Source organism: Paramisgurnus dabryanus, chromosome 24 (assembly GCF_030506205.2).
Source record: "Paramisgurnus dabryanus chromosome 24, PD_genome_1.1, whole genome shotgun sequence".
Taxonomy (NCBI): domain Eukaryota; kingdom Metazoa; phylum Chordata; class Actinopteri; order Cypriniformes; family Cobitidae; genus Paramisgurnus; species Paramisgurnus dabryanus.
Window position 1 is genome coordinate 13,728,209 of NC_133360.1, and position 144,179 is coordinate 13,872,387.

At 41.8% G+C, this 144,179-nt stretch overlaps 5 protein-coding genes and 1 long non-coding RNA gene across 7 annotated transcripts; 4 read left to right on the forward strand and 2 right to left on the reverse strand.

The window, feature by feature from the left end:
* The first annotated feature begins 5,166 nt into the window (after positions 1-5,166).
* On the forward strand, positions 5,167-35,528 carry fgf22 (fibroblast growth factor 22). The gene is made up of 3 exons (XM_065246395.2): positions 5,167-6,008; positions 31,352-31,455; positions 34,496-35,528. The coding sequence occupies exons 1-3, from the start codon at positions 5,681-5,683 to the stop codon at positions 34,688-34,690; spliced, it is 627 nt and encodes a 208-aa protein (XP_065102467.1). The 5' UTR covers positions 5,167-5,680; the 3' UTR covers positions 34,691-35,528.
* LOC141281612 (uncharacterized) lies at positions 21,653-23,314 on the reverse strand. The gene is made up of 2 exons (XR_012335973.1): positions 22,505-23,314; positions 21,653-22,426 (listed from the first exon to the last, which is right to left on the reverse strand). It is a non-coding gene; the product is annotated as an uncharacterized lncRNA (long non-coding RNA).
* Positions 35,529-52,736: 17,208 nt separating the features above from the next.
* On the forward strand, positions 52,737-53,998 carry LOC135728237 (complement factor D-like). The gene is made up of 5 exons (XM_065246383.1): positions 52,737-52,794; positions 52,903-53,053; positions 53,194-53,344; positions 53,514-53,765; positions 53,846-53,998. The coding sequence occupies exons 1-5, from the start codon at positions 52,737-52,739 to the stop codon at positions 53,996-53,998; spliced, it is 765 nt and encodes a 254-aa protein (XP_065102455.1).
* Positions 53,999-60,146: 6,148 nt separating this feature from the next.
* LOC135728222 (duodenase-1-like) lies at positions 60,147-66,401 on the forward strand. Of its 2 annotated transcripts, none has more exons than XM_065246363.1 (6): positions 60,147-60,298; positions 64,382-64,460; positions 64,857-65,007; positions 65,408-65,558; positions 65,682-65,933; positions 66,033-66,401. In XM_065246363.1, the coding sequence occupies exons 2-6, from the start codon at positions 64,400-64,402 to the stop codon at positions 66,183-66,185; spliced, it is 768 nt and encodes a 255-aa protein (XP_065102435.1). In that variant the 5' UTR covers positions 60,147-60,298; positions 64,382-64,399; the 3' UTR covers positions 66,186-66,401. The 2 variants fall into 2 exon arrangements, with proteins under 2 accessions (XP_065102435.1, XP_065102443.1); XM_065246371.1 differs by having other exon boundaries at positions 60,150-60,298; positions 64,386-64,460.
* Positions 66,402-79,430: 13,029 nt separating this feature from the next.
* LOC135728289 (complement factor D-like) lies at positions 79,431-95,126 on the forward strand. Its single transcript, XM_065246473.1, has 6 exons — positions 79,431-79,588; positions 87,882-87,960; positions 88,356-88,506; positions 94,148-94,289; positions 94,407-94,655; positions 94,748-95,126. The coding sequence occupies exons 2-6, from the start codon at positions 87,900-87,902 to the stop codon at positions 94,901-94,903; spliced, it is 759 nt and encodes a 252-aa protein (XP_065102545.1). The 5' UTR covers positions 79,431-79,588; positions 87,882-87,899; the 3' UTR covers positions 94,904-95,126.
* A 20,823-nt stretch (positions 95,127-115,949) lies between these two features.
* On the reverse strand, positions 115,950-133,707 carry LOC135721176 (mast cell protease 1A-like). Its single transcript, XM_065243366.1, has 8 exons — positions 133,660-133,707; positions 129,091-129,156; positions 127,113-127,178; positions 118,323-118,388; positions 116,823-116,973; positions 116,608-116,740; positions 116,236-116,514; positions 115,950-116,108 (listed from the first exon to the last, which is right to left on the reverse strand). The coding sequence occupies exons 1-8, from the start codon at positions 133,670-133,672 to the stop codon at positions 115,950-115,952; spliced, it is 933 nt and encodes a 310-aa protein (XP_065099438.1). The 5' UTR covers positions 133,673-133,707.
* Between the last annotated feature and the right edge of the window lie 10,472 nt (positions 133,708-144,179).

A 144,179-nucleotide genomic window follows, 5' to 3' on the forward strand; every position in this document is an offset into this window, starting at 1 on the left:
ATCGGAGGGTGCGTGAAGTGGTGTGATGGGTGAGGAGTTCCTGTAGGTAAAGAGGGGCATGTTCGTGAATGCACTGGTGGGTCAGAAGGGAAACCTTATATTCAATCCTGAATGAGACAGGGAGCCAGTGGAGAGATTTAAGGATGGGGGTGATGTGATCATACTTACGCACCCTCATCAAGATCCTGGCAGCGCTGTTCTGGATGTACTGTAGTCGCTGGATGCTTTTGCCAGAGATCCCGATGAGGAGTGCATTACAGTAGTCCAGCCTGGAGGAGACAAAGGCATGGACGAGCTTCTCTGCATCTGCCAGGTTGAGTAATGGGCGGAGTTTGGCAATGTTCTTGAGGTGGTAGAATGATGTCTTGCAGAGGTGTTGGATGTGGGTGTCAAAGGTGAGAGTCCATTTTAACACCCAAATTGGTGACAGATGTGGAAAGGGTGATGTTTTGGCTAGAGAAATTGATACTGTTAATAGTTGAAAAGCGGAGCTGATGTGGTGTGCCAAGTAAGATGGCCTCCGTCTTTGAGCTATGGAAGTTGAGCTTCATCCATGTCTCTATCTCCTCCAGGCATGTGGTCAGTAAGGATGCTGGCAAGGGAGAAGAAGAGGTGGGGGTTGTCCTTAGATAAAGCTGTGTATCATCAGCATAACAATGGAATGATATACCATGTCTACTAATGATTCTGCCAAGGGGGAGCATGTATATGGAGAAGAGTGTGGGGCCCAGCACAGAGCCCTGAGGAACACCGCAGGTGACATTTTGAGTATGTGATTTGGCTTTGCCCAGGGCGACATACTCGGTTCTGCCAGTCAGGTATGAGATAAACCACTTATGAACATTTTCTGACAGTCCAATTGTGTATTGTAAGCGATGAAGAAGAATGCTGTGATCTACTGTATCAAAAGCAGCTGTTAAGTCTAGAAGGATGAGTAGAGATGGGGAACCGGTATCTGCTGCCATCAGGAGGTCATTTGTGATCCTGACCAATGCTGTTTCTGTGCTATGGCCTGGACGAAAACCCGACTGAAACTTTTCAAACAAGTTATTGTGTTTTAGGTGAACATGGAGTTGTGCTGCAACAATTTTTTTTTCCAGAACCTTTGACAGGAACGGGAGATTGGAGGTGCTATATAGCTCTAAAAATGGTTTACCTATGATTAAGAGCTTTTAGTGCATTATAGCACAATTTTTTTTAGAGTGTGTGGTTTCCTTAAAATGTTGAGTTAATAGAATTTAAAAATATTCATAAACTTTTTGTGTTGAATTTACTCAAAATTTTAAGGTGACCAGGGGCTTCATTTATAAAGCATGCATACGCACAGATTTGATCGTAAAGTGTGCATACGCAAAAATCTACGGCAAAGTCCAAATATATATAAATGTCTTTGACATGGAAAAGTGCTTAGCGCCACGTCAGGGTCTGAGCAGGCGTGCGCACTTTTCCTTGTCTGATTGCTGGAGGTTTTTGGAAAATAAGCCATTATTGCTGTTGGAAATTGGGTTTAAACATTGACAAGCGCTCTTTTATATGTCTATGACATTAATTAGGCATCGTTTAAAGGCGGAGATCTGAACTGCTCAGCTGCGCAAAAGTTCAAGAACATTTGTGATTTATACATTTCATATCTGAAAGAAAGGGGTACGCGCATTTTCTGCGCGTATGTTCGGTTTATGAAATCACTCGTACGCATTTTTGATAAATGATCTTAAAGGAACAGTATGTAGGATTGTGGCCAAAACTGGTACTGCAATCACACAACTGGTGGCCAATACACAACATGACAACATAAACATCAGTTGAGGGCTGCACCTCCACTTTTTTAATGACAATATCCTGGCCAGACCACTGTTGTGAGTGATATACTGTAGTATTGAAATGAAAATGATTTCTTAATGTCTAGTGACATATCAGGGCCATTTTATGATTAATTTATATTAATTTCTTACAAACTGTTCCTTTAAGATCAAATGTAGGATGGTTTCTACGCAGCATTTTATAAATGAGGCCCCAGGTAACTTACTTTTTTAAAGTAAAACCAACAAATAATTTTTACAGTGAACTGTACAGGAACATTGACCAGGCCACAGCGTATGTGTTGTTGTGAAATTAATAAATTGTACATTTATATAATGATATTGGCATTGATCATTGGTTAACTGTCATAGTAGTAGAAACAGGGTGTGTGTTGGTCATGATTGAGGAGCATTGGAGGAGAGTCCATATGTTAGCAAGAGACAGAAAACAATTAATAATGGGAGCTATTAGGGGGAGATAGTCAGCGCAAAGAGGGAGGTCGGGTTTCAGGCCCTTTTGGAGAACTTTGATGGTACAAAACAGGCCTCATTACTGAGATATTATCTCCATTCATACACTTACACAGTTGATGGGAGCCCTGCTGGGAAAGATTAGGTTCCTTTCGCAAGTGAACATCCCACACGGCAGCACAGATTTTCTCAGCTCAAGGCACAACAGACGTAACACGGCATCATGGGAGCTATGTAGAGGCCTGTTGACGGCCAGCGATGTGTTGAATTGATTTAACATTTGACTTTGGACCTAGTCAATATTAGGTAATATTTTCACAGAATGTTCTTAACATTATGTAGGGTGATTTTATGTAGAAAACAGTGACATCACAAAAAAATGACTGTGAGTCACATTGAAAATTTTGTTTAGTTTATGTTTGACAGAAAGATCCAGTGAACACTGCATGCACTGCATCCACATGTTAGACCGAGCGAGTTTATCAGCACATCTGACATTCATATGGGGACACAACTTTGTTCTTGGTCTTGGGGCAGACAAAATTCTAAGTGAAACATCTTACATTGCCCAAAGGAGTCTAATTACCATCAATTTCCAAGGAAGCAGGGTGTGGGATTTTGATGTTGTGGACTTCCGGGGTGGTTGGGTGCGCTGGAGGGGCATCCTTAAGAAGGCCCAACAATAAATAAGCTGTTAGGAATATGATACAATACATAACGGAATAGTATACAGTAGACATTGTTGTGTGTGTGGCATAGGCGAGTGTCCAGTTTAGTTAGCTTTATTTGGGGGTGATAGACTATGATGTATGTAGCCCAAATTGATGATGCGAGAGAGTTTACATAAGCAAGAAACCCGTATGACCAAGCAGATGGGAACGACTACGGGAAGCTGACAGACCGCAGACTTCTGTCTCCACGTGCTTTTATAGGCCATCAATGAGTGCTAAAGCTTCAGAGACCCGTTAGTTAACTAGCAACAAAGTGTGAAGTGACCGTGAGTCTTGTAAAACACACACCTCAACATCATTTTTACTCCCTGAAAACCCTACTCTGCCCTAGGCGGCACACATCATTAAAACCGTGAGCCTTTTAAAAGGTTGTTAGGGCTTCTTCAGAACCGAGCTTCGCAAGTATACATTTGTTTTGTGTAAAAGCTTTAGCCCTTCGAAGATACCTCATGTGATAGTGTGCACAAACACAGGCGGTTGATGCACTACAATGACGTGGAATCACTAAACAAATTAGGTTTTGGGCTCTAGACAAATTTTGACTAGAGTGTTACTTGTTGCCGTAAAGCATAACATTATAAATTCAGATGAGCATTCTATAAACAAACGGTGTTAAATAGCACTAAAAGTAATCATAGGGGAACCATTTTAAGTGCCATATAGCACCTGTGTAGAACCCTAATGTGCTATAGAACCATACCTGGTGCTATAGCTACCCAGTCTCAGAAAATTATATACCTATAGTCACATAATCTTTTTTGTAACACTGTAACGATTTTCCGCATTTTTTTGTGAACGTATCACAAATTTTGTGTGTCATTGTCACTTATTGGTTACTCAACTGCTTTTTCCTATTTTCAAACCATTTTCGCTTCGGTTTAGGGTTAGATTTGATGTTTGCGTTAGGATGTCACTTTAAGTATTGGTTTATACAATTTTTTCAGATTTATTTTTTTATATTTTCTACATTTTAAAACATTGTCGCCTGGCGTTAGAGTTAGAGTTGGGTTTGGGTAAGGATGTCATTTTATGTAAATCTAACCCTAAACCGAAGCGACAATGGTAAGAAAATAGGACAAAACAGTTGAGTAACCAATACGTGAAAAAACATGAAAATCGTGACATTATCAAGAAGAAGAATCAAATAATTACGTGACTATAGACAGTTTCAGCAGTAACAACATAAACAAGCGGCTGTCGTGGTGTGCACGTAACTTCCGGTAAACTGCGCTAAGAATAAATAACAACAAAGTTCTTTAAACATAGTTGTTTTATATAACAAGCAAAAAAACAACACATAGATTACCTAGGAAACCAAAACATTTGTTATTTTCGTCGAGGCATTTATTTCAGAGATCAGTTTAGCAACTAGTCAGACCATTAAAAAAACGAAACCAAAAGTAAAGTTCGGATCCAGACGTGTATCGCGTCAGCGCACTTGCATCCGATCAAACGGTCTATAGGTATGTAATTTCGTGTGACTGGGCTGGCTATAGTGGTGCTTCATATTGTCGTCAGTATGGCCTACATGAAACACGACTGCCATGTACAGGTTTTAGTATTTCCTGCGTCCCACACCGATCTGCAGGAGTGAGGAGAAGTTGCACTTTTTCGACTTTTAGCCGTACCTAAATGATATTTGAGAGTCATATTAAAAAAACTTGAGTCGGCAATGCCAACGCATGTCCTTATCGGTCATAAATGACCACAGTATAGAAAAGACTTGTCACTTAAATTGATCCATTTTTAAAGTGGTCGTAAAGACCCTAACTTTATTTCCCTGCTTTTACGTCGAGTTGATTTATTACCCGTCACTTACTTGATGTTTAACCCCTCCAAAGACAGAGCTGTTGTTTATCCCTTGGTTCGCTTGCCAAAAAAAAGACAGGGTATGAAACTGATATGGCTCTGTTTGTGCTATATTCCAGTATATTCCCCATTTTGGCACATCTAACAATGATAAATTTTCCTAAAGGGAATAACAGCATAGTAGAACGATATTGAGAGTGACATTTAAAGTGATTATGAATAATCCAGGTCCCACCCAGTCCCCCAGATGCAAGCCCTGCCCTGAATAAAATGCAGGAAAGAACTGAGCCACCCCACCAAATAGCACGCAGACACCAAGGTACAGAGAGTGAGTGAGAGAGAGAGAGAAAGACACCCATTTACAGCTTTACTGCCTCGTTCACTTTGTCAGATTTGCTCTCACGGCCACCTCTATCTCTCTTTCTCTCTCCCTCTTTGAAGCTTTCTCTCTCTCTCATTTAAATACACTCTCATTCATTCAGCTCATTCACAGGCACGGGTCAGGCAGCCTCACATTTCACCTTGTTCTGCCCCTGGCTGAGAGGAAAGAGCTCTGCAAGGTGCAGCCATCACACAGGACACAAGTTTGGGTTTCGCTCCAGGAAAAGACGGGATGGAATTGGAAAGTTCTCATTCATTCTGAAGAGCAAGACTGGCAGCAGTAAACACAGACATCTGGTTACAAGATCAAAGAGTAATACTCTTTAATCATTTGAAGCTGGTCACTTTGCTTTGTTTACACGGTTCCTGGTCCAAGGATCTCTTACCCCATGTTCCCGCTAACAGGGTCTGCGTGAGGCAGATTGCCCAACGAAGACCAGCATCATGTCGAATACTTGTGCAAGGTGCACCTTGGGAGTCTGACCCATCATGTGCAGATGGACACGCACCACCTTTGGTCTCTTCTCCGACCTTACCTCCACTGGGTCAGCTCTCCCTTTTCCCCTGATATGCCTGTACCTGCTGTTTCTAGCTTGCTCTGCTTTTGGAGGTTGCCCACCTGCGCAGGGGCATGACCCTCTTCAAGCTCTGGCACAGGGCACGAACTGCTCGTGGACTCTGGAGCGGCACACCAGAAGCTACAACCATCTCGAGGGTGACGTCCGCCTGCGTCGCCTCTATTCCGCCAATAAGTTCTTTCTCTGCATCGACAAGACGGGGAAGGTCGATGGCACCCGCCGGAAGAATTACGCTGACAGTGAGTAAACGTCTAGTGTTTGTTTCTATTTATGTGTACCTGCAGCAAGGGCGTGGAGCTTATATTTTATGACTTTCCATCGACTTCTTTATCATTTCACTTTTTATGGCAGTTTTATTGTTTAGGATTTCTGCTTGTAGTTCTGAAAAAGTTTTGCTAGGTAGAATAAAACTTTCAATTGTGGTAGTTTGAACTACTACTGCTGGCCTTTCAAATAAAGGATGAGTTTGAGGTTTGCTGTAAGTTTGGTCTCAAAGTGATTTAAAATGTATAATGTGAAATGTGCAAGAACAGGACATCTTGAAATAGCAGGTGCAGTTGGACTCTACAAAGCATACAGTAATATTTCGTCTAGATGTGCCTGATCCCATATTTCACCAAAAATAAAAAATGCTCCTAGAATTTAGATTGACACTATACCTCCCCATGCATTTGCATTATTGTTACTTTTGTTTGTTTATTTTACTTTTTTAACCTTTTGGGGTCGTAGAGATCACAGTGAGATGACCTACTATGTATATGCGTGCGTTAATGTAAAAAAGTATTTTCCAGGTAGCTTTTAATGGTCTGCCACTGCGCATATTTTAACTGTTGCATGACAAACTCCTGTTTTCCAAGTTTTGCTTGTGTCAGATCAGCTTAGCACGCTTCTGCTTGGTACAGACGGGTGAAGTTGTGCAGCGCTTAGAGGCAATTTGCTTTTACATTTACTTAACCATCCTCTCATTTCCTGTCCCTGAATTAAGTTCCTTTTAGTAAAGATATCCTGCATTTATGAATCTTACTGAATTTCCCAATATTGGCTAAGGCCTTCATGATTTGTGTTAGTACAGTTATTTCAACTCTTTCTTGATTAAAAAAAATAGGATTGCATGTACCGATTCCAAATTTCAAAACAGACCTTAACATAAAATTAATTTTGAGTTTGTGAACAAAGCAAAGGCCAGGTTGCTTTTTGGCGTTTCCCTGCATCTTCTCTTCACATGCATCGATCATGTTGATATTGCTTTGCTGCCGCCCGCCTTGCCCTCTCCGTAGCCCTCAGCGTCCGTCAATACTGCCGCGTTGCCCAAACAACTCCGCGCTGACTCTCCCTCTCACTTTTTCCAACTCCCGTTCCCAAACTCTCAGGTGCAAAAACAGTTGGAATTAGTCAACGGGCACTTGGCTAATTGAGGTAGGAAAATATTGTATCAATCCCAGCAAAATCCAGACTGGAACAGCTGAGGGGAGAAGGGCTTCCATGTAAAAGACTTAAGGGGAGAAGGATAAATGGGGTGGGATGGAGTTTGATTGAACCCAAAACGTAAACTATTGCAATTTTGTCTTATTTTAAAGTATCTAAAACTTGAAGATACATTTACTAAAGATGCAATACTGTAGTGTAAGAAAAGTTCATACTTAAAACACAAGTGCAGCAACACAAAATATATTACAGTACACAGATAAAGCGGTCTTGCTTTTAAAGAAAAGAAAATATGGTTACTGAAAATTAAAATCTCATTTTTGCAGCGAAAAGCATTTTTATATGCCATTATTCCTTGCAATAATACACATTGTCAGTACTTTTACTTCTTTTATTTTCTTCTTAGGTTTCTACTGTATTAATTGTTCAATCTCAAAAAGAAAGGTACAAAAGTTTTGGTCACCATTTTGGTACAGATGTGTACCTTTGTGGTACCAATATGTTCCTTTGAGGTACCAATATGCAGATTTTAGATACAAGTGTATACTTTTTGAAAAGGTACCGCTGCAGTGACAACTTTTGTACCTTCTTGTAGAAGAAAAACCTACTGTTTTAGCCCAAGTTTTGTTTGATTGCATGCTGATTTTAGATAACAATATTCTGGACAATGAGTCAGGACAACATTTAAAATCCCGGAGGAAATGGCTTGCATAATTGTGTGAATGGTTTCAAAACTTATGCTGAATGGAACTCGGTACTTCAGGATTAAAATTATATGGATGTCAATCGACTGAAATTGATTTTTATCTTTCACAGTTATCAGCCATTTATTTGTCTGTCAATGTAGTCAATACTTAAAGGGATAGTTCACCCAAAAATGAAAATTCTGTCATCAATTACTGATTCTCATGTTGTTACAAACCTGTATAAATTTATTTGTTCTGATAAACACTAAGGAAGATATTTTGAGAAACATTTGTAACCAAACTGTTTATGAGCCCCATTCACTTCCATAGTTGGAAAAAAGAATACTATAGAAGTGAATGGGGCTCACAAACGGTTTGACTTTTTATACAGGTTTGTAACAGTATGAGAGTGAGTAAATGATAACACAGTTTTCCTTTTTAAGTGAACTATTCCTTTAAACATCATTAAGCAAACTCTTATTTTTTCCCAAACCTGTATACATTTCTTTGTTTTGCTGAACACAAATGAAGATTTTTTGAATAATGCTTGTAACAGATCTGGGGCACCATTGACTTCCATCGTATTATTTTTTTACTATGGAAGTCAATGGTGCCCCAGATCTGCTTGGTTGTGGATCTTCATTTGTGTTAAAAAAAAAAAAAAACATATATACAGGTTTAAAACAACTTCATGGTGACTTAATGATGACAGGTAACTATCCCTTTAATATCAATAGTGGATTGGTGAATGAGAAAATAAATACATTTTAACCCTTTTATTTCTGGTAACACCAAATTTAGCTTAACATACGTTGTTTTCTTTTTGACTTTTAATGTTGCAGGTACTTTTAAATTTTTGCTGGCAGACGCAACCAGCTTAGCTCTTTTTTCCCTTAACATTTGGCTTTAAACAGAACGCTGTTGAAGTCTTGGGCGTATATGGTTGAGGACATCAAATGCTTGACTTGAGTCCAAGCAACAACATCGCCCTTAAGGAAATAAAGTCATGTGACGGGGATAATCAGAAAAGTCACTTTTGCTAAAATATGGCCACTTTGCAGTTTGCCAGGCCTTTTCCTCCATCTCCCATTTTCTCCCGCGCTCCTTCTTCCATTCCGGCTGTATTCGGCTGAGTTGTGTCATGTTTACAAAGTTTTCCTCTTGCTTTTCTGCATCTCACTTTAGATGTTACCGTGATTTCATAGGTGTGTTGGGTTTGGACCCAAGTCACGGGAAGAAAATCATCCACCCGTTCTAAATATATTGTGGAATTATTTAAAACATATTTCACTGTCGGTCCATGAACGCCTAGATGCCACAGAGGACAGATTGTGTACGACTGAATGCTTGCGCATAAGCTTATGTAGAACATGAATTCACATAATGTCATATTCATCATCAATGGAGTGCTCTTATATGCCAGTTTTGAAAAATGTTTTAAATAACCATTTTCAATTTATGCCTATTATTAACCACATGGGTCCGATTTACAGACTGCTGAAGAAAAGGGATTAAATGATTGTCTTGACGGTCATCCAAAATTAGATGAAATCGTAAATGCATTAAGGGATCGAGTGAGGGAGCGTGGAAGAAGATCCTAGTCATTAAATGACAGCTGGAGCGGTAAAGGGCACAGGGGTGCTAGGTGATTCCAGACACTTCTGGAAAGTCTAGGAATGTTGCTTACATTAGACTATGGGGGCCTCTTAGAGGTTTTGGTGCCAGGAAAGAAATCGTACAAATCCAGCATTTTTAATCCTTCCGATGGACAGTGGTCCAGAGTATGGTGAGAAAAGTTTGTCTCTTGCCAGGTTTTTCAAGCCCTAGGGAAATGAAAAAGACACAAATTAACGCAAACCCTGAGAGTTTTCTGACTAGTTTTTCAGAAAAATGCACAGTGAAGCTCATGTGCCACCATCTTCTTGCATAGTTTTACAGGGTTCACCTGTACGTTTATTCAGTCTGACTTTTCTCCCTGATTTGACTTACGCTGTACACTGTCAGAAAAAATTGAAAAGTACACCTTTGCACCCGAAGAGTTAAATATTGGTACCAAAGATTGAATATTAGTACCTCGGAGGTACATATTGGCACCAAATGTATACATATCTGTACCTAAATGTTACATATTAGGACCTTTTTCGATTTTCCGATTAATCTTTTTTTTTTACGTGGAGGATTCAAAATCATTTTTCAAAGGCCACGAATCGATATTTATTTTCGCAAACATTGAACGTAAGATTACCGTTAATCTAATTACTAGCTTCTCTACAAGATCTCACCGTCTTTGTTGCCTTGCGCGATGTTAGCGAGAGGCGAGCCTGTCATTCATTCATCCAGTCAGTCTATATTCTATTATAATATAATATAATATAATCTATATTCATTGAGTTGAATCGAGAATCTAGTATAAATAGCGACCCACAAAAATCTGAAATGAAAATCAAACCGAGAATCGAAGTCGAATCGATTTGATAGCTTGTGAATCGAAATCGAATCGATCTGGAACATGTGAATCGATACCCAGCCCTATGGTAAACAAATTCATTAATTACGTGAAATGTAAATTCGGTCTTTAGTAACAAACTGCCATAGCCAATCACTACTAAATACATAAAATACTGTCTATGGCCCAACTCATGCAGAATTTATATTTACCTTTAACCTTATAGTTTGGGCACTCCATATACCCAGTAGTGAAATTACTGGCAGGCTTACTTACGGTTTAAAAGGTATCACTCAGCTAGGGTAATGTTTAAAGAAAATTGACCCGAGGCCATTTAATCCTAAATGAGAAGTCATTAGCACTGTTATTATTATTATATGTTTTTGTGAGGGATGTAAAACAAGTATTAATTAGATCAGTTGGGAACCCACAGCTTGGCTCACTCATAGAGCTCCATATGCTGACTAACATCTGCCAAAGGCAACACGGTCCACCTCTCTCTGCTCGGAGGCGAATGAAACAGTCAGACAGACTTGGTCTCATTGTGACCCGGTTCAAGCACTGGGCAGTGCTGACTTGAAAGGGATCTCATCATGCTTAACTTTACGCAGATAGTGTATTTCGGAGACTTGATAAAAATTCCTCTGTATTCATTTGTGACACATTCTTTGCCTGTCCCATTATAATGTTGTAAAATTAATGATATTTTGGGATAATACCAAAAGTGGAAACACATAGGGTTATTATTACACTGATTTCTCATAGTCTGACATGATACAGGGAATACAGACTTAAAAGACTCCCATTGGGTTTCTTTGCAAATTTAATATAGGCTATTTAAGTTTATTGTATTTATTAGTGACAGGTTCTCCCATTTACTCGGCTTACTATCTATCAGTTGTCTATTAATCGGTCATTAAAAGTGAGCCCTGAGGTATTACAACGTCGTTTTAAATCCCCGATCAGGCCTTAAATCTAAGATAGCTCCCTAAAATATGGCATGGTAAGAATGTGGCACACCCATTGTGAACTTTTCCATTGGGATTACACTGTTACACAGCTGACTGACTTGTAAAAACAGCAATAAACAGTCATAGTCTTAGTCACCGAAGGCAGGCGCGCCCTACTGTACCTTTATCTGCCCGAGGTTTGTATCCTTAGTTTGTCATAGAAGAACTTTGATCACTTAAAATATAGTATAAGATAAGTATAGTGTACTTCGTCATTAGTTCACGCATGAATTCATTTTAAAGGGACACTCCACTTTTTTTTGAATATAGGCTTATTTGATTTTTACCTTTTTGGAATCCATTCAGCTGATCTCCGGGTCTGGCACTACCACTTTTAGCATAGCTTAGCATAATCCATTGAATCTGATTAGACCATTAGCATCGTGCTCAAAAATGACCAAAGAGTTTCGAAATGTTTCCTATTTAAAACTTGACTTTTTTAGATACATCGTGTACTAAGACCGATGGAAAATTAAAAGTTGCGATTTTAGGCTGATATGGTAAGGAACTGTGCTCTCATATCTGGCGCAATAATCAAGGACTTTGCTGCCGTACCATGGCTGCAGGAGGTGCAATGATATTACGCAGCGCTCGAAAATAGTCCCCTTGGTAACTTTCAATAGTAGAGACTATTTTTGGGCAGTGCGTAATATCATTGCGTCTCCTGCAGCCATGGAACGGCAGCAAAGTCCTTGATTATTACACCAGAATTAGAGTATCGTTCCTAGCCATATCTGCCTAGAAAATCGCAACTTTTAATTTTCAGTCGATCTTAGTACACAATGTAACTACAGAAGAGTCAAGTTTTAAATAGGAAAAATATCGAAACTCTTTGGTCATTTTTGAGCGCGATGCTAACGGTCTAATCTGATTCAATAGATTATGCTAAGCTATGCTAAAAGTGCTAGAGCCAGACCGGAGATCGGCTGAATGGATTCCAAAATCGTAAAAATCAAATGTTTAACTCTAGGGGAGCTGGAAAATGAGCATATTTTCAAAAAAAGTGGAGTGTCCCTTTAAAGGCAGAAATGCACACACTGTGACTACTGATTTGCTCATTTATTTTGAAAACCCCATTGAAACAAACATGTCATACTTTAGGAAATGTTTCGTAATTTCTGACAGCCCAGACTGCAGAAAACTCTGGGCCGGATCCGCGCCGAGGTCAGCAGCTCTGGCCCGTCGTCATCTGCTGTCAGAGAAACAGCATAAAAACAAACAATAAGAAGCAAACAGCTATCACCATGGTAATGGCGTTACTATATCTCAAAATGTTTGATAATAACAGATATCAATTTTATTGTGATAAAATCATACTCTTTCCGCAAAACTGACCATCTTACCGCATATTTAATAGTCCACGGGGAGATGCAGACAAACATTAACTATAATGCACCATCACAGTTGGTTTGTTTGCATAAAATCATGTGACAATAACAACAGGCGCAGGCTGCTCTGAAGGTTATTTCAGCAGCTTTATCTCACCACCTAAAGAAATAAAGTAATTAAGATCTGCTGAAATCTGCTGTCCTAATGTGACACGAGGACACTGTCATCGCGGGTATTCAACACAAGGAATCATCTCGGGATTGGCCCATAAACTGTATTTATTGTATGTGTGTGCTCATACAGGTATTTACTGATAGTTGGTACTGTGGCATGCAATGGCATATATTAATTATGGTGATTGTTTGTAAAGGAAGTGACTGTCAAAGCTTGACTCTATAGTTTGAGTGATAATTATCTATATTACGGTATTTACTGTATCATAGTAGATCAATTACAAAAACGGTAATGTGTAACTATGTAACAAAATACGACTGTGTATAGTCGCAAACCCTTTGGGGGCTGGTACACAATAAAGATATTAATCAATAAAATATCTGAAATGTTTCTCTTTAAAGGAAAACACCACCGTTGTTCAATATTTTATTATGTTCTTACCTCAACGTAGATAAATTAATAAATACCTATCTTTTTTCAATGCGTGCACTTTTAATCTTTGTACAGCGTGTCTGAATGTGTTAGCATTTAGCCTAGCCTCATTCATTTCTATGGCTCCAAACAGGGATGAATTTAAAAGCCATTAAACACTTCCATATTTTCCATATTTAAAGACTGTTACACGAGTAAGTATGGTGGCACAAAATAAAACTTTTGTTTGGAGCCATAGGAATGAATGGGGCTAAGCTAAATGCTAACACATTCACGAAGCGCTGTGCAAAGATTAAAAGTGCACGCATTGAAAAAAGATAGGTATGTATTAATTAATCTAAGTTGAGGTAAAAACATAGTAAAATATAGAAAAAACGGTGGTGTTTACATTTAAATCTTCTGCATCTCAGGAATTTGATCCGAGACGTAAATATATAATACATTTATATTTATAAACGTATCTTTGCTAGTAAAAAAGTGCAACATAAGAGTTTACCATACTGATTTAAATGTGATTTTATTGTAAATCCAGACTTTTTTCTCCCCGCTGCGATGATTGTGAATTTTGTCGTTTTAAAACATTTAATTTAAATAGTTTTTATAATAAATTATTATTTTTTAACAAATTAATATTCTCATTTATTTTTGTGGCCTAACCCGAGTATGCGAGTTTTCCCACATACAAATTGGCCGGTGACTTTATAAAGAACCGCATTTAATGGTTTATTTACTCGCCGAAGCCAACCTTTACTCGCATTTGGCAGGTGTTTATTTTGGACCCCTGCTTAATACTTCGCTCTACTCATTTCGATTGCAAAGTTTCAGGTGAGCAAGGTTGAGTGGACGAGGGCCAGAAATCCCCAGTGGAGGATAATGTTAAGGTCAAGGCCTCTCTCGCAAGCTGAGTGATTTGACAGATCTGACAAAAACCTGATGCCCCCTTTGTGCCGCCTGTCAGCTTCCTGTTCGGTTCGTCTCATTTCACTGCTTTGAAACACAGAGCGAACTCCAACCATGGAAAACCATATTGCTTCGGATTGACCAAGTGGAACTCCTCGTCCATGCTCAGTCGCCCCATTTCAAATCCTCTGTCCTCTGTTGTCACTGCAACACAACCTTTACAGCCTAGATGCCGTTTGTAATTTAAAAGTTTTAGATTTGTGTGCTAGATTTGGGTAATTGCCGTTGTTTGGGGTCACAAAGGAAATTAAACCATCCAGATTCTGGATAACTTAAACTTGAATGAGCACTGCATCTAGTTTCATGGGTAAGATGGAGTAGTAATAACCATACATAACATCACATTCGCCTGTTTTAAGTCAGAACAAGCATATCTGCATCTTGGCAAGCGAATGGATCTCTTCTCATGCAACTTGGTGCAATTAGCAGCCTTTCGACAATGACCTCAGTCTTAATCCTGGGGCTTTTTTGTAAAACAACAGCAGCCTTGAGTCACAGAGTAGCCCTTGAATCTGCTTGTAACTATCTGGTCGGGTCATTAACAGCTCCGTCGCTTACTGGAAAAGGAAGCGATGCGTGATTTGGAGGCATTGCTGCACACCCTTCGCCTTGATTAAAGAAAAGCCCATTTATGGGGTCTGCTTTATATCCGTGCCACCTCTTTCATTTAAGCACCTCACGGGAACAGACACCAGATCATGTCCTTGTTAACCTCTCGCACCTCCGGGGTCTTCACGGCAGAGCGGAGAGGATATTAGGCTTGCAGGCTTAGGAGGGTTTAGCACTCAACCTCAAAATGAACTGATGTGGCTCAAAGAAATATTTCTTGCCTTGAGCGCAAAAGGTCGTTCATTCAACTTTCGCTTAAATAACTAGCATTTAAAGGTTTTAAATAATGAACATTTTTATTTTAATTTGTGAATTTCACTTGGAAGAAGAGTGGTCAGATCAAACATTGAGAAATGCAGCCTTAATACCAGAGTATAGTTTGCTTTTTTTACGTGTACGTTCACAGTGGAACGCACAGCCTAGTTCGTATACACAGACGTTTGACGCATGCGCATTGCGACAAAATGCAATGCATCTCCTGGTTACATAATACTACAGTGCATACTACTCTGATGATGAAATATGTGTCACTGTACGCGGATCCTAGCATATACGTAAAAACTGGAAGGCTGGAAAAAGTTGCTCTGTGCTGAACTCCGTTGCATGATAAATTTTTTTTAATGGTGCAAGGATCTGAGTTAAAAATGAATAAAAATCAGTTATTGAGTAAGTAGAAAAAAATCTATGTCTCTTTACCTTACCTTAATTCACAATGGTACGCTTATAATGATGATAAGTGTCCAGGTCTGTTTTCACGGGAAAAGGGAGTTTGGAAAACTTGTTTATTTTTGCGTAATTACGTCACGTCCTTAACAGAAAGAAGAGCAAACATGGCATATATATTACTTGTTCAGAGATTGGTTGATTTTTTCGGATATATGACTTTCATGATGTACTTCTGTCAATGGTATAAGCACAACACACGTACAAAAAATGACTCAGCAAAAACCTGCAATTTTATAGTTCAAACTTATAGTTTTGATTAAAGGAAAACACCACCGTTTTTCTATATTTTACTATGTTTTTACCTCAACTTAGACAAATTAATACATACCTATCTTTATTCAATGCGTGCACTTAATCTTTGTACCGCCCGTCGTGAATGTGTTAGCATTTAGCCTAGCCCAATTCATTCCTTAGGATCCAAACAGGGATGAATTTAGAAGGCACCAAACACACTTCCATGTTTTCCATATTTAAAGACTGTTACATGAGTAGTCATACAAGTAAGTATTGTGGCACAAAATAAAATGTGATGATTTTTTTAAGCTGATAAAAATGAGAACTATATTGTATGGCGGAAGAGATATTAGATTGCAGCACTTCGACATCATAACGCCGGATTTCCACCAACTGGGGAGCGACTGCAGATCGCTCCGCTACGTTACGGCTCCGCCGTCCGCCAATACCACCAGTTCCGTATTTCTTGCAGAGCGGCTGCGTGCTGAAGTGACGAGGACCCATGAGGTCTCGCAAATTCACGTGATGATCGCGCGATACCTAGTTCTGTCTCTGCCCATTATGCCGTTGAATTATGCGTTTTTACAAACCATCCCCGATCACAACACGAGATCTCACGTAGACAGAGCAGTACATAAAATACATCCAAAATTCAAAAAAATAAGAAGGTTGCTAAAACCATTTATTCATGCTCTATCTTTAATGTAGTGATGCACCGATGTATCAGCCGCCGATATTTATCGGCCGATTTTTGATGAATTTGAAACCATCGGCATATCGGCAATAGCACGAGAAAGGCCGATACCGATTGTTTATTTATTAACTGCATAAAGAAATCCATTATATGTAAAAAAAAAATGAGTTCATGTTGTTAAAATAAATGCTGAATAGCAAAAACGACCTTTGAAGGTTGTCATGCTGTCTTATCATATTTGTTTTAGCTTAATTTGTGCCTCTCTTATTATGTTGGTCAGTTGAATGTTAATTGGATCCAATCCATGTTCAGTAAAAATAATTTGATGCAGAAATAAACTAGCTAATAGACCAACTGAATAGTATTGTATACAAGTGTTTAATATCGGTATCGGTATCGGCCAGAAGTTGTCTGTTTAAACCGGTATCGGCCCAAAAAATCTTATCGGTGCATCCCTACTTTAATGTATTTATTTGAAACTCCCCCTGGCTCTGTTCTTGTCTATTATTTGTTGTTTCTGTATTAATGACTTTATTTGTGTGTGTTTGTAATGTTTGTGTTGCAAAGATTTAATTAAAAAAAAAACACGAGTTCTTGCAAATTCAGGTATGATCACGCGATAAAGTCATGGCTCCGCCCTGCGGAGCTGTCCGGCATCCGTCAAAAATAGAAGCTCTGCGTATTTGTGCCAGAGGGCTGCGGATGGCCGGAGCTGTGACGGATTCGGATGGCAGTCAGTGGAAATACACACATTGACTTGAATGGAAACCGATTGACTCCGCCGCTGTTCCGCAGCAGATCCGCAGCCTATCTGCAGTCGGCGGAAATTGGGGGTAATAATATCGACCTCGGACGCAGTAATATCGATGGAAGTTTGTGCGACAGGGGGAGTAGTCAGGAGTGATGATGTTACTGCGTGCCGAGGTCGAATGCTGCACACTAAGTGCTCTTCCACCATAAAATATAGTTCTCATTTTTTATCCACTTAAAAATAACCACATTTTTTGTTGTTACACTCATGTAATAGTCTTTAAGTAGGGAAAACATGGAAGTGTTTGGTGGCTTCTTATATTCATCCCTGTTTGGATCCTAAGAAATGAATGGGGCTAGGCTAAGTGCTTACACATTCAAGATGCGCTACACAAAGATTAAGTGCACGCATTGAAAAAAAGATTAGTATGTATTAATTCTTCTAAGTTGAAGTAAGAACATAGTAAAATATTGAAAAACGGTGGTGTTTTCCTTTAATATGACTAACAAACTTTTTTTAATAAAAGAATGTTAAATTAATAATATATTATTAAATACATTTAATTAAAAATGTGCAATAACCTTTTTATTTTGAAGCTGAGCACTACACTAGACGGTTCACATACTTATAGACATTTAGTGTATACAGCGCAGTATTCAGCAAGCTAGTATTTCATTGCGTACCCAGTCCTTTCATCTGCTATTAAAGAGGCCTCCGATAAGCTAATGAAGTGAACTGTCTGACTCGAAGAGTCTCACTTTACTCTTTTGTGAACCATCGAGTGGATAAATCGGACATTCCGGGATCTTGTTTTAGGGTTTGATGATGTCATCTGGCCTCTGACCCCGGGTCCATTGACTCTGGAAGTGGTTTCTTTATCTGGGACAGTAATTGACTAATGAAAGACTTCCTTTGCCGTGTGAGAATCTTTTACTGACTGTGGTGCAGGGATGAAACTCTTATCTTTTAGCTCATATAGAAAGCGATCAGAGTTTCTAATCTAAATGGTAGAACACCATTAAAATTTTTTTTTTATGAATAGCAGGGTGCTACTTACAGTATGGTAGTAGTTTGGGCTGGCTCTGTCGAAAAAAGATTTGTACATATTCCTGTCCAACGCAATCTCATGGCATTTGTACGTATTTTATGAGGTGGCTAATTCGTACGACCACACTTTCGCTCCTGTGATGTTTTTTACGATAATTGCACGATTCGCTTTGTACTAATTCAAACGAATTAGCGACCTCGTAAAATACGTCTTTATCTTCCCACGTTTTCAACATGAAACCTCTGTATGAGAAAGAGCCGCCTGTAAATCTAGATCTGGCAGACACAGACAGAGAGAGATTGGGGCCCTGGCTGAGTCTCTCTTTGTCCCCGCCTGACCTCTGCTCTCCTCCATGGCCTCTGTGCCTCTCACCTGGACCGTCTCTCTGTGTGCGGGGGGTAATGGGATACCTGTCATTGGCTCTTATGGCCTTTGAAGGACCTGGCTAATCCCCAGAGCTTGCATTCAGCGAGCCATAAAGGCAGATTGAGGCCAAGGGCAGGCCCCTGAAACTGTAACAGCTCTGAATTGTGCGAGAGGAAACGTCACCCAAGTGTGCAGTCCTGGCGAATGAGTGCGATAATGCATTCAACTCAGCAGACGCTGGAGGTTCGAATTTATACAACCTCACTCACCACTGTGATGGCATTGGGCTTCTGTATTTTATGGCTTTAGCACGCAAGTATTCATATGTGGCTTTGTATGCATACGTAGAGATCAGTTTCAGTATTTAGTGTAGATGTACTGTAGTTTTCCAAGCATGACCCTTTGGTACCTGAAACATTGTTTGTTTTTCTTTCGTTCAGTGTAGCTTGAGCGAATATGACATGTGCTTTATAATACCGGAGCCGTATAAAAGACGTGGTGAGAAGAACAGATGTTTTACATTATAACCAATGGACATTTATGAGACTGGACAGTACAGTAAATACCTGGCAGAGTTATTTTACTTCAACGTGTGTGATATGGTAAAAATGCAATTTTATTTGAGTTTATTTTTCTAAACACAGTGCAGATTTTATCACCCTTATGTGTATTATATATTCTTGAACTATATACTATCTGAAATACGACCAAAGGTACACATGGAATAAAAACACATCCATGTTCGTGTCATGCTGCAGCACACCAACAAAGTACATATGTGACAATATAAAACTAAACCAAACAAAATTTTTAAATCGTAAAAAATCCCTCGAAAAAGTTGTTGGGTCTTGTGTAGTATTACTTGCACCAAAGCCACAATGCATCTTGCTGAGGCCTATTATTGCCGAAAAATCCATTTAACGACCAATTTAATTGTGAAAAAGAGCATGTTTACCTCACACGCAGGCCTCTGGTGCAATGGATAGCAGACTAATAGGATGAGAAAGATGTTATCAAAGAAAAGCGTAGTTGAACACAACCACCCCGGCCCCTGGAGATGGCAAGAATGTGGGAACGAAACAAGAAATCAGGCCAGGCAAAGAATTGCAGAGATGTCCTTTCTTTGCGGATGTGCTCAGCATTTCTTAAACGCAACAAAGTACGACACAACAAACAATTGTGCTGTTACTAAATGTCAAACATGGTAGTGTACGTACTGCATTATATGCTACATCATACACACTGAAAAATGCTGGGTTATTTTCAACGCAGCAAAGGTAAAAAAAGTGACGAGTCCAGCAATTGGGTTAAATTACCCCAGAAAATGTTTATATTTGAACCAATAATGTTAAAACAACATAACATTTGGGGTTGAAACAACCCAGCATAGGTTAAATTCCAACCGATGGGTTGGCTTCGTCTCTTTTCGACCCAAATTTGTTTTGTTTTTTTGACAATATGCTCATTTTCCAGCTCCCCTAGAGTTAAACATTTGATTTTTACCGTTTTGGAATCCATTCAGCCGATCTCCGGGTCTGGCGGTACCACTTTAGCATAGTTTAGCATAATCCATTGAGTCTGATTAGACCATTAGCATCGCTTAGGTTCACAAAGAGTTTGGATATTTTTCCTATTTAAAACTTGACTCTTCTGTAGTTACATTGTGTACTAAGGCCGAGGAAAATTAAAAGTTTGCGATTTTTTATGCAGATACGGCTAGGAACTATACTCTCATTCTGGCGTAATAATCAAGGACTTTGCTGCCATAACATGGCTGCAGGAGGCGCAATGATATTAGGCAGTGCCCGAAAATAGTCCCCAGCTATTGAAAGTTACCAAGGGGACTATTTTCAGGTGCTACGTAATATCGTAATTTTTTATCGCAATGCTAATGGTCTAATCAGATTCAATGGATTGTGCTAAGCTATGCTAAAAGTGGTACTGCCAGATCCAGAGATAGGCTGAATGGATTTCAAAATGGTAAAAATTTTATGTTTAACTCTAGGAGAGCTGTAAAATGAGCATATTTTCAAAAAAAAGTGGAGTGTCCCTTTAAACATAGGCTACAAACTACTGTTTCCAGTAAATAGTAGTTTGGCATTGCTTTGCGCACACACATATTTACAGCCATGCAAACAAATGGTACCCTCCAAAAAAAGCTGTCAGGTTAAATTAACTCAGAAAATTTGTATATTTGACCAGTGGTGGCTCGCGCAAATTCAAAATAAGTATTTGGAGTGTCATGTGTGTTGCTTGTGTTTTCAAAATATGTTGCGTCATGTGAACCATGTGCATCACATGTTTTGTCAAAATAAGTGCCTGCTGCACACGCGTCAAAACCGTTTATGATAAAAGAGACGCTCACGTTCATAAAATAAACGCAAGACACTCCCTTAACAGTAAACTCTGATTACGCATGAGATTATGCGAGTATCTGGCAAACACGAGCGTCTCTTTTATCATAAACCCTTTAGACGCGTCTGCAGCAGGCACTTATTTTGACAATACACGTGATGCACATAGATTCACTCGACGCGCAGAACACATATTTTGAAATTACGAACCACACACATGATGGGCTACATACATGTTGTAATGAACTTCGCATCGGCCGCCACTGTATTTGACTGAACAAAGGGTTAAAACAACCCAGCATACCAGGTACAATTACAACTTAACCTGCTAGGTTCATCCCTTTTTGACCCAGTGCTAGGTTGAAAGTAACCCAGAATTTTTGGTTTATATACTCACTAAAAACAGTTGGGTTAAAAATAACCCAATAAATAACCCAATGGTGGGTTACTATAGCACCAACCCATTGTTGGGTTATTTTAACCCAATGCATTGGGTAGAAAGTTTTACCCAATTAGTTGGGTTATGAAATAACCAATTTGTTGGGTTATTTTTGCAATGCTGTTTTAACCCCATTATTATTATTATTATTATTTATTACTATTATTTGCTTTATAAATAAATAATACAAAACTTACAAATACATTTATAATGCTTTATTTTCATTTAGTCATTTGCACCTGCATTTAAATGTATAAATACAGACATGTATAGAAGCATAAATACATACACACATACATAAATATATACATACATAAATAAACAAAAACATAAGAACAAAACAAATCTACTCAATCTTATCCAACTAAAAACTGCTTAAAAGCATAGTTCACACATTTTGTCATAATTTTCTCCCTCTCATGTTGTTATAAACCTGTATTTAAGTCTTTACTTTGATAACCACAAAGGTATATTTCAAAGAATGTTTAAAAAATAAAACCGATCATGAGCCCCATTCATTTTCATAGTATTCTTTTTTCCTACTATGACAGTCAATGGGGCTCATGATCTGTTTGGTTTAAACATTACTCAAAATATCTTCCTTTGTGGTCATCAGAACAAAAAAATGTGTACAGGTTTGTAACGACAGGAGAGGAAGAAAATTATGACAATTTTCATTTTTGGGGGAACTGTCCCTTTAAGCAGGTGACAGTGTGTTCAGGAAACATCACATGGTACAAAATGTATTGTGTGTTACAGAAACTACTTAACAGTAGTGAAAGGCTTGGGATACTCTGTATAAAATGTAAAAAAAAAAAATTAAAGCATGTGTCAACTGCTGGTCTTGCTCCTGGGCCATGCATGCCTCCCCACGATAACAAAGGCTTGTGATTAGTCGAATTCATCCCATAGGAGGACATGGGGTCTTCGTCATACCTCCTCCTCCAAATACTGAATTATGTTTGTTTTCTGACCTGAAGACAGAATTTTCACAATGTAAATATGCACACATAAACAGGATAAAAAAACTAAGTGTCATAAATGATACTTACAGGTTGCAAATTAATAAATGTTTGCTTTGCCTCTTGGTACTGTAGGAAGGCTGAACCATCTTGCTGGCCATTTTGTAAGGTTTTTAATGCAACATCTCCAAGAATGTCTACATTTAAAGAAAATAATAATTAATTAAATCTCAAAGCAAACACATCTGGCACGCTGAATAAATACTCTACTTTGACAGTAGATGGCGCTGAATTGCAAATTCAACCGTTACCGGGGTTACAGTAAACAGTACGTGCAGGATTAAACAGCGCTTTATCAGGGATTATACTGAAGTAAAACGACAATAAAATGCCATCGAGTCATTTCTTAAGACATTTACATTCAGAATCACATTTATATTACAGCTCTGTGTCTATAACACAGACCGCCAAAATAAAATATTTGGAGCAAAAAGCAGCCGGTTGCATCCCTTACAAAAGTTAAAAAACGGTTTTTACTACACTTTAAACCAAAAAACATTGTCTGTTACAGAAAGCATGGTTAAAGCAATATGGCAATCAATACGCCATGAAACTAACGTTATACTACTAAAAGAAGAAATGATTCATTTTTGTAAGGGACCATGCTGTTGGTGCTGTTTAGTATTAAAATAAATTGCGATGTCTCTCTACGTTTATGATGGCTTAAAAACGCGTGTTGGCATCGGTAACAGTTAATGAATGGAACAGGTGTAACGGACAAAAACTAGACAGCAGCGTTTTTGTACACTTATTTAAACGTGACTGATAGTTTACTGTGTTTTAGAGCTTAAAGACACTTTGTAGCAAAATAAAACATTACACAGAGATATATATTTTAAAACGTACCTCTCGTGTCTGTCCGCACTCAGCAGTGGCACCGGGTCAACCGTTGAAATTCAAAATGCGTGACGTGAGCCCGATTTTAACCCAACTCTCTGGGTTGTTATGGAAATAACCCAATACAAGCTAGGAATAACCCAACAGAACAACCCAATAGGTTTAACCCACCTATTGGGTAAAACAAATAACCCAACGGTTTTTAGAGTGTATATTCATAAAGTACATGCACGCCCAAGCAAATATCACTTTCTTATGTAATACCGGAAAGTTAGGCTCATTTTAGTGAGTCATTGTTTATTTGCATGATTCAGATCAAATAAATGATTCACAGATTTAATTATGGTTCTTTTCTAAAGCAGAATATTTATACTTGCGCATGTTCATTACGTTTACATTTTGGATATATAAAGACTATACAAATATACCTTTTATATCTATACAATTCACGCTAATTTAGATTCTGTACGTATAGCAAAGCTGGATAATATTGTCTAATAGTCCAACACAATCTTATAACAATTTTTTTACGAGGTGGCTTATTCGTATTAAAATGTACGACTGCATTTGTATGTGTTTGTACGATTTACTTCTGTCCTTGTGACGTTGGGGTTAGGGGTGGGGTTTCATTATTGGTTTTAATAGTAATCATACGTTATTGTACGATTTATTTTGCATGAATTCATACATGAATTAGCGTACTCATAAAAATGTAAGAATTCCAGTTAGATCAGGCTAAAAAGCTTTTCTTCCTAAATAGGTTCGGTGTACACTAAAATTGCTGGGCTGTTTTGGGTAAAATATGGACAAACCAAACTTAGCATAGGTTAATTTAAATCCATTAGTTCGGTTGGTCCATATTTTACCCAACCATGGGTTGAAACAAGCCAGATTTTTACAGTTAGTTAGCAAGCTGCAGACAACACCTCAACAAATTTTTCAATAAGGTAACTTGATGAATAGTTTATCCAGCGCTGTAGCACTTTACTTTACTTTGCGCTATGAGCTGCTATTTTGTTTTCCATGCATTTCTTTCTACGCGATTCATTTGCTTTGAGACGTCTTTGCAGGAAGTGCTATTAGAAACAGCTTAACTGTTCACATTCATTACATCAATAACAACCATAAGTTACGTTTATGGCCGCGTAGAGTCTCGTGGGATCAATGACATGAGAATCATTCAAAGTGGATGAATGACTTGCGTCATTCGAAAAACAGAACACGAAGCCAAGCCGGAAAGCTGCATTAAATGCTGGCGCACGAACAGGTGACATAAGCACGCTAGGAGAGTATCGCCGAGGTCACGGGGTCATTTTCACAATCCGACCTTATATATGTGTGTGCGGGATATGGCATACAGTACATACAGAGAGTTTTCCAAGCGTGGGAGAGGGCAATTTTAAAGCACTGTATGTGAGGGTAGGGAGGACATGTGTCATAGCCTGTTGGCTTTAATGAATAACCCCACTTTTGGATACTTTATAGTTATGATGCATGTCTAAAAACTCAGTCCAGAGCTTCACAGCTGGCCATGGGTAGCTGGTCATTCGGCTTTTAATAAGGTTGTAAATTTCATAACCCCGCACACACAGGTGAGGATGTTTGAACACGCGTAGGGTCAATATGGACTTTGCCAAAAACATAAAACGGTATTAGGTTCAAATTAGGAAATAAAAGTTAAAAACATTTTGATCGTAAACATTTATTTCCTTATTAAAAAAACATTATGAATGAACATCACAAGAATGCAAGTTCAACCAAACCGAGCTGTACTTACAGTAAGAAGATTTTCTTGTTTTATAATGTTTTTATTTCTTTAAGTGGCATCATTTTGGTAAACTTACAATAATGCCAAAATGATTTTTATATAAAATCTATGTATTACTGTAAAATATTAAGTTTGGAGTGTATATCTCAGATGGACAGATTGTGATACCATTCGATGAAAGCCATTTTCCCAAGGCTTCGTTTACACTAATCCAGATTCATGTGTTAAAAACGCTTTTTGTCCACATTGGCATTTTACATAAGTTGTTTATCCACATTAAAAATGCTAACGTCCCAGTACCGAGGACTGTACATGAGTAAAATATTTCTACATGCGTAATTTACATCACTTGTTTATTTACTTTTGCAAAAACAACCATTGTACACTGTGTCCAGCATTTTGTTTTGGGCTGAATGGGTAAAACAAGCAGTATAATTCAGTTTCCACATGCGCGAGGGTCTGTGTACAGTGCCTGTGACGCAAATTTCATCATCAGAATAGTATGTGCGCCATCGGATTCGTGTGTATTTTGTACGCGTACACATGCGCGTACAGGAGAATGTGGTATGTACAGTAGCATAGGAGATGCATTGCATTTTGTTGACGTGCATGAGTCAAATAAAAAATGCTTTGCAAGGCTGTGCACGTACACGTTAAAAACAAATTATACTATGGGCTTTACATAACTGCATCACATAAATAAAAACACATCTTTGTTTTCAAAAATGGTTGTATTACTACAATGCGAAAATTACGTTTGGGTCAGTGACAAAAATGGTTTAGATGAGAAATTCAAAAATCTTTCAAAAAAACTTGTTTTAAAAGCACGCATCAGGTTTATTTCAATGCACATAGTGTATTTATGTTGATTTTATGCAATAAAAAATACATCAGCACCATTTTTATGAAAGACTGAATGGACCTGAAAATGTCAAATGGTATAACTGCCAATTGCGCCAAAAAAAATGAAATATTAAATATTTTATACACCTTAATGGCATGTAAGCGTAGTCATCAAAAGAAAAAAAAATCATTTTAAAATGTAATAATTTTATTAGTTATGTCTAAATGTACATTTTAATGCGTTTTTGTAATATTTGTCCTGATATATGCTGAAAACAGCTCTGTTTTCTAAATAATCTTTGACAAATGATGTAAAAATGTATGTAAAAATCATATTGCATTAAACTAGATGATTATATTTTATCGCACATTTTTTAATGAATAAATTTGTACTTTCATTCAAAAAAAAAAAAAAAAATACTAGTTACACCAATTGACACAGACTGGTTACACCACATTGACATTTTTGCAATTATCCCCTAAATATTATTGCAAAATAAAATAAAACCACAAATTTTAGACTTGGTCCTCAAAAAAGAGAATGTATGCAAGTAATCTGCAAATTTATTTTGAATTTTTAACTAGGGATGCATAACGATTAATCGCGATTAATCTATAGCAGAATAAAAGTTTTTTGTTTACATCATATATGTGTGCAAACTGTGTATAATAAATATGTATAATATACATAATTACTTCCCTGCATGTGTGCATATAAATATCCACACATGCATGTATAATTTTAGGAAAAATATTTATCTATATATTAAGTATTTATATTTATATATAATATAAATTATACATAAATATACAAATGTATATACACATGTAAACATTTCTTAAATATATACATGCATGTGTGTGCATTTATTTATACAAAGTTATTATACACAGTTCACACACATGTAAACAAAAACTTTTTTTTTGCTATAGATTAATCGAAATTAATCGTTATGCATCCATAATTTTAAACTTTTTTACATTTAATTGAACCATACGGACAGAAAATAATTAACGTCATGTCATTGACCCGTTTACAAATGTATTCACTTTGATGAGCATTTTCAAAAAGCTTGATTGAAAAATTGGAGAGAAAAATGATTAGCTTAAATTATAAACATAAATTATAATTGAATTAGCGTGGTCATGAAAATGAGAGTTGTGGTCAATATGTAGGGTAGAGGGCTTTCTCACCTTGAAACTCAAGCTGTATAAAGTAGGGGTGACCAGGGTGGGCTTACGATCTAAACGCTCACCACACACATAGCACTGGAGTTCAGTGCACTCAAAAGCACCTGGGAGGAGTCTGGTTTGATCAAAGGTGCTGGTCACGGCTATTAGGCACAGCAATGAGGACCCAGCATGAAAAGGTTGTGATTTGAAAAGGTTGCAGAAAAAGGAAAGAAAGAATACGAAAAAAACCAACATCAGTACCCTCTAAGTTTAAAGGAAAAAGCAAACTGTGGAAAATTTGAAAAGGTACGTCAATCAACTACAAGCACCCGGCTGGACACAAGAGATTCCCAGGCCTTCTTCTGAGAGGGGCGTCAGGCCAGAGAGGGGGCAACCTGGGAAATTAAAGACCCTCTTTAAAAAGCACATAAGGGAGGAAATTTAGCTCCATCTTTCACTCCGTCTCCCCCTCCCTTGCTTTTAATTGATGTGGGTGGATCTTTGCTCTCTGCGACAAAAGCCGGGTCATTATTTAAGAGCTTGTCAGCTTCCAGATCTCAGGTAGGTAACAAAAGCCTTTTGGGAGCAAAGGGCCAGTTAAAGCATAATTTTGGGGACATCCATGCTGGTTTCCAGAATCTACATCCAACTCCCTCCTCACCTAAGAAAAGTTCGGACAAAGGAATCATTTTAAGAGCTCCATCCTGCTTTCGGTGTCAAAAAAGGCCGAATGATCTGAAGGTGGGCTGACTTCCAAAAAGTAAAGGCTGGGAGATTAAGGGCAAATCTGAAAGAGTAAAAGACCATGCGAAGGGCTTTCAGAAGTTACAGATGAGATGAAGAGAATGGCCAGACTTTACACTTGACTAAGTCTGTAGGATTTTGCTTGTAATGGCTCAAAAAGATTATTGACAGCTGCACGTCAAGAAAACGTGCCATTGTTTCACCATCCGCCCATCATTTTTCAATCCACATATTTAAAACTCATTCAAGCAAGGATGTAACAATCATTCTTAAAGCCTCATAATTTGTTGTCTGTGAAAATTATGGGATTTTTCCTACCTCCAATGGGCTGAGCTGGACGTTTCCTCGAACTATTTAATACAAGAGACCACCAGAAGATTAAGAAACAAAAGAGGACCGTTTCAATAGGAATAAAGAACAATAAAGGTCTAACCTGCCTTTATTCGTCTTTATTGGTGTTTGGTCAAGCATCAAAAGCTTGAATCATTTCGGCTTGACAAATCCTTGCTGCATATCCTCAGGATTTTCTCAACTGTGGTAGATCGGCTGGTTTAAATAATGGCGACAGAAGAAAAACTAAGTTACTTTAAAGGAAAACAGCACCATTTTTTATATTTTACTATGTTCTTACCTCAACATCGATGAATTAATACATACCTATCTTTTTTCAATGTACGCACTTAATCTTTGTACAGCGCGTTGTGAAAGTGTTAGCATTTAGATAGCCCCATTTATTCCTTAGGATCCAAACAGGGATGAATTTAGAAGCCATTAAAAACTTTCATGTTTACCCTATTTCAAGAAGAGTAAGTATGGTGGAACAGGGGTCGAGGTGCTGCAAACTAAGTGCTCTTCTGCGATACAATATAGTTCTCATTTTTCCTGCTTAAAAAAATCACCACATTTTATTTTGTGCCACCATACTTACTCGTGTAACTACTCATGTAACAGTCTTTAAATGGGGAAAGCGAAAGTGTTTAGTGGCTTCTAAATTCATCCCTGTTTGGATCCTAATGGAATGAATGGGGCTAGGCTAAATGCTAACACATTTTCTTTTAATCTTAACACAAAAATTACATTATAAATTAGAGAAAAGGCATCTAAAGAAAGATAAGCTATGGCAATACGGCTGACGTTGGCAAGCACGTTGAGATGGAGTGAGCAAAATTGAGAGGATATCTTTACTTAAGCACATTGGATCCTGCGCCCTTAAAGGATTAGTCAATTTTCTTAAAAAACAAACAAACAGATAATTTACTCACCACCATGTCATCGAAAATGTTGATGTCTTACTATGTTCAGTCGAGAATTAAAAAATCTTTTTTTAAGGAAAACATTCCAGGATTTTTCTCATTTTAATGGACTTTAATGGACCCCAACACTAAACACTTAACTCAACACTTAACAGTTTTTTTCAACGGAGTTTCAAAGGACTCTAAACGATCCCAAACAAGGCATAAGGGTCTAGCGAAACAATTGTCATTTTTGACAGTAAAAATAAAAAATATGCACTTTTAAACCACAACTTCTCGTCTATCTCCAGTCCTGTTTGACGCGCCGGCGCCACCTCACATAATTGCGTAATGACGTAAAAAAGTACATATATGAAACACACATTTGCGGACCATTTTAACCAATAAACTGACACAAACACATTAATTAGTATCATTCGACATACAACAACGTCTGAACGGTCCTCTTTCTCCACACTTGTAAACACTGGGGCGTAGTTTCGCATACATCCCCGACCTCTTGACGTGATGACGTATTGCGTGAAATCGCGCTGGCGCATCACAGGACCGGAGATAGACGAGTAGTTGTGGTTTAAAAGTGCATAATTTTTATTTTTCTTGTCAAAAATGACAATCGTTTCACTAGATAAGACCCTTATGCCTCGTATGGGATCATTTATAGTCCTTTGAAACTCTATTGAAAAAACTGTTTAGTGTTGAGTTAAGTGTTAAGTGTTGGGCTCTATTAAAGTCCATTAAAATAAGAAAAATCCTGCAATGTTTTCCTCAAAAAACTATAAAAATATTTTCTTCTCGACTGAACAAAGAAAGACATCAACATTTTGGATGACATGGTGGTGAGTAAATTATCTGGATTTTTTTTAACCTTTTATCACCCAAAAGGACAGTAACAGTAGCCTATGGTTCTTAAGATGTTAAAGGTTCTTAATGGAACCATACAGCCACTAATGGTCCTTCTATGGCATCATGGTCCTTTAACGTCCAAAGAACCTTTCTGTTTTACAAAAGATTTTAAGTGGCAAAACATTTTTTTTTTGATTATTTAAATTTGTTTAAAAGAAATGGTTCTTTAAGGTTCTTTGAGAAACCAGTAATGGTTCTTCTATGGCATTAGTTTACCTGTGTGATCTGCAAGCCATGACACTCAGACTGCATTATTCAAATACATCCATGAAAAAGACATGGAGAAATGTAAACAATATTTAATCCAGGAGTTCAAAGCCTACACCTGCTCAAAGAGAGAGAGAGAAAAATTCCAGCTCGGAGTTCGTTTCGTCTGACACCTGCGCTGCATGTGTTCAGCTGCGGCCACTTCCTGTGGTTCATGTGTTTTCTGCCTTCATTTCCCAACTGGCGCTTGGTCAACATCTCATTCAGCACCTCAATGTGTTACTGTGTTTACAGTTGTCCTCCAAAGCCAACAGCTGATTTGTCTGCACCATTTCGCGCCATGCAGTATTATAGAGAGGCTGACAGTACAGAACGGTTCCCAGTCATTTTTCTTTTAAGATTGGTTTTACGAGAAGCATGCACTGTCAGAAAAAATGGTCCTTAGCTGTCACTAGGGCAGTTCCTTTTCTCAAAAACACATTTGCACCTAAAGAGTGCACATTAGTACCTTAAAAGTACATATTGGTACCAAATGTATAAAGACCTTTATTTTATAGGACCTTTACCTAGTGACAGCTAAGGATCAGTCATTTATTCATTATAAATTCATTATTCTTTATATGTTAACTTATAAGTGTATATGTTTACTTGTTTTCAAGTAGAATATCTAAAAAAACAAAATCAAGTATTCAAAGTGTTTTTTTTTTTAAAGATATATCTTAAATATAAGTGTATTTTGGCTCACTGCACTGGCAAGTGAAACAAGTGAAGATCTTCCAGTGCAGTAGGACAAAATGCACTTATTTTGAAGATATATTTTTTGAAAACATACATGTATATTGACCTTGTTTTGAAGATTTTTTTAGATATTCTTAACAAGCTAAAATACATACAAAGAATATGATATATTGCTTTAGTATGCTATTCCTTTTAAAAGCATACAAAGTTCCAATGAAAACTAAGCTGTTATTGATGATCTTACAATGAACATCATTCAAAATGGTCTATTATGAGTGTCCTGTTTTTCTTGTCCTGAAAGCCCATCCCTTGAGCATATGGATTTTCTAATCGGTAATGATAGAAAGGCTTTTCATGGAGAAACTCCCCCTTTCTAAACCAGACTTCTGTTCCTTGTTTTCTGCTCTTCAGGTCTGATGGAAATCCGATCTGTCAGTGTGGGAGTTGTTGCCATCAAATCTGTCAGCACCGGTCTGTACCTAGCCATGTCCAAAAAAGGCACGCTCTTCGGATCGGTAGGTACATCGCATAACAAAACCAGTGGGGATGAAAGGGAACCGGTACTAGAATTGAGCAAATCAAAGAGTTGTTTTTCTTCCAGTAGATGAAGCTCAACCTGTACAATTGCAAAAAAAACTTTGGGTCAATCCAAATGGGAACTGATAAAATATGTGACCTCATAATTTAATTTTGAGATTAGAAGCATAAAAGTTTGATTTCACGCATTGATTTCAATCTTTGACATGACCTTACTCTGTCATTATTTAAAGAGGACATTTCACAATACTTTTTTAAGATGTCAAATAAATCTTTGGTGTTCCCAGAGTACATATGTGAAGTTCAAGCTCAAAATACCCCATAGATAATTTATTAGAGCTTAGTGTTAAAATTGCCACTTTGTAGGTGTGAGCAAAAATGTGCCATTTTTGGGTGTGTCCTTTAAAATGCAAATGAGCTGAATGCACTAAATGGCAGTGTCGTGGTTGGATAGTGCAGATTAAGGGGCGGTATTATCCCCTTCTGACATCACAAGGGGAGCCAAATTTCAATGAGCTATTTTTTCACATGCTTGCAGAGAATGGTTTACCAAAACTAAGTTACTGGGTTGATCTTTTTCACATTTTCTAGGTTGATAAAAGCACTGGGGACCTAATTACAGCACTTAAACATAAAAAAATCTGATTTTCATGATATGTCTCCTTATATTTTAAGTTTACATTATGCAGAAAACAGTTAAACACAAAAAAAAACTGTGATTGGTTTTCACAGGCAGTCACATACAATAATTTACCATAACTGCAGGGTCTAAGCAGATTGTGCCTTGTGTCCCAAGTTAGTGCGTGCCATCAGACAGTTGTTTGTGGCTTGTTTAATAAAGACGCCTATTTGCATGGTGTCTGAGTGCTTTAACTGCTCTGCGAAATCTCAACCTGGCAATCTGTCATCCAGCCATGATAAGATGGCTTACAGATGGCTATATCTGTCCTCCGATCCCCAGAGTAAACATGAAAAACCTTGGGAATCACTCAAGACTAAAGCACCCTTACCCTTTCAGAATTACACAGAAATGATTATTAGTCACATTCAGTCATTTCAAATTGATCTTATCAGACTGGAATCTGACTCTAATTTTGAAGTTAAAGGAATAGTTCAACCAAAAATTTAAATCCTTTCATTATTTACTCACCCTCATGTTGATCTAAACCGGTACACTGTAAAATAAAGTTGGTTTAACTTAAAAAAGTAAGTTACCTGGTTCCTTTAAAATTTTGAGTTAATTCAACTTTAACCATGGAGAACCCAAGAATCCTTCTCTTGGCAGCAATTAACATTAGCCAAATTTGACCCGTGGGTTCTCCAGGGTTAAAATATTAGTTTACACAGCATATTGAGGGTTAGCAAATATTTTTAAGTTGTATTAACTCAAGAATTTTAAAGCAACCTGGTTACAATTTTTTAAGTTGAACCAACAAATCTGTTTTTTACAGTGTACCAGTAACTTCAAACAGAAAGGGTAAAGGGCCGTTCACATAAATGTAACTATAAAAATATAGTTTTAAAAATCGTTCAAGAGAATTTCACACCATAACTATAACGATAAAGAGATACAATGAACGATATCATTGGGATCACTTTCTGGAAGATTTTTTTCTCTACCTAATGAACGATAAACCATTGACAACCAATCAAATTTGAAGTTCGAGTACACACGCACTCGAAATTTACGCAGCGTGTTGAGGACATCTGCTGGTTACCAGCTGTGTAAATGCAACAAGAACAGCATATTTAAATATTCAGTGACATATAAACAATTGCAAACTTTTAATTTTTTTTACAAGAAATATGCAATATTACTGTAGTTAAAGGTGGAATACGTAGAATTCGCCACTAGATGGCACCAAAACGTCAATAACAACAAATGACGTTGATTAATGACGCTCTGAAGCAGGCTGGAATTATGGGATTTGTAGTCTTTAACTCAACTGCTTATGGCCATTAATCAGACGCGATTCACGCGAATAAGAAATCACATTGATGGATAAGGTAATCAAGTCTTATAAATGTTACGTTTGATTATGTAAGGTTATATTTGATGTTCAAAACGAAATTGTTAGTCATAGATGTTACAGTATGAGTCCAAATTCAATGGTGTGTTAACCCAGCACAGAATTAAGGGCACACTCACATTATCCAAACCAATCCATGCCCCAGCGCGATTGTCACCCCTCCCTACTCCCCCAGGTGCACGCACTCACACTGTACTTTTTATCAATCCGAGTCCGGGCACGCTTTCGTCATTAAGATGCGATTGTTTTGAAAAAAGCAGGAAGTAAAGCTCTCTCTTAACACTGGAACCCACCGCAATGATAAGTCTGTGTTTTTTATTCGGAGTCGTTTGGTGCGCGATTACAGACAGCCCTCTCACATGTCATCATATTGCTTAGTTGATCTGTCACGTGCGCATCTCGGACATTCACATAAAATGTGAAAAAGATCAACCCAGTAACTCAGTTTTGGTAAACCATTTGCTGCAAGCATGCAAAAAATAGCTAGTTGAAATTTGGATCCCTTGTGATGTCAGATGGGGATAATACCACCCCTTAACCTGTACTATCCAACCACGGCACTGTCATGTAGTGCAGGGATCAGCTCATTTGCATTTAAAAGGACACACCCAAAAATGGCAAATTTTTGTTCACATCTAAATTGTTCACAAAGTGGCAATTTTAACACGTTCTAATAAATTAAGTATATGGTATTTTAGGATGGAACTTCACATAATGTACTATGGAGACATCAAAGATTATTTCACATCTTAAAAAATTCTTGTAAAAAGTCCCCTTTAAAATTTTGAGTTAATTCAACTTAAAAAATATTAGTTAATATTAGCATATTTAGATTTAACTAATATTTTAAAGTTGAATTATCTCAAAATTAAGGCAATCAGGTAACTTACTTTTTTAAGTTGAACCAACAAATCTTTATTTTTGTAGTGTATGTGTTTCTTTATTGAAGATATTTTAATAAATGATGGCGATCTCACTCTCGCTGCAGGTCAGATACAACCCAAGCTGCAAGTTTAAGGAGCGCATCGAGGAAAACGGCTACAACACGTACGCCTCCCTGCGCTGGAAACACAAGGGAAGGCAGATGTTCGTGTCTCTCAACGGCAGAGGGAAACCGCGGAGAGGACACAAAGCTCGACGAAGACATCCGTCCACCCACTTCCTCCCTATGCTCCCCACGTAGCTGGACTCTCATCCATGAGCAATGCTCGGACATCGTCATTTGAAATCCTCCACCCCATTTGAATGCTATTAAGCTGTTTTTTTTCCTCACAGTACATTAACTTATTACTCAGCTTAAATCCCAGTACAGTTTAATGCAAGTTCTGTATATACAGGTTATGTATTAATGTTATTGTTAAGCATCCATTATGGTGTACAGATCACTAAATGACATGTGACCCAGTCTGTTAAAACCCAGCTAAAGACTTACATTTTACTGCATAAAATCATCTTATGTAATGTAAAGAACGTTCATTGAAAATATAACCTTGATATCTTTAATATTGGCTGAGTAAGGTCATGTCAAAGGTGTTTTTATACCCACATATCTTTCTAATGTGTCACATTAACATTATTTTTCTCAGCCTGTCGCGCAATAGAACATTTAATATTTTTCAACCTCTGCTTGGACGCAATGTTTTTGTCTGTATCCTCGAAACCGCAGTCTGGTCCACACACCGGTGAGAACCTGGCTTCATCCACGTGCCACCGACCACAACTGCATGTTCTTCTTACTAATGATGAGCATCACCTGCTGAGCGGTTAGCGGAAAGTCCAAAAGCGCCGTCCAAAAAGGCAGAATTGTATCCGCACTAATGGAAGCCTTTGCTTGAAACAGGACCTGTGCTACTTTCCTGGCAGTCTGTATATGCTTTACGGCCATCTCACCTGTTAGTTAAAGGAACATAGGATTTTATTCACTGTGTGAAATGCCGATTCACATATTTCGTATAGCTACACGCGTTTGAGAGAGGTGTTGAAACTAATGGGGTATGTGAAGGTATGTGCGCATACATTACAAGAGTCCTGCGGTGGATTTGTAAGCCTCATTGATTTTCAGCTCATGTGTGCGTTGAACAACCACGAAAATCCCAAATGCCACTGTTCCTGACATAATTCAATCATCATGATGTTTCAGTTGAAAAGCCCGATTCACAAGGAAAATCCCATGAGGCCCAAAGGATCTTTGCCTAAAACCGAATGAACAGCAAAATAAAGACTGCTTCAGGTGTATAAATAAAAAAAATGCAACATTGCATGGTTTAATTGAGTTTTTGGGTATTTGCAGTTTGTGTTTGTTTCAATAAACATTGATTTTGATTTGTGTTGAAGTTATTTAAGGATGCATCTGATTTTAGATATAAAGATAAGAAATTTTGTAGATCATTTGTAAGTGTTCAAACTATTTGAAATCTATAAAAAAATTATACTATTATTCACTCACCTAAAGGATTATTAGGAACACCATATTAATACTGTGTTTGACCCCCTTTCGCCTTCAGAACTGCCTAATTCTACATGGCATTGATTCAACAAGTTGCTGAAAGCATTCTTTAAAAATGTTGGCCCATATAGATAGGATAGCATTTTGCAGTTGATGGAGATTTGTGGGATGCACATCCAGGGCACGAAGCTCCCGTTCCACCACATCTCAAAGATGCTCTATTGGATTGAGATCTGGTGACTGTGGGGGCCATTTTAGTACAGTGAACTCACTGTCATGTTCAAGAAACCAATTTGAAATGATTTGAGCTTTGTGACATGGTGCATTATCCTGCTGGAAGTAGCCATTAGAGGATGGGTACATGGTGGTCATAAAGGGATGGACATGGTCAGAAACAATGCTCAGGTAAGCCATGGCATTTAAACGATGCCCAATTGGCACTAAGTGTGCCAAGAAAACATCCCCCACACCATTACACCACCACCAGCAGCCTGCACAGTGGTAACAAGGCATGATGGATCCATGTTCTCATTCTGTTTACCCAAAATTCTGACTCTACCATCTGAACGTCTCAACAGAAATCGAGACTCATCAGACCAGGCAACATTTTCAAGTCTTCAACTGTCCAATTTTGGTGAGCTTGTGCAAACTGTATCCCCTTTTTCCTATTTGTAGTGAAGATGAGTGGTACCCGGTGGGGTCTTCTGCTGTTGTAGCCTATCCGCCTCAAGGTTGTGCATGTTGTGGCTTCACAAATGCTTTGCTGCATACCTCGGTTGTAACGAGCGGTTATTTCAGTCAAAGTTGCTCTTCTATCAGCTTGAATCAGTCGGCCCATTCTCCTCTGACCTCTAGCATCAACAAGTCATTTTCGCCCACAGGACTGCCGCATACTGGATGTTTTTCCCTTTTCACACCGTTCTTTGTAAACCCTAGAAATGGTTGTGCGTGAAAATCCCAGTAACTGAGCAGATTGTGAAATACTCAGACCGGCACCAACAACCATGCCACGCTCAAAATTGCTTAAATCCCCTTTCTTTCCCATTCTGACATTCAGTTTGGAGTTCAGGAGATTGTCTTGACCAGGACCACACCCCTAAATGCATTGAAGCAACTGCCATGTGATTGGTTGATTAGATAATTGCATTAATGAGAAATTGAACAGGTGTTCCTAATAATCCTTTAGGTGAGTGTATATGACAATGTAAAGGTTTATATCAACGCTATCTCATGGCAATAAGCACTTATTTTACAAGGTGGTTAAGTCGTATTAATTTATACGACCACATTCGTACATTTTTGTCACCCCGGTGACTTTTTTATGATAATCGTACGTTTTTGCACGATTAACTTCGTTTGAATTCACACAAATTAGATAACTCTTAAAATATGTACGAATTCTCATGAGATCAGGGTGGTTTATATGGACCTTTCTATGTTCTATAAGCAAGAAAAAGCGACTGCAGTGGAGATCAAAGACTCCAGCTTCTCAGATATTTCGCCACAAAGTATCGTGATATAGTCACGTAACTTTTTTATTTCTTTTTTGTGACATTGTCACAAATTTCCACATTTTTTCGTGATCGTATCACAAATTTCTGTTTACGTGTAATTGTCACGTATTGGTTACTCAACTGTTTTGTCCTATTTTCTTGTCGCTTCGGTTTAGGGTTAGATTTGCATAAAATGACATCCTAACGCAAACACCAAATCTAACCCTAAACCGAAGCGACAATGGTTTTAAAATAGGAAAAAGCAGTTGAGTAACCAATACATGACAATTACACGTAAACAGAAATTTGTGATACAATCACGAAAAACGTGGAAATTCGTGACAATATCACGAAAAAAGAATCAAAAAGTTACGTGACTATGCCTGATCTCATGAGAATTTGTATGTATTTTACGAGATGACTTTGTATTAATTTGCATTGTACAAGTGAATTGTACAAAAATGTAAGATGGTGATAAAAATACAATAATGAAACCCCAGCCCACCCCCAATATCATAGGGGGGAAATGAAATTGTCCAAAAATGTCCAATATGAATTAGCCACCTCAAAAAATATGTACGAAATGCCATGAGTTAGTGTTAAAAAAAAAGGCACGCATACTTATCGGTTTGTAATGAGATACTACTTCTCAATCTAATAAAAGTCCATTTCCCGTCAAATTTCTCCAGGCCCAAATTATATGAGCTGCCTTTCAAATGTTATAGCCCAATATTCTTGATGCATGTCACCAGTTTGTGTCATTTTGGCTTTTATGAGACAAAGAATATATTGAAACATGCAAACTTCATAAATTAAGTGTTTATAAAGCTTTGAATTTTACAAGATAAATTTCGTTGACAATGACGTTCTATAGGCTTTTAAAAGCTTTAAAATTTGGGCTTTCAAAGGCATCTGACCAATAAAAAAATCCTTTTGATTCTTTCACGCAGATGCTTTATATCCTACTTTAATCCAGCGTTCAATTCTCTACAACATTTACAAGTAAAAGCTCTTTACTCTTTTGTCTTTCCCTGCACTTCAGCGCAGGAATTCAGTCTGTAGTTCAGTGTGTGTTTATGCCAGTTTTTCGCTTGAAAGACACAGAAAGACACAGAAATGAAGCGTCTGTAATTATCATTGCTGGTCTACTGTCCTGTCAGTTCGTTCGCCAGCGAGACCGGAGTGATCTTTTGGCAGCACTGGGACGAAAGATCAAAGCTGTGGACCTTTGATCTATAGTAAAACAGCCCGAAAACGTTCCTTTGGAAAATCAGGATGGAATGCCTGAGAAAAAAAGAGGACGGGACACTGGAAAGCTTGGCGAGGACATCTTCTGTCTTTCTCTGGATCTGGACAGTTTGATTGTTCAGGTTTTGGGTCTTTGATTGTTAAACAGTGATGGATAAACGTCTTGATATAATAGATGAAATTATAAAAGTCTTGGGGCCTTTTACATGACAACCTGTCACTGGGAAAGTTTGACTGCATAATTTGATGTTCCCGAAAATGCTAACTTTTGAAGACAGGATTCAAAGTGCATGTTTTAAGAACGACCCCTTGTCGTTCCTGTGTAAACTTTGGCAATGCCAATCTGTGATAACAGTGAAATGTGTACGTGTTAATTCAGTCCACAACAGCAATAACAGCCTAGAGGTTGTAAAACTAACGCTTCTCTCAAAAAAGTTTACAAAATTTTGCTACCTACCTCTTTGTTTAAACAAAACTGCTCTGTGTTTTTGTGCCATCTTGATTATTTGTATTCATCGCTCTGAGGAAGAAAGCATACATGCACGTGTGTGTAGTGTAGGTAACATCGCCATCTACTGGCCTGGCACACATAATACAGCGTTTTTAGTTGTAAACGCAGATCTTTTAAACAACGTTGTCGTGTGTATGTTAAATTTTCAAACTGTTCAACTGTGGTGGTCAATTACGTTCAATAAAGTCTGAAAGATACACTCAATGTGAAATATTATCTAATTTATACAATTCAAGTATAAAACAGATACAGTATAATCGAAGTATTATTTTGCAGTTATCATTATTTTCTACTCAGACATTCATTTTTAAAACATTTATAAATGTCTTAAATGTCAAATAAAACAAGATCTGTAAGATCAACATTTGCAACTAATAACCATTGAGCCTGTTCATTGTTTTCAATGTAAACAAAGTTTCATAAAGAGCTCACTGATTCACAGACAATGAATATGAATCTGCTCAATATGCTTGGAAATTGAAATTGATCTATGTAATACAAAATTTCTTTACCCCTACGTCTCTGGCTTAAATTTTGCATTTAATTTTGGCCCTAGTACATTTAGTTTGAAGCCAATATTTTTTACACACACACATATATATATATATAGCACGAAATCTGTCAATGAGGCCGGTATTGTACCATTGAATCTGTCTGAGAGAATTTAGTACAGCAGTTAAAATGAGTTGTTGCATTACTTTCAGGTTGAAAAAATAATCCTCTCGTTCCTTTTCCCCCTTGCGGTTGCTGTTTTTCTGTCAACCTTGGCAGACGAGATTCATCGTGGCGTCGATTGTCATCACGTTGAGGATTAGTGCGTGTCGTCTGAAGCGACCGGGTGTACGTGAATCCCGGAGTGGTGTGCGCGCCTCCTGGCCCTCGTAAACCCCCGACGGGGTGCTGTCGCGGTATGTGCCGCAACCACAAAGTCTCCCCAGACCTAGGCACCGTTTTGGCATTCCCAGAATGCCTGCGGGTAGGCCAAATACTGGCGAGTGGGTTGAGCAGACTGCCACGAGGAGGGGGAGAAGAGCCGGGCTGCTGTCCATTGTTACAGGTTTCGAGCGGCTGAACGAGCTACGTATTGGCTGCGGTCCCAGTCGACATTGCGAGATTGTCTTTGGCTTTTGAAAGGCTGGAAAAGACATGAGACAGGTTGGGTTCACGCAAATTCTCAAGCATGCCATACCTCTGTCTGTCTGTCTTTCCCTCGCTGTACAAATGTTGTGTGTATATAGACGGTTTCATCGGACGCACGTGATACACGTCTGGATCCGAACCTTACTTCCGGTTTCGTTTTTTTAATGGTCTGACTAGTTACTAAACTGATCTCTTGAACGAATGCCTCGTCGAAAATAACAAATGTTTTGGTTTCCTAGGTAATCTATGTGTTGTTTTTTTTGCTTGTTATATAAATAAACTACGTTTAAAGAACTTTGTTATTATTTATTCTTAGCGGAGTTTACCGGAAGTTAGGTGCGGACCGCGACAGCCGCTTGTTTATGTTGTTACTGCTGAAACGGTCTATAGGAGAGAAAGGTTTCTGTTTGGTAAGACAGATTCTGTCTTTTGTCACCATCTGTGTTGCAGTATTTTCTAAGGAGAAACTTTGCACTGACAGGTTACGCAAGAGGTTTTATGGGCATTTTCCACTTAATGTTTTAAGTTATATTTTCTTTTCTCTCATCCAACACACTTGGTAAAATAAGATTAGGGTTAGCCCTGCATCCGAAACCACATACTTTCCTACTATTCAGTAGACGAGAAACAAGAAAAGCATGTCCTAATACACAGTAAAATTAGGCAAAAAGTATCCGGATGTCCAACTTTTCCCGGCTGGATTCTGAAGTGTGCATTCAGTGGACACTTCACTATCCCACAAGGCCATTAGGAGAGGTTTGGAAACACTGACATTAAAACTGGGTTGCATAAAACATACTTATTTTGAGAATTTACTTATTTAAATAAGTTACTACCCAAGAGAGTATGCAAGTGTGCCATCATCTAGCTGGGTACACAAACTAATCCGGTAGCAGCTTCAATTGTCCAAGACTGTGTTCATTTCTGATCCAGTGAACTGATAGAAAGCATTCAAGACAGCATTATAGCAAAAAAGGGAATAAATTAAATAAAAGAAACTCTGGAGGCACGAATGTCAGTTACTTTAGTGTAGATGGTGTGTGTAGGCTGACATATCCTGTATGATAACACATTTATTGCACATCATGCTGTGGTTTAACTGATATATATGTTGTGCTCTGGGTAAGTGTTGGCCCCTTTCAGATTTCTAATGTTTTTGTCACACTTTAATGTTTTAGATCATTAAACAAATGTAAAAATTTGTCAAGGATAACACAAGTGAACACAATATGAAAATGAAGGTTTTTATTATTAAGAGAAAATAAAATCCAAAACTACATGGCCCTGTGTGAAAAAGTGTTTGTCCTCCCTGTTAAAACATAACTTTACTGTGGTTAATCACACTCGTGGTTTATCAGCCACACCCAGGCCTGATTACTGCCACACCTGTTCCCAATCAAAAAAATCGCTTAAATAGGACCTGCCTGACAAAGTGAAGTAGACCAAAAGATCCTCAAAAGCTACACACCATGCTGAGATCCAAAGATATTTAGAAACAAATGAAAAAGAAAGTAATTGAGATCCATCAGTCTTTAAAACGTTATAAAGCATTTCTAAGGGCCGATTCACACCGGCTGCGTGGCGTATGCATCTCAGCTGTGTGACGTGTCTGTTAGTGATGGGTAAATGAAGCATCGAATCAAGCACCGATACTTCCCTTACTGTTTCGAACCATGATTCGAAGCCTCAACGAGAGTGTCGAAAACAGCGCCATCTTTTGGTTAATAAAACATATAGCACTTGCTTCTGGAAAAAGCTCCGTCAGTGAAGCAACAAGCTGATGAAATTCAGATGAATATTAATATTATGTGTACAAATAAAGCTTAGACAACATGTGTGTGAATGGTCAATATAATAAATGTATTTACTCATTAAAGGGTGGCAATAAATTCCAGTTTGAGTTAACATTCACATGTTCAATACTGTATTGTACAGAATAATGTTCACACGCACATAATAACACACGCGCACACAAGTATAAGTAAATACAATACTATATATACAATAGTATGTGGGACCAAAATGTGAATAAGGCAAATAACTCATAAAAAACCTCTAGAGTTCGAACCTTCTGACACGCAAAGCGAAGCGCGCACGTGACTGAGCAGAAAGTGAAGCTTCGTTTGTCATTGGTCACGTGATTTCAACGTTAACAACACAAGCTTCGAATCAAAGCTTCATCTGACACGCCCACTTTTGCTCGACACAAGCTCCGAAGCCTCGCTTCAAATGTAACATCACTAGTGTCTGTTTTTATTTAGGCTCCCATGTTAGCAGGTTTGACAGTTCACACCGCCTGCATGACATGCACGTCTCAGGCGCGGCTCGAGCCATGCCGAAAACTGTGCATGCTAGGAATAGGACTGACGCCTATTTTTCACACCACACGCAAGCGTCTTGGAAGCGTTTCCAGGAAAAATATATGTCACCTATAGCAACAGCAGCGCGTTAGCGCTGCGTCAGGCATGCTTCTGGTATGTACAGACACAGAAAAACTGACATACAACAGATACGCCACGCAGCCGGTGTGAATCGGCCCTAAAGCTTTGGGACTCCAGCGAACAACAGTGAGAGCTATTATCCGCAAATGGCGAAAACATGAACTAGTGTAGAACCTTCCCAGAAGTGGCCGGCCGACCAAACTTACCCCAAGAGCGCAGCAACAACTCATCCAAGAGGTCACAAAAGACCCCACAACAACATCCAAAGAACTGCAGGCCTCACTTGCCTCAGTTAAGGTCAGTCTTCATGACTTCATCATAAGAAAGAGACCAGGCAAAAGTGGTCTGCATGGCAGAGTTCCTAGACAAAACCGCTGCCGAGCAAAAAGAACATAAAGGCTCGTCTCAGTTTTCCCAGAAAACATCTTGATGATCACCAAGACTTTTGAGAAAATACTATGTGGCCTGACAAGATAAAAGTTTAACGTTTTGGACGTCTGGCGTAAAAGTAACACCTCATTTTAGAAAAAGAACATCATGCCAAATACCAACAGTAAAGTATGGTGGTGGTATAGTGTGATTGTCTGGGGCTGTTTTGCTGCTTCAGGACCTGGAAGACTTGCTGTGATAAATGGAAAAATGAATTCTGCTGTCTACCAAAAAATCCTGCAGGACAACGTCCAACCATCTGTTTGTGACCTCAAGCTGAAGCGAACTTGGGTTCTGCAGCAGGACAATGATCCAAAACCCACCAGCAAGTCCACCTCTGAATGGCTGAAAAACAAAACAAATTTAAGACTTAGGAGAGGCCTAGTCAACGAGAACACGACCCTCGTGGATCTGCAGAGACGGGTTTCGTACCTCGAGGAACCTCATCCTCCATTTCTGTTGCTGAGCTCTGTTAAAAGGGTGGCAGGATGATCTCCACATCACCGTTTTGAACTGGGCGTCTGGTAAGTTCTTTGACCCTCAGCACCCCAATCCCCAGCCAGCAGAGGTGCCAATGGAGACAGCGGGCTTGTGTTCTACAACGGCCCCGGCATCTGTTGATCCTCTCAATGAAGACTCTATGACGATGAATCTGACGCTGCATCGGAGAGGGGCCGTCTATTTCTGAAGACTGCCCGTAGTCGACTCAGAGTTGGCGACCATGCTCTCTCGGGTGGCAGCGGCGGGAGGACTGGAGTGGACTCAACCTCCCCCATCCGAACCGTCCTGCCTCGACGACTAGTATTTTGGAGTTGCTTGGGCGTCTCAAACCTCACCTTCCAAACCTTTCTTCCCCGAGATGCATGATGAGCGAAAATAGCTGATTTGGTATTGTACCTGCCTCTCAGTAAATACTCGCATAGCGAGGCGATGCGGGCAGAGTCAAATATCTGCATGCTCAGTTCATTGGCATTTTAGTAGTTCCTACGAAGTAGATTGGTACCGCGAAGTGTGTTTCCAATTCGTCGGTCATGACGTGACATCTCCGTTCTCTTCTTTCAGGGTGCGGGGGTTACAAACGTAACCAAGACGATAGAAAGCATATGAGACAGCATATGAGACAGCATTATAGCGAGAAAAGGAATAAATAAAATAAAAGACACTCTGGAAGCACGAATGTCAGTTACTGTAGTGTAGATGGTGTGCGTAGGCTGACATATCCTGTGTGAAAACACATTTATTGCGCATCATGCTGTGGTTTAACTGATGAATATTTTGTGCTCTGGGTAATCAGACATACAGTGGTGTGGAAAAAGTGTTGACCCCCTTCAGATTTCTTATGTTTTTGCATATTTGTCGCACTTTAATGTTTTAAATCATCAAACAAATTTAAACATTAGTCAAAGATAACACAAGTGAACACAACATGCAGTTTTTAAATGTAGGTTTAATTGCTTATATTGTTGTACGTAAAATGCCGCATACCTACAGTGCATGAGTAAAACATTGAATATAGGGTTTGAATCTGGTATAATTATTTAATTTCTAAATGTGCAGTGGTACAATGTAAATAGGAGATGACACTGATGCAACGCAAAAAATAATTGTTGCAAACCATGGTTGTAAAACCCTGCTGAAAAAAACAATAAAACCATTACAGAAAATTCTAATGGTTTTATTGGTTTTATTGGGAATGTTATTGGTTCTAATAGAATATGGCCCAGTACACACTGGTTTTTGTTGGTCTCTAATGGTATGTATTGGTTGTATGTATTGGTTCTAATGGTTCTATTATTGGTTCCAATGGAATATGGCCCAAAAAACACATTACAGTGTAGTGGTTTTAATGGTAAAAGCTAATGGTTCCTATTGGTATTTTAATGGAAACCATTAGAATTTTATGTAATGGTTTTATTGTTTTTTTCAGCAGGAAAACCATGATTAGTGGTTACCATGGTTTTACCCTTACGAAAACTAACCATGTTATTTGTGGTAAAAGTGTAGTAACCATGCTTTTTGGTGTAATACTATCAGCAAAACGTCTCGGTTACGTATGTAACCCTCGTTCCCTGAAGGAGGGAACGGAGACGTCACGTCGTGACCGACGAATTGGGAACTCGCTTAGAGAGACCAATCTGCTTCGTACTCTACTAAAACGCCAATGAACTTGGCATTGAGATATTTGCATAATGCTGGCGCCGCCCCGCCAGGTGCGTATATAAGCCACAGGTGCAAATATGGAAATTAGCTTCATTTCGCTGAGAAAGCCGGAAAGTGTGACCGGCCGATAAACAGCAGGGAGCAGCCCTGTGGCGACGGGACGTGACGTCTCCGTTCCCTCCTTCAGGGAACGAGGGTTACATACGTAACCGAGACGTTCCCTTTCAGTCGGTCACTACGACGTCACGTCGTGACCGACGAATTGGGAATCCCTACCAAAACGCCACTGAGGGCTGACCTCTTCCAGTGTCTGCGTAAAGCCCTCCGGTTCCACTTAAGGATAAGGAGAATTAGGTTTTAAGGCAGAAGGCCGGGCACTAGATGTTCCTTTAACCCCACAGTAGTGCCAGCGACTGGGAAGCGCCCTATCTGAGCGGTATAGGGACGCTGCGGAAGCCACCGCCCCGTTAAGGGCTATTGGTGGGCGAAAGTCAACCGTAGTTGAGGTATAAATGACAGCCGTGGCTGTGTAAGCAAAGCAGTGCTCTGCTGAGGGAACGTGGGCTAGTAGGATTAACCCCACGGAAAATACTCACAAAGGAACCCGGTGGGACGCAATGTGGATGCCCGAGCCAAACACAGGTTCGCGAGGATGCAGCTAGTGAGAGGCTGGCAGCGGATGCTCCGCAACATCAGGCTGCCAAGGCAGCGGAGGAAGGCAAAACAAATTATTACGCGTTTTTGCCTTGATGGCCTTCCATACTGAGCTCAGTTTGGAGCAGCAGTCGGAGGCTGCAAGCCGACCTGCGAGCCTGTTCTCTGTGCTTCCCCTAACGAGGAAAGGGCACGAGAGGAGACAGGCTCGACACGAACACTAAAATCTAATGAACGTATTAGGTGTCGCCAAACCAGCAGCTCTGCAGATGTCTGTTAGCGAGGAACCACGAGCGAATGCCCAAAATGAGGCAACACTTCTAGTAGAGTGAGCTCTCAAATTAAATGGACAAGGAATGCCCTGCAGATTATAAGCAAGGGCGATATCAATTATCCAATGAGACATCCTCTGCTTAGTGACAGCTTTCCTCTCTGCTGACCACCATAACAAACAAAGAGCTGATCTGAGGTCCTAAGGCTTAGTGTGCGATCCACGTAGATGCGTAACACTCGTACGGGGCATAATAAAGCCATGGTTGGGTCTGCCCTCCTCCGGGGGGCAGCGCTTGCAAGCTCACCACCTTATCTCTGAAGGGAGTGGTGGGAACTTTGGGCACGTAGCCTGGTCTGGGTCTCAGTGAGACAGCAGGACCAAACTGAAGGCACGAATCGTCAACAGAGAATGCATGTAAATTCCTTACTCTCTTCACGGAGACCAATGCTAGCAGGGTCAGAGTTTTCATTGACAAAAACTTCAGACTCGCAGACTGCAAAGGCTTGAACGCGGAACCTGTAGTAGGGCTTCAGCACCATGGACAGGTCTCAGGAGGAATAGAGGGAGGGCGCGAGGGGTTTAGCCTGCGAGCGCCTCTTAAAATCTAATAACCAAATCATGCTGCCAACTGATCTGCCGTTAATAAGCGAGTGATGAGCAGAAATAGCGGCGATATCAACTTTAATGGTGGAGGGTGACAGCCTACCATCTAACCTATGTTGAGGATATATAAAAGCACAATGTTAAGCATTCTCTGGGGTCCTCGCGTTGCGAAGAGCACCAGGTGACGAAAAGGGTTTCATTTAAGCGCGTAAGCCCGTCTTGTGGACGGTGCTCGTACCGCGTCGATGGTGTTAGATACCGCTTGCGATAAATCACCTAAACCTTGCGCGCACTCAACGACCATACATGGAGATCCCACAGGTCGGGGCGCGGGTGCCATAATGTGCCCCTTCCTAAAGAAAGAAAGTCCTTCCTAGGGGAATTCGCCAGGGAGGGGCTGTTGCGAGGAGCGTTAACTCTGAAAACCAATTCCTGGTCGTCCAGTATGGGGCGACTAACGAAAGGCTCTCCTCGTCCTGCCTGACTTTGCACAGTGTCTGTGCAATTAAGCTCACTGGAGTGAATGCGTATTTTCGCGTCCCCCGCGGCCAGCTGTGTGCCAACGCATCCACGCCGAGGCTGCCCTCGGTTAGTGAATAAAAACCGGCGACAGTGGGTATCGTCCGGCGACGCAAACAGATATATCTGCGCACGACCAAACTTCTTCCAAATTAGCTGGACCGTCTGGGGGTGGAGTCGCCATTCACCGGGGCACGCAGCTCGGGAAAGCGCGTCTGCCGCTGTATTGAGCGAACCCGGGATGTAAATGGCACGAAGGGACCTCAGATGCTTCTGACTCCAAAGGAGGAGATGACGAGCGAGATGCGACAGGTGACGAGAGCGCAAAAACCGCCTTAACGGTAAATAACGCAACAGTCGCAATGTTGTCGGTGTCGGCTAATACATCCTTCCCTCGCATCTCCATAGCGGAGCGTACAAGTCCCAGATATACAGCGCACCGCTCGCGGCAGTTGGGGTGCTATGCACACCCCTGAGACTGCAAGCCCGTCATACGTGGCTGCTCATCCCGTGCTGGGGGCATTGTATGTGCTACAGAATGCCAGGAGACCCGACTCAGGGGCATATCTTGCTATCAGAAATGCTGGGTCTGCCACGGGGTAAAATTGAAATGACACAGGTGTAATGGTTACACAGTGTATGCCGTTGCGCCACGCTCTCCTCGAGACTCGATCGTAAAACCAATGCTGAAGCGGTCTCATATGAAGCAGCTCGAGCAGTGTCACAGCCGCAGCATGCTGTCATATGTCCAAGAGCTTCTGAAATTGTTTCAGAGGGACCGCGTACTTCCCTCGAATTAAACCGAGGCAAGTCAGAACTGACTGGTTGCGCGCTCTTGTAAAACACGCCAATAAATCGATCGAGTCTATTTCCAAACTGAGAAAAGGATCCTCTGCACGGGGCAAAGTTGCTCTTTTCCCAGCTGACCTGATGACTTAAACGAGCGAGATGCTGAAGCATTAAATCTCTGTGTTCGCGCACGTTTGCCAAGAACGAGCCATTATAGTTGACGTAAATATAAGCAGAATGCGAACAATGCTCTCTCTCTCGGAGATTTAAATGCCATGACTAGCACTTTCATGGAGACACGGGGAGAGAGAGACAGCTCGAATGGTGTACTTATTAATATGCCCACCCCACGAACGCAGAGCGAAAAACGGTCTAGGCGAGGGGAGATGGACACAAAGTACACGTCTACAGGTCTAAGGCTGCAAACCGATTTGAATATTGAAATACGAGCCTCGGCGTATCATCCTAAAGGTTCACACTTGTAGAGCCGGAGCGTAAATAAATCGGTCGTAACCCACCGTGTATTTTGGGTAATATGAGATAAAGGCTGGAAAAACCTTATCATTCTCGGTAAGAGGGACCGGCTCGAAATGTCCTTCGCCAGCAGGACATCGACTTTTGCACGCAGTACATGTGCATCGGACGCTTTCGCTATAGTGAAACGAATGCCCGAGAATTTGGGGGAGTGCCGGTAATTGTATTACGTAACCGAGGCGGATAGTGCGTAAAACCCAACGAGACGGGCTGGGAACTGAAGCGAAGCATCCCGGGACCGTACGAGGAGAATTAACGACACTACCGAAGTACCCGCGGTGGGGCAGCGAAGCGAGACAGGTGAGACTGCCGGTGCGTCTGCCGTGACAGCATAAACATCTACAGTATGTGTGTGTGTGTGACACTGACCTGAGCCCGCTGAGGGTGACGGTCGTCTGGTCTCCTCTGCGGAGAGCGCAGACTCCGATGAGGGTGCTGGTGGTCCGGTCTCCTCAGTGGAGAGCTCGGACTCCTCAGGACACCCGCTGGCGATAGAGGAGAGGTAGAGTGAGCAGGTGTACGCCCACGGCTCTCTCGATCCTCCGGAGACCCGGAGAGGAAAGAGGAATGCACTCTTATGTGTGGTTAAGTGGGTACCGGCTGGACAGCCGGTGGAACATATGCAAACCAAGGATTTTCCACCCGACCCTCTACCGGGGGAAGGAGCGAATCACGGTCTCCTGAAGAGTGATCCTCTGCCACTCCGGGTCGCCCGTCTCTGGCCACTTAAACTCCCGATTTTCACGGGAAGCGGCTAAGCGGGCGGGGCGAGCTGCTGACGACCGGTTCCCCTGCGCTGCCGAGATGGGGTCCGAGGAGGAGAACAGAGGTGGCCGCCGCAGGACGCCGACGGCGAGAGGCAGACTGAGGAGCCGGCGTTGGTGGACCAAGGGCAGCTCTCATCCGCCGGGGTACGACCTAGGAGATCGCCTCAGTCTGCGCAGCGGAGCTGTACGACTCCCCGGGCTCGCCGAAGAGGCCGGTCTGTGAGACAGGAGCATTCATGAAGTTGTTCCGTCATATAAGCCAGACATAGCCAAAGGTGGCGATCTTGAACACTGTGGTGGACATCGCACGACTGAAGGTCGCGGCTTCCCTCGTATATCTCTAAAGCCTTCGCTTGGTGAACCTGCAGTACGTTAATGCGTGCAGGGCTGAAGCCGTGTCTCCGCATGCCTGATGGGCAGCGCCCGTAACCGGACGACTGTCTATACAAACACGGGAGGGAAGGGTTGGGTGGTCCCTCCAGGAACGCAGCTGCATCGCAACCCCCCGCTCCACTGAAGGGATCCCCCTTAGCGGCTCCGTTAGTGAGGGAGATGAGGGGTGAAAGCTGAACGGCCGAGACGGGCGCAAATCACGTCAGCTCTTCGTGCCGTCGGGAAAGGCAGGCACAGGAGGTGAGGACCGTAGAGGCCCGGGCAGCTCCGAAGTACCAATCATGTGGGCGGGACGGTTCGGGCGGAGAGGGATTAACCCCTCCAACTCTACCGTTTCCGCCGCTCGAGCGGGCACGGCCGCCATCTCCGGGACGACTCCGCCTCGGAGGGAAAAATGGGCACCCCTCTGATGCTGCAGAAGTGACGGGACCAGAAGGAGGTCCAATGGATTCGGCAGAAATCGCAGAACACGACTCTGCAGTCTCCACCGGAGCCTCAACCGGCTGAGGATGAGAAGGCCGGTAGGTGAAGGACGCATCCTCCGTCCTACTCAGCGTAGTGATGCGAAGAGCGTCCTGCGAGCGCTTGACAGCCGCACCATGACGGCGTTCAGCACTGCAAAGGCGCGGACGTCGTTCCCGTAGAAACGACAGTCGTCTCCGCAATCCAAGAGGGTTATGCTCTCACAGAGAGAACAAAAGCTCTCCACGAACGCAGCCTCGGAGTGCTCGATGCCCAAGCACGAAGACAGCGCTCGTGACCGTCACTGGAATCCCTGTACTTCTCGCATCCAAGATCGCACAGAGGAAAAGCTATCCTGAAAAGGACGCTGATCTCCGAATATACGAGAGAGTGGCTGTCTTTAAAAAGACACAGAGCTCTCACGTATCACTCTTTAGGGAAATCACTCTTTAGGTGCTCAGCTGATGATGCGCACAGGGAGAGGCAACGCACACACTAAACTCAAAACAAAAAATATGCAGAGCAGTGGAATACTGCGAGCGTCCGCTGTGTCAGTACTGCTTGTCAATCAACTTCAGCAACCGTTCCCAGAAGAGCAGAGAGTAGCTTCTCAGTAGCAGATAATGCCGGCTTTCGAAGCGAAAAAAGCTAATTTCCATATTTGCACCTGTGGCTTATATACGCACCTGGCGGGGCGGCGCCAGCATTATGCAAATATCTCAATGCCAAGTTCATTGGCGTTTTAGTAGAGTACGAAGCAGATTGGTCTCTCTAAGCGAGTTCCCAATTCGTCGGTCACGACGTGACGTCGTAGTGACCGACTGAAAGGGAACCATGGTTTTACTACACTAACCATGGTTTAACTGTGATTTTTGAAAAGCATGATTGTCAAAACCATGGTTATTTTGTGGTAACCATGGTTTTAAAGTAACCATGTTTTTTTGGTTTTGACTGTAGAAAAACTTTGGTTAATTTTCGTAAGGGTACTGCAGTAACCATGTTTTATGTAAAAAAAAAAATTATTAGTGTTAAAGGTGCAGTGTGTAACTTCAAGAATCTCTTGACAGAAATGCAATATAATATACATAACTATATTATCAGGGGTGTATAAAGACCTCAAATAAGGAACAATTATGTTTTAATTACCTTAGCATAACACGTTTTTATCTACATACATGTTAGCCACCATTTTGTGTCACCATGTTTCTACAGAAGCCCTTAACGGACAAACTTTGTTTAATAAGTTGCCTCTGATGTAGACATGTTTGTCCTGTGGCATCTACCGTAGCTTCTCTATGCATTTCAAAAGCGAAGGGTCAGCTGTGGACGAGCCGTTGGTTTGCAACCTCACCACTAGATGTCTCTAAAATGTACACACTGCACCTTTAAATTAAAAGCTTTTTGTTAGACAGAAGTGCTTTGTTGAGCGCTTTTTCCTCCTGTCAATCTTCGTGCTGTCTCTCACTCTGCCTCTGCTCGTGCTTGACCCTGACATAAGTCCTGTCTTTTGTTGTGTAATTGCATTTTGTGCGGAAATAGACGATCAGATTAATATCCGTTAAGCCAAGACTCATTTATGTGGCTAAATGTAAATGGAACAGTTTTAACAAATCTATCAGAGACCATTTGTAAAATGCCATATAATGCCTGCTGGAATTGTAAAGAACCGTTCATTGTGAAATAATGTGAAATAAATATAGGACAATAAAAAGGACATTCTAAAAATGTAACTATGCAATTAAGAAGATAAAGGTTTGTGCAGATGTGCATGTATATCACAGTCTAAATGTACAGAATGTACATTTGTGGTAAAAGTGCCATGGTTTTTGGTGTATTGATTACTATAAGCAAAACTATGGTTTTACTACACTAACCATTTTTTAACAATGATTTTTGAAAACCATGGTTGTCAAAACCATGGTAATTTTGAGGTTACCATGGTTTTACTACAGTAACTATGTTTTTTTGGTTTTAACTGTAGTAAAACCATGGTTAATTTTGTAAGGGAAATGACATCTGAATATGAAGAGAGTACAGAAGTTCTCATAAGGCCCACATAGAAACCCAACAATGGGTTAAAACAACTCGGCATAGGTTAACAGGTTGGCCTCGTCCCTTTTTAAAACCAACACTAGGTTGAAAATAACCTAGCATTTTCAGTGTGTATATTTCGTGTTAACTTATGAAAAGTTTAGTTTGGGCAAAATTACGTCAAATGAATTTACACATTTTGCAACACATCTGATGACATGCCCTTTATGTAAATATTTAAACGTTAACCACAAGCTTACACAAAAAAATGTCAGCCTCCACCCACCCTTACAGTATATATCACACTGTTTCCTCAGTCAGATCTCATCTTCATCATGATCATCATCGCTCTGCTCCTGTTGGGCTCTCTGCTGCCAAACCTGAGCTTCACTGGTAAGATCTATTTAGTAGTATATTCATGTTTTAGCTGGAAAATAATTAACAAAAGCAAACACATCAAGATGTTTATACTGAATAAGTTGACTGATATTTCTCTTTCAGCCAGTGTCAAGGTGCGTATAGTGAATGGCAATGAAGCAACACCTCACTCCAGACCTTACATGGTTTCTATAGCGAAAAATGGGAGACATATTTGTGCGGGATTCCTTATTTCTGATCAGTTTGTCTTGACTGCTGCACATTGCCGAGATGGGTAAGACTTGCAACCATGTCCCAACTTTAAATAAAATTTTGGTTGCAATGTAAAAAATGAGTATGTACCAAAAATTTGCAGACTTTCCAAATATACTGATAAAGGTTAAATATATTAATAGGGCTCATTGCTTTCAACAGCAGTGAGGCTTTAACAGTTATGGCAGGTGCACATGATTTAGTCAGGAAAAAGGAAAAGCATATCACCGTTAGTGTGCAGTCTTACCACAAGCATCCAGACTACAACCCTAAATCGAGCACACCTAATAAAGCCGACCTGATGATTCTGGAGGTAATAAATGTACACTCAGTATTGCTCTTTGATCAACACTGGCACATAATATAATAATTTTATGTCTTAATTATTTCTTCCTTCTTTGTAAGACTTTATTCTGCTTGGTCATGTTGAGCATCACACGTAACTTCTGTCTACTAAAGATAAATGTGTTGTTGTATTACAGCTTCGTAAAAAAGTCCAACTAAATGACAACATCAAGACGATCCCCATACCAACGACACCTGAGGAAATCAAGGAGGATACTGCCTGCAGTGTTGCAGGCTGGGGATTTGTGACGAATAGCGGTCCTGCAAGTCTAACGCTCAGGGAGGCAAATGTAAAGGTTAAGAATAACATGGACTGTGCTGCTCGACGGGCCAGGGTTTATGTAGCTTCACAGATGATGTGCGTATATGGCAAGGGAGGGACCTGTAAGGTAAAACGATGACATTTGATCCACAGATTTTTTAAAATGCATAAATGGCAATTGTGTTGATACGTTTACTTTCTTAACAGGGGGATTCAGGAGGTCCTTTGGTTTGTGGCAACACTGCGGTGGGAATAACATCCTTTGGTCGCAAAGACAGCTGCAATGATCCTGTTGCACCTAATGTTTCTATTAAAATTTCTGCTTTTCTCCAATGGATCAAGAGCATAACTAAGATTTAGAAATTGAAAAAGGATTTTAATGATTTTGATCATTATATCAGAGTGATGATGTTGGGAGTGTTTAATGTTACATTTTTTTGCAAATGTGTTTTCAAAAAAGCACTTCGTGTCGAGCATCAATAGCATTGAGATTTGTCCTTACTGAAATGACTAAAGCAGCACCACAAAAAACAGAAGTCTTTAATTTACTAAGACACAATTGCTGACACAATTGCTTAAAAGTGTGAACACAAGTCAAGGTGACAAACTCATCTGTTTAAACCTTAAATGTTAAAGCCTAAGTCTATTAACTCTATAAATATCTTCAAAAGGAATTTAAACTCAAAATGACCCTATTTAATAATTACATATTCTCTTATGTTCTTTATGAGTTGGATGAGAGAAGTTCAACCTCATTTTGCCAAGTGGTTGATGTCCTCAGGCCAACATATTGTGTTGACCCAAGGACAACAATTTTGTGAATAAAACCTAAACCCCAAACCTCAGCCATAACTAAACCTTAAAATAAGAGGGAAATAATCATTGAAAAATGATGAAAGCAGCTATTCCTGATTGTAAGGTAAACTCGAAACAAACTGTATTAAAGGGACACTCCACTTTTTGAAAATATGCTCATTTTCCTCATAATGCATTGAATCTGATTAGACCATTAGCATCACACCTAAAAAAGAACCAAAGAGTTTGGATATTTTTCCTATTTAAAACTTGTCTCTTCTGTAGTTATTGTGTCCTAAGACCAACGGAAAATTTAAAGTTGTGATTTTCTAGGCAGATATGGCTAGGAACTATACTTTCAAACTGGTGTAATAATCAAGGTCTTTGCTGCCGTTATAGGCTGCAGGAGGCGCAATGATATTACGCAGAGCCCGAAAATAGTCCCCAACTTTTGAAAGTTACTAATAGGACTATTGTCGGCTGCTGTGTAATATCATTGCCTAGAAAATTACAACTTTTAATTTTCTGTAGGTAGTAACCAATATAACTACAGAAGAGTCAAGTTGTACAAAGGAAAAATATTGAAACTATTTGGTTATTTTTTAGGTGCGATGCTAATGGTCTAATCAGATTCAATGGATTATGCTAAGCTATGCTAAAAGTGTTAGCACCAGACCCAGAGATCATTCCAAAAAGGTAAAAATCAAATGTTTAACTCTAGGGGAATTGGAAAATGGGAATATTTTCTAAAAAGTGGAGTGTCCCTTTAGAGGCTACTGCCAGTGCGAGAGAGACTTTTTGCTTTGTGGTGGACTTATGATGTGTTTAGTTTTTCTTTGTGTGATTTAGTCTTAAACATGTGTGTCCCATTTTTGATATCAAGAGGTAGTGATGGCAAAATGAGGCTTCCTGAACCACTGACGCTACACAGCCCATTGCTTCACCAAAATGTTACCCAAAGCTTCATTCAACATTGCTCCCTAGTGACATCTAGCGACTGTTAAAAGAAATAGCAGAAAAATAAAATACATTTTATACAGTGACCTAAGCAGAAATTTGTTCATTGTTTGGTTATATAATAAAAAAAATATTTTTCTGTGTGAATTTTCTTGAGATGTCATACATACAGTTAAGTATTCATTTAATTGTTTGAAGAATGACAGTATGACCTATACAAGTCGACTTTGTTTAGTGTGTGTGTGTGTGTGTGTGTGTGTGTGTGTGTGTGTGTGTGTGTGTGCGTGCGTGCGTGTGTTTGTAAAGTGAAACCATTAGTAGTTTTAGTGCTGTGTAGTGCATATGGGACTGAGGGTAAAATAACGAAAATTGCAACACATCATGGGATTTATTAATGATTTTTATTGAGAAACAAAAAATGTTGAAGTGTGTTGGGATTAAGACAATTCCTTTTTGAATAAAACCTCTTCAGCCTTGGAAAAAATCCTTTCACATGGAACGGAGGATGCAGGGGATTGAGGGCAACATAAAAATGCTACTGCCAGCTGGTATAAATGCGGGTACTGATGCTTATGTTGAGCCCAATATACTAGTGGGTCCTCGGTTCTTGTGAGATTCATTTCAATTAAATGTAAGAAATAAGATTATATACTAGTTTGACTAGTCTGTGGATTGTTAGTAGTATGTGCATGCATTGCTTGATAATGCCTGAGCATGGAAGAGGTATTGCTGTATGTCAGCTCCTTATGGCTTAGCAAGCATTTCACCTTGAAACATGAAATAATGGACATGAAAGACTATACTGACATAAATTGTGTCTTATAATAATATTAACACACTAAAATTTAACAATTTAGAAGAAAAAAAATAAAAGTGCTGTTATATTTATTTGCCGACGTGCCTCGTAGACATCATACACTTTCATCAGATAAGTAGCAAATATAAAAAAATCTAAATATAAAAATAAAATCACAACAACAACAAAAAAATCAACAGACCATATTACTCAGACGTTAGTCATATATACCACGTAATATTACAATAAGTACCCAGTAGTTATAAAATACTTAAGAGTATAAATAATTTTTCATATTTTTACCCCCTTATTACCCCAAACTTAACATATTGTTACCTTATACCTTCAAGTAAGTACTGTAGAGGTATAGGTTTCTACTTTATGTTTATGTTCTGATCTTGTTTTTGCAATCACACTGAAGTGGTTTAAATGATGCAGACGGACCGCATGTATTATTTTGAATAGCAGTGGAAAGCCCAGAAAGAAGTGGACATGGCAATTAGCAGGCTGAAACATCGCGAAGTAGTTGGCAGAGTCCAGGAGGGACGAGCAGGCCTTGGAAGGAGCAAGACCCCCCTCTTCTGGTCAAAGGCCTCCAAAGAAGAGCGGAGAGCCATGGTGGTGGCAGAAGTGACAAGGACCGAGCAGGAGCGCCTTAACATCAAGGCGGTGTCTCAGAGTCGGCAGGCACGTTGGATGTCATGGGAAGGTGTCATGGATAGGCATTTGTCATGGTCTGATCTGTGGAAGATCCCCCAAGCCAGGCTCAGTTTCCAGATTAGATCCACCTATGACACCCTACCTTGTCCCAGAAACCTCCACCAATGGTTCGGCACCGAGGAACTTTGTCCCCTTTGCAGCACCAGCAATGCAAGCCTCCAACACATCCTGTCCGGTTGCAAGACGGCATTGTCTCAAGGCCACTACAGGTGGCGACACGATCTTGTGTTGAACAAATTAGCAGAGGTAGCAGAGTCATGCAGACAGGAGGCCAATAGGAGACCTTCCGTGCCAACGAGTAGATCCATCCAGTTCGCAAGGGCCGGAGAAAGAATCAACCAACTTTACCAGAGAGCAACATTTGGAGTTCTCTTATCTGGCAGGGAGTGGAACATGAGGGTTGATCTGGGGAGGCAGCTTCAATTCCCCAGAGAGATCACAGAAACTTTGCTCCGGCCAGACCTCATCCTGTGGTCAGAGCCAACTAAAACCATCTTGTTGGTGGAGCTCACCGTCCCATGGGAGGAAGGAATGGAGGCTGCTAATGAGCGGAAACGTGCCAAGTATGCAGACCTGGTAGAAGACTGCAGAGAGGCTGGGTGGAAAGCCACCACATATCCTGTTGAAGTGGGATGTAGGGGCTTTGTAGGGGCCTCAACAGTTCGCCTGCTCCGCGAGATGGGATGTACAGGAGCAGGGTGTCAAAAAGCCATTAAAGAACTGGCAGAGGAGGCAGAAAGGGGCAGCTTTTGGCTGTGGCTAAGGAGGAAGTATAGGAGTTGGGGGCCAAGTGACACCTAGGGCATCAGCAGGGGGTGGCAGGGAGTGATCCCTGCCATCGCTCCGCCACCAGGAGATGTACTGGGGTTAAAGGAGCGAAACATCCATGACTGGTGGTCCCCAGCTGATGACCCGTTTCATGCCCTAAAGAGGTGGAAAACAACTGCACAAAGGCACCGGTGGAGGTGCGTCAGGCAGCAATGCCCAGCAGGTCGACCATCAGCCTGTATTTTGATAAGTTAACGTATCATCTCATATGTTCATCTCAGACGAATCCAAGAAACACCAGTAGGGGTCCACTCTTCAAAATGCATCCCACATTTTAATCCAAAACAACAAAAATTGGGGAAAAAATCCCGAACGATCCACCTTTGTTTACATGCGCACTTCCGGTTAGTATGATCGATAGTGATGGGCGATTTCGAAGCAGGCTTCTTGAGGCTTCCAAACATCTACGAATCTTTTGTATCGAATCATTGGTTCGGAGCTTGTTTCAAACTGGCCAAAGTCACGCGATTTTAGCAAACCAGGATTCATTTCGAAAATCCAATGATTCACCACTAGGGGGAGTTGATCACAAATGACCAGTTGTTTTATTGTAAAAGTTCATAAAACATTCATCCTTCTGACTAATTACACTACCATTTTGTCTACTTTTTCTTTATAGACATGTGTAATGACAAAAATATGCAAAGGGAGTATGTTTTAATGATTTGTTTGCCATAAAAAAACTAAAAACACAGAATACACTTTTAATTATGCCTTAATTAAATTAAATAATTTATTTTTCTTAAAAACATATTTTTAGAACAATCTTGCTATTATTTTGTAAAAAGTGTAAAATGTTTGGACAAATCTTGCTGCTTTAACACTATTTTAACCAGCAGGTGTCGCCAGTGTGTATGTTGTTTCGAATGTTTCGAAAAACTGAATCAATTTGTGAAGCAATTGGTTCAGTTGATTTAAAGCTTTGAAAAGCTTTGTTTCTTCCATCACTTTGGATGAGTTCTGAATTAGCTTATATAGTCCAGGGGTGCGTTTCACTCCAGTTTTAGACACGCACTCGCGAACTTCCCTAAACACTTCCCCTCGGGAGAATCCCTGTCGGCATTTTGAAGTGCGTTCCACTTCGTCAAGTGAATGAGGGAAGTTTATATGGACAGACCCTCCCTCCCTTGATTTGGGCAGAGGGAGTGAGTGTACTTCAAATGTACACTTCAGGCAGCTACATATACCACAATGCAACACAATCGTGACGTCACTTCAGCAGCTCGCGCTTTGCACAGTTCAAATGATGGAGGGGGCGGTCTACACTTTCCATGTGATCAAGGGCTTACGGCGCATTCACACGGGGCGTAAGCGTTGACGCTTCCCATTCACTTTTAATGGGTGACGTCAAGCGTTGGCGAACTGAATTGTGGATCCGTCGGTGCCGCGTCAGTGCCGTTGCTCGCGGCAGAAGTTGAACATTTCTCAACTTTTCAAGCGGCAACGCGTGCGTCAGCCAATCATATCGCCTTATGCAAATAACCTAGGCAGAGCCAGCCAATTACGTTTATGGAAGACCGGAGCTTGTGTTGCGGCCACAGTGATTGGCTGTTGGCCACGCTTCAGACAAGCCTTCCGTTAAGCGTTAACGCTTATGCTCCGTGTGAATGCGCCGTTAGGGGATCCATTTGAACCTTCTTCAAGTGTTCCAGCAGTAGTGGGCTCTCGTACAACGTAAGCAATGACGTACATCCGAGTGAACGAGACTGAGAGAAGTTAGCGAGGGAAGGTCATAAAAAAACGACTGGAACGCAGGGCAGGTCATGGATAGGCTATGTATAAAGGCTAGATGTGTTACGGCGGGGTCTCTAACGTCATCGCCTGGCGGCCATCTTACCACAGACAGCTCGCTCACTCCTAGCATTGAGTGTAGTGACCTCTGTAGTGACATGTTCTGAACTGGTTAAAGTGTTCCCCTTTAATAATCCCCTAGATTTATTAAGAGCTATAAGAAGGGTTGTAACAGAGATTAGAAGCATCAAAGTTTGATTTCACTCATTGATTTTCTTATAGTTAATAATTTTCAAGATTGCAAGGTTATATTTTCACAAAGTTCTTGATAAATGATAAACTATAAGCTGACATATCCTGTGTGATAACACGTATCACATGATGCTTTTGGTGAACTGCATATTTTGTGCTCTGGGTAAAAAGATTTGTATTGCTTTGTATGTAAACTCTCATCTAGAGTACATTTATGAATAAGCAGTGCAAGTAATGCGACATAGTAAGAGTTAAGAGAATAATAACTCAATCATATAAAATGTACCAAACAGTCGGCCTATGAAAATGTGCATTGCTAACTGGGTAAGGGTGCAACGTACGGGAAATGACATTGATGCAAATGAAAATAACACCGTCACCTATAGCAGTACAAGGTGCAATGCAACCCTAATACTCACTATAAAAAAAGACTAATAAAGCCACAAAAGTAGTTGTTATCATATCTTGGTCATCTTTCTTGAAGAGCAGCGTTGAGTGAAGGAAGAGTTGGTCCTGTAGACCGTAGCTGTAGAGAGGAAGGAACACCTGGCATTGCATTTTGAACACACTGACTGGATTGGGTAAGATACTGTATGTAATTGTAGGGGTGAGTAGGGCACAAACTAATGCAGGGTTAATTATAACATAATTACTTTACATATTTATACAGGGCAGAGCAATATGTGCTTTTGTTTTGTTTTTCTCTTACTGTCAGAAGATGATCTCCTGTGAATTTGTGAAAAGTTGTTTTTGGTTTGTTTTAGTTTTGGTGTGTTTTGGTTAAGATATTCACCAAAGAGTGTTTTGGAGCCATGGAAGTAAATTTCTTCCTATTATGTTTTTTTTTCTATTTCTAAGTTGGGTGTGTAAATCATCAAATCCAACCTTATATTACATTAATCTTGTTACCAAAAACATAACACCATTTTGAAACGTCAGCAATTTACCCAATCTCATGTAGATACGTATAAATAGCACGAAGTGTGAAAATCGTGCAATACATATGACAAATTCCAATCTGGCATGCATATGAAACACCAGTCCTTCCCATTCACTTAAATGGTGCATCTTTTTTTTTGTCGTTTTATTTATTGGTTTCTCAATTTTTTCTGTTTTTTAAACCATTTTTGCTTGGGTTTAGGGTTAGATTTTAGATTTGCTTAAGGAGGTTATTTAATATACAGGTTTCTCCATGTTTTTTTCTATATTTAAGCCATGGTCGCTTGCAATTGGGGTTAGAATTGGGGTTTGGGTTAGAATGTCTTTTATTTAACAAAACATTGTTCTAACCCTAAACCCAGGAGAAAATGGTAAAAAAATAGCAAAACATTGAGAAACCAATAAATAAAACAACAAAAAAAGATGCGCCATTTAAGTAAATGGGAAGGACTGGCGTATCATATGCAAGCCAAAGTGGAATTTTGCGTATGTATTGCACAATTTTCACACTTTGTCCTATTTATACGCAACTCCGTGAGACGGTTTCGCAACTTCTACACACTAAATGCGTTGTCCCAGAATCCACCCATCTCTGTGTTATTATTGAAACAACACATGTTGTGTTTCTTTTAATAATATTTTTGTTGTGTAATATTTTTACACAAAATCAACACAAAATGACACATAATGTGTTAAAAATTACACATTATGTGTTAAAAGCTTAACACACAAAGATGTGTAAATCCTTTCTAAGAGATAGCTGAGATTAAAAACATTTTTACACAGCAGGGTTAGTTGTCACACAGTGTTACATTTAAGCCTCAGGTATACAATAATAATGAAATGAAAACAATGTAAATACTATTCATCAAAATGATAACTGTTAATACAATATCAGGGGAAATAACTCACAATTATGATTTTAAAAAATCTATTTATATGCATTAATGCATAATACATGGATGGTTAGATGAAGGATTGTGGATGGATGAATGTGTGGATATCTATTATCTACCTAATAACAATATCCACCTTTAGTATATAGACAGAATTTTTTTGTGTGTTATGTTTACAGTTTTTCTCAGTCGCTTTGGTGCATTTCTCACATCATTATTTACATTTGCACAACAGTTGGTTGAACCTCCACAACATTTAGTCATTTGTGCACATCATAGTAGCAGTTTCACATTCCTTCGAACAAATTGCAAATGCTTTTCGACATGCATCAATTGCTTTCATACAATTCTCTGCTGTTTTATAACATTATCATTTGCTTATGTCATGTCAGTCAAAATTAACTATACATGTGAATGCATATAAAACTAATAGTCCTCATTTCATTGCTTGAGTCATTACATACAAAAATGTTGAACTAGTTGTCAAAATCATTTTTCAAAATCATTTTTTTCCCAAAAATGTCTCCTAAATTGATCATTTTCTGAAATTATGTGGCCAGACAGGGAGGAACGTCTGGATGTGCATGATTGATTACAGCACTATGTGTGTTGTATGTTCAGTTCCAATATGTAGTGCAATATTGTTTACAGTTGTGCACAGCTCTACCCAAAGGGAGTTTATGTTTGTTGTAAATAAGGGTGTATTTTTTTCTTTTGCACAATGCTGTGAACAAATTAGAATCGCAAAGAGCTTATGCACATAAACGTACATATTCAGTGTCTTGTACTCAGTTACCTCACTAAATAAGGTAATGTGTAACTTTACTGTATTTTGCAAATAGTATATGGTGCTGTCTTGAGTATTTTCAGGTAGTGTCACCAAGATCTGATTTTTTTTAATTGGAAAACATTTATAAAGTAAACTGTCATAATGAAAACAAGACTAAGCCATTTGAGTATCTTCATAAACAATGGTGTCGGGACTTTTCATTTTGATGACACTGACACTTTCATTGAAATGAATACTTGCTTTTGAGGAATGACCTATCCATTTTGAGCACGTGACATGCTTTTGCAGGTTATCAACTAGGTTTTGCAGTTTGTACTAATTGTTTTGAGAACTGCATTATCTGTTGTGCAAATGTAAGTAGTGATGTGAGAAAGGCACCAAAGCGACTGAGAAAAACCAAACCCTGTATTATGACAACTTGTTCAACCATTTTGCATGTAAATACTTATACTATACTACATATATGTTGTGGGGGTGAGACTATTCAACAGAGACCCATTATAATACATTGTTTGGTACAATTAACCCCACCTGTCGGGTAAGTTGTAACGTTTGCCCTTCTGTCACTTTCGGTGTAATTGTACAATAACGGTAGGTCCCACAAACAAATCTTAACTGTTCATTTGTAGCAGAGATTTGTGTTGATTGTGTAAAAAATGAAAAATCTAAAGTAAATATTTTTTGAATGATAGAGCCAAAGCCAAAAAGCGTTAAGTTGTGCCTCGCTCTCCCTTATATACATGTTCAGTGCCATTAAAAGAAATAATAAAATGGAGAAGAGAACTTTCCTTGAACTCTTATGATTTTGTCCCAGCCTGTTTGCTACTCTTGGGTAATAAATTATTGAGATTATATTATTTTCACATTAATTTAATAAATACAGAATAAAGATATTTATTAAGATAGCTCTTTGAAGAATTTGAAGTAACTACACTCTTAAAACGAATGTGTTAAAATAATACATCTTGTGTCTCATGTGTTGTCCTTAATTTAACACATCTCTGTGTTATTTTGTTATCAAAACACTTTGTGGTTTTTTTAACACATCTTGTGTTGTCCCTTTTATTTACATGAACTCAAAATCTACACAAAATGACACATACTGTGTTAAAGACAACACATAATGTGTTAAAAACAACACAGAATGTGTTAAAAACAACACAGAATGTGTTAAATAGTCTTCTGAATGTGTTAATTTTAACACATTGTTTTGTGTTAAACTATTTAACACATTATGGGGCGGACACCCGTACAGGGTTTAGGTTAATCCGCCTTATTAATAATAGGTCATTTAGTTTTTACAAACATACCTTACAATAAACACTACAGGTGTGCATCTTAAGACAAACAATGTCAACGAAATATGTTAAAATTCATCAGGACAAGGTGTTTTTAAATTATGGCAGCTCAAACATGCATTTTAGTCTGGGACTAGGAAAAGGCCTGTCTGGGAAACCGCCCCATATGTCATTTTATTTAGATTTTTTTGTTCAAATAAATAAAAGGGATAACACAAGATATGTTAAAAACAACAAAAAATGTTTTTGAAAATGTGTTTTCCCAAAACTAGCACTGATTTTGTTTTTTTAACGCATCCGTTCTAAGAGTGTCGTGTTTAAAAACACCAGTTTTAAGAGTGTACAATACAGTGTGCGCACGTGAAATTAAACTTTATTTAATTTTTCCTCCATGTCCCCTTGGGTCCTTCGTACTTTAAAACAGGATGTGTTCATTTTTTACACATTTTTTTGTGTTATGCTTTTAACACATGAGGGGGCGGTTTCCCGGACAGGGATTAGCTTAATCCAGGACTAGGCCTTAGTTTAATTAGGAAATATAACTAGTTTTAACAAACATGCCTTACTTAAAACATTACCTGTGTGCATTTTGAGGCAACACAAAGGGCACTGGTGTATTTTAAGATATGTCAGTGCAAGTTGTTTTCAGTTTGGACAGCTCTTAAAAATGTTTTAGACTTTTGGACACCACAAATTTGGAGTTCAGACACCCTTACAGTATTTATTACATTGTTTTCTCAGTTAGATCTCATCTTCATCATGATCATCATCATCACTCTGCTCCTGTTGGGCTCTCTGGTGTCAAACCTGAGCTTTACTGGTAAGATTCATTAAACATTCACTTTAACATGAATCATGACTAACATATGAGCTTCAGAAAATGCCTCTCTATACACTATAAGAAAAGATGTGTTAATTTTAACACATTGTTTTGTGTTAAACTATTTAACACATCATGTGTTATTTTAACACATTATGTGTCATTTCGTGTTAAGTTCAAATAAATGAAATGGACAACACAAGATGTGTTAAAACAACACAAATTGTGTTATTCCAAAAAATAGACACAAAATGTGTTATTTTAACACATTCATTTTAAGAGTGTATGAAGTGTAACACATTTCCATTTGCAAAACTCAATATCTGATTCATCTTTGGTGATGCATTATTCAGATGTTTCTCAATCTGATTAAGTTGACTGATATTTCTCTCTCAGCCAGTGTCAATGTGCGTATAGTGAATGGCAATGAAGCAACACCTCACTCCAGACCTTACATGGTTTCTGTTCAGAAGAATAGGAGACACGTTTGTGGAGGATTCCTCATTTCTGATCAGTTTGTCTTGACTGCTGCAAACTGCAGAAATAAGTAAGGTTTTATTTAGTCTGAGCTGCAATCATAACAATCATAATCTCAGATATATTCAAATGTTCTCATAAAAACTTCTCTACAACACTTATTTCAGAAACATAAAAGAAAAGTTATTTTTAGTGATTTACTGTTTTCAATAAATTAATGTAAAGAGAATTGATATTGATAATATTGATGGAGGAAGATCATGTCAAAGATTAAAATCAATTATTAAAATCATACTTTGATGCTTCTAATCTTATTATTATGGGACTTTAGCCTGGATTGGCTGAAAAAAAGTCACCATAACTTCTGTACCAAATGAACACGTTCCCTAAACATTTTTTTAAAAATATATTTTTAAAGAAACCAATAAAAGTTGAATATATTGTTTAATAAGATTTCTTTCTTTCCACAGCACTGAGATTCTGACAGTTGTGGCAGGTGCACATGACTTAACAAACATTAATGAAAACCATGTCCGCATTAGTGTGAGTACCTATAACAGGCCTCCAGAATACAACCCTGATCTGTGGTCACCTATAATAGCCGACCTGATGATTCTGAAGGTAAAAGACAACACTCAGTATTGCAATCCAAGCATCACAATTCATGTAATGCAATATAATCACATATAGTTCTATCTCATCTAACTTCTGTCTACTAAAGATGAATGTGTTGTTGGATTACAGCTTGCTACAAACGTCCAACTAAACAACAACATCAACACGATTCCCATACCGTTGAGATCTAGAGAGATCAAAGTGAACACTAATTGCAGTGTTGCAGGCTGGGGGTTTGTGGCAAATGGCGGTCCTTTAAGTCTAACCCTCAGAGAAGCAAACGTGAAGATTAAGAATAACACGAACTGTGCTGCTCGATGGGGACAAATATATGTAGCTCCACAGATGATGTGTGTATATGGCAGTGGAGGATCCTGTGACGTACGTAAAAACAATAACATCAGATTAACAGATTATTTTATACTTTATTGAAGCCAAAAATAGTGATAAGGGGCAATTTTGTGTCTACATTCTTAACAGGGGGATTTAGGAGGTCCTTTGGTTTGTGACAACACTGCGGTGGGCGTTACATCCTTCAGCAGCAGCAACAGATGCAACGATCCTAATCTACCTAATGTTTATACGAAAATTTCTGCATTTCTTCCATGGATCCAGAGCATATTAACAACTTAATGAATTCTGCATATTTAAAGATTGAAATGCTTGCTTTTATTTCTTATATCTTTCCAAACTGTCTTCTTTTAACAACCTAAACAATATTTACAACTGCACTGTATTCATCACAAACTATGCTCTATGCATTATGTTTTGTGGTTGTGTGTGTGTGTTTAATGAATGAATTTCTGATTTTCTCACAAACTGATTTTAAATAAAGCATTGAGCATCAAGCATCAATAATTCAACGTGTCTCACTGCCATGAAATTGCAGCAAACAACTTTAATTTTACTTAGTACAACTGAGATAATCAGGTAAAACTAGATTACAGTTTTATTATCATTTACTAAAACAAGGACAACATACATTTAACATAATTTACATCCTTTTTACAAGTGAATAATAACAACTTTCATGCCAAATATGTCACAAAGTTAAAAAAAAATGTTGGTGATACTTTACAATGAGGTTCAATATTTAACTACATTAGTTAACATGAACTAATAATGAACTGCACTTATACAACATCTATTAATTACACTCTGAGGCTATTTTGGGGATTTTCGCCTGGATTTGGCCTACCCAATTTCAAAAGCTTCTCATACCCACAAGCAGAGGTGCACATACAAAAGTTTGGTATCATTTTACATGAAACCCTTTGACATTACATAAAACACTGTTAAAAGTGCTCAACATGGTTGTGTGTGTTGTCAGTCCTCTAATAAACACAAAAATAAATAGGCGCTTTTTGATGTTTTTTTCTAAAGTCTGTATTTAAAAGTGTATAACTCTGGCCCTGAGTGGTAACGAAACCTGCAGACAGTTTTGTTTGATTCCAGCAATTGCCAGCTTGCAGTGGAAAAGGGATTTTTTTCTCTATCATAATAAATGCAAAAGTTATTTTACTCCAACTGATGGGAGGAATAATACGCTTATGGTGTACAATTTCTGCCAAAAAACATTTGAAGTGCTACCATAACCACATACAGTGGAATAAATGCAATATCTTTATATCATTTTGCAGAAAACCCTTTGAAGTTACATAAAAAGCTGCTGTTTGTGACAAATATTGTTATTTATGTGGTTTTTCATATGATGAAACACCAAATTTTCTTTTTTTATGTTGTAAACACTGTCTCTGATAGTGTATAACTCTGGTTCTGGGTGCTCTAGCAGACTGCAGACAGTTCTGGTTGTTAACAGCAGCAGACAGTAAACACCAAAAAAAAAGAATAAACTCTTTAGCATGTCGCATTCAAAAGATATGTAGTGTGCGAAAATACATTTTTCATATAAATATAAATTTTTTGTTTTGCACATATAATAAATAGCAAGGAATCAATTATGCACACAACCAAAGAAAATGCTGTGAATGGACTCATTGTTTAGAGTAGGACCTAAGAGAAAAGATGGTTTATCATTTGTGGCTATATGTGCTATCTGAGGCAGTTCACACTAAATTTTTACCATATGTTTACAAAAGACCATTTTTTACCTTATTTTTCATTCGATGATTGTTGGATATGTGATAATAATAGAACAAAAATACAAATGCAGCCTTATTCCTGAGAGTAAGAGCTTTCATTTGATATAAGACTTGTCCATGTTTGTCATACTTGAAAAATATGAAATATGTGAATATTAAATTATATTGAAAAATATGGGGGGGGGTGATAGTGTAAATTAAGTGTAAATAACTTTCTTACAGTAAAACATATCTCAAAGTGATGCATATCTGCAGAAAGTAGAGAGTCTAAGCTTTCAAACAGTATCTCATATGTGGTACTGGGTCCATGACAGACCATTAAAAATTAAAGGAATATTTTATATTAAGTCAAAATAAGATAATTCTGGACCTGGTACAGGGTCCACAGAGTCAAACAAGTTAATCTTTGTTAATGTTAATTTCAACAATTACTTATACTTTATTAAAGTCTTGTTAACGTTAATGCACTGTGAACTAACATGAACAAACAATTAAAAGCTTTATTTCTATTAACTAACATTAAGAAAGATTAATAAATACTGTAACAAATGTCAGGAACTGAACACGAACCCAGGTGCAGACAGTAAACAGAAATTTTATTATAAAAAACAAGAACACAAAAACCACAAGGGGGCAAAACACACTAAGGCTGCGTTCACACGACAGAATTTTGGGAGTGACAACCGGATTTGCTTACAGGTGTGAGTCTGGAAGTGTGATGTTCAGACAGCACATTACGACACAAATAGAACCCTGCCTGTATGAACAAGTAACCGACCTCAAACCAGTATGCTATTCGCACGCGGTGCCTGTAACCATAGTGACGGACGTAAATATAAAAACGTATAGTATTATACAATGGACAAAACTTTAATTATGTCATTAACAAAAACAGCTGCCGTGTGTGTAACGCTTACCATTGTGCAGAGAAAAATAAACAAGGGTGGTTCCATATTTAAAGTTTTATTCTGCAAAATGAATTAAGCAACTGCACGTTTGACCAAAGCAGACATATCCAGTACAAAAGTAATCCCAATGACTGGTGATATATTAACGTCTTGTGAAGCAAATCGATCCGTTTTTGCAAGAAAGTGAACTTTATTTAAAGCATTTATAACGCAGTCACATAGGAAGTGCGCTTACGCTCCCGCTCTGTAGGTGGCACTGAGAGTATGGTTTTAGAGCCCTGCAAGCCCGTTGGGGCCCATTTGGGCCGGGCTCGGGCCGTTTTTTTTTTTTTACAGACCGGGCTCGGGTCGGGCTCGGGCTTATTTTAGTGTCTCTCCTCATTGTGTGTGTGTTTGCGTGTGTAGCAGAGACAGCGCGCATCTGAGGCTATGTTTACATTAATGCGTTTGTCATTTAAAACGTTCCTTTTGCTACGTTTACGCCTTTCATTTACACACCACCGCTTTCATCCCTCATAAACGGATTCGTTCGGAAAAGCTGCAGACCCTATTTTAGTTTGAGAACTCAGACGTTGCGCTGCAGTGTAAATGAACGTAGATGGAGTCTTATGTAAACGAACAGCTCATGTTAATGTGACAGCGCATCATTTTCAAAGTAAAAATTATTTTTATTCAGGTAAATGGAGGTTTGCAACCTAATGTCTGTTTTATATTTATGTTTGAGTATTGTTGGGTTTGAATATTGTTGTAATGTTGTTTATGTTTTGTTAAAATTTAGTTAGCTTAATACGAAAGATAGACCGTAATTTTAAACGCCATATGGGGCGTTGTAAAGGTCAATTTGAAGGTAGAATTGTAATGGGTCAGACATTATTTCCGAGTTTAATTTAAGTTTTTCTTGCTACTTTAAAATAAATTTCGTTTCATATAATTTGTCTCTTAATTTTAATCGATGTTTTGTTGATAAGTTTTGTGACTATAAATTAATAAAAACAAAAAATCAACGTCATATTAATATTTAATGCTCGTTTAGCCGATTGCGCTTTCTTGCCATTTCTGTGTTGCTAGCGGAGGACGTGCACGGACCTCGCACACTTTTAAAAATTAACGTCATACTAATTTTTATTTATTAATTGCACACTGAACGGCGAGTAAGGGAAGGGAAGTTATTTAGTGCTTTCTGAAGAATACAGTCAGTTCGTACAAAAATTTTCAAATGGACTATAAGATCATAAATATGAACTGTGAACAGTGAGCTATTATAACTCCCTACATTAAAGCAATAAGCATTTCTGTAGGCTAAAGCTATACTTCACCTCTTATTATGTTTAAGAACGCTCGTCCAAGAGAGAGAGCGCGCATCAAAGAGCGCGTGCGTCAGAGAGGGCTTAAAAGTAATTGATATTGGTCTCGGGTCAGGTCGGGTTAGGGCTGAAAAAATTGCAGGCATTGTCGTGCTGGGGTCGGGTAGGGCTTGAGTTTTGAGCCCGTGCAGGGCTCTATATGGTTTACTAACCGCAGGCAAAACCAGCCTCTTAGCGCCACCTAGAGCGGGAACGTAATGCGCACTTTATATGTTTCCAAGGATGTGCATTAATGCTAATAATGTTGTAAATAATGTTTAATATCCTGCAAAAACCGATCGATCTGCTTCACAAGCAGCCAATATGTCACCAAGAGTCATGGGGATTACTTTTATATTGGATATATCTGCTTTTTGAGCTCTCAAAGTGGCGGTTGACTTCCATTAATATGAAGATGGGTTTTCTGCAAAATATCTTCTTATTTGCTGTACTGAAGAAAAAGGTGAGTAAATAGCTAAGTTTTATTTTTGGGTGAATTATCCCTTTAATTTTACACCGAACATTATATCGTCCACTTTTAAGGTTTTATTATTTTGCTCTCACTAACTGGGATGCACGCGATTTAATGTAATATGCTCTGTGGCGTCTATGAAGGTTATGTATATCTCATTAACCTTATGGAGCAATCCTGCTGCGTAGTTTGCAGTCATATCATGCAGACAAAGCACTGGTTGACGTGACAGACAACTGGTTGTCCAGTGCGATTCCGTTCACACGTCACAGCTTTTCTGCTTAACGCAGCCTTAGCAAACAAAACACTACTCAACCTAGACTTAACACTAAACAGACTACACCTAACAATAAACTTGACAAAAATACACTTGACTAAGACTAGGCAGTAGCAGAAACTATAAACAGGACTGGTACAAAACGAACGAGCACAGGACAGCAAACACAAGGGCATAAAATAGGGGAACAAATCAAGAGGGGAACAGGTGACATGATTCAAACAATAATGGGATAATTAACGAGGAAACAAGCTGTCTGACATCGGGACCCATAGAGGGCCACCAGAAACACTGACTTACGGTAGCCAGCGTTCTCCGAACCCCCGGATGGCAGACAAACTTGGACTCGTGACCCCATCGGATGACCTCGGAGCGAAGAGAATCCGGAACCCACAATCGACCCGCTGGGCACCCATCTGGCACTTCCCCCTCCCGGCCGTCCTGTTTCAACCTTTGTTCTATTCCCCAGCGCAGGGCACCCACCACCCGCCCCTCCGGGAGGATGGTTTCGTCCCCAGCGGAATCGGGGCTTTCGAACAAACGAGAGAGGGCATCGGGTTTCGTATTCTTAGAACCGGGCCAGTACGAGAGGGTGAAGTTAAATCTGTCAAAGAAGAGTGCCCAACGAGCCTGACGAGAAGATAACCTCCTAGCTGAACGGATGTATTCAAGATTTTTATGATCCGTCCAGACCAGGAAGGGCTCCGAGGTCCCCTCTAACCAGTGACGCCACTCACCCAAAGCCAGTCTGACCGCCAGCAGCTCCCGATTACCTATGTCATAATTTCGCTCTGCTGGGTTTAACCGATGGGAGAAAAAGGCGCAGGGATGCACCTTGCCATCCTTAGCAGACCGCTGAGACAAAACGGCGCCTACCCCGATATTCCGAAGCATCCACCTCCACAATAAACTGAGCAGCAGGATCTGGAAAAGAGAGAACAGGAGCAGAGATAAACCGGGACTTTAAATTATCAAAGGCCTCCTGAGCACTAGAATTCCAGACAAACCTCTCCTTGGTGGAGGTGAGAGCAGTAAGAGGCTGAGCAACCTGACCGTAACTCCTGATAAATCGCCTGTAAAAATTGACACCAAGAAACCTTAATAAATCCTTGCGGGACCCGGGGACTGGCCATTCGGCAACCGCTTTAATCTTGGCTGGGTCGGGACGTATCTCACCTGCGGAAACAAGACAAACTTGTTAATCATGTCTCTCAGCACATCATTGACCAGAGTTTGGAAGACAGAGGGAGCGTTACAAAGCCCGAACGGAAAAACGCAGTACTCAAAGTGTCCAGTAGGGGTGTTAAATGCTGTCTTCCACTCATCTCCCTCTCTTATTCGCACAAGATGATAGGCATTGCGTAAATCTAGCTTAGTAAAGACCTGTGCACCCTGCAGAAGCTCGAAAGCAGTAGACATTAAAGGAAGGGGGTACCTATTCTTAACAGTAATGTCATTCAAACCCCTATAGTCAATACAAGGGCGCAGGGAGCCGTCTTTCTTTTCAACAAAGAAAAACCCCACCCCTGCGGGCGAGGTGGAGGGACGGATGAGACCGGCACGCAGGGCATCATTAATATACTGGTCCATAGCCTCTCTCTCAGGACCCGATAAAGAATAAAGTCTACCCTTAGGCGGAGAAGTGCCGGGGAGGAGATCAATAGCACAATCGTATGGCCGGTGGGGAGGAAGGGAGGTGGCCCGGGCTTTACTAAACACCTGAGCGATATCCGCATACTCCGCCGGGACCCCGGTCAAATCGACCGCCGGAACCTGAGGATGAGAGAGAACAGAACCAGAAAGGCAGAACCAAGACAAGAGACATGACAAGATTGAGACCAAGACAAAATAAAATTACGTTGCCAATCAACGTGAGGATTGTGCTGCGCCAACCATGCATGCCCCAAAATAATAGGAGAGAGAGAGGCATGAAGGAGGTGCAACACAATCTCTTCACGATGATTACCAGACACAGAAAGACTCACGGGAGAGGTGCAATGTGTAATTCGTGCCATCTGCTGCCCCTTAAGGGACCAGACATCCAAAGGGGATTGGAGAGGGACAACCGGAACACCCCAGGCGCGAACCAGAGCTTCATCAATAAAGTTGCCCTCCGATCCAGAGTCGAGAAGGGCAGTGGACGGATGATCACGCCCAGCGAAGGACAACCTGACGGGGAGTTGGGTACTGGAGACAGGAGAGAGTTTAGAAGTAGTGGCGCCCACCAGGACTCCTGGGCTCACTGAAGGGCGGCGGCCTTTTAAAGGGCAAGTCTTCGCAAGATGTCCGGGCTTCCCGCAATACAAACACAGAGAATTCTGTAGGCGTCTATCTCTCTCTCTCTGTGACAGGCGCATGCGCCCCAGCTGCATGGGCTCCGACCTGACAGGGTGTGAAGAAGAAGAGGGGGAAGCGGTGGTCTCGTCTGTAGAAGTTCGCTGGCGAAGAGATCGTCGCTGGTTGCGGAGCATTCTCCGGGGCTTCGATCCGGAGAGCCAGATCAATAATGGCATCCAGCGTGGGGGGAAGATCGTGAACAGCGATTTCATAATGGAGATTATCAGACAACCCCTTCGCAAACTGCGCTCGAAGAGCCGCTTCATTCCAGTGGCAGGCAGCCGCTAAGGTCTTAAACTCAATGGCGTACTCGGTGACTGTAAGACCTCCCTGAACCAGAAGAGCCAGCCGAACCGCAGCGGCGTCCCCGCGCACTGAACGGTCAAAGAGCTTCTCCATCTCCTCGCGAAACTCACCAAACGACCGACAGCAAGGATCGCGAGCATCCCACACGGCCGTAGCCCACTCGCGCGCCTTGCCAACCAGAAGGGTAATCACAAACGCCACCCGGGTGCGCTCAGAGGAATAGCGGCGGGGCTGGAGGGCAAAAACCAAAGAACATTGTGACAGAAATGCCCGGCAAGAGGTGGGATTACCATCATATGGAGGTGGGGCTGTAACATGAGGCTCCGTCTGCGACGACTGACTGGGTTGGGTGGCATCAACACTGAGCTGGTCCAAACGAGAGGAAAGGTCCGACATACGGGCAGATAAGTCCTCAACCTCCGCGGGATCCATACTGGCAAGTTCGTCCTGTTAGGAACTACACAACACGGGAATCCCAGAGCAGAGGGTTTTTAATCAGGTATGTATATGAGACAAACACTCAATGTCTTCAGATGATATGTGAAAAAATGTATAAGAAGAAAACACTCAATGACTTCAGATGAAATGCAAAATGTATATGATTGATTGTATTTTATTTAAGTGTCATGCACTCATAGGTGCCCAGCCCACATGGGCTTATATGACACTATCCAGTTATTAGGAAAGATGACCATCAAACAAGAAAAAACAAACAATATAAAACACCACAACATCCTGACATACACACAACTAAATCATATTATCCCAGGATACAAAGTTTTTTGTCTCAATGTCCATGCCTTCTCAACAAAGGTTGCCACACAAAAAATTTCATTTTCAAATAACCAAAACATAATTTCACCTTCAGGCATCCAAAACAAATCCGGGTTTTTCTGTTGCATAGTATACAACTCAATTCTTAAATTATTATACATTGGGCAATAAAACATAAAATGAAATTCATCCTCCACCAAACATAAATCATAAGAGAAATAACACTCTGTGTCCATGTGAAAAGGTGTGGGGGACTGGAAACACTGGAGAGGTGAAACACAGCGATATCCTCTCGCAGGGCTCAGATGTGGGAAACTCAGCCGGGCTGTAAGACACGAACTATCCACAATAGTTCGTCAACACAGACGAGTTCCTGGCGGGCACGGAAAGAGAATCCTGGCGGGGCACAGAGAGAGAGAGAAGCGGTCAGAGTCTTCAGCAGAATCCGTGCTGGACAGCGCACTGCGGCAGTCCGAGTCTTAAGCAGAATTACGCGCTAGAGAGCGCACTGCGGCTGGACAGCGCAAGGTGTTGAAATGCGCATGGAGAGTCCACTGACAGAGAGTAAACAAAGGCTTGACGGTTGCCACACCAATCGGGAGAGACTGACAGCGCGGCGGGGAATCTAAAGGGGCAAGGGCAGCAGAGATCACGGTGAATAATCCAAAATATTAAAGCTTGACAAGACAAGAACTAGACAGAGCTAGCGGGCACGAACACACTAAGACGAACTTGCAAAGAACAAAGGAAACGAGGGGAATTTAAATCAAACCGGATTGGGCAATAATAAGGATCAGGTGTGGGACGCCGGTGAGAAGAGTCAGAGATAATGAGATCACCAGGTGAAAGGCACGCACGTGTGGAGCTGTCAAAACAAAAACACAACACAAGTGAAACAAAGAAAAAGCAGCCAAAAGGTGTGTTCGAGATCATCCGGCGCTGCGCAGACCGATCGGCGAGGTTTGCCCCTTGCAGTCGAGGGAGGAACTGAAGACGGAGCCGTCAAGCCGGACACCTGCTGCTTGCCGTAGTGACGTGTGCGCCGTGTTTCCTTGTTTTTAATCGCAAATGAAGTGAATTAAAAGCTGAATTTCATAAAAACAAACCTTTTAATAAGAAGTTGCAACCAGAAACATTTTATATCGAATATTTTAATTGCTGCTTATACTGTATACCCGAAAATAACGGGAAACAAGCCTATATTATTAAAATACCAATAGAGTTTGTTATTTTCATTTTTATTTTATTACACGACACAATATAACATATTTAGGCATATTAAAGTGTTTTTTCCTGTTTTAAAACATGAATTTATAATGTTTATAAGTGGAACTAAAGGTTGGATTAAACTTGAAACGCACGTGATCGTTGTCATCAATGAGGCGACCAATCACGTAAAGCTGTTACGTCATCACAACTCCGGGCAGCCGCTCTGGAGAAGCTGCACCGGCTGAGCTAGCCGGCTACTCTCGAAACGCTCTCGCGGTACTTAAAAAACGTATGACACAGTCACGTGCCTGCAGCGCCAGCTGAAGTCGGACAAAAATACTAACCGGAATGCACTGCTTCAAGTCAGCCGCCGATCGGTCTGCGCAGCGCCGCATGAAGTCGAACACACCTAAAGAAACCGAAATCATGACAAATATCCCACAATGCGAGAGGATGTTGAGAGTGTTTAATGGTTAATTGTTCTTAATTGTTTCGCAATTGCATTTTCTAATAGACCATTGCATCTCAAGCATCAATGAATCGGTGTGTTTCCTTGTAACAGTTTACAAACAAGTGGTACAATTAAGTGTATTAGGTAAAATTGCATTGGAGCATTTCATTTTCTAAAAAAGTTTTTTTTACTGGAAACTTACTTTAACTTCACTACAATTGAAAGACAAATACATTAATTTTTACTCCACTACAATTCCATGCAACGTTGAAAGACAATTTCCAGTTAATTTTAATTCCGATCCAATATAGAAATGAGTCTTTAAAAAAAGATTCGGTTACGTAGATTTGTTTCATGTTCACTAAAATGGATACCACCCCTGAAGCAACATAAATGTTTCAAGCGTTGCATATATGTCATTGTGTCTACATTCTTACGTGCAACGTTAGCAGGTGCTGTCCGTGGCGATGGTGCTGAATTGGTTTATATCGACGGCTCGAGAATCAATGAATCACTCATGCAGGGGCTGCTTCACTGCGTTGTGTGAAAAAGTTCACCCCCCCTGGAGGATTGTACATGTAAAGGAACATTTTGTAAATTTACATTTATTCATTTTAAGTATTTAGTAGGATAGCCTAATTTATTTGTAATAAACACTTTAGTGGGCTATTTAAAAAGTGTTATTTTTTTGTGTTCATTTATATTTCCTGTCACTGTGTGCAGGCTCACCCTTTTTTGTATGTGGCAGTGTAAACAGCCCAATAACTTTTTTACTAAAAAGATAATGCCACGTTGCATTACGATTTAAAGGTGCCCTTCCTCTGTCGTTTTTATTGCTTTATACTGTTGTCTGAGGTCTACTCATGACGTTTGCATGGTTTTTACATCCAAAAACATCAGAAGCAATAAGTAATAGGCCATTTTGTACCCTGATGTTGAGGCTGGTTAGAGAAATGATCCGTTTTAATGGGCGGGCTGCATTGACGACTTGGAAGTAAACGCCCACTGCTATGATTGGATAACAGTTTTTCGTTCAAACTAACTTTCAATTTAATACCATGTGTAATCAGTTTAATGTTAAGTGAGTGTCTTAAGACACAGTGTCTTTCTTACACACGCATATTTTATCATAAACCCTTTTGACACACACACGCGTGTCTTTTATCGTAAACCCACGCACAAAAACACACACACAAACAAACACACACACGTGTCTTTTATCGTAAACCCTTTCGATGCGCGTGTAGTAGCGCATGCACGCACAAACATACACACACACACACACACACACACGTCTTTTACATAAACCCTTCGATGCGCGTGTTACGAACGCACAAACACACACACACACACGTGTCTTTTATCACATTTGATGCGTGTGCATCATGAATTCGCGTGAATCGCGTCCCTCTGAAGAGAAATCCCGGCCGCAACTGATAGGGACACATAGTACTAAAGTGTTTTACTCACACAAACACGCGTGTTTTTTATCATAAACCCTTTCAGCGTGTGTGCAGCATGAATTCGCGTCCCTCGGAAGAGAAAACACCGGCCGCCACAGTGACACATAGTACTAAAGTGTTTAACTCACACAAACACGCGTGTCTTTTATCATAAACCCTTTCAAAGCGTGTGCAGCATGAATTTGCGTCCCTCGGAAGAGAAAACACCGACTGCCACAATGACACATAGTACTAAAGTGTTTAACTCACACACACGCGTGTCTTTTATCATAAACCCTTTTAACGTGTGTACGGCATGAATTCGCGTCCCTCGGAAGAGAAAACACCAGCCGCCACAGTGACACATAGTACTAAAGCGTTTTACTCACATAAGCTGCGCCATTCTGTCCGGATCCAATATTGATGGAGGAGCATTGCTTTTTAATCGCAGTCTCTCTTCAAATCCAGCGTTCTTCTGAACATCCAAACATGTAGCAACTGTTATGATTCCCTCGTTTAATAGGAATGATGTCTCTCAACAAAAACAATGGCCCGAATACGGTACGGTTGACGTTTAGCCATCCTTGCTGTAACTTGTTATGAAAACTAACTCAACTACACGTAATATGTGGGCGCGGTCTCAAGTTGAAGAGCTCATGAATAGTAATGACCTCGATCAGTTCCACGTCACACTGATAAGTTTTTCTAACTGACCTGATTTCTCCGCTTATTTCTTTTCAGTGGCTAGAGCTGACAGAGGAGGTGGAAGTTAATTTTCACATTCACGACACAACACAACACAAACACATATGGACCTAACACATATAAAAAAAATACAGGTAAAAACGGTTTTATGTGGAAGGGCCTCTTTAAAAGTTCATAAAACATTCATCCTTCTGACTAAATACAATACTATTTTGTCTACTTTTTCTTTATAGAGAGATTTAATGACAAAAATATGCAAAGGGAGTATGTATTAATGATTTGTTTGCCATAAATAAAACTAAAAAAACAGAATACACTTTTAATTATGCCTTAAAGGTATTGCAGAGGATTTTCTTTTTTCAGGTGGATCATTAAGACTATTGGTCCTCCTAGTTGTCAATCAGGAGTGTTGCCCAATTGCATTTTTTAAAAAAGTGGAGAAGGCGGTTCTTTTCTAAAATTTGAGAAAATCCTCCGCTACACCTTTAATTAAATTAAATAATTTTTCTTAAAAACATATTTTTAGAATAATCTTGCTATTATTTTGTAAAAAGTGTAAAATATTTGGACAAATCTTGCTGCTTTAACACTATTTTTACCAGCAGGTGTCGCCAGTGTGTATGGTGTTTCGAATGTTTCGAAAAACTGAATCAATTTGCGAAGAAATTGGTTCAATTGATCTTCGAAAAGCTTCGAATTGCTTCGAAAAGCTTAGTTTCTCCCATCACTATAAATGAGTTCTGAGTGAGCTTATATAGTCCAGGGGTGCGTTCCACTTTAGACACGCACTCGCGAACTTCCCTAAACACTTCCCCTCGGAGAATCCCTGTCGCCATTTTGAAGTGCGTTCCACTTCGTCAAGTGAATGAGGGAAGTTTATATGGACAGACCCTCCCTCCCTTGATTTGGGCAGAGGGATGAGTCTACTTCAAATGTACACTTCAGGCAGCTACATATACCACAATGCAACACAATCGTGACGTCACTTCAGCAGCTCGCGCTTTGCACAGTTCACATGATGGAGGGGGCATTCACACGGGGCGTAAGCGTTGACGCTTCCCATTCACTTTTAATGGGTTATGTCAAGCGTTGGCGAACTGAATTGTGGATCCGTCGGCGGCGCGTCAGTGATTTCACTCATTGATTTTCTTATAGTTAATAATTTTCAAGATTGCAAGGTTATATTTTCACAAAGTTCTTGATAGATGATAAACTATAAGCTGACATATCCTGTGTGATAACACGTATCACATGATGCTTTTGGTGAACTGCATATTTTGTGCTCTGGGTAAAAAGATTTGTATTGCTTTGTATGTAAACTCTCATCTAGAGTACATTTATGAATAAGCAGTGCGAAAGTAATGCGACATAGTAAGAGTTAGGAGAATAATAACTCAATCATATAAAATGTACCAAACAGTCGGCCTATGAAAATGTGCATTGCTAACTGGGTAAGGGTGCAACGTACAGGAAATGACATTGATGCAAATGAAAATAACACCGTCACCTATAGCAGGACAAGGTGCAATGCAACCCTAATACTCACTTTAAAAAAAGACTAATAAAGCCACAAAAGTAGTTGTACTCATATATTGGTCATCTTTCTTGAAGAGCAGCAGTGAGTGAAGGAAGAGTTGGTCCTGTAGACCGTAGCCGTAGAGAGGAAGGAACACCTGGCATTGCATTTTGGACACAGGCTGCCTGGATTGGGTAAGATACTGTATGTAATTGTAGGGGTGAGTGGGCCACAAACTAACGCAGGGTTAATTGTAACATGATTACTTTACATATTCATACAGGGCCGAGCAATCTGTGCTTTTGTTTTTCTCTTACTGTCAGAAGGTGATCTCCTGTGAATTTGTGAAAAGTTTTGGTGTGTTTTGGTTAAGATATTGAAGAAAGAGTGTTTTGGAGCCATGGAAGTAAATTTCTTCCTCTTATGTTTTTTTTCTATTTCTGAGTTGGGTGTGTAAATCATCAAATCCAACCTTATATTACATTAATCTTGTTACCAAAAACATAACACCATTTTGAAACATCAGCAACTTCTACCCAATCTCATATAGATGCGTATAAATAGCACGAAGTGTGAAAATCGTGCAATACATATGACAAATTCCAATTTGGCATGCATATGATACACCACTCCTTCCCATTCACTTAAACGGTGCATCTTTTTTTGTCGTTTTAATTATTGGTTTCTCAATTTTTTCTGTTTTTTTAAACCATTTTCGCTTGGGTTTAGGGTTAGATTTCAGATTTGCTTAAGGACGTTATTTAATATACAGGTTTCTCCATGTTTTTTCCTATATTTAAGCCATGGTCGCTTGCAGTTGGGGTTAGGGTTTGGGTTAGGATGTCATTTTTATTTAACAAAACATTGTTCTAACCCTAAACCCCATCGAAAATGGTAAAAAAATAGCAAAACATTGAGAAACCAATAAATAAAACGACAAAAAAAGATGCGCCTTTTAAGTGAATGGGAAGGACTGGCGTATCATATGCACGCCAAAGTGGAATTTTGCGTATGTATTGCACGATTTTCACACTTTGTGCTATTTATACGCAACTCCGTGAGACTGGGTACACAACTTCTACACTCTTAGAACGAATGTGTTAAAAACAACACTAAATGCGTTGTCCCAGAATCCACCCATCTCTGTGCTGTTGAAACAACACATGTTGTGTTTCTTTTAATAATATTTTTGTTGTGTAATATTTTTACACAAAATCATCACAAAATGACACATAATGTGTTAAGAATTACACATAATGTGTTAAAAGCTTAACGCACAAAGATGTGTAAATCCTTTCAAAGAGTGTAACTGATAGCTGAGATAAAAAACATTTTTACACAGCGGTGTTAGTTGTCACACAGTGTTACATTTAAGCCTCAGGTATACAATAATAATGAAATGAAAACAATGTAAATACTATTCATCAAAATGATAACTGTTAATACAATATCAGGGGAAATATCTCACAATTATGATTTTAAAAAAAATCTATTTATATGAATTAATGAATAATACATGGATGGTTAGATGAAGGATTGTGGATGGATGAATGTGTGGATATCTATATTCCACCTAATAACAATATCCACCTTTAGTATATAGACAGAATTTTTTTGTGTGTTTACAGTTTTTCTCAGTCGCTTTGGTACATTTCTCGAATCATCCTCGACATTTGCAAAACAATAAGTGCATTTCTTAAAACAATTTGTACAAATAGCAAACTAAAACAAAACAAAAGCAAACTAAAAATTGTTAACATGGTCTGTCAACAAATTACAGTACAGTAAAAAACAGTTAATGCGTAAAAAGACAGCACTGCATATCACAAAGAATAAAAAACTAAAGTAGAAATGTGAACATAGGACAATCTCCCTAGGAAAAACTGTACATGCAGTGCTTTGGGCTGCCAGTGAAAGTCTAATAGACGTCGGTCTAACCATAACCCATGAATAGACGATGCGTATACTTTTAGAACATGTAAAAAAATGAAAGCAAACACCTTGAACACCTGTTGACTTTGCTTACATGTTTACACAATATCATGCATCTTCAAGTTATTTAGGCAAAAATGACATTCAAGGTTTTTTAGGGTAGAAGTGGGTTCCCTTTCAGTCGGTCACTACGACGTCACGTCGTGACCGACGAATTGGGAACTCGCTTAGAGAGACCAATCTGCTTCGAATACTACTAAAACGCCAATGAACTTGGCATTGAGATATTTGCATAATGCTGGCGCCGCCCCGCCAGGTGCGTATATAAGCAGCAGGTGCAAATAGGGAAATTAGCTTTTTATCGCTTCGAAAGCCGGCAGTATCTGCTACTGAGAAGCTACTTTACTCTGTTGGGATTTGATTGCTGAAGTTGGTTGAACTAGCAGTATCACAGCGGACGCTTCGCTTATTCCACGGCTCTACATCTGTTTATTGTTTTGAGTTTAGTGTGTGTGTTGCCTTCCTGTGCGCTCATCAACTAAGCATCTGAGTGAATTTCCCTAAAAGAGTGATACGAGAGAGCTTTGTGCCTTGTTAAAGGCAGCCACTCTCTCGTATATGCGGAGATCAGCGTCCTTTTCAGGATAGCTTTTCGCCCGTGCGATCTTGGATGCGAGAAGTATAAGGGTTCCAGTGACGGTCACGAGCGCTGTCTTCGTGCTCAGGCATCGAGCACTCCGGGGCTGCGTTCGTGGAGAGTTTCTGTTCTCTCTGTGAGAGCATAACCCTCTTGGACTGCGGAGACGACTGTCGTTTCTACGGGAACGCTGTCCACGCCTTTGCAGTGCTGACGCCGCCATGGTGCGGCTGTCAAGCGCTCGCAGGGCGCCCTTCGTGTCACTACGCTGAGTAGGACGGAGGATGCGTCCTCCACCTACCGGCCTTCTCATCCTCAGCCGGTTGAGGCTCCGGTGGAGACTGCAGAGTCGTGTTCTACGATGTCTGCCGAATCCATTGGACCTCCTTCTGGTCCCGTCACTTCTGCAGCATCAGAGGGGTGTCCATTTTTCCTCCGAGGCAGAGTCGTTCCGGAGATGGCGGCCGTGCCCGCTCGAGCGGCGGAGACGGTAGAGTTGGAAAGGTTAACCCCTCTCCGCCCGAACCGTCCCGCCCACAGGATTGGTACTTCGGAGCTGCTCGGGCCTCTCGGTCCTCTCCTCCTGTGCCTTTCTTTCCCGACGGCACGAAGAGCTGACGTGATTTGCGGCCGTCCGGCCGTTCAGCTTTCACCCCTCACCTCCCTCACCTACGGAGCCGCTAAAGGCGGGGACCCCTTCAGTGGAGCGGGATGTGTTCCTGGAGGGACCACCCAACCCTTCCCTCCCGTGTTTGTAGACAGTCGTCCGGTTACGGACGCTGCCCATCAGGCATGCCGGAGAGGCGGCTTCGGCCCTGCACGCAATAACGTTGCTGAAGGCTCACCAAGGATTTACGAGGGAGACCGCGACCTTCAGTCGTGCGATGTCCACCACAGTGGTTCAAGATCGCCACCTTGGGCTGTGTCTGGCTGACATGACGGACGCAGACGGGAACAACTTGAATGCTCCTGTCTCACGGACCGGCCTCTTCGGCGAGCCAGGGGAGTCATACAGCTCCGCTACGCAGACTGAGGCGATCTCCTAGGTCATGCCCCGGCGGAAGAGAGCTGCCCTTGGTCCACCACGCCGGCTCCTCAGTCTGCCTCTCGCCGTCGGCGTCCTGCGGCGACCACGTCCGTTCCCCTCCTCGGACCCCATCTCGGCAGCGCAGGGGAACCGGTCGTCAGCAGCTCGCCCCGCCCGCTTAGCCGCTTCCCGTGAAATTCGGGAGTTTAAGTGGCCAGTGAAGGGCGACCCGGATTGGCAGAGGATCACTCTTCAGGAGATGGAGCTCCTTCCCCCGATAGAGGGTCGGGTGGAAAATCCTTGGTTTGCATATGTTCCACCGGCTGTTCGGCCGGTACCCACTTAACCACACATAAGAGTGCATTCCTCTTCCCTCTCTAGGTCTCCGGAGGATCGAGAGAGCCGTGAGCGGGTACACACCAGCTCCCCTACCTCTCCTCTATCGCCAGCGGGTGACCTGAGGAGTCCGAGCTCTCCGCTGAGGAGACCGGACCACCAGCACCCTTATCGGAGTCTGCGCTCTCCGCAGAGGAGACCAGACGACTGTCACCCTCAGCGGGCTCAGGTCAGTGTCACACACACATACTGTAGATGTTTATGCTGTCACAGCAGACGCACCGGCAGTCCCACCTGTCTCGCTTCGCTGCCCCACAGCGGGTACTTCGGTAGTGTCGTTATTTCTCCTCGTACGGTGCCTGGGTGCTTGGCTTCAGTTCCCAGCCCGTTTCGTTGGGTTTTACGCACGATCCGCCTCGGTTACGAATCCGGCACACCCCAAAATTCGGGCTTTCGTTTCACTGTAGTGAAAGCGTCCGATGCACATGTACTGCGTGCAAAAGTCGATATCCTGTTGGCGAAGGATGTTCGAGCCGGTCCCTCTTACCGAGATGATGATGATGATAGGGTTTTTTCAGCCTTTATCTCATAGTACCCCATATACGCGGCGGGTTACGATCGATTTGATTTACGCACCGGCTCTACGAAGGTGTTCTTTTTGGATAATAACGCTGAGGCTCGTATTTCAATATTTAGATCGGTTTGCAGCCTTAGACCTGTAAGACGTGTACTTTATGTGTCCATCTCCCCTCGCTTTAGACCGTTTTTTCGCTCTGCGTCGTGGGGTGGGCATATTAATACTAAGTACACCATTCGAGCTGTCTCTCTCTCTCCGTGTCTCCATGTGCTAGTCACGGCATTAAAATGTTAGAGAGAGCGTTGTTCGCATTCTGCTTTTTTCTACGTCGACTTATAATAGCCCGTTCTTGGCAGACGTGCGCGAACACAGAGAGTTAATGCTTCGGCATCTCGCTCGTTTAAGTCTTCAGGTCGACTTGGACAGAGCAACTTTGCCCCGTGCAGAGGATCCTTTTTCTCAGTATGGAAATAAGACTCGATCGACTAATTGGCGTGTTTAACAAGAGCGCGCAACCAGTCAGTTCTGACTTGCCTCGGTTTAATTCAAGGGAAGTACGCGGTCCCTCTGAAACAATTTCAGAAGCTCCTGGACATATGACAGCATGCTGCGGCTGTGACACCGCCCGAGCTGCTTCATATGAGACCGCTTCAGCGTTGGCTTACGATCGAGTCTCGAGGAGAGCGTGGCACACCGACATACACCGTGTAAACATTGCACCTGCGTGTCATTTAAATTTTTCCCCGTGGTAGACCCGGCATTTCCGATAGAAGATATGCCCCTGAGGGGTCTCCTGGCATTCTGTATATTGCAATGCCCTCAGCACGGGATGATCAGCCACGTATGACGGGCTTGCAGTCTCAGGGGTGTGCATAGCACCCCAACTGCCGCGAGCGGTGCGCTGTATATCTGGGACTTGTACGCTCCGCTATGGAGATGCGAGGGAAGGATGTATTTGCCGACACCAATAACATTGCGACTGTTGCGTTATTTACCGTTAAGGCGGTTTTGCGCTCTCGTCACCTGTCGCATCTCGCTCGTCATCTCCTCCTTTGGAGTCAGAAGCATCTGAGGTCCCTTCGTGCCATTTTCATCCCGGGTTCGCTCAGTACAGCGGCAGACGCGCTTCCCGAGCTGCGCCCTCGGCGAATGGCGACTCCACCTCCAGACGGTCCAGCTAATTTGGAAGAAGTTCGGTTGTGCGTAGATAGATCTGTTTGCGTCGCCGGACGATACCCACTGTCGCCTATTTTATTCACTAACCGAGGGCAGCCTCGGCGTGGATGCGTTGGCACACAGCTGGCCGCGGGGGGTGCGTAAATACGCATTCCTTCCAGTGAGCTTTATTGCGCAGACACTGTGCAAAGTCAGGCAGGACGGGGAGAGCCTTTATTAATCGTCCGTACTGGACGACCAAGAATTGGTTTTCATAGTTAATGCTCCTCGCGACAGCCCTCCCTGGCGGATTCCCCTGAGGAAGGACTTTCTTTCTCAAGGAGGGGGCACATTGGCACTCGCGCCCGACCTGTGCGATCTCCATGTATGGTCGTTGAGCGCGCGCAAGGTTTAGGTGATTTATCGCAAGCGGTATCTAACACCATCGACGCGGTTCGAGCACCGTCCACAAGACGGGCTTACGCGCTTAATGAAACCTTTTTCGTCACCCGGTGCTCTTCGCAACGCGAGGACCCCAGAGAATGCCCATTAACATTGTGCTTTTATGTCTTTAACATAGGTTAGATGGTAGGCTGTCCCTCCGCCATTTAAGTTGATATCGCCGCTATTTCTGCTCATCACTCACTTATCAACGGCAGATCAGTTGGCCAGCATGATTTAATTATTACATTTTAAGAGGCGCTCGCAGGCTAAACCCCTCGCGCCCTCCCTCTTTTCCTGAGACCTGTCCATGGTGCTGAAGCCTTCAGGTCTCCCTTTTGAGCCTTTGCAGTCTACGAGTCTGATGTTTTTAATCAATGAAAACTCTGACCCTGATAGCATTGGCCTCCATGAAGAGAGTAGGGGATTTACATGCATTCTCTGTTGACGATTCGTGCTTTTAGTTTGGTCCTGCTGTCTCACTGAGACCCAGACCAGGCTACGTGCCCAAAGTTCCCACCACTCCCTTCAGAGATAAGGTGGTGAGCTTGCAAGCGCTGCCCCCGGAGGACGCAGACCCAACCATGGCTTTGTTGTGCCCCGTACGCGCACTGCGACTCTACGTGGTTCGCACGCAAAGCCTCAGGACCTCAGACCAGCTCTTTGTTTGTTATGGTGGCCAGCAGAAAGGGAAAGCTGTCACTAGCAGAGGATGTCTCTTTGGATAGTTGATACTATCGCCCTGGCTTATATCTTCAGGGTATTCCTTGCCCCTTTAATTTGAGAGCACACTCCACACGGAGCGTTGCCTCATCTTGGGCTTTAGCTCGTGGTTCCTCGCTAACAGACATCTGCAGAGCTGCTGGTTGGGCGACACCTAATACGTTCATTAGATTTTACAGTGTTCGTATCGAGCCTGTATCCTGTCGTGTTCTTTCCTCACCAGGGAGGGCACGGAGAGCAGACTCGCAGGTCGGCTTGCAGCCTCCAACTGATGCTTCATAACTGTGTCAGTATGGAAGGCCTTCAGAACAAAAATGCGTAATGGTTTGAATTGTTCTTCCTCCGCTGCCTTGGCAGCCTTTGTTGCGGAGCATTGGCTGTCAGCCTTCACTAGCTGTATCCTCGCGGACCTACGTGTTGGCTCGGGCTCCACATTGTGTCCCACCGGGTTCCTTTGTGAGTATTTTTCCGTGGGGTTAATCCCAGCCCACGTTTCCCTTAGCAGAGCACTGCTTTGCTTACACAGCCACGGCTGTCTTTATTCTTATCGTCCACCTCAGCGAAAAAGAAGCTAATTTCCCTATTTGCACCTGCTGCTTATATACGCACCTGGCGGGGCGGCGCCAGTATTATGCAAATATCTCAATGCAAAGTTCATTGGCGTTTTAGTAGTATTCGAAGCAGATTGGTCTCTCTAAGCGAGTTCCCAATTCGTCGGTCACGACGTGACGTCTCCGTTCCCTCCTTCAGGGAACGAGGGTTACATCCGTAACCGAGACGTTACTCATTGCCGGACTATATTGGGTCTATAGTTAGCCATCATTTCAACATCTCAGTTTTTGCTTGATGGGGTCGTTCCTGTCTGTTAGAGAAAATCAAGATTCACCTGGGAGCAATTTGGCAATTCAGGAGAGATTTAGAAAAAAATGTCTAATGAAAATGTATAGAAATATGTTTACAGTTTTTCTCAGTCGCTTTGGTGCATTTCTCACATCATTATTTACATTTGCACAACAGTTAGTTGAACCTCCACAAGATTTAGTCATTTGTGCACATCATAGTAGCAGTTTCACATTCCTTCGAACAAATTGCAAATGCTTTTGTACATGCATCAATTGCTTTCATACAATTCTCTGCTGTTTTATAACATTATCATTTGCTTATGTCATGTCAAGTCAAAATTAACTATACATGTGAATGCTAAATAGTCATTCCATATATGTATTATATAATTTATTTATAATTTATTTATTTTTTCCTCCATGTCCCCTTAGGGGCTCCGTACTTTAAAACAGGATGTGTAAATTTTTTATGTGTTAATGTTATGCTTTTAACACATTATGTGTCATTTTGTGTTAGTTTTGTGTTAAAATAAAACAAGCTGTTTTAAACGTAACACAAAATGTGTTGTTCCAATAAGATCTTTATTCTAAACTATAGATTGTGTTGTTTTTAAGAGTGTTGTGTCCCCTGCTTAATTGAACTGCCGAGAACCTGGTCTTGTTTAAATTTAAAGACGTGTTATAAGATTATTAGTTATTACAAATAAATTCATTTATAAGAGTAACAACAGTACACATGATCCTGTGTCTGGACTTTTGGACACCACAAATTTGGAGTTCAGACTCCCTTACAGTATTTATAACATTCTTTCCTCAGTCAGAACTCGTCTTCATCATGATCACCATCATCACTCTGCTCCTGTTGGGATCTCTGGTGTCAAACCTGAGCTTCACTGGTAAGATTCATTAAACATTCACTTTAACATGAATCATGACTAACATATGAGCTTCAGAAAATGCATCTCTATACACTATAAGAAAAGATGTGTTAATTTTAACACATTGTTTTGTGTTAAACTATTTAACACATAATGTGTTATTTTAACACATTATGTGTCATTTCGTGTTGAGTTCAAATAAATTAAATGGATAACACAAGATGTGTTAAAACAACAAATATTGTGTTATTCCAAAAAATAGACACAAATGTGTTATTTTAACACATTCATTTTAAGAGTGTATGAAGTGTAACACATTTCCATTTGCAAAACTCAATATCTGATTAGTCTTTGGTGATGCATTATTCAGATGTTTCTCATACTGACTAAGTTGACTGATATTTCTCTCTCAGCCAGTGTGAATGTGCGTATAGTGAATGGCAATGAAGCAACAGCTCACTCCAGACCTTACATGGTTTCTGTTCAGAGGAATAGGAGACACGTTTGTGGAGGATTCCTCATTTCTGATCAGTTTGTCTTGACTGCTGCACATTGCAGAAATAAGTAAGGTTTCATTTAGTCTGAGCTGCTCTCATAACAAAAACAATCTCAGATATATTCAAATGTTTTCATAAATAAATACTCTACAACACTTATTTCAGAAGCATTATGAAATACAAAATTTTCTGTAGTTATTTTGAGTGATTTACTGTTTTCTATAAATGTAAAGAAGATTGTGCAAATAAACGGAGTAAGACCATGACAAAGATTAAAATAAAATGTTCTTAATCTCATGATCACATTTTGAGACTGGATTTCACAGACAGGGTTAAAAATAAAAAATGAATGTCTAAAAAACGTCTCGGGTTACGAATGTAACCATTGTTCCCCGAGAAGGGAACGAGACGCTGCGTCGCCGAAGCTACGCTATGGGAACGCCCTCTGCGTGATTGCGTCTGAAGCACGTATGTCAAATCAGTCCAATGGTCAAGTGACACGTCATAGGCGGGTGACGTGGGAACCAGGAAGCTATAAAAAGAGCACCCAGCAAGCCAACTTCAGCTAAATTGTGCCGAAGCAAGGCGAGACAGGGATGCAGGGAGTATGGCAGGGAGACGCAGCGTCTCGTTCCCTTCTCGGGGAACAATGGTTACATTCGTAACCCGAGACGTTCCCCTTCGAGGGAACTCGAGCTGCGTCGCCGAAGCTACGCTATGGGAACGATGTACCAAAACACCATACTACCAAATGCCTGTCTGTGTGTAAAAACGCGCACAGCTTAAGACATGAGCACCTGGGCTCCAGGCGTAGCACCAACATCTAACTCGTAAAACCGAACGAATGTGAGCGGAGAGGACCAGCCTGCCGCATCACAGACATCCTGCATTGAAGCCCCTAGCCACAAGGCCTTAGAGGCTGCCATACCCCGGGTAGAATGAGCCCTGACGGCGATAGGTGAAGGCCGTCCAGTGGTCTCATAGGCCAGAGAGATAGTCTCAACTATCCACTTACTGAGTGTCTGCTTGGTCGCCGGCAGGCCTTTCTTGGGCGAGCCAAAGCACACAAACAGTTGCTCAGACCTCCTCCACAAAGAAGATCTGTGAACATAGGCATCCAGTGCTCGCACTGGACACACCAAGTTAAGCTTTTCCTGATTCCTATCCCTAAATGGGGGAGGACAGAGGGCCTGAAGTACGACAGGTCGTGGCACATTAGTCGGTACCTTAGGCACATAGCTGGGCCTTGGGTACAAGAAAGCCTTAACCATCCCCGGTGCGAATTCAAGGCACGTAGGGGAAACCGACAGGGCCTGAAGGTCACCCACTCTCCTCAGAGAAGTGACTGCCAACAGAAGTACTGTCTTAAGTGCCACAAACTTGACTGGAACGGTCTCAATGGGCTCAAACGGAGCCATGGACAGACCTTCCAGCACAACGGCCAGGTCCCAAGCTGGGACCCTGGGTCGGACTACAGGCCTCAGCCTCCGAGTGCCACGAAGGAAGCGAACCACCAGCGGGTCTCTCCCAAGGGATTGCCCGACCAAAGGAACATGGTAAGCCGAGATGGCCGCCACATACACCTTCAGTGTAGAAGGAGATAACCCTGCGGTGAACTTTTCCTGCAGAAACTCCAAGACTGTACCAATTGGGCAGTTCACAGGGTCATGCAGGTGTTTGCTGCACCAGGAAGTAAAGACTCTCCATTTAAAGGCATAAAGCTTCCTCGTGGAGGGAGCTCTGGAGTGAAGAATGGTCTCAGCAGCCTCAGCTGAGAGACCAGATTCTATGAGTCTGGCCCCCTCAGTGGCCAGACCCACAGTTTCCATAACTCTGGGCGGGGGTGAAGAATCGAGCCACCCGCCAGAGAGAGGAGATCCCTCCTGACGGGTATTTCCCAAGGTGAGCCGTCGAGGAGGGCCACCAGGTCCGAGAACCATATCCGGTTCGGCCAGAGTGGGGCTACCAACAACAAGCGGACGTTGTTGCGACGAACCCTCTCCAGAACTCCCGGGAGCAGAGCGATCGGGGGAAAAGCGTACAGCCGTAGCCTCGGCCACGGCTGAACCATGGCATCCAGTCCCAGCGGTGCTGGAAGTGTGAGAGAAAACCATAGCGGACAGTGTGTCGTCTCTCTGGACGCAAACAGATCCACTTCCGCCTGGTAAAATCTCGCCCAGATGGACTCCACCACCTGAGGGTGGAGCCTCCACTCCCCGGGCCTCAGCCCCTGTCTCGACAGGACGTCTGCTCCCTGATTCAGACACCCGGGAATGTACACTGCTCTGAGGGACAGCAACTTCCCCTGTGTCCACAGAAGGATATGGCGCGCCAATTTGTACAAAGGGCGTGAACGCAAACCCCCCTGGTGGTTGATGTACGCGACTACCGACGTGTTGTCTGTCCGGACTAACACGTGATGGCCCCGCAGGTGAGGGATGAAACATCTCAGGGCGTAAAACACTGCCATCATCTCTAGGCAATTTATGTGCCAGCTGAGCTGTCTGGCCCCCCATAATCCATGAGCCAGATGGCTCCCCATAGTTGCTCCCCAGCCTGTGAGGGAAGCATCCGTTGTCAGCGTAACTCGACGGAACTGAGCCCCCAACATCAGTCCTTGGGAGAGAAACCATGGTCTCTTCCAAAGATCTAAGGCACGAAGACATCTGCGCGTGACCTTGATCAGACGGAACGGGTTGCCCCTCGGGGAAAACCCTTTGGTTTTGAGCCACCACTGTAGCGGTCTCATGTGAAGCAGCCCAAGGGGTATCACATTGGACGCTGCTGCCATGAGCCCCAACAACCTCTGAAATTGTTTTACAGTGTGTGACTGGCCTAACTTCACTCTGCCTACAGCCAAAAGAATGGATTCCACACGAGCAGGGGACAGATGTGCCTGCATTGTCGTTGAATCCCATATAACGCCAAGAAAAGCTGTCCTCTGTACTGGAGAGAGCATGCTTTTCTTTGCATTTAGCCTTAACCCCAGTTCTCTCATGTGGGTCAGCACAGCATCTCGATGCTGCGCTGCCATACTCTCTGATTGGGCTAAAATTAGCCAATCGTCTATGTAGTTTAAGACACGGATGCCCCGGAGTCGTAATGGAGCCAGCGCTGCATCCATGCACTTTGTAAATGTACGGGGTGACAGAGATAGACCGAAAGGGAGAACCCGATATTGGTAAGCCACGCCCCCGAAGGCGAACCTCAGGAATCTCCTGTGTTGCGGGAGGATAGATATGTGAAAATACGCGTCTTTTAGATCTATCGTCACAAACCAGTCCTCGGATCTGATTTGTGTGACGATCTGCTTTATAGTTAACATCTTGAACTTTAGTTTTGCAACAGACCGGTTCGGATGACGTAGATCTAAAATCGGACGTAACCCCCCGTCTTTCTTTGGAACTATGAAATAGCGGCTGTAAAACCCTGACTCCCTGTTGTGAGGAGGAACACATTCTATGGCTTCCTTGCACAAGAGAGTTTCTACTTCTTGTTCCATTATTAGAGCCTGCCCAGCACCCACTATGGTAGATAACACGCCGTTGAATTGGGGTGGCTGGTTGCAAAACTGAATTTTGTAGCCCTTTTCTATTATTTGCAGAACCCACTGAGACACGTTTGGCAGGAGTTTCCACGCTGCCAAATTTTCTATAAGGGGGACCAGCCTCTCGAGACTGGCTTTTTGTGTACTGCTTAAACTTTTCCCGGTGCCCTGAACCAAACTGGCAGGGTTCAACCTGGGTGATATTAATGCCTCCCTCCTCGGAGAGAGGTGTTGCGTGCCCCGCGCACGAGTCACACAAGAATATGAAGCCGCTGTGCCCCGAAACACACACCGCGGCGGGGTTAACACACTGGCATCCCGAGGGCATCGAGGAGAGACGGGCACCGTGTTGTGAGGTGACTGCCGGCTCTCCCCGATTGGGGGCTGCCCTCGGAAACATGACACTACGTCCCTCAGGACTTCTTTTTAGCCGACGCCTTCCTCGCCATAATAACAGCCCTCAGGTCTGTTTTCTGTTTAGAAGATGTCTGAGTACGACCGCCCGAACCCCAGTTCTTTTGAGGGGGACCACGAGTGGCAACACTACGCTTCTGCGATGCTCTATACGATGGCTGCTCCCGCCCAGCAGCCCTAGAATCAAGAGCACGGCGGGGGAGATAGCGTTCGAACGCCGCCGACTGCTTACGAGCCTCCGTAAATCTCTCGACGACAGTATTAACGGCATCGCCGAAAAGACCGGAGGGCGCAACGGGCGCGTCTAAGAGGAAAGCCCTATCTGAGGATTTAAGCTCAGACAGACTAAGCCATAAATGGCGTTCCGTGGCTACGAGAGCTCCCATCGATCTACCCACGGCTTTTGCAGTTTCTTTAATCGCCCTGAGTGACACATCAGTGACTCGACGAAGCTCTTTAAATAAATCAGACGTACCCCCCGCCTCGGCATCTAAATCTTTAAGCAGTTCTGCTTGGTACGCCTGTAAGACAGCTAAGGTATGCAGTGAAGCCCCAGCCTGCCCTGCAGACTTATAAGCTTTACCCACTAAAGATGAGGTTAACCTAACCGGTTTCGTGGGAAGCGAAGGCGATTTTAATGATGACGCCGCAGCGGGGGAGAGATAGCTCGCAAGCGTCTGCTCCACCCGGGGCATCGTTAAATATCCGTGCTCACCCATCCCCACAATGTTGGAATACATGGTGGCGTGAGGGGTATGAACACGGGCTGAATACGGAGCTTTCCATGATCTCGACAGCTCGCTGTGGAGATCAGGAAAGAAAGGCATGTTGCGCCGCGAAGGTTGAGGTTTCTGTTTTAAAAAGCGCTCATCTAACATACTCTGAGGACGCGCGCTCTGAGTCTCCGCCGGCCAGTCTAATTTTAAGCGAGCCACGGCATTAGTAACAACCTCCATCAAATCATCGAACGCGGGGGACGAATGAGAAGGCTCCTCAGCGTCCACCACGTCGACAGACATAATATCGACTTCCTCGGACGACGATAAATGCAAATCTGGGCTCCCACCCTGGGCGGAAGAAACCGCAGCGCGTGCTTCCGAATCCAGAGACGGGGCACTAGATCCCGCGGGTGAAGGCTGAGAAAGGGGGAGACCCGTCTCAAGCTCGTCCGCGAGATCTAATTGTGATCCCCACGATCGCAGCTTCCGCTCTGCCTCGGCAGCAGCGGGGCCAGAACCGTGGGGAACACGCGGCTCCCCACCCTCCTCGAAGAGTGCGAGCCGCGAGCGCAACGTACGGAGCGGCATCCTATCACAATGTGCACAACCACCCCTCTCAAGAGATGATCGTGCGTGTTGTGCCCCGAGGCACATAACACAGAGATGATGCGAGTCCTCGCTCGTAATGAAACGAGGACACGGGGAAGCACACTCCTTAAAACTTTGTTTGGACTTAGACATGATAATGACACACACTCGCTTGCTGAGGCACAAAGAGCTGAAGTTGGCTTGCTGGGTGCTCTTTTTATAGCTTCCTGGTTCCCACGTCACCCGCCTATGACGTGTCACTTGACCATTGGACTGATTTGACATACGTGCTTCAGACGCAATCACGCAGAGGGCGTTCCCATAGCGTAGCTTCGGCGACGCAGCTCGAGTTCCCTCGAAGGGGAACAACACCATGACTTCTATCCCGAATTAAAACGCTCCCTAAACACTCACAAAGAAATATTTATTTATTTCCACAGCAACGAGATTCTAACAGTTGTGGCAGGTGCAAATAAATTAAGCATATTGAAAACACGCCGTAGTGTTAGTTCCTATAACAAGCATCCAGAATACAACACCGATCCACGGACACCTGACATAGCCGATCTGATGATTCTGAAGGTAAAAAACTACACTCAGTATTGCTATCCAAGCATCACAATACATAATTATAATATAATCACATGTAGTTCCCTCATCTAACTTCTATCTAAAGATAAATGTGTTTTTGGATTACAGCTGAATAAAAAAGTCGAACTAAACAACAAGATCAAGACAATCCCCATACCAACAACACCTGTGAATATCAGTGTGGGCACTGCTTGCAGTGTTGCCGGCTGGGGATCTGTGGAAAATGGCGGTCCTGCAAGTCCAACCCTCAGGGAGGCAAACGTGAAGATTATGGATGACACAATCTGTGCTCAATGGGGACAAAGATTTGTAGCTCCACAGATGATGTGTGTGTATGGCCGTGGAGGAGCCTGTGAGGTAAAACAATGACATGATTTACAGATTATGTTATGCTTTACTGAAGCCAAAAATAGTGATAAGTGGCAATTATGTGTCTACATTCTTAACAGGGGGACTTAGGAGGTCCTTTGGTTTGTGACAACACTGCAGTGGCCGTTGCATCCTTTGTACGTGACAACAGCTGCAACAATGCTTATCAGCATAATGTTTATACAAACATTTCTGCATTTCTTCCATGGATTCAGAGCATATTACCACCTAAATGAATTCTGCATACTAAAGGATTGAAATGCTTGCTTTTATTTCTTATATCTTTCCAAACTGTCTTCTTTAAACAACCTATTAAACTAATTTACAACTGCACTGTACTCATCACAAACTATGCTCTATGCATTATGTTTTTGTGGTCATTCATGTGTTTAATGGTTGAATTTATGATTTTTTCACAAACTGATTTCAAATAAAGCATTGAGCATCAAGCATCAATAAGTCAACGTTTCTCACTGTCATGAAATTGCAGCAAACACGGTTTAATTTTAGTACAACTGAGTAAATCAGTTAAAACTAGATTGTTAAGGTGAATAAAAACAACTTTTTAGAAAAAATAAAATTTGAAAGATTATACATGTAGCCTATATCTTTGTAACTGGATTATGCTGGACTGTTTATGTTTTTATCTATGCTTATTTTATTGGGGCACCCATACTTGTTGAGAAGTAGGTCAAGTCTTGTACTGTAATGTGAATTTTGGATACGCTTCAAACATGAATCTTAAAACAAACAGATTTCACATTTGGTAAATGTCACCTAGATTACACAAAGCAGTTCTGTGCTAATGCATGTGTGATCATACAGTTAGAGATCATTCACATGCATTAAAATAATTAGCAAACTAATTTTATCATTTCAGCGGATTGCCAAAAATATTTAAACTAATGCTGGTTTTAGGTTTAAAAATCCTGCACCACTGTCAATCGTTTTGTTCAGTACATCCACCGAGACCACAAATATATCAGCTATGATTATTGCAAAGCGAGATGCACATCAAGAGGAAGTACAGGCTACTGGGGGCTGAACCTGCCCACTTGAAATGAATTATTATCAACACAGTTACACTTAGGGGTCCTTCAGAATGCTTCTGCTGGGTGCTTTGCTACCCCATGAGACCCATGTGTAATATTATTGACTACCTTGCTGTATGACTTCTACATGTATTATAAATATATTTTAAATCAAACACCTAAACTTTATGCATGATATATATCATGTTTTGCATTTAAAAGATGCTGTTTTTTAAAGATTTTGTGGTATATGAGCTTCAGTAACATTCAGCACCACCCTACATGAGATAACCACTTGATTCCGGACCATATACGGTTTCGGTTCAGAAAAATGGGCAACCCATCTTTGTTTGCTTTCTTATTTCTTAACAGTTTGTCACAATAGCTTTTGAAAAATAAGTTTTTTTTTTTTTGTTACAATAGTTACTTTACCCACCAACAGGCCACTTGATAAAAAGGTATTTACCTGAGTTTGATATTGAAGATTTGTAAATGAATCACTGAAGAGACCGAACAAGCTTTTATATCCTTATAAATTTCGGTGTACTGGTTAAATTTATCTCAATAAAATGACAGAAAATCGATCTCCACCCCAAAAAAGACAAGAACTTCAAGGCTGTACCAAATGCAGTGTTGCAGACTGGGGTAAACAGAAGACCAATGCTTCTCCGAGTTATAAACTTATGGAGATTGATGTCACCATCCAGGGACGTGCACAGGGGGGCTGCTCAGGTTGCCCGGGCAACTGCCCATATGCCCTTCTCGACTCAAGTTGCCTTTCCGAGGTGGAAAAAAATAAATTGTACTTTTACTTCGTTTACACTATGCAACGTTCCTTCGTTACTGTATTTGAATAAATTACGAAATTTGTATTTTATTTTTAAATTGCTATCTTGTGTTTCTGGCGCATTCGCGAATTAATGACTCGTTTGAGTCGATTCCTTACAAAGTGTTGCAAATAAATGAGTCATTTGAGTCGATTCTTTACACAGCGAATGGGCCAAACGTTTTAAATTGGTTCGCAAATCAGTTTGAATGAATTGTTCAGATCGCTGCAAAAACGGAATCGTCCGAAGCAGTTTTACTCGTAACCTATGTAGAAACACGCAGCATATAACCAGTGTTGGGTGACGTGGAAATGAATTTACCAATCTTTTAACTAAAAGCAAAACTTCACACATGTACCCGCCATTACATACACGCGACCTGTTTGTCGTCAGACACAGTTAAACGCGTGCAACCTCCAGAAGCATTGTAGCACAGATTGAAGAAAATACATCGATGATTGACGTCTGATTCGCTGTATACAGTGCTGTATGATGTAAGTGATTCTCACAAAACACACGTGACATGACAACGTAAGAAAACATGAGTTTTGTCTAAAATCATTTTTATGTAAGTGTAAACTGTCAATGTCCTCAGACCATAGATTTCTAACTTTATACATATGCAAAACTGTTGTCTGTTTACTTGTCTGATATTTCAGTTATAAGCTACATCAACATTTAGACTAGAGTTAATTTGTTAATTTGAAATGCTTGTCTATTCTGTGTTTGTATTCTTTTTTCTGTACTGTTTGTGTATGTTGCAGTTTTACACATACTGTAGAAGTGCCCTTCATAAGTATTCTTCTGTTTGTTGTCACGAAATGTCTAAACATAAAAAGATGAACATGAGACAAAAGTACAGAATCTGTCACATCATTATTTTTTAATGGTCACTTAGCTGTGTCCTGATTGTTTACACATGAAAAGCATAAAATGTGTAGGATCAGTTTGATTCACTTATGTGCATTTGTGTACAACACACATAAGTCAGCATTTAATGCTGTTGTTCTTTGTTGTTAAAGCATGTATGTGTTGAAACATAAACAAAGGTTAATAAAATGTGACATTCTAAACTTCTGACATACTGATATTTATCTTAGCAATTTCTGGTCTCCACAGCAAACAGAAAAATCTTGTCTTTACAGTTTTGATACTTATGGAGGGCACTGTATTGTGTGTGTGTGTGTGTGTGTGTGTGTGTGTGTGTGTGTGTGTGTGTGTGTGTGTGTGTGTGTGTGTGTGTGTGTGTGTGTGTGTGTGTGTGTGTGTGTGTTTGCGCGTGTATATCTAGATTTATTTTTTCATGAGTAACTAGTAACTCGCTACTTGAGTATTATTTTCATTGCATACTTTTTACTTCTACTTGAGTAATTATTTATTTAGTTACTTGTACTTTTACTTGAGTAAAGTTTTTGGCAACTCTTTCCACCTCTGTTAAAATCTTCATGAATCTAGGCTGAGTTTGTCATGTTTAAGCCTAAATAATCAGACAGATAGCAGCTAGCTATCATAACTTGCAGACAAGCAGCCTAGGCTACAATTGTTTTGGTAGGCATTAGGCAAACATGTTTGCTGATTTTAATAAAGACCCTGTTATTCTCAGTCCTTCATATAGGCCGTGAGTTAAAAAAAAAAAAATTGGGGGGGGTGCCCTTTATTTAGGTCAGAGCAACTGCCCCTAAAAATTCCTGTGCACGTCCCTGCAAATAAGATTAGGGTTAGCCCTGCATCCAGAGCCACTTTCCTACTATACAGTAGATGAGAAACAAAACAAGCATTTCTGAATTCACATTACAAGAGTAGGTGAAAAGTGCCCAGGGCCCGTATGTATAAAACATCTCAGAAATGCTCTTAAGAATAGTTTTAAGCTATGATTTAAGTGTCAAAAAATTCTTAGTAAGGAGTAGGAGCAGTCTGAGAATAGAAGACGTTTATAAAGAAGCTGAAAGCAACTTTCAGTAAAGTGTAAGACTCATTCTTAAGTTCTGACTTAAGTGCCGCAAACTGAGGACTACAATGATTTCAACCTAAAATGGCCACCCTTAACCTCTGAATCAGCCAATAGAAAGCCGGCAATGTTATACAGTCACAGCAGCATGTGACACCATACATTTATGAATCATGAAGACATTCAAATTATATTAGTATTTAATTATTTTAATTTAAATTTGCTTCAAAAAATGTTTAACAATATTACAAATAACCATTTTGCACCATTTTGATTAAGTTTTTAACATGTTAATGAAATAGACAAACATAATGTTATTTAAAAATGAAGATGATTAATCACATTATTTTAACTTCACTCACAAGCTGTTTATAAAGAAAAGATTAAAGTTTGCAAACACTTATGTCACACCCCGAGGGCGGACCCAACTATGTTAAGGGGCGAATCATGTTCCGATGGACCACCCGATCTGGTCCGGGCTTCCCTTCTGGCCGGATCGTATATACCGGCTGCCCCGGTCTCTGCTGCTGTTGCACAATATATGGTCTCGCCTCCCACCGGTCACTCAGCTTGCCTCCGCCTAGCCGCCGATTATCTCGGACCAGTACTCTTTCCCCAGGAAGCAAGGAGGCGTCCATTGCCGTCCTGTCGTATAACCTCTTGTTCTTGTCCCCCGCCGCCTGGATCTTCTTATTGACCTGTTCATATGCGAAGTGGAGACGGTGGTGGTGTCGTCCTACCCACTCGGTCACGTTCCCCTCTTGCTCTTCTCCCGGTGTACCCAATAGGAGATCTGTGGGCAGGCGAATGTGTCTACCGAACATTAAATACGTGGGGAAAAAAACCCCGTCGTGCTGTGGATGCTATTGTTGTAAGCTTGTAATAGGTTCGGTAAGGCACTCACCCAATCGTCCTGGCGTCTCTGATCCAGCGTTCCCAACAGGTTCAACAACGTCTGGTTAAACCGCTCACATCCCCCATTCCCTTGGGAATGGTACGAGGTCGTGTGAGTCTTCACACACCCGTATAACTGGCACAGTTCTCGTATTATACGGGACTCAAAGTTTGGGCCCTGGTCTGAGTGCAGGAACTCAGGGCACCCAAACGGCTGAAAGACTGCCCTCCACAGTGCGGTGGCCGTGGTACTTGCGGTCTGGTCGAGGGTAGGGATGGCCCAGGCGTACTTGGTGAACAAGTCCGTCACGACCAAGATGTTCTGATATCGGTCCTTCGGACGACTCAGGGTCAGATAATCCATCGCTACAATATGGAGGGGGGCCTTCGCGTGGATGGGTACCATCGGTGCTCGTGGTTCCTGCCGAGATTTGAACAGAGTACATCGGGGACATGCTTTAATGAACGTACTCACCGAATCCTCCATCCCTGGCCAATAAAAGTGTCGGCGTAGTAGTGACGTGGTACGCTCCTGCCCCTGATGCCCCATCTGGTCATGGTAGGCCTCCAGGAGTGTCCGGACTAGACCGGTCGGCACCACAATCTGTCTGACCTCTTCATCAGTCCCCGAGTCCCGGATAGTCCTGCACAACACACCTTCTCGCAATGTCAATCTCTCCCACTGCCCCAGTATTTTACGACCCACCTCTGTCTGTGCTTGTCTCTCGGCGAGGGTCGGTCGCCGGGCCTGCTGAAGCCACTCGCCCAGATTCCGCAGCTCCTGGTCCTCCTGCTGCCTAGCCTTCCAACGCTGAGGGTCCCATCCCCAGCTCGCGGGCGCTGCCTCCTGGCGGCTCCCAGGCGCCTCCACTATTCCTATCATCAGTCCTTCCTCTTCGTGTCCTTCTTTGAGGGGGGCCGGGCTCTTCGAGTCTGCCCTTGCTGGCAGCCGGGAAAGGGCATCTGCGTTGGTGTGATCCCGCCCCGGACGGTACTGCAGCTGATAGTCGTAATTGGCAAGCTGGGCCACCCATCGCTGCTCCACTGCTCCCAACCGGGCCGTCTGCAAGTGTACCAGAGGGTTATTATCAGTGATTACCGTTACCTTGGCTCCCCAGAGATAATCCTTAAATTTCTCGCTCAGAGCCCACTTTAACGCCAGTAGTTCGAGCTTAAAAGAACTGTAGTTCGCGTCGTTTCTTTCAGCGGGGTGGAGGCTCCGGCTGGCATAGGCGATCACCCATTCCACTCCATCTTGTTTCTGTGCGAGCACCGCTCCTAGGCCCAGGTTGCTGGCATCGGTGTAGAGTAAGAAAGGTTGGGAAAAATCAGCATATGCTAGAATCGGGGCTTGTAAAAGTTCCTGTTTCAAGACCCTAAAGGCTGTCTCACACTCTGGGGTCCACTCCACCATGGGGGATCCCCTTCCCCGTGCAGCTGGTTCAAGGGTCTGGCGATCTTAGAGAACCCTTTGATGTATCGTCGGTAGTAACCCACAAAGCCTAGAAAGGACCTCACTTGCCTTACAGTCCTGGGGGCCTCCCAGTCCCGAACTGCCGACACTTTCCCGGGATCAACGGCCACGCCAGCTGCACTCACCACGTGTCCCAGGAACTGCACCTTACGGCGCAGCAGGTGGCACTTCTCTGGCTGTAACTTCAACCCGTACCTTTCCATCTCTTGGAACACCTTTTCCAGGTGTTGCAGGTGAGTCTCGAAGTCTGGAGAATACACAATCACATCGTCAAGGTATACTAGTACGGATTCCATTAACTGACATCAGTCTCTGGAAGGTGGCGGGAGCATTGCAGAGACCGAAGGGCATCCGGTCCCATTCAAAAAGACCAAAGGGCGTGGTAAAAGCGGTCTTTTCCCGATCTCGTTACTCCACCGGTACCTGCCAGTACCCGCTGGCCAAATCTAAGGTGGAATACCATGCAGACTTGGTCAGACTTGTCAGCGAGTCCTCGATACGAGGCAGGGGAAACGCATCCTTCTTAGTCAGGTTGTTCAGCTTCCTATAGTCCACACAGAACCTCCAAGCCCCCGTCTTCTTCTGGACAAGCACAATAGGTGCCGCCCATGGACTGCTGCTCTCCCGCACAATCCCCTGCTCCAGCATCCCTTGTAATAAGGTCCTCACTTCGGTGTATAAGGTGGGGGGTATTGGTCGATACCGCTCCCGACTCGGTGCAGCTTCTCCCGTAGGGATACTATGTCGTATTACCGTCGTACACCCGTAGTCTTCATCATGGGTGGAAAACACGTGTTGCCATCTCTCCAGCAGCTTCTGCAGCTCCTCTACTTGTTCCTGCTCTAGGTCCTCTCCTCGTAAGGAGTCCCCTGTCAAATGGGCCGGTACCTTTCTCTCCCTCGTCCTAGACGCTCCTCCTGCTTGTGTTAGCGCTACCTCAACCACTGCGGGGTGCACCCGCCGGAAACTCACATCTTCCTTATCCCGCACCTGATGGCCCTTGACCGATGTCACTGTCACCAGCCGCTGGTGCTTGTGTAAGTGTACTGGATAGGGATTTTCGTTACAGACTTTTACCGGCACTCGGCCTCGTCGCACCACCGTCAGTCCCCGGGCCACTCTCACCTGTGTGCAGTCTTCATGGGGTTCAACCAACACCCAGCTCTCGGGGCCTTGACACGGTTGTGGCACCCTGGCCCACACTATGGCTTCACTCTCTGCTGGCACCGACAATGCAAATCGACAGGTTATTCGACCCACTTCTTCTCGGCCATCTCGGCTCTTAGCCAGCTGTACTCGCCTGCAGTCGGCCACTACTCGCTCCCAGCCTGGCCGTTCGGCCCTCGGTATTGTCTGAACGGGCCTAGCCCGAAATAGCTCCTCCCAGCACTCCGAGAGAACGTTCATACCTAAGAGGGCTCGATGACGGCCAAGGCAGTGGTCCTGGATGATGATGACCCCCTTCTGCGGGACTCGTACCCCATACAATTCGAAATCTGTAAGTCGATAGCCGATATAGGGGATCTCCAAGCCATTTGCCCCCTTCAAGGTCAGCCAGGGCGCTTCAGCCTTGTGCGCGGGGTAGGCTCCAAATAATTCCTGGGACAGGCTTTCTGAGAATAAGGTGACCTGGGAACCAGTGTCGACGAGACAGCGTACCATGGTGCCACATACCTGGGCCTCCACTGTTGGGCTAAGCCCGATCATCTCGTCCCGGGGCTCCATTCTTCTATGGGGGTCACTTTGGGGGGCGCCGACCACATGACCCACTGTGGCCGGTTGTCTTAAAAACCCCCCCTCGGAGGCTCTTCGTGGTCCGCACTGCCTACTCACATGCCCTGCGGTCCCACACCGATTGCAAATGGGTCTCCCTTGCTCGTCCCACTCGAACCTAGGTCGACTAGTCTGCCAGGGTCGTCCCATCCTACCTCGGCCTCGATCGGAATACATCCGTTCCCGGGGGGCGGGCCCTTCTTCTTTCCTACCCGGCCCTAGGCGTAGCTCCCCTACCAGGGTCTTCGTTAGTTCGGCCATCTGGTCTCGCACATCCTTTAGGAGTTCCATCTTCAATGCTTGTTTCCAGTCGGTTACTTCCGAGGCTGCCGCCGGACCACTCACCGCTGCGCACACGGGGGCCTCCTTCACTTCCGCCTGGTCACCTTCCAAGGCCATGGCCTCCTTTTTCAGGTCATCGAACGTGAGCTCCGGATCTCGTCTAAACTGCACTCGGAGGTTCTGACGTAGGGGCCCCTCCCGTAGCCCTAGCAGGAACTGGTCCCTTAACAGGGTCTCCTCGTCTCCTAACCCATGGTCTCGTCGTCGCTGTAGACGTGTATACTGTTCACGCAGCTTCAGGGCGAAGGCTCGAATAGTCTGGTGGGGACCCTGCTTGCAATTGAAGAACTGCGCCCTCAGGACGGCCACAGGGGTGGTGTCACCATACTGCTCGGTGAGGAAGTGGAATATGGTCTGAGCGGTGGCTCGAACGGCTTCGGGGGCGGCTTGTACTTCTCGCCGGGCTTCCCCTCCTAGTGAGTTTAATACAAACTGCTGTTGTTGACGGGCACTCAGCCCCTAAAGGCCGGCCAGGTACTCGAGCTGGGCCCTCCACTCAGTTAAACGAACCTCGGACTCGACCCCATTATACTTCTGCACCCAGGGGTTTCCCAGGAACACGGGCATAGTACGGGGTGGGGTTTCCGGCCTTTCCGGCACAACACGGGGTGGGGTTTCCGGCCTTTCAGGCACAACACGGTGCGGGGCTTCGGGCAACTCGTCGTCGGCCATTGGAGGGCCTTGGTCGCTCAACTCGAGGTGGAGCCCTGCCGACTACGCCAAATCTGTCACACCCCGAGGGCGGACCCAACTATGTTAAGGGTCACACCCCTCTCAACTCTTCCACCTCGAGGAGTTTCCCAAGACCACCCCAATGACCAGACAGACGAGTAGACTATAATTAAAATGAACTTTATTAAATATTTAAAAGGAAAAGGGGGGAAAGGGGAGAGGGCAATTTAAAACTAATGTGTCTCTTCTTCGCCTCCAGGGCCACTTAAGGGAAAAACTGGGGACAGGGGCTCCGTAGAGGCTCTGGCCCAACAATCCGTGGCGCGCTCCGCTTCTCCTGGAGGCAGAATCAAACAAAAATCAGACAAGGTAAAGTACTTCGATGTCAAACGCTGTTCGTCCACCCGGAACCTTCGGCAGACCAGGTAAGTAAGGGTTTGTACACAGGTCAAGTTTACTCCACAGTTTACACTATTCCCGGTGCTGAAAGCCCTTCCTCCCCGCAGGGGTTCACGTGTACAGGTAGATATCTGCTGGGAGCACAGAACAGTTTACTTCGCAGGTTATGTTACTCACAGCGCTGGGGGATCTTCATGTACACAGGACATCACAGGTACAGGTAGGTAATAGCTTTAAGCACCGAACAGGTTAACTTCACAGGTCACGTTACTCACAGCACGGGGGATCTTCACACACACACAGAGCTTCACTCGTGCAGGTAGGTATTTGCTATAAACACAGAACAGGTTTACTTTACAGGTCACGTTACTCACAGCACTGGGGATCTTCGTACACACACAGAGCTTCACTTGTACAGGTAGGTATTTGCTATAAGCACAGAACAGGTTTACTTTAAAGGTCACGTTACTCACAGCACTGGGGATCTTCGTACACACACAGAGCTTCCCTTGTACAGGTAGGTATTTGCTATAAACACAGAACAGGTTTACTTTACAGGTCACGTTACTCACAGCACTGGGGATCTTCGTACACACACAGAGCTTCACTTGTACAGGTAGGTATTTGCTATAAGCACAGAACAGGTTTACTTTACAGGTCACGTCACTCACAGCACTGGGGATCTTCGTACACACACAGAGCTTCACTTGTACAGGTAGGTAATTGCTATAAGCACAGAACAGGTTTACTTTACAGGTCACGTTACTCACAGCACTGGGGATCTTCGTACACACACAGAGCTTCACTCGTACAGGTAGGTATTTGCTATAAGCACAAAACAGGTTTACTTTACAGGTCACGTACTCACAGCACTGGGGGTCTTCGTACACACACAGAGCTTCACTTGTAAACAGTGGGCTTTCGCTACAGTGCTGGTACACCGTATTCCTTCGCCCCTCCACTCAAACTGTCCGGGCGTCGTAGGGAGTAGTAGGGCTGATTCCCGAACTCTCCCTCCTTCTTCCCCAACCGGGGTCACGAGTTGGGGTGAACCTTCGTCGGGACTCCGCTCACCACGAGCTTCTGATGGAAAGGTCAGTACACCCGCTGCTACAACCCACAGTCCGCACAGTACACTCTTGGTAATACTCACTGGGCTTCACCACTGTCTGCTCTACGGATAAACGAAGCTCTCGTGGACACACCCCGGGCACAGGGCTAAATATTCTCGCTCTCCTTAGGACCCAGGCCACAACAGATGTCGTCGTCTCGCGACTCGTCGGAGGCCAGGCAGTTTGAACGCTACAAGCACAGCATACACACAGCAAGTAAAGCATAAACACCATCAATCAGTGAAACTCACCCACAGCACTCTTATAAACTTCACGTGGTTTTTAGACCGCCCTTGCCGCCTGGCCACGACGACCTCGAGAGGGTGGTTGGGCAGTAACTGGACCGCCAATGAGAGTAGGAGGTGGGTATTCACAGGCCCGGCGTGTTGATTTCTCTCCCCTGGCTCACCTGTGCTTCCGTTTCCCCACAGGGCCACTGTTCTATTAGCGAACGGTGCTTCCTACCAAGTGCTCCGTCCGTACTTCCGGTCAACCCGCGCTCACCCACGCTGTTCTCTCCAGTGGGGCCAGGGACCTCAAAAACACAAAGGAACACACCAAAACAATTCTTCGTACAAGTATTGCTCAGCTAAGTACCGCATCTGTCACTCACGCTTAGTTGTCCACCTGTTATCCGCTACGATCTTGATGGCACTGTGTTCGCTCCTTCTCTGATGAAACTCCTCAATATTCCTTCGTCAACTGACTGTCCCTTTCTGCTCTCTTCCCCAATAGCACGATCCAACCAGCCTGGTCCGTCTGCAAAGCAGCAACACAGCGGAGACAAAGTACACCACAAGCACCCTGTTTGATGTCTACAAAGGTCCTTTTATGCACTGACTCTTCTCCTCGTCAGCCTGCCAGCGACCGCTGTGCAAATTATCCCCACCTGCGCGCAATCAGGCTTAATTTTGACTTCGGGGAAACCCCGGAAATGAAATGTGGAAGCCGGGTTCCGCCCGTCGTTCATTCAAAACGTCACCTGTGACACTTAGATAAAAAATACTTTGATGATCAAGACTGAAAAAGATGATCAAGTTAAGTTGGATTTCTCCACTTAAACACAATTGTAATATTTGCCATCTTACAAATGTCACTTTCACCTTTGGCTTGCTCACTGCTAGCATTGCTAACATTATGTTTTGGGTCAGGGCCCGGTTGCATAAAGCACCTTAAGTGTAATTTTCCCTTAAGTTCACCCTTATGTTTCCCTTAAAATTAAGGGTGTTGCAGAAAAACCCTTAAGTTTTTTCTGTTGTGTCTCCATAGCAACAATAGTATTTTATAACAACAAACCGGGGTCGCTGTCATGAAACACTTAACGATTACCCTTACCTAAGAGAAGCATTTAAGGGATTATATGCAAAACTCTTTAATTATTATCTTACAGTAGTTAAGGGAAATTTACCCCTTAAGTGTCATACTTAAGGGAAAAACTTAAGGTGCTTTATGCAACCGGGCCCAGGGTTTTATACTCTAATATCACTTTACATGTAATGATGTCACTGCAATCTTGTACTTCACATTTTTTATTGTAGATTTTATTTACATTTTATGGTATTTTATTTACCTATCATAAACTGTAAAATGTAAAAGCGGCTCTACTTAAAAAACTTACTTCAATTGGTAACACCCAATATTTAAACATTTTTAACTTTAATTATTTCACTTAAACTGAGAAATTTAAGTTGAAAAAACATTACATTTTAGGCATTATCAATAATTTGATCCAACTTTAACTTTTTACAGTGTATTTTATTCAAATTTATATACATTTAAGTATATACCATTGCTGTCTTGATAATCCCATAAAAATTATTGGTATTGTGCAAGCACTTGAATGTTTTTTTTTTCCAATATACATCTTATACTGTATATTATATTGTGTAATATAATATACATTGTATAAAAACCCTATACTCTTTATATTTCAATATTTTTTTTCAAAAGTGCTATAGAAATACATTTGAATTAAAGTAATTCTAACACATTTTTTGTTGTAAAGTGAATGATCTCCGTCTCTCTGCTCTTGTTACTCTTAACTAGGTTAAGAGACCTCTCCAGCTCTCTTAAATAATTTAGGAGCTGAGACCTAGTCTTAACACTTAGGAGGCTTTATAAATCAAATTTATTCTTAAGTCTAAGAATAAGAGTAAAATGACGTCATTCTTAGAATTTTGACACATTTAAGACTAAAATTTTACTCTGAGCGACTTTATACATACGGGCCCAGATCCGCTCTACACCCCCGCTGTGAAGTAATGCAGGCTGCTTTGAGAACGGAGGGGGAGAGACGCTCCGGTTGTAAAACTCACAGTCGAGAAATTGGACATCCAAAACAAAAAAACGTTTCACATCAATAAATATGCCAAACATTCACCTGACAAAAACACACTCACAGGAAAACAGTCCCGGCGCCATGGGTGGGCTTTAGGGGGCCGGGCCCGCCCTGTGAGTCACTAGTGCCCACCCTGGACGAGCCTGCCGTCTGCCTACCAGTGCTTCACTCTCCAGTCCAGTTGGTGGCGGTAAATGCACCAGAAGTTGGTTTGCCATCCACCATAAAAAGTCAATAGAAGAAGAAGAAGAGCCTGCCGTCTCCCTTCACATGTTTACCAGCTCCATGTCCCACCAACCAGTCCTTGCTTGTGTCACAGGTAAGGGCGGACCACAGATGTAAACAAGCCACGCTCCTTCCTAGATCCACCTCGAGGAGGTCCCAAAGTCAACCCAATGACCAGACAAACACAAGCGTAAGTAAAATTTAAAAGTCTCTTTATTTAATTTATTTAAAATAAGTAGGGAAAGGGGCAAGGGTAAGTTAAAATAAGGGTCGCTCTATCTGCCCTCCAGGTGAGCCGGGTAAATGGGGGGAGGGGAAAACGAGGCCAGACTCCTACTTCTGGTTTCTTTGATCTCGTGGCGCCCTCCTCTTCCTCCTGGATGCAGATTAAAACAAAAAGGGTAAGTGGAGGTTCGCGTTTGTATACCTGGGGGTGTTCCCGGTGGCAGGCTGATCTAACCCTTGACGTTCCGCTAGGGTATATCAGGTACGGTATTCAAATTCTCTCTCTTCCTCTGCAGGCTTGTGGCTGTAACACAGGAGATCTCGTAACAGACACTGGGGATTTCTCTCTCTCACCTAGTCGGCTCGTGACGACGTACAGGTAAGTACTTCACAGGTATAGTATGCAGGTTCTCTCTCCTTCTGCAGGCCTTTAGCTGTAACACAGAGGATTTCGTAGTAAACATTGGGACTTTCACTCTCACCTAGTCGGCTCGTGACGACGTACAGGTAAGTACTTCACAGGTAAAGTATGCAGGTTCTCTCTCCTTCTGCAGGCCTTTAGCTGTAACACAGAGGATTTCTTAGTAAACACTGGGACTTTCACTCTCACCTAGTCAGCTCGTGACGACGTCCAGGTAAGCACTTCACAGGTATAGTATACAAGTTCTCTCTCTTTCTGCAGGCTTTTAGCTGTAACACAGAGGGTTTCGTAGTGGACACTGGGGCTTTCACTCTCACCTAGTCAGCTCATGACGCCGTACAGGTAAGTACTTCACAGGTATGGTATGCAGGTTCTCTCTCCTTCTGCAGGCTTTTAGCTGTAACACAGGATTTCGTAGTAGACACTGGGGCTTTCACTAATTATTTCTGGTGGTACATTTCCTAGGCAGAGACAAGTTACGTTAGTTTCTGTATCCCTTCAACTTCACTTCAATTTGGTAACAACTTATGGTCTTCCAACAGGGAAGCACAACATCCAATGCTGCTCGAGAATGGTGGACTTACGGTGACTTCACTCCAAGTGGCTAGTAATTATGCTCCAAACCTTAAGATGGTACGGCGTCGTGATACGGCCTTCCCAGAGGCCTCTGGCACTGCAAAGGGGGAAAATCGAACACCGTCACCCCGAACGCTGCCCTCTCCTCTCTTCCACTTCGGCTACAGAGAATAGACAGGGGCGCACCTTTGAAGAGGCTCCGTGACAGGTGAGATAAATTCTTCGCCACCCTTTCTACAACAGTACGAGGTTTTTCATACACACAACATTGGTTAAAATTGGTTTTACTCACAGCAATCTAGGAAGTCAATGTCCTTCACCACTGTTTCACCGAGTCAGGCCGGATCCAAAGGATGACCACAACAGGTATTACTCTTGAAGCTTTAATACAGGGACACGCACACAGCATATACAAATGGTGGTATAGCCGGCTTCCACAGCCTCTCGTTCTCCCACGGCGAACTCAATGAAGGTAGAGGCTACCGACAACACAAACACAGCATACCACTGCACTAATTTCAAAGTGTATTCTCACCACAAAGCACAGACTCACCCACAGCACTCTATGTGCACATTAAGGTCACAGCCCCATCTTCCTCGAATTTCACCTGGGATCGGTGGGCGTTGGAAGTGTAAGCCAGCAAGATAGACGTCGCTGCTGCGGCCCCGTGCTTCTCCCAAGATCGTCAATGCCGGCTCTTCCACCACTCTACTCCGTGGCAGGGCCGTACACCTAAATACTGAAAGCTCACAACACACGTTGAACACGATAGCTCCACAATACACACTGTACCAGACGCTGAGTACTCACACTGGTTTAACAATGACCTCCTTTGTCTCCTTCTCCTTTAGACTGATGAGATCCTCTTCACCCGTGTCCAAATACACCACTCTAATCTTCCTCAGCAGCTCTTACAGTTCCTCCTTGATACTCCAAAACACAACAGTACTACACATAAATCCATCCGTGTCCAAAGTCTTCATAAATATCACATACCCAGCCTCTGGCTCTGTTTTCCTCTTCTGCTTCGTTTCCAATAACAACAGCTCTTACTGTTTACAACGCAACTGTGCCCAGGTCCTTCCTCTTCCACACCGAAAGGGTTTGTCAGATGCTGCACTGTTACCGCCGCTTACACACCCGAACCTCAACCAAAACTACTGCTCCAACTTTGTATTCAAAGCTGTCTTTTATACCTCTCTCTTCTTTACAGCGTCCAATCCCCAGCCGCTACGTTTATCATCCACACCTGTGTTCAATCCGCTTGATTTCGCCTCGCAGTGTCTTCCGGAAGTTCCGGTGTTCCTACTCTCCCGTCCCGGTGTAAACAAGTGTCACACGGTGACGATTTCCAAGGGGGCAGAACCAAAAGATGGGGAGGATTGGTTCCGCCCCCTTGGAAATCGTCACCGTGTGACACTTGTTTACACCTTTTTTATCAATAGGCTACTGTTATTAATTAAAAGTTATTGTTTTGTATATATATTACTCCTGAATAAAAATAAAAATGTGTTTGGTCTGATTTAAAAAAATATATATTTTAAATGTATTTGATTGGTTTGTCGATAGTGAGCGCGGAAATGTTTGGTTGTTTGCTAAGCGCGCCACCGCTTAACGTTAAGACACGAGTGAGTGCTGCAGTGAGCCTGACACAATATGGTTCTGCTGTTATTTTTCAACTGTTTTCACTGCTGAAACAACAAAAACGGTCAACATTGCGTCTAAAATGTAAGTGGCTTAGGGGTTGTGTACACCAAAACTTTTAAACGCGGCTGAAAACGCCTTGAGGACGCCGAATGCCAGCTGTTTTTCAGCTGAGTGCCAGCTTTCTTCAGCTGAGCACTTTGGTAGCTGTGATACTTCAGCTGCGAGCCGGTTGGTTGCTGTGGTAATGTCCCGCCCCTGCTCCACTGTGATTGGGCGGCCGTGTGAGAACTGACATTGACGAGCGGAGCTTTTCTCCCAAAGTAGAATCTCTTTCAACTCTCGACGCTCAGCGCTGAGCGCGGAAAAAACGCCGAGCGCCGGTTTTCAGCGCGGAAAAAACCCGCTAGCTGCTGGCTTATTTGAAAAACGCCGAGCTTCCATTGGAAACAATTGAAAACATGCGCCGGCCGCGGGCGTAAAAGTTTTGGTGTACACAACGCCTTAATATTAATTACTTGTTTAGTGAACTGTCATGAAATCTGTCACATTTTCAACCGTTATGTGATGCTGCTTAACTGTATCATGTTATTAAAAACTCCACATTTTTACCGCAGTATGTTTAACCCACTTTGTTAACACACTTTGTGTTTGCTGCGCTTATTTGTTTAACTTAGCGTTAATACATTATGCACTTTCGGTCGCCATTGAGACTAAATGATGCAGAATCATTATCCTGTTTTGGTGATTGTTATTGGCGTTTTTAATCAGACTAGGCAACTTGTGCTGTCGGGCAAGTAAAATTTTCTTTCACTTGGCCTTTTAAAAAATCTACTTGTCTCTGATATTAAGCAGACAAGCGTTGCTGTCGAGCCCTGCGACGTGTTTTTATTTGTGTTTAGACTGCTTCAGCTAGGTCTAATCTTTACGACTCCTCCGTTGTATTGCGTTAATGGAGAGGTATGTTAGTTCTTCCTCGCTTTTTTAATTCATAATTAATGATATTATGCATTGCAGTGAGGTTGATCTCATTTGTGCCCCCCCCTGAAAAAATGAAATGCCCGTCCGTGAATTTGTGTCTGGCGCCGGGTCTGCAGGAAAACCATGCAGGTTCAAGAAACCTTTTATTTTGACAATGCGAACCGTGTTACATTTATCGTAAATACACATATACACACCTGGGGTTAGAAGACATTAATGAATACAAACCAGAAGATGGGATGAAATGTCTTAAAACATTTAAAAGGTTCTTAACCCCAGATATAAGAGCGCATCAGCGTACGTTCTCTGTCACCGTTGGTGCGCGCATTCACATATGTTTTAATCTGAGAATTGGTTCAAGAAATCCCTAAATCTAAAATAAACCTTTATTTTTGTCAGAGTGGACTGTATTACATTTTATTTACCACCACCGTTTTAAAAGCATAATGACTCAAAGCACCCCGTTGAGAGACGCGCAGGGGGCTGCGGGTTTGAGAAGGGAGGGAGGGAGAGACACACACACACAGACCGGTCGTAAAAACTGACAGTCCAGAAACTGGACAGCCAAAACAACAAACTTTTTTACACAGCAATAAATACGACAAACATACGCGTGACAAAAAACACACACACAGGAAAAACAACGCGCTGGTTGACACGTCGTAAAACACGCACAGCTCTGGACAGCCACTGTCTAAAAGCCATAAAATACGACACTCAAAACTGGACAGCATGTACACCTTTTGATTGATAGACCCTCCCACCTGTCAAAACGCGCTTGACAGGGGGTAATAAATCATATTTTGACAGATGCAGGCCCGCTACAACTACTGACCTGTTATAGCCACAGTCAGCAACAGGCTGTATGTAAATGCACTTCATCATGATGGCAAGATGCTGTTTGCATACCAGCACGGCTGTTTATATACTGTAGGTCTGTGCCACACCGCAAGCCCACAATGACACATCCTTTCCAACTGCAGTTAGAGATGCAACCATATGTCTTCCAATTTTGTTTAACGTTTATAGTATTTGTACATTTATGCTTTTATCCAAAGCAACTTACAGTGCATTTGAAAGTATATATTTTATCAGTATGCGTGTTCACTGGGAATCAAACCCATGAACTTTGTGCTGCACTACCACTTGAGCTACAGCATATATTATTAATTAATGGGAATAAACTGGGAATTCAAAAATGCGGAGTTGCCTATAAAGGATAATTTCTTAAATGTAGTAAAAGAATCTTTAAAACTCTATAATTTTGCTTAAAACAACAAGATTTTATGCAGTTTCAATAAAATTTTTGCCCTGCACAAATCTCTGTCATATGCACTGCTTACACCCCCTGCATGTACGTTCAATCTTCAATAACATGCACAGATAGTTTCTTGAATCCTTCATACAAAATAATGTCCATATTTGCATGTATTCACATAAATTCATATTAGAATGATTTCTGAAGGATTCTTTGATGAATAAAATGAAAAAGAAAAAACATATTTATTAAAACAAAGAACAATTTATTTAAAATGTAAATCTTTTGTAACAATACTCACTACCGTTATAAATTTAGGGTCATTTTTTGCTTTCCTTTTTACATCATTTTGTAAATTTGTATTACCTTGCATGCATGTCTGATTATGACCAAACAAAATGTTCATTTATTTTTGTATATGATACAGATTATATACATTTCCTTAAGTTTTTCAATTTTTTTTCCAAAATTCGCTAGATTAATTTACCATGTAAAGTTTCCACCCCTTTGCAACCCTAGTCAGAACAAATTGTCAAAATATGTACCCTAACTGTCACTGGGGCTGTACTTTTTAAAACATACAGCTTTGCATCCAAGAGTTCATATTAGTACCGCAGCGGTACATTTTGGTACCAAGTGGTACTTTTCCATTGCATATAGTGCCCCACGGGTCGGGTCAACTCACTTTTGGGGGCTTTCCACTGGGTACAGTATTTAATTCCCCGATACCTTTTTAGTACCACCTCGGTTGAGGTTCAAAACGATCTGAGCTGATACCAAAATGGCTATGTTTACAGGTACGACTATACAGTGTACATGCACCCTAAACATTGCAATCTGATTTAAATGTGCATTCACATGTACATTATATGGAATTCGAACTGAAAGTATGTGCAATCGCACAGCCAGGGTTGCCAGATTCGCATATAAAATCCATCTGAATGGTCATTCAAAACTAGCCCAAAAGCATCCCAATGCCTATTCATAGCCCACATACCAATAACTAATCAATGAAACAATTTCATCTTTAACCCGCAGAAATAAAAACAACTGATGGAAACAGTTAAATCAGTCGCCCAAATCTAATCTCGAAAAAAGCAGAGGACTTGGCAACGCTACGCTGCGGACAGCATCTTTCGTCGAGTTTACGCTTTATCTCTGGATAAAAGTCAAAACTGAGTTGGAGATAGTTGTTCTTAAGAAGTTCTGAGAGAATCGTCACTACCACAACATCACTAAATGCAAGATTAGCTTTACATTCGTGTGTGCGCTATCTCGAGCAAACCTGTTGTCATCTGTGCTTTGTTGTAAGATCCCACGCCTGTAATCCCTCCCACTCTGAAATGGTACTAAACTAAAAATAAAATGCGCTGACACGAGGGGTACTATGCAATGGAAAAGGACCTAAAGAACTTATTAGTACCCTTAAAGACACATATTGGTACCAAATGTATACATATCTGTACCTAATGGTACATTTAAGGACCTTTTTAAAGGGAACTGCCCTAGTTACACATTTTGACCATTTCTTTTTCCAGCAGTGTATGGATCTTATAATCTGGATATTTGAGTTTGTCATATCTAGCTATGCAAAAATGTGTTTTAGCTCATATTACAAGGAATAACAGTACAAAAAGTCAGTTAAATAAGATGTGCACTGCAAATTTTATTGCAAAAACACAGACTCGGTCAACAAAAGTACAGTTTATTTGGTCAAGAAATTTTTCAATGCAGCCTGTTGTTGCCTGTCTCAAGTTTCCCTTTCATTCATCATTGCCAGGGCCGGTTTTTGCTATGGGCAATGTGGGTGAACGCCCAGGGCGCAATCTATGTGAGGGCGCACGAGCGCCCTAAAAAAAAATATCAAAACCGCTCATTTCTATGTCAAGTTAGTGCTGAGAAACACAGTTGTGTGCGTCTCAGAAAAGGCACGGGTGAGGGGGGCGGGGAATCAACTTGCGACTGCAAGTCCCTCGCTCGCCTTAAGGGGGCGAGTGAGGGATTGACTGATCCCAGGCCAGAGGCCACACAACACAAACTGCTGCGTCTGCTTCCAAATAAATTGTATTTTTCATTCCTAAATTTACATAAACATATACCTACGAACATGTAATTAATTGGGTTATGTGAAAAAATTCTGTAGAGTCATCTAACTTACGTGACTCACGTCACGTGACTCCGGTTGATTGACGGGTAAAACGGACGTTGTTGTTGGCAAAATGTAATGCAAAGTTAATGATGTCGAGTCTTCATCTTCATCATCATGGATCAAATTAAAAGACCAAAGTAGCCTTCTCAGTTGCCCGGTTCAGGAAAAGAAGATGAGGAGAAACGGGCAAAAGATAAAGGTATGCCGATTTCTATGAGTGACAACGTGTGACGTGACAGTAGGAAATAGGCTATTTATATTAGCCTCGCACTCTTGCTAATATGTTGCTATTAGCCACAGAATACGATTGTATTTGGTTTTAGTTTTGCTGAACTAGCAACTATTAGAATTGAGGCAATGCCATGCAACTAAATTCACTCTATAGGCAACACAGTCTAGTTTGTGTGTGCAACACAAAAAGTGCAAATTCACACAGACCTCCTGACTGTGTAATTTTTTATTGCTTTACGCTATATGTGTCAACTTAAATAACTTCTAATATACATTGACATGGCATTTTGTAAGCTAAAGTGATATAGCTTTTTAAATAATTTGCAGTGTATGCTTAGTTTATAGGATGTTAACAAATACTAATAAAATGTGTGTTAAGGTCATTTTAATTGAGTAACTGATGCATGTGTGAAATAAGTAACTTACATAATTGTATCTTAATTGTTAATTCAGGGGCACTTCTGAAATATTTTAGAGCTAGAGCACCCACTGGCCAAAATGAGGAGTCAGATACTTCCACAGCAGCAACTGTGTGTGTGTGTGTGTGTGTGTGTGTGTGTGTGTGTGTGTGTGTGTGTGTGTGTGTGTGTGTGTGTGCATGAGTGGGTGTTTATACTGTATTACATGTTTTTCTCTGTTCTTGCTACCTTTTTGTATTTAAGATTATATATAACAAAATAATACATGTTGGTGGCGGGGTTTGGGGGTAATTCTTTTTTTTTCTGGGGGCGGCCAAGGGATGGTTCGCCCAGGGCGTAAATCTAGCCAGGACCGCCACTGATCATTGCTCTGATCCAGCGCGAATATTTTGAAATATCAGTATAAACATTTGGCACATCAGAAGATTCACACGTGGAACTTTTGAAGGAAACAATGCCCACGGCCACTGAATTGCATACAAGTGGACCTCCTGAGTCACCCTGAAACAAACATAAAAAAATTGGGTTGGAAATGTTTTTATTACTGCAATATGTCAATATAAGTAATATATATGCAAATGTACATAAAAAAGTGTTAGCCAAATGAATAAAAATGTAAACATATTACCTTACACATCCCTGTATTCTGTTTATATCCACCAGCGCAGGTTATGTTTGGTGGAAATGTTTCCATTTTCTTGTATTTTTTCATCCATGCTTTCCTGCATTCGTCGATGTCAACAATTGAAACGTTCACTGCCTGAAGTTCATTCACTCCTTTAGTATTACTCTCTTTGGTTTTACCCCATCCAGCAAACAGACACTTTGTGCCATTTTTAACACGGTGCCGTTCATCTGTGATATTGACAGTTTTCAAATGTTTTCCCAAAACTGCTTTCCTGTCAAGCTTTGAAGGTAAATAAACTTAAGTTACTTTGCATATACTTGTTTAGTTTACTTTTGCTCACATTCACTACAAACAGCAGTTGTGTCTCTTTACCTTCAGAAGCATGATGTCATCGCCCTCTCTTGCATGTCTGAACTGTTTCGGTATGAATTTGCGAGCCACCTTGTATCTTTGAAGATTTCTCTGATTGATGTTGTGGTCACCAAGGACGACAGTCATATGATCACTGCAATTCATTTTAATGACTTTAATTCAAGTCAAACTTCATTAAAAACTACATTTTTGATGTAATATATACAGTTTCATACCTTATATCGCAGTGTGCGGCTGTAAGGACATATTTAGGGGAAATCAGAAATCCTCCACACTCATGTGCTTCATTGACCTGCACTGATGCCATATACTGCAAGGTGTTTTTGGTAGCCTTTCTGCCATTAACTATAGAATCTCCAATCACAGCTGTAATGAAAAAAAAAACACTAATAGTACACTGTAAAAAGTAATTCTGTAGGCTTGTAGGTTTGATGAAATTGAATATTTAAACTTTATTTAATAAAATTAATTTCATCTAGTTTGGTATTTTTTTTGTTTTAAAATTACTTAAAAATGACTGGAATAAAAACTACGTATTGTTTTTGTAAAGGATTTCGCTATTCTTATTGTGTACCTGCGAATATAGCAAATACCGAATAAATCCAACGTAATACAAATGCTGTTTTAAATTAAAAACCATTTCAGGTTGATATGCATGTCGTGAGCGCTGACCACACGGATTTAGGAAATATTTCTGTTATTGTGCCACATTTCAAAGTTTTGAAAGCATTTCAGTCGAGAATGTGTGTTTTTTAAACAAGAATCTGCAGTAGGTTCATAAAGATATCTTCTATTTAAACATTTCCTTCGAGTCTTTGGCGATGGGAGCTCCAGATAATCAGAGGGCGTTCAGCGCTCATATATACCGGACAAAAATCACCCCTGGCTGTGACGTCAATGTAGTGTTTAAACCATAGGAGGTCGCATTTCTATGATCCATTCGTCATCTAGACTGTCTGATTTCAGAATATTAACATCTTGACTTTTATTCTTAATCTTAAATTGTTGTAATATGCGTATGTCAGTGATTGTGTTTTTTCACTGTATGTCAACCACTTGCGTCTGGTGCCATGCTTGCTGTGAAAAACTTTAGCTACTAAGGTGGTGTTTTATGGGCTGCTGAGGATGGTAATTAAAAAAATATGTCTAGATCCTGTGCTTGAGGAAGAGCAAAATAATCAAAATGATAGGCTTCCTCATCTACACTTGCATCTGCCTGTTCCTCTGGGACCTCTTACAGAGCTGTTATCTCACTGGATGCTGTCTCTGACTCTACATCTGCTCTTTCAGCATCTGACTCACCTATATTGCATAACAAATAGGGCAGAAGGACATATACCAGGGGTGTCAGACTCAGATAGGTAGTAGGCAGGATTTCATCATTGCCAATTTTGTCTATTTTATTAAGTATTTCCAAATGTATTCAAAATAATGCTTTTTTACTCAAAAAACATGATACATACTCTCAGATAAATGAGGCCTATATAATCAGATGCAAATAGAAATATAAAACCAATTCTTATTGAAAGATGATGTTTAGAAAAAAGATTGAATTCAATTTTGGGTGATTATATAGCATAAAAAGTGATTAACAGTTATTTTTGTAGGCTGGTCATTTTTGACCGGGAACACAAAAAGCATTATTAGGGTTTTGAACACAACCTTGAGGGTTAAATAACATTAATTCATAGAATTTACTGTGGTATCTTCTCTACCTGTCCCTGTAGTCATCATGACCTCCTCATTTTCAGCGGGGGACTGGCTTATCTGCTGCTCAGAAGCTACAAAAAACAATTAGTAATTAAAATAAAATATAATAAAAAGTAATTTTACTGCACACACAGATAAAGCTTGAGTTCCCTTTCAGTCGGTCACTACGACGTCACGTCGTGACCGACGAATTGGGAACCGCTCCGCGGGTGACCTATCTACTTCGAGAAACTATAAAAACGCCAATGAACTTGGCATGCAGGTATTTGCATAATGCCGGCGCCGCCCCGCCAGGTGCGTATATAAGCCACAGGTGCACAATACCAAATTAGCTTTTATTGCTTCGAAGCCGGCAGACATCTGCTCTCGAGAAGCTTTCTATCTGATCTTCGTAGATCCTGTTCTGGAAGGGAAGAAAATAAGATCTCAGCTTGCTGAAGTTGGTTGGGCAAAGACACCTCAGCGGAGGCTCGCAGTGTTTTTTCTCCACCCTTTCTCTCTCTCTCTGTCTCTTTAATTTAGGACTTGAGTTCGAGTGAGTGCGTTGCCTCTCCCTGTGTGTTTCACCAGCTCGCACAAAAGAGTGATTTCCCTAAAAGAGCAGCACGTTTGAGCTTTGTGTCTTTTTAAAGACAGCCACTCATTCGTGTCACGGTCGGGGTCGTCTTTTTAAAGATGGATTTCCGTCCGTGTTCGGTTTCTGGATGCGGTGTGTTCATCGCCCCCCGGGATGGCCACCAGCGTTGTCTTTCGTGTCTGGGGCTCCAGCACGCAGAGGCAGCGTTGCGTGATAGTTCATGCTCCATCTGTGAGGGCATGACTATGGCGGATTTGCGGAGACGGGTGTCGTTTCTCCGGGAACGGCGCCCGCCTTCCAAGTCTGGTGCTGCTAAGAGCGCAGCTACCAGACTTGCGAAGGATGATCTCCGTATAACGGTGCTGGGTCGGTCTGCTGGTTCGTCCAGCAGCTCCCAGCGCCCTGATCCGTTGCCAGCGGAGGTCCCGATGGAGACGAGCGGCCCGTGTTCTACGGTGTCCTCGCGCTCTGTCGAGCCTCCACCCGATGCGATGTCCACCGTAACATCGGAAGGGGGGTTGTCAGCCTCGGACGTCGATCCGGATCCGCTCCCGCCTTCGGGCCAGGTTGCGGCTTCTGTGTTCGACCCCGAGATGGCAGCCATGCTCGCTCGGGCGGCGGAGGCGGTCGGCTTGGAGTGGACTAAACCTCCCCCACCTGAACCGTCCTGCCTCGATGATTGGTTCTTCGGGGGTGCCAGGGCTTCTCAGTCCTCGCCCCCGGTGCCTTTCTTCCCCGAGGTGCATGAAGAGCTGACGCGGTCGTGGAAAACCCCGTTTTCCGCCCGGAACCGACCGTTTCAGCCTTCACCCCTCACCTCTCTCGAGGGTGGAGATGCCAAGGGGTACACTGGTATCCCGTCAGTGGAGCGGCCGGTCGCGATGCAGTTGTGTCCGGCCGGTGTCGCTTCCTCCTGGCGGGACCAGCCTACTCTCCCCTCACGGGCCTGTAAGCAGTCTTCGGCGCTGTCCGGTGCTGCTTACAAGGCTTGTGGGGAGGCAGCCTCTGCCCTGCATGCCATGGCATTGCTGCAGGTCCACCAGGCTAAGGCTCTGAGGGACCTGCACGCAGGAGGTCACGACTCGGCGGAGTTCTCTGAACTGCGTGCGGCTACGGATCTGGCGCTTCGTGCGACCAAGGTCACCGCACGCGCCGTCGGGCGTGCGATGTCTACCCTGGTAGTCCAGGAACGCCATCTCTGGCTGTGTCTGGCGGACATGAAGGATGCTGATAAGACCCGGCTCCTGAATGCTCCGGTTTCCCAGACCGGCCTGTTCGGCGAGACGGTCGAGGAGTTTGCCCAGCAATTCTCCGCGGCCAAGAAGCAGACTGAGGCCATCGCTCAGATCATGCCACGTCGGAAGCGTCCTGCGCCTGCCCCGTCCACGTCGGCACCTCAGCCTGCTCCTCGCCGAGGGCGTCCTGCGGCGGCCGCCTCCGTTCCTCCCCGGGGCTCTTCTAAGAAGCGAGGAACCGGTCGTCAGCAGCCCGCCCCGCCCGCTCAGCCCGCTTCAAAGGGTGGAAAAAGAAAATCGAAGCGGCCCTGAGACGGGCGACCTAGAGATGGAGGGGATCGCTCTTCGGGAGATGGTGAAAGCACCACTCCCCCCACCGGAGGAGGGCCGGTTGGGGAATCCTTTGTTTCAATTTTCTGTTCCGCCGACTTTTCAGTCGGCACCCACAATTCCACAAAAAGAGCGAATTCCACTTCCATCTCTAGGTCTTCAGATGAGCGCCGGAGACACGAGCGGGCTCATAACCCCCCCTCGTTCTCTGACTCATCAGAGGAGTACGAGAGCAACGCACGGGCTCATAACCCCATCGCGCTCTCTGACTTCTCAGGGGAAAGAAGACAATCACGGGCTCATAACCCATCGTCTTCCTCCCCCTTCGCCAGAGGGTGCATCGAGTGGCGTGAGGTGTCTTCAGCAGAGCCTCCCTTACTCACTCACCCAGCAGCGGACTCAGGTGAGTGTTATCATGCACAACACTGCTGTCGGTGTGGCCAATACGCACACACCGGCGATCACCTCCGTTGCGCCCGCCGCGGGTACACCGATCGTGCCTTTAGTCCCTCTCGCACGGTGTCTGGGGGCGTGGGAACAGCTTCCCAGCCCGTCGCGTTGGCTTTTACGCACGATTCGTCTCGGCTACGCGATCCAATTTGCCCGGCGTCCCCCCAAATTCTCCGGCGTTCGTTTCACTGCGGTGAGAGCTGCCGATGCGCACGTCCTCCGTGCGGAGATTGCTGTCCTACTGGCGAAGGACGCGATCGAGCCGGTCCCTCCAGCCGAGATGAGGTCGGGGTTTTACAGCCCTTACTTTATTGTACCCAAGAAAAGCGGCGGCTTGCGACCGATCCTGGACCTGCGTTCGCTGAACCGTGCACTTCACAGAATGCCGTTCAAGATGCTGACGCCCAAGCGCATATTTCCATGCATTCGTCCAAACGATTGGTTCGCATCCATCGACCTGAAGGACGCGTACTTCCACGTATCGATTCTCCCCCGGCACAGGCCGTTTCTCCGCTTTGCGTTCGAGGGGCGAGCATACCAGTACAAAGTCCTCCCATTCGGGCTCTCTCTGTCTCCCCGTGTTTTCACCAAAGTAGTGGAGGGGGCTTTAAAACCCCTGAGAGAGAAAGGTGTGCGATTCTCGCGTATTTAGACGATTGGCTCATAATAGCTCAAACACGTCAGACGCTGTGCGATCACAGAGATTTAACTCTAAAACACCTCGCTCGTTTGGGTCTTCGGGTCAACTGGGAAAAGAGCAAGCGTTGCCCCGTGCAGAGAATCTCTTTTCTCGGGATGGAACTGGACTCGATCGATTTGACAGCTCGTCTAACAGAAGCGCGTGTACAGTCGATTCTGACTTGCCTGAATACATTCAAGAGCAAGAGCGCGGTCCCGCTGAAACAATTTCAGAAGCTCCTGGGGCATATGGCAGCAGCCGCAGCTGTAACTCCGCTCGGACTGCTTCATATGCGACCGCTTCAGCATTGGCTTCACGATCGAGTCCCGAGGAGAGCGTGGCTGCGCGGCATTCACCGTGTTATCATTACACCTGCGTGTCGTCGCACTTTCACTCCGTGGTCAGACCGTGCGTTTCTCCGAGCCGGTGTGCCTCTGAGACAGGTCTCCAGGCATGCAATAGTATGCACAGATGCTTCGGACACGGGGTGGGGGGCCACGTACGATGGGCTTGCGGCTTCGGGGGTCTGGACGGCACCCCAGCTGCATTGGCACATAAATTGCCGAGAAATGTGGGCTGTATATCTTGCGCTCGTCCGTTTCAGCAACGAGTTACAGGGCAAAGATGTATTAGTTCGCACAGACAACACTGCGACCGTGGCGTACATCAATCGTCAAGGCGGTTTACGCTCGCGTCACCTGTCGCATCTCGCCCGTCATCTCCTCACTTGGAGTCAGAAGAATCTGAGCTCTCTTCGTGCCATTTACATCCCGGGCACGCTCAATGTAGAGGCGGATGCGCTCTCTCGGGCTGCGCGTCCCGGCGAATGGCGACTCCACCCCATTGCGGTTCAGCAGATTTGGAGACGTTTCGGCAAAGCGCAGATAGATCTGTTTGCTTCCCCAGAGACGACCCATTGTCGCCTGTTCTATTCAGTAGCCGACGACTCGCTCGGCGTGGATGCATTGGCACACAGCTGGCCGCGAAACATGCGCAAATACGCGTTCCCTCCGGTGAGCCTCATTGCGCAAACCCTATGCAAAATCCGGGAGGACGAGGAGAGCGTGCTGTTGGTGGCACCGTATTGAACAACCAGGAGTTGGTTTCCAGAACTCTCTCTCCTCGCGACAGCCCCTCCGTGGAAGATTCCCCTGAGGAAGGACCTTCTTTCTCAACAAGAGGGCACATTATGGCACCCGCGCCCCGACCTGTGGAACCTCCATGTGTGGTCTCTGGACGGGGCACGGAGGATTTGAGTGATTTACCGCAAGAGGTATCTAACACTATTGCTGCTGCGCGAGCGCCGTCTACAAGACAGGCTTACGCGCTTAAATGGAACCTGTTTGTCGACTGGTGTTCTTCCCAAAGTGAAAACCCCCGAGAATGCCCGATTAGTGTTGTGCTTTTATATCTCCAGCGCCGTTTGGAGAATAGGCTGTCACCATCCACTATTAAGGTCGATATAGCTGCGATATCAGCTCACCATTCACCCGTAAACGGTAGGACAGTGGGTCAGCACGACCTGGTCATTAGATTTCTCAGAGGCGCTCGAAGACTGAATCCTTCGCGTCCTCCCTCTATTCCTCCTTGGGACCTGTCCTTGGTGCTGAAATCACTCCAGGAAGCCCCATTTGAGCCTCTGCATAGTGTGAGTGTTAAATTTCTTACTATGAAAACATTAACTCTCCTTGCTTTGGCTTCTGTTAAGAGGATAGGGGATATTCATGCATTTTCGGTCGACGAATCGTGCCTTCAGTTCGGGCCGGCTGCATCCAGCGTAACACTGAGACCCCGGCCCGGCTTTGTGCCCAAAGTTCCCACCACTCCTTTCAGAGATCAAGTGGTGAACCTCCAAGCGCTGCCTTTGGAGGAGGCAGACCCAGCCACGGCTTTGTTATGCCCTGTTCGTGCACTACGTGTGTATATAGACAGGACGCAAAGCTTTAGGACCTCAGATCAGCTCTTTGTTTGTTACGGTGGTCAGCAGAAAGGAAAAGCTGTCACCAAGCAGAGGATGTCCCATTGGATTGTGGATACTATAGCCCTTGCATATCAAAAGCAGAATGTGCCTTGTCCGTTTAATTTACGTGCCCACTCTACACGCAGTGTGGCATCATCTTGGGCACTGGCTCGCGGTTCCTCGCTAACAGATATTTGTAGAGCTGCAGGCTGGGCGACACCTAATACGTTCACAAGATTCTATAGTGTTCGTGTCGAACCGGTTTCCACTCGGGTTCTTTCTACTAACTAGTTAAGAATGCAGAGGGTCGGCTCGTGTGTCGGCTTGGAGCCTCTATTTTGGTGCTGCACATCTGCACCAATATGGAAGGCCATCGGGGCAAAAACGTCTAAAAAACTGTTTTTGCCTCTCCTCCACCGCCCTGATAGCTGGTGTTGCGGAGCATCCGCTGTCAACCTATCACTGATGTATTCTCTGTAAACCTGTGTAGGCTAGGCGTCCACATTTGTCCCCTACGTGGGGTTCATTTGTGTGTATACTCCGTGGGGTACTAATCCTCCATGTTTTTCCTTAGCAGAGCCTGCTCTGCATCTCTCTGCATACTATGTTTTGTTCAGAGACTTTTTATGAGCAACCTATCGGTTGTTTCATATTTTTATGTCATCCATTCAACCTTCATAGGGGATGGCTTCCGCAGTGTTCTAGCTCCGCTCAGTTTAGACGCTTCCCCAGTTCGCTGCTTCACTATCGTGGGTTAAGGAACAGGTAGTGACCGGCCTTCTGCATTTCGCCTTAGGTTCCGCCCCCTATGTGGAGGGCGGAGGGCTTTTACAGACACTGGAAGAGTTCAGCTGCAGTGGCGTTTTGGTAGGGATTCCCAATTCGTCGGTCACGACGTGACGTCGTAGTGACCGACTGAAAGGGAACGTCTCGGTTACGTATGTAACCCTCGTTCCCTGAAGGAAGGGAACGGAGACGTCACGTCCCGTCGCCACAGTTTGCTGTTCCATTGCTGTTTTTCAGGCCGGGCACTGTTGCTCGGCTTCTCAGCAATAATATAGCTAATTTGGTATTGTGCACCTGCGTCTTATATACGCACCTGGCGGGGCGGCGCCGGCATTATGCAAATACCTGCATGCCAAGTTCATTGGCGTTTTTATAGTTTCTCGAAGTAGATAGGTCACCCGCGGAGCGGTTCCCAATTCGTCGGTCACGACGTGACGTCTCCGTTCCCTTCCTTCAGGGAACGAGGGTTACATACGTAACCGAGACGTTTTGTTATCAATATTAAATTGCATGATATTTTCAAAGTCTATGAATCGCCATGTGTTGGGTAATACACAAAATGCTAATATTTTAATGAAATTTTATATTTTGCTTGTGAATAGGTTGACAACGGTATTAGGCGAATACTTACGTTGCTAATGCTAATCTAATCATTACTATCTCTCTTTACCTGTTGCCACTTGTGTTGGTCCTTTTGAAAATAAATCTGTTATCTTAGCACATTTGGCAGCATCCTCTTCCAATGCCTTTCTTTTTTTTAACCTGGCTTTTTCAGCCCCCCCCGGAGGTCGCGTTTCTTGGCTGCATACGTCATCAAGACGGTCTTATTTCAGAATATTAACAATTATAAAGTTGACTATTATTCTTAGTTAATCGTAAGTTGTTTTAATGTGCTCATGATTTGCAAATTTAATGCTCAGTTAACTTAATTAAACCAGGCTTGATGACCAAAAAGCAATCTCCGCAGGCTGCAGCCTTCGGATTGAGAAACGGCACTGCTAAACCGTGACCACCGTGTACTTTACTTTTTTTAAGTTATTTACAGCTTACCGAAGTGCTCTGCTCGCCGTCTCCAAAGATAGAAGTAATTGACCCCTCAATCAGACGAAGTCTATCTGCAAATCCTTCTTTATACTGGCGGATATTGGTGAAGTAGTTATCCTTGAAGTGCTTCGGGCACACAAAAATGACTTTACCCACAGATATGGGTACATTTCTTACGCTCTCGTAACTTCTGCATCCTTGAGCTTGGACTACAATATCGCAGCGAGAAATAAAAAATGGCGGATTGCTCGAAGTGTTGGGCTGGGAGTCGATGTCCTTATTTGGCAGTTCCGCTGCAAATACTGTGACGTAATTGTTCAAAAAACGTAATAGATAATAGAAAAATCAGAACAGGTTGGAAAATATGACCAAAAAAGAATATAAAGATATCAACAAAGCACCTGAAGAGACTAATTTCAACTTTTTTGTACTTATAAACACTACAAATATACAACAAAATGCATTTAAGAGCTAAGAAAGTGGATTTAGCATGATATGTCTCCTTTAAAATGACCATAACTTGCTCAATTTTCTACCGATTTTCATACGGTTTGTTTTTTTACAAACGTTATTAACGTGGCTATAATTCTGGATGCTTTAACATGTTTCATGAATTTTTTATTTATTTTTAGTATAGGTATGCAGTGTCATAGGTACATCTTTGACATTTATAACAAACCAATCCGTTTGAAAATCGGTAAAAAATTAAGCAAGTTATGGTCATTTAAAAGTACCTGCATCATTAAAACTCAATGCTACGAGTGAGCGAGTGCCCTGTGGTAAGATGGCCGCCAAAATGCGGACGTTCCACTCAATTGGCCAGCAGCGCGGACGAGACATCTAGCCTTTATACATATCTATGGTACAGCCCATGCAGAGGCTGCACGCTGCGGTGTCTGAATGCGGAACGAGTGTAGTGTTATTTAAGAGAAGGTAGACTCACTAACGTGACAAATGTAAAAAAAAAAAAAAACCTCGACCGGCCCAAAAGTGAAGCGGCCCACCGGGAATTCTCCCGGTTCTCCCGATTACCCACCCCGGGCCTGACAGTGATTGTGTTTTTTCACTGTATGTCAACCACTTGCGGTTGGTGCCATGCTTGCTGTGAAAAACTTTAGCTACTAAGGTGGTGTTTTATGGGCTGCTGAGGATGGTAATTAAAAAGATGTGTCTAGATCCTGTGCTTGAGGACGAGCAAAATAATCAAAATGATAGGCTTCCTCATCTACACTTGCATCTGCCTGTTCCTCTGGGACCTCTTACAGAGCTGTTATCTCACTGGATGCTGTCTCTGACTCTACATCTGCTCTTTCAGCATCTGACTCACCTATATTGCATAACAAATAGGGCAGAAGGACATATACCAGGGGTGTCAGACTCAGATAGGTAGTATTTCATCATTGCCAATTTTGTCTATTTTATTAAGTATTTCCAAATTTATTCAAAATAATGCTTTTTTACTCAAAAAACATGATACATACTCTCAGATAAATAAGGCCTATGATTAATCAAATGCAAATAGAAATATAAAACCAATTCTTATTGAAAGATGATGTTTAGAAAAGAGATAGAATTCAATTTTGGGTGATTATATAGCATAAAAAGTGATTATAAGTTATTTTTGTAGGCTGGTCATTTTTGACCGGGAACACAAAAAGCATTACTAGGGTTTTGAACACAACCTGAGGGTTAAATAACATTAATTCATAGAATTTACTGTGGTATCTTCTCTACCTGTCCCTGTAGTCATCATGACCTCCTCATTTTCAGCGGGGGACTGGCTTATCTGCTGCTCAGAAGCTACAAAAAACAATTAGTAATTAAAATAAAATATAATAAAAAGTAATTTTACTGCATACACAGATAAAGCTTGAGTTTTGTTATCAATATTAAATTGCATGATATTTTCAAAGTCTATGAATCGCCATGTATTGGGTAATACACAAAATGCTAATATTTTAATGAAATTTTATATTTTGCTTGTGAATAGGTTGACAACGGTATTAGGCGAATAATTACGTTGCTAATGCTAATCTAATCATTACTATCTCTCTTTACCTGTTGCCACTTGTGTTGGTCCTTCTGAAAATAAATCTGTTATCTTAGCACATTTGGCAGCATCCTCTTCCAATGCCTTTCTTTTTTTTAACCTGGCTTTTTCAGCCCCTCCTGGCCTCTTTCTCCCATCCATCTTCCCAGATGCGTACAGTAACGATAGCGCCGGTCCAGCTATTGCACTGTAAAAAAATTCCGTAGAAATTACAATGTTATTGCAGCTGGGTTGCCGGTAATTTACCGTAGATTTACATTTATGTAATTTACTGGCAAGAATTTGTTCAAAGTTCAATCAATTTTAAATATTAACAAGTATTTGTCTTTACAGAATAAAACTATACAATAACAGCCTCATGCAAAGCATTCTGGGAACCAGAAGTCATCATCAACCTTTTTCTGTTTTTTGCTTCAGATTTTGTTTCCCAGAATGTTTTACTTGATGCTGTTTTTTTAGTTTTACTCTATAAAGACAAAGACTTGTAAATGTTTAATGTTCATTTAACTTTGAACAAAATGTTGCCAGTTAAAAACATAAATTTAAATCTACGGTAAATTACCGGCAACCCAGCTGCAATTTCTACGGATTTCTTTTACAGTGTGGTAGGCGGCGGCGAAAAAGTTTTGGGAAAGATGTGAAATGGACCGAACCAACTCTATGGGAGGGGAGGGGGGAACTCACTCGCATGGTACAGCCCATGCAGAGGCTGCACGCTGCGGTGTCAGAATGCAGAACGAGTGTAGTGTTTTTTAAGAGAAGGTAGACTCAGTAACGTGAAAAAAAATAAAAACTCGCCCGGCCCAAAAGTGAAGCGGCCCACCGGGAATTCTCCCGGTTCTCCCGATTACCCACCCCGGGCCTGCTCACTAACATGCCAAATGTAAAAAAAAAAAAAAAAACTCGACCGCCCCAAAAGTGAAGCGGCCCACCGGGAATTCTCCCGGTTCTCCCGATTACCCACCCCGGGCCTGACAGTGATTGTGTTTTTTCACTGTATGTCAACCACTTGCGGCTGGTGCCATGCTTGCTGTGAAAAACTTTAGCTACTAAGGTGGTGTTTTATGGGCTGCTGAGGATGGTAATTAAAAAAATGTGTCTAGATCCTGTGCTTGAGGAAGAGCAAAATAATCAAAATGATAGGCTTCCTCATCTACACTTGCATCTGCCTGTTCCTCTGGGACCTCTTGCAGAGCTGTTATCTCACTGGATGCTGTCTCTGACTCTACATCTGCTCTTTCAGCATCTGACTCACCTATATTGCATAACAAATAGGGCAGAAGGACATATACCTGAGGTGTCAGACTCAGATAGGTAGTATTTCATCATTGCCAATTTTGTCTATTTTATTAAATATTTCCAAATGTATTCAAAATAATGCTTTTTTACTCAAAAAACATGATACATACTCTCAGATAAATGAGGCCTATGATTAATCAGATGCAAATAGAAATATAAAAACAATTCTTATTGAAAGATGATGTTTAGAAAAAAGATTGAATTCAATTTTGGGTGATTATATAGCATAAAAAGTGATTATAAGTTATTTTTGTAGGCTGGTCATTTTTGACCGGGAACACAAAAAGCATTATTAGGGTTTTGAACACAACCTGAGGGTTAAATAACATTAATTCATAGAATTTACTCTGGTATCTTCTCTACCTGTCCCTGTAGTCATCATGACCTCCTCATTTTCAGCGGGGGACTGGCTTATCTGCTGCTCAGAAGCTACAAAAAAACAATTAGTAATTAAAATAAAATATAATAAAAAGTAATTTTACTGCATGATAAAGCTTGAGTTTTGTTATCAATATTAAATTGCATGATATTTTCAAAGTCTATGAATCGCCATGTATTGGGTAATACACAAAATGCTAATATTTTAATGAAATTTTATATTTTGCTTGTGAATAGGTTGACAACGGTATTAGGCGAATAATTACGTTGCTAATGCTAATCTAATCATTACTATCTCTCTTTACCTGTTGCCACTTGTGTTGGTCCTTTTGAAAATAAATCTGTTATCTTAGCACATTTGGCAGCATCCTCTTCCAATGCCTTTCTTTTTTTAACCTGGCTTTTTCAGCCCCTCCCGGCCTCTTTCTCCAATCCATCTTCCCAGACGCGTACAGTAACGATAGCGCCGGTCCAGCTATTGGTAGGCGGCGGCGAAAAAGTTTTGGGAAAGACGTGAAATGGACCGAACCAACTCTATGGGAGGGGAGGGGGGAACTCACTCGCATGGTACAGCCCATGCAGAGGCTGCACGCTGCGGTGTCAGAATGCGGAACCAGTGTAGTGTTATTTAAGAGAAGGTAGACTCAGTAACGTGATAAATGTAAAAAAAAAAAAAAAAAACTCGCCCGGCCCAAAAGTGAAGCGGCCCACCGGGAATTCTACCGGTTCTCCCGATTACCCACCCCGGGCCTGACAGTGATTGTGTTTTTTCACTGTATGTCAACCACTTGCGGCTGGTGCCATGCTTGCTGTGAAAAACTTTGCGATTGGTGGTCCAGCTGTAACTCATTTTAAGTGACACAAAAACTGACAATCATAGGCTGAATCCGAAATCGCATACTTATGCTGCGTTCCAGGCAAACGGTAACCCGTGAATCACGACTTCAAAACCACGACTCACGACTCTGAACTGGGAGTACATCAATCTAGTACGAATTCACGGGTGGGAAGTCACGAGTTTGACTGCCGTTCCACTGCACTTTCACAGGTAGAAGGTTGTAAAAACACGAGTTACAGGCTGCCTGGAACGCATAGAGTCGTGAGTCGTGGTTTTGAAGTCGTAATTCACGGGTTTAAAAACCTGCCTGGAACGCAACATTACTGTGTAGGTACTGAATTTCACTGGGTACCTACTTAACGTGCGCTAAGGCAGTATGTACGTTCACGTTAAGTAAGGACAGCATTCGCCATGTTGACGTTATCATGTGACATATAACGTAGTAGACTTGTTCGAGTTCATGCGGAACCACAAGAACCGACAGGAGATTGACATTACAATACCGCGAGAGCAACTCGAAATCAGACTTCTCCGTGTGATTTCTGGAATCGCTCTCACGGTACTTTGATGTCATCCAGCTGTTGGTTCTTACAGCGGTGCATAAACTCAAACAAACCTAATAACAGACATGAAAACGTATGCGTGTGTATGAGGGACAGGTGCACTAACACCTGATTGCATCAGTAACTTGATCTGTAACAGTGTTACACATATATTACACATTATTTTGTAGTGGACAAAATAAGTAAAACAAGCAGATTGTAATTTAATATCTATTGTCAGATGACAGCTGTGCTTGAATACAAACTAGACACTGCAGGCAATGTGATTATATACATTTTAGTGAAGCAATCTCTTGTATTTACTTAAAACAACAGGAAACATGAATAAAAAATTAATGAATAAAACCATCACAATAAATGAAAACATATAGAAGTAATCCCATATGAAACAAAACTTTATTCAAATGTATTTTTCTAACAAACCATCACATATTTACTGTCAGCTCAACACAGCTGTGACAATTCTACAGCTTTATTTTCATGAATCAGCTGAGCACTGGTCTGTGCGTGAAGTCTGGGTGCTGAGGAACAGCCCTGTGTGTGTATCGAAATCACGATTGGCTGGTCTCTGGTCGATTGCTTTGCTTTCCTGTGGCATCATGGGAAAGCTGGGATAGAAGTGTCCATCCGATGCACGCTTCAGAATCTGGGCGGACTCAGTAGGGCATCTGGGGATTTCTCGCCTACTGATTTTATGGATACTGAGGATTCGGACGTACTACTTTGTTCACGTGCTGTTTCCCCTACTACATTTTCAGTAAGTAGGCGGTTTCGGACAATACTTAAGTACACGTGCCTCTGAATCTCGCGAGAAATAGTCCAAAATCCCGCTAATTCTCGCCTACCCTTTTACGTATACTGAGGCTGCGTTCGAAACCGCATACTGTATAGTAGGTACTGAATTAGATGAAGTACCTACTTACTTGGGGTTAAAACAGTAGGTACTGTATAGTATGAATCCTGGTAGTATGAATGAGATTCGGACGTACTACATCCGCCATGTTGCTACATCACGTGACATACGTCGTCATCACGTCATGTCATTTCAGCGCGAAAACAGCCGCGTGCCTCTTCTTCTTCTTTGGATAACTCCTCGTCCGGGGCATCATGGGATAGTGAAGCGTCCATCGTATGCACACTGCAAAATCTAACCGGAAGTAGTAGGTCATCCAGGTACTTTTCGCATACTGTTTTTCGAATACTATGTATTCGGACATACTACTCGCCTCGCCTACTGCTTTTCACGTACTATATAGTATGTAGTAGGCGGTTTCGGACGCAGCATGAGGTTTCGGACATACTATTCGTTCGCCTACTGCTTTTTGCCTACTATATAGTATGGCAGTATGCGATTTGGGATTCAGCCATATTGTTCATCTGAATGGGTGGGTTCTCTTAATCCGCTTGCTCGCTCTGAGGTTCGTGTTTTAAAGATAAGTATGACTTTACTGCGGTCTTTTTCGGTTTATTTAGTTTTGTGTTAATTATATCCACAATGTATTCGATTCAAATGGTAATGTAAAACTATTCTCCGCTGTAAATTAATTGTGTGCTCAATTGCGAAGCCCTGTGTTGAATTTTTCCCGCGGAAAACATGAAACATTGCTGACTGAATTGTTTGACAAAGGCCTCTTACTGGAGTTTTCTGCTGCCCACCGACACTTGAAGCATTACTGAGGGGAAATGTAACATTATTCATTTAATTCCACAAAAGGTGAGGAAGATATTAAATGTATAAGTTATCTTTTTAAAATGTTTAGGCTTTCTACATAATGTAAAATGAACATTTATAATAATAATAATAATTATTTTTATTATTAATTTCGCGACCTATTAACTAAATTCTGTGTTCATGAAGGCCTGTACTGCAGTTTCCTGCAGACAACGTGAAACATTGCTGAGGAAGAACTTTATTCACAACTAAAGGTGAGGAATATTATTAAATAAATATATTGTACATATTATATTGTGTATATAGTGTATGTGTTTGTATATACACATGTGAGTAACTTGGTTATCAAATAAATATGTGACTGTATCCTATCGTGTGACAGAAAAAAATGGAAAAGATTTGCCCAAGTTATAAATATAGATAATATATCTTTTCAAAAAATTTTTGATGATATTTGTAATTCCAATGAGAACACACATGATTAGCCACAAACTCAGATGAACTCCATTGCACATATCTTCCAGTTTTCTTTAAAACATTTTAATATACAAGTTTAAGTGTGGATTATTTCAATATTCAAGCTGTAAAAATATATAAGGTTTTTAGACATAATTGCTGTTTAATGTTGCCGGATAATGATGAAGAGGCGGGACTTGAGCAGCTTGTGATGGCTGTAATTGTAAAGAATGGATCTTCTAGGAGTGGCAGCCCAAGGGATGCTGGAATTGTTATCGAGGCCTTAAAGGTGTTCCCAGGGCATGCTTTATCCTCCTTGGATTGGATTGGATCTATGCATTGAATCTCCAGTATCCCAGGCATCTTTTTAGGTGTTTCAGAAACTTTTCTTGGAGCTGGGTTCTTCAAAGTTTATAAACTGATTACAGTACAGTAAGTCTAAACTGCTGTCTGATGTTCTGGATGTGAATCAATGTAGTAGAACACAAACATGGAACCTTTCGTCGGGAAATGTGGACGGTTTTCTTTAGACTGTAAAATACTTTTTGAAGTTTACACTATTACTAATACACCATTAAAATTAGATGTTTTCCTGCTCTTTTGACTGCAATAAAATAAGAATTGATTCATCTTTGTCTGTCATTCTAAAATCAGATATAATGCTCATTATTAATAATAATATTAATGGATACATTTTAAATCATGATGTTAAATTAAAATAGTATAATTTAATAGTATTTACTGAATAATGCTAGGTCTTTGTCCTGTATACCCAATATTTTTGTTTAAATTTCAATACATTTTTTAATTGCAAATTGCAGTTTGTCTTTTTGAATATGTTAATATTAAGGAGTTTATAGAGTAAATCTAAATCAATTTTTATTTGTTGAATGTTAATTAATGATATTGCTTGTAATCTGTTGCCACAATTTTATTGAGTAGATGGGGCATATTATTTTTTTACAGTGTATATAGTATTACAAAATCATGTGATTTGATAATGACACTTACAGATAAGAACTTACCTGAGATTTGCATTGTGGTCACAGCCAAGGCCGCCTTAATGCACAGGCTCACCTCAGCCTCCCAAGTTCAGGGGCCTCCCATGTTCGCGTTCATGATGAGCTGAAAAGGTCATATTGTTTTGTAACTTGTCAGGTTTTCTGTCAATCACTCGAATTGCACGTTACATGGCTGCTGATTGGTCCGCGGTAACTTACCGTGAAATAAAATGTCAGACTTAACTTTTTCTATTCCGCAGAATGTAATTAAGTGCGCGTTGTCAACTTGGCATTCCTGCATGTTAGACTGAGTGAGACAGAGAAACGGGAAATAATCCACCAACAAATGAAAGAGTAATTTCTGAAATTTCATAATAAGCACTAGTGAGGTGCAGGTCTCTCTCTTTCTCTCTCTCTCCAACCGTGCGCAAGAAACTGTGCCGCCCAATAAAGAAAGGAGTTCCCACACATAATGCTGTTAATTGTTATAAAGTTTAAGTTTACTCGCGTTTATACCAGTGACGCGTCCGCAGGTGGAGCGATGTTGTTTGACGCGACGTTACATCACAGTACACACATCTGTTGGTTTAGTAAGACGAGAAAGAGACGCAATGGTAAAGGTGAAAGTCTAAAGTAAAGAGCGTCAAGACCATGCATCCCCAGATAGCACCATTCATATTTATAATCTCCTTATCTAAAGATCTTATATACAGGTATGTTCCCTGTCTGTTTTGTGCATATTCATACTTGTTCGTTTTACATGCTTATGTTTGCATAAATACTAAATACAATGCATACTATATAGGGTCCCGATCCGATCACGTGATCGGAAATCGGCCCCGATCACGTGGTTTCAGACTCGATTGGAATCGGACGTTACCTCCCTATCAGGACTCGGATACATATGCAGGGTTTAAAATCCATTAAGTTCTCGCTCTGCTTCGCGCCAGTGTACGCGCTGCGCTGGTGCATGTGAACTGAAGAGAATAGGCTTGTTCGACTTCATCCGGCTGCCGGTTCTTGTGGTGCTGCATGACGTCAAAGTTCCGCGAGAACGATTTAAAAGCAAACTCCTCCGTATGATTTCGCGGATCACTCTCGCGGTAGTTTGACGTCACCCGGCTGTCGATTGTTGCGGCGCCGCATGAAGTCGAACAAGCCTATTGACGTGCTTTCATTCATAGGCTTCACACTCGTGCGTGCAAGGAACCCACGACAAAACCACGTTTTTACCGCTCATTTAAACGATGCGTTGATCGTTATTGTCAACATGTGCTCAGACGCAGTTCCGCGTCTCACTCAGAACCTCAAGAACGCGCATTCGCGCAGGATCATTTGACATTACTGTAGAGATGAGAGAGAGAGAGAGAGAGAGAGAGAGAGAGAGAGAGAGAGAGAGAGAGAGAGAGAGAGAGAGAGAGAGAGATGTAAGAATGGTGCCCATGTCGAAAAAACTTAATAGAAGTCTAGAAACAAAGTATATAGCCATGTCACTCATCTCATTACAAAATGTGAACTAGATAACTTGATACAACTGATTGTAAAGTTTAATAAAATAATGTATTTTGATTATACAAATGAATCATTTATCATAGGTATTTTTATAACTAACTGCTGACCAGCTTAGGGAATCTCTATGGCTAATTTATAAGATATATTGCTGAATCAGTATATTTGTTTTTCTTGTTAATTGAGTCTTTTTGGGTAGCCTATCTTATGCCTAGAATGAGTCAAGGAGGTTAAGTCTTATAACTTCATTCAAAGTTTGATCAATTGTGCATAATAATGACATGTGCACCAAATGCATATAGGGTGTCAGACTCATAGATTTGCATAATTTAAAGTTCAGTGCCCGGTTGCATGAAAGTCCTTAAGCTAAGAAATCCCTTAAATATAAGGTTAAGGGTACCCTTAATAAAAAATGGGTTGCAAGAAAAACCCTTAAGTGAACCTTAAGGCTGTCAATAATTATTTACCCTTGAATGCTAAAGTATTACCTTAAGTTCTGCTATGCGTTGCTACAAAGTCCTTAAGTCCCATTTTCCCTTAAAAACTTAAGGGACTAAAACAGGTCCCTTAACGTCACACGCGATGGCTGATTTTATGTTTTTTTTAAGAAAATGAAGCACAAACGCGCATTTCTAACAATTGAAATAATCCCTAGAGAAAAGTGATGCGCATTTATCAGAAGAATGGCGGTTTGATCGTCCGTCAAAATAAAGTGTTTCCAGTTTGAATTACTTTGATTATTCATGCATGCGGCACTTTACAGTCTGTTATTTGCGATGTTTCATTGTACACAAATTCGCTGTCTGTTGAGCTGCGTGCGTTGATTTGTTTACGCTGTGAGATTTTGTAACCGTAGCAACTGCTTCTCCGCTGCCGTGTTTTGGCAGAGACTATCGTAAAATACTTAGTATCAACACTTAGGTAAGGGTGACAGTTAAGACCTTTGTTGCAACGCTCTTAAATAAATCCCTTACCTCAGGGATTTTTTCTCCCTCAGGGAAACCCTCACTTAGGAGTTTCATACAACCGGGCACAGGTTTTAAAGTTTGGGTCAACATGTGGCACAGCTTTAAAACTGAAACTTATAAAATCCTATCAGAGATACAAAATGTCATTGAAACACACCCAGTGGCTTTGCTGTCATCAGGATTAAACATGTTACCCCTCGAACCCTCCCTCCCAACAGAGCCTCCCCACAAAACAAACCCCAATTTAACCCCTGAACATATATAGTATATATTCATTATTTTTTAACACATCTGTAGTTATGCGCTGGCACAGAGTTAGACTCTTTTGACTCCACACAGAAACAGCAATGCGTGCGGCATGACATAAGGAACATCCTGGACTGGTTCTGTTTTTTCGCTCTTCTTTATTCTTTTTTTTTTATGTATTATAGAAGTATTGGATCGGGACTCGGTATCGGCAGATACTCAAAATCAATTGACTCGTACTGTTGGACTTTAAGGCGTCCATTGCGTGTAATTTAGAGGAAAGGCACAAGATACGAATATCTAAGTTCAAATATTTATTGATCAGATTGAAAAAGTTTAACAGCGCTGGGTCCTCTCAAGTAGCGAACAACCAGCTCAGGAAGTAACATGCTTATTTATAAAATATGTGACGTCGATGTTTCTTCAGAAAATCTCCACCCACAAAGGCCGTTCCCCTCGTCCATCTGACTCCATCACCACACCCAATTTTAGCCTGTAGGCAAAGATGGACACACATAGACAAAGAAAAAACAATCTGTTCTCCTCTCATCCCTGGGAGCCCTGCAGTTCTTCTCCAGTACTCCTCCACTTTGAATAGCATGTTATAATGCTTTCTTAAAAACAAATCATTAATAAAACATTCATTTATAAAAAACATAAGCTGTAAGATGAAAGTGATTATTATGTAAAACATATTTCAATATCATGACATCATTTTATTATTTGTAAAATTGGTTATATGAATAAGGCACACATTAACTTCTTTAGATAGATAAACACATATTAAATCTTTTACTGCAATACTACTTCTAAGCAAACACTTTAATCATTATTAAAACCATCTGTTAGGAAAGAAACACACACACACACACACACACACACACACACACACACACACACACACACACACACACACACACACACACACACACACACACACACACACACACACACACACACAGGAGATTCTGTTCTTCAAGGTTGAGCTGCCCTGCCCCTATTAAGTTATTCTGTATGCAACCTTCATTTCATTGGTTAATACACATTTATCAAAGACAACATCTTATATTTACTACATCAATTATTCAATGATTAATACTGATTAAGTAAGAAATACATTGCATATTTTATCCTGTGAACATTAAGGCATTAGTTAATGACATAGTCGCCTGTTTGCTTTCCCCCTCAGGCCTCTCTCTTATCTTGATCAATACCAGGCGTAAATTCCTAAATTCCTCCTTGCAGCACACACACAAAAGCTGGTAACTTTCCACTCTCAAACACAAACACCTCATTTCTACATAATAGCTCAGTGCATATATAAAACACACAATGTTTATAGAATAAAATGATTAATTAAAGAAATATAAAAATGGAACAAAATCAATTTCCACAGTCCTCATTTGGACATCTTTGTAACTTTAACACTTTTAGCAATTAGTAAGATTAATAAAACAACATAAAAATCCCACAATTCAGACTCGAGGGCAAAAAAACCTGATCGGGACATCCCTAATACTATATCTTCAATAGCCTACAAAATAAATACCTGATTAAAAAACCAAATTCTGTCTATAAAGACATATCTTTTGTTATCTTTAGTCAATTTTCACTTTAAAACTAACTTTAACTTCTTATATTTTTAAAACAATTTGTGAGCATTTAGTTAGTGAGTGGCAACTTTCTGCAAATTTGTGTATTCCAAAAACTATATAAACATAAAGCTTATAAACAAATATACTTTCACACATTTTAGTTTTATTATCATCACAAGTGGCTGTGTGTGTTTGTTGTGTTTATGCTCAAGTGGGCTCAGTGATATGTTAATAACCAAATTATGGTGTTTTCTGGGTCAAAGAGGGAAAACTCGCTGTTGTATGTCTCGAAAGAAAAATAATGCATTTTGTGATGTAGATTACTTAGATATTACACTTAAAAAAATCTAATTATAAATTGAGGGGATGGGGGGCCTCCAAAACCTTTCAGCCCCAGGGCCTCACATTAGGTTAAGGCCCTGGTCACAGCTGCAGCAAACACAATCGCTGTTAAAGTTCTCATCGTGTTTGTGGTGCGTGAAAAATATGTCACTAGCTTTTAAAACTCTACTGAAGGGCTGGCCTATCCCATTCAGCAAACCACACTGCATTTCCTTTAGATGCAAGATTTTTCCACACACATCTATGCATCTAAACAAGATATACTGTACTGTATATACACGCATATATCTGGAGGAAATAATAGCTTTTTATGAACTATTAACATGATAAAGGAATGTAATGGAAAGTGGGTCTATTTTATGTGCAGACAGTACATAAAAACTCATAAGTGCACAGGAAATACAGCATACATGCACAGGAAATACAGAACATTACACTCTAAGCATGACTATGCAACATGCATACAACATTTATGATAAATCTTCAATAATAATGTTTAAAAAAAAATAAACCAGCGCGAGTGATTTAAATGTAAAGTCAATGTAAAGACGCGTTGACGATGTTACTGTGGGTTCACACCAGATGCGTTTTCAATGTTTTGCGCAAGTAGATTACATACAAAGTCAATGCAAAAACTTGGTCAGACGCGTCCTCGCGTGGAGCGATGTGAATGACGCGATGTGGCCGCCGCATTTGCCCTGAAAACGCGCTATTCGCCTCAAACGCGTCTCTGCCCAAATAGAAAATATTCAACTTGATCGAAAAATTCGCATGACGCAAAGTTAAATCCTGCTTGTAATCTAGAGCGATTAACGCGATGCCCCGCATTTTTGTGTACGTAGCATTACTGTGGGTTCACACCAGATGCGATTTCAATGTTTTGCGCAAGTAGATTTATACAAAGTCAATGCAGAGATGTGATCAGACGCGTCCAAGCGTGGAGCGATGCGAATGACACGATATGGGCGGGGCGTTTATTGCGAAAGCATGCGCTATTTGCCTCAAGCGCGTCTTCGCCCAAGGTAAAAAGAATGTTATTGCGAAAAGTTTGCATGACACGAAGTTAAATCCCACGTGTAATCTAGAGCGAGTAACGCGATTCCACCTCATTCACGCCAATTGAGCGTTGCCGAGGGAAACGCGCAAGTTAAACATTTTTAACTTTGGCGGAAAAACGTGCCGCGTTAACCAATCAGGAGCTTGCTCTAGTAGTGACGTGATTACAGAAAGTGAGCGGAGTCACAGAAGCCCCTCCCATGATGCGAATTTCCGTGTGAATGTCTCGATAACTAGAATTTCACGTGCGTCTTTCACGCGTGAATGAAGCGAGTAAATTCAAAATGTTCAAGTGGCAAACAAGGCCGTAGCCAGGATTTTTCAAATACCGAGGACAACCCCTACTTTTTTTAAATTATTTATATTTTTTCCATATTACAGAATAATAATAAACACGTCCAAACTACGACATAGCACAAATGTAACTGTGTCTGTGAGAATTTTGTTGGTGACTAAAAGCATCCAAAATAAATCAATGGTTACATTTCATCATCTGAAGTGTAAGTCACCCTTTGCCTAAAAACTGCAAAACTGTGTCATTTTTTTTTCAAGAAGCTTCTTAAATTTTCAATTTAGGATGAATTTTTAAGAGTATAGAAGGAGTTTATATATAATATGGGCTCTTATTGGTTGATTTTTCTTCAATATTCAGTGTAAGTCATCTATTTCAAAAATACATTTTTGGTTTTCTAATAATTATTAACAAAATTAGTTAGTTTGGCACAGGTATATTTTTGGTCTACAAAAGTAATTTCAAGCATTTAACCATGCACCTTCAGATTAAATGATTTTTAAGATCATAGTTAACATTTTAGTCAAGTGACCTTAAACTTTTGAACAGTAGTGTAGGTTTGAATCTAATTGGTAGCTGTATTGCATCTCATATTTTAGGCTATTTGCTGCATAACCATAACTCTCCCCTTCCCTCCTTCTCTTTGTCTGCTCATCTTTTGCTGGCTTTCCAAATGATAATTTATTTTGTTGCAGCCTTTTCATTTTCATTTGCTTTATTAGATCAGAATTACAGACGTGGAAAGACTGTTTACTCAGTATCCGCATGGCTTCTTTATGCTGCCAGCCCCAAGCTGTCGGCTATAGGTGCGTCCCGCTGGCGGGGATGAAACTTTTGCCTGCCGAATACGTCACTCCCATTTGTTGCGAGATGCCGCCAGCATGCAGCCGGCGGACCGACTGCTTAATTTATGCAAAAGCGGCTGCCGCCGGCGGTCCGCCGTCAGACCTGTTTGCGATTACGCCCTTATGACGCTTACTGCCTCCAGAGCACCGCCGGTGGTCCGCCGACTCATTGCTATCTGGGATTGCACATTACATAAACATTCTTACCTTTCTTGCATACTATTCTGGTATAAAAGCAGTGCTTATCATACTTTGTGTTTGCGACCGCTACCTTTGAGCTTGTTGTACTTGCCCTCGCTCATCGCTTTGTCGGCCGGACTGCACGTGAGGACCGGGTTGCCTGTGAGTGTCTAACAGCAGCACCCACTGCTCGTTGAGTGGAGAGAATTATACATGCTATCACGTCAGTCTCCAACCACGCCAGAAAAGATCGCTAGATTTGTCCTTTTTCGCTTTTTTTAAGTCGCTAAAGGGGTTTAAAAATGGCTAAAACTAGGGACAAAGTCATCATCAAGTTGGCAACACGGCACTGCTGTGCATGTTTATATAGTGTATGAACTTGAACTAAGCCTGCTTCTGGTTGGCTAACAATGGAAATTCAGCCAGTCATCATTGGTTATGTGGTTGTCCCACCCCCTCTAACACACACAGGCCAATCATCATCAGTTGAAGAGAAAAACATTGCCTGTCTGATAGTCTACTCGCTTCAGTGAGAATAACGCGCAACATTTTAATGTCAGTAACAGTAACGACGGAAATTTATTTGATTATTCGTTAATGAAAAAATAACACCGTTATAATGACGTTTATTTATAACGCTGTTATTTCCATCACTTCATGTGATGGTCCATAGATGCAAGGATAATTATTTTGTCTGCTATTTTCACATCAAAATTAAACAAAACTTCAAGAAAAACTACAGAGGACATGACCTCGGTGTCCTCAATGGTAGCTACGGCCATGGTGGCAAACTAGACACGGTAGATGCGAATTTGACGCCTTAAACAGGCTGGTGTGAACCCACGGTTCAGTCGGACATCACTTTTTTGTCATATAATCTACACTGAAAAAAGACTGAGTAAAATAATATACTATCAGTGACATCAAAACACAAACTTTGCTTCTTATACTTCACTATAACGAATTATAAAAGCTTAGTTAAAAATTGAAAACAAAATTGTTCTATTAGAAGAACAAGGTCATTGAAAATGTGGTATTGATCAAATTAACTCTTAACCAATGCATCCGTCAATACCCAAAATCTTCCTTATCAAAAATCCACCACATGCTGTATGTGTTTGTTTGTCACGAATGTAGACCGTTATTTCCTCTTATTTTAAGACTTTTTAAACTATTTAAACGGTTAAGAGAAACTGTTTTTAGTGTAGTCTGATTACCTGGGGTGCAGAAGTTCAGCAGTAGCAGTGTAGTTATAAACCAAAAGAAGTTCATTATAGTCACTCACTGTTCAGTCCAGCGATGTGTGAAGCACAGTGAAGTCGTCTTCTGCTTTAAATACAGAGTCAAGGGACTCAGACCAGGAAGATGAAGCTGGAAATTAATCCATGCACCATATTCAGATCAGTTTATTTCATTTTACATTGAAAAGTGCTGATCTTCAGCGTTTGCTGATTTATCATGAAGTAACCACACTTTTGGTGATAAGACCAAACATGCATGCTTATGTCAGCGATATCCAATCTGTCTCCTGGAAGACCACTGACCAACCCTAATCTGATCCAGACATATCTGCCAGTAATGTTTAATCTCACAGATCTTTATTAACTGATCGAATTTAAGAGTTTTTTCTGTTCTTATGTAACTGCAGTGGAGTTAAATGATACTGAAATAAGATAAGTCAAGATCTGATGAGATGTGCCTGTATGTGTCATTTATAAAAGAGATCCATAAAATGTTGATTTTTAACTTAATTTCTTTATTTATTAAGAAAGTAATATATTACTTTTTTGCATCTTCTGTATAATAATAAAAAACTTTTTATTTTTCAGTCTATAATGCTGAACATGCTGCTAGTTTGGAGGTGGAAGCAAAACTTTTGTGATGTAAACAGCTCTGTTTCATGGCAGTGATGGTAAAATGTGTATTTGCTGGTAGCATTAAATCAATAATTTTTTTAGGTTAAAACTAAATTGACATTAACAAGACACCGAACACCACTTTGGTATAAAGACCAGAATACATGCTTGGAAAAAGATCTGGAAGTTCTGTTTGTGTGTGTGTTGTCTATAAACAGGGATAGATTAAGACAAAAAATCAGCCGACAATAAAAAATACAAATATACTAAATAAAATAATTGAATGAATACATATTTACAATGAGCACTTAACTCAAATAACTAGGGCGTAATATTTGAGCAAGTGCAGAACCAATTCAAATGACAACACTGTACTGAATGTTTATAAACTTCTTGTGGAGTTTTGTGTGGGAGTGAAGGAAATCCTATTGCAATCGATATTTGCCAGTCCAAACCTAAAGGTTTTTATCATGGAGCTTTTCAGCGCCACCTTTCCTTGTTGGTTTGTTCAACAGGCAAACTTCCTGATTTCAGATCAGTTTATTTAATATCTAACTGCATTAAAAAGGAAGTGTTGATCATCAGCTTTTACTCTTAGAACGAATGTGTTAAAAAACATATTAAAGTTGATTCTGGGACAAAACATTAAATGTGTTTTACCGGAATCCACCCATCTCTGTGTTTTTATTGAAACAACACATTTTGTGTTACTTTTAACACAACTTGTGTTATATTTTAACACAAAATCAACACAAAGCGACACATAATGTGTTAAAAGCTTAATGCATAAAGTTGTGTAAATCCTTTCTAAGAGTGTATCCTAATAGAGCTCTGTTTGATTGAGATCAGGTGTTGATGTTCACAGTGAACTTTTAGGGGTGGTTTCACGGACAGGGATTAGCTTAAACCAGGACTAGGCCTTAGTTTAATTAGGAAATATAACTAGTTTTAACAAACATGCCTTACTGAAAACATAACTTGTGTGCATTTTGAGGCAAAACAAAGGGCACTGATGTATTTTAAGATATGTCACTGCAAGCTGTTTTCAGTTTGGACAGCTCTAACATTTATTTTAATCTAGGACTAGTCTAATCCCTGTTCGGGAAACCACCCATTAGTTTTGTGAAACTGAACCGCTTCACCGTGCTGACATGCTTTTATACATTGATGCTGTTTGTGGTGGTGAGCTGTGTATGATGCAGACATCCCAACCTGCAAAAAGTCATATCAGGGAGGTATCTTGAAAACCCCTTCCACACACCCAGCCACTCCCCCCAGGAGAATAAAAGAAATAAGGACAAGAATATAACATTTAGCCAAAGAACATGACTTTACTTGTATACCGATATGGTATTAAATAACATGAACTAACCATGAGCAGGACATTTGTTACTGTATTTGTTAATTTTTGTTAACATCAGTTAAAAAAAATACAGCTGTCCATAGTTTGTTCATGTTAGTTCGCAGTGCATTAACTAATGTTAACAATATTTGAATAATGTATTAGTAAATATTTAAATGAACATAAACAAAGATTAAAAAAATGCTTTAGAAGTGCAATTCATTAGTTCATGTTAACTAATGTAGTAAACTTATGTTAACAAATTAACCTTATTGTAGTGTTACTCAGTTATTTGTTAATTATATTAAAATAA

Coding starts and splice junctions, on each gene's coding strand:
- LOC135728237 (XM_065246383.1), top strand. CDS start 52,737: ATGATCATCATCGCTCTGCTCCTGTTGGGCTCTCTGCTGCCAAACCTG. Junction 52,795..52,902: donor GCCAAACCTGAGCTTCACTG/GTAAGATCTATT, acceptor TTTCTCTTTCAG/CCAGTGTCAAGGTGCGTATA. Junction 53,345..53,513: donor CCGACCTGATGATTCTGGAG/GTAATAAATGTA, acceptor GTTGTATTACAG/CTTCGTAAAAAAGTCCAACT.
- LOC135728289 (XM_065246473.1), top strand. CDS start 87,900: ATGATCACCATCATCACTCTGCTCCTGTTGGGATCTCTGGTGTCAAAC. Junction 88,507..94,147: donor GCTGCACATTGCAGAAATAA/GTAAGGTTTCAT, acceptor TTATTTCCACAG/CAACGAGATTCTAACAGTTG. Junction 94,656..94,747: donor GCCGTGGAGGAGCCTGTGAG/GTAAAACAATGA, acceptor CATTCTTAACAG/GGGGACTTAGGAGGTCCTTT.
- fgf22 (XM_065246395.2), top strand. CDS start 5,681: ATGTGCAGATGGACACGCACCACCTTTGGTCTCTTCTCCGACCTTACC. Junction 6,009..31,351: donor CCGGAAGAATTACGCTGACA/GTGAGTAAACGT, acceptor TCTGCTCTTCAG/GTCTGATGGAAATCCGATCT. Junction 31,456..34,495: donor AAGGCACGCTCTTCGGATCG/GTAGGTACATCG, acceptor CTCTCGCTGCAG/GTCAGATACAACCCAAGCTG.
- LOC135721176 (XM_065243366.1), bottom strand. Junction 127,179..129,090: donor CATGATGACTACAGGGACAG/GTAGAGAAGATA, acceptor TGTTTTTTGTAG/CTTCTGAGCAGCAGATAAGC. Junction 116,109..116,235: donor AGAATACAGGGATGTGTAAG/GTAATATGTTTA, acceptor TGTTTGTTTCAG/GGTGACTCAGGAGGTCCACT.
- LOC135728222 (XM_065246363.1), top strand. CDS start 64,400: ATGATCATCATCATCACTCTGCTCCTGTTGGGCTCTCTGGTGTCAAAC. Junction 64,461..64,856: donor GTCAAACCTGAGCTTTACTG/GTAAGATTCATT, acceptor TTTCTCTCTCAG/CCAGTGTCAATGTGCGTATA. Junction 65,008..65,407: donor GCTGCAAACTGCAGAAATAA/GTAAGGTTTTAT, acceptor TTCTTTCCACAG/CACTGAGATTCTGACAGTTG.